The following is a 107,631-nucleotide window of genomic DNA, read 5'->3' as shown; positions in this document are numbered from 1 at the left end:
TTTCAAGCATTTCAATGAATGAGATACAGGATTTGAAAAAAATGATTTTAATATGATTTTTCTGTTTTAATTTTTTTTAAATAAATATATAGAAGTGCTGGTTTTTGAAAATCAAACATCTTATATACAAACCATTAAAAGGTTATATATATATATATATATAGTTATATATAATTGTCCTGTTTTTTTATCGGTTCTCATAGCAAAGGTCTGAAGCACACACGACTAACTCTGGGAATAGTTCCCCTGATGTTAACAGGACTTCTCAGGTGTATAAAGTTAGCCATATGTGTACGTGTTTGCAGGATCAGGGCCTATAATAAATAAGAGTTAGTCATTAATACAACCTAACTGACAATATTTATGCATACAGAATATCAGAGAATGAAAAATTCGTAATAGGAAAAGCCAATGGCCAAATTTTCAAGCCTGGGTTCCTAAAGGCAGGCACCTAAATCTATATTTAATGCAACTAGATGGGCCTGATTTTCAGAGGTGCTTGGAACCTTAAGCTCCATCTGAAGTCAATGGAAGTTCTGCAACTCTGAGGTCCAGGTATTGATGCCTACCTTTCAGCACACCATTTGAAATTTTGAACTGCAGTCTCCTTGAGAGAAAACACAAAAATGCGTGTGTGCTAAGCGCTCACACAGTGTTTGAAACTGCTCTATGCAATAAGTGGTAGACAGATGGGGAACACAAATTAACAGTAAGATGGTTGTGGAAAGTGTAAATAGCAGCGGTTGCGACAAAGGGTAAGAAGGAACAAGATGATCATATCCAAGTAATTTCAGTTTAATTTATGCTCTATCGCCTATTGGGGTTCTATGGGTGAGATTGCCAAAGGAGCCCAAGGCTGATGAGTCACTTAGATGCTTTAAAAATTTTTACCTAAAAGCTCATTTTCACTGGAAAAGGAGCCCTTTTTTAATTAAAAATGCGCAAAAATGGCACATTTTTCACCAAAATGGACCTGTTTTAGAGTTGGTTTTTTTTTAAGTAAAAACACCCCTATTTCTAGTAGTTCAGCTTATCCTTGTGAATATTTCACACACTTGAAAGGAAGCCTAGAGTTTCCATCCCAAAAAATTCATACATGGGTCAGTGACTAGAAACTACTCATTTCTGATTGCTTTATTATTCAAATCATGCACAGAGTCAGGGAGAAGGGGATTATACATCACATATTAGAGGTAACCTCAGCTTTCAAATCCTTAGATTGACATTAGAAATCATTTTGATCCTGCCTGGAGTTTGCTCTTAAATGAGGCACAGCTCTGGAACATGTGAAGGTCTCTGTGACGCATAGTGGGACTCTCCTAATGATCTTAGTTATTTTTATCCAAGTCTGACATCACATGTACTAATTTAACTAAGGAAACCCACTCCCAGATCCTCTAGTGAGGGAATGAAATTGTAGGGGTGAGCAGAGACCACAGAATAGAAGGAAAGAGAAAAAAAGAAGAGAAGAAATATACAAAAGCAACACAAGGTGACAAAACAGAAATATACAGTACCCATGAAAGACAGGAAAGAGAAACAAAGACAGGAACTAACCCAAGAAGAAACTGAAGAAAGAAAAAGCAGCTGAAGGAGAAAAAGGAACAATATAAACTAAAGGACATTGACTACATTTTCCTTTCTTTTTTCTTTCTCTTCTGTTTTTGGGAGCAACATGGGACAACATTTCACCAATGAGGAAGGGGAACAAACAGACATTGATGTTGCCGAGTTGCAGGAATGGTATAAGAAGTTTGTAGTGGAATGTCCCAGCGGGACTCTCTTCATGCATGAATTCAAACGCTTCTTTGGAGTCCAGGATAACCAGGAAGCAGCAGAGTATATTGAGACTATGTTCAAAGCTTTTGATAAGAATGGGGTAAGTGTCAAAAACCCGCAGTAGTGGTCTGGTTAAGTAGATCAATCACCAGTCTTCTTTTCCTTCGGAAATTTGGGAATTGTCTTGGCTCATTGCGTCCTGTTGTTTGTTTTTTATTAAGTTTGAGACAAAGTTAGTGACAGATCTATCAGGGTTGAGCCCTGGTAGTCCAAGAAGGAGCTCTAGTTCCTCCCATAATGCAAGGATTAACAAAATGAAAACATCCTCTATAGTTCTGGTAGCTGAATCTAAACCATAGGTAGGAATTAAGGCCAAAATTTTCTCACTCCGATACCTAACTATGGATTTAGATGCTTAACTTTAGGCTCTCCCCTGTTAGGCAATTTTTCCCAAAGAGCCTCAGACAGTAGAGCTGGCTAGGGAGATGAATGCCAAAAAGTTATCTTCCTCTCATGGTATAGAGGGAATTGTAGTGAATAAAGGTCTAGTGAGGTTCTGTATTCTGTGAAATGGAATGAGAGTCTTGTACTGACAGTGCCATGAATGCACAGACTGCAATCCTGGTTTTAGTGAAACATCTGCTGAGTGAAGCTGTTATGTGCAGGAAGTCATTTCACTTTGGGCCTACTCTAAAGTCCACCAAAGTTAATAGAAAGATTCCAATTGACTTAATTAGTCTTTGGATCAGGTCCTAAAAGCCCCGTGGTATATAGTTAATATAGAACTAAAGCGAAGCTGGTGGGCCAAAATAACAGGACAAAGTGCTCTTTTTTTCAGTCACTCTGGAGCACCCCCGGGAGCTCACTGTTCAAGTATTGATCCAGTGCTGAGATGACTATTAGTGAGCCAGATTCCCCCATTCTTACTCATCCTGATTAGTACTTCACTCTGCAAGCAGCCCCCCTGATTTCCCTGGCTCATTTTACTCCCACGGTAACTCATGATGATGATTGATGATTAATTAAGCACCAGAAATGTGCAAGCCACAAAAGAAGACAATCTCTATCCTGAAGAGTTACCATTTATCTCATTTCGGTTAACATTAATTATTTGTACTATCATGACAATATTTGGTCCTTATTAGTTTCCAGTGCTCTGAAATGTCATCTCCACGGCTCTCATAGGAGCATTCTCTGATATAATGTAAATAATTTTCATAGCTGCTGTTTCCATGGGCAGTGCAAGATAAGCCCCTAAGTAGTGACGACCGACACATCTTTTTAACATCAGCTATGTTATAAACAAGAAAAGCATTTTGGATTGGGAAAAGTGCTCTGTAAGAACTAGGTAGCATTATCATGTGCGCAAATAATGATACACAGGTGGAAGTTAAACAATATATTGATTGAAGCCATTCGAGAAGTAAGAAGTGGCTTAAATAATTATAACATTCTGGGTCTGATTCTCTGTTGTGTTTTCATTTACACCTTTGCAAAATGGGTGTGAAATGCTACCATTCCAGTTCAGGAACACTTTATGCCCACTGTGTACTAACTTTGTGTTGGTGAAAATGATGACAGAGGTCAAGGCAATGGAGAAATAGGCTCCTAATTCCAATCTGTTTTGCTAAATATTAGATAGATAGTTAGATAGATAGATAGGTAGATAGATTTTGAAAGGAGTGTAAGGAGTTAAGCAGCCACCTCCCACTGACATTAGAGGGAAGGTGAGTTCCCGCAACTCTCCTAAGTTTCTTTGAAGACCCCAGCCATATTAGTTGTATGGTGGTGACCATTATTGCAAGTCATTGTAGGACAAATTGGTGACGGACATCAGCCTTCCATTAGATATAGAGGGTCCCTATCCTGCTTCCATTGAAATCAGTAGGGTCACATCCAGAGAAAGGATAGCAGGGGAGGCCATGAAAGAGACTGACATTTGGCTCTGAAATTAGGTTGCTGAGAAGAAACTTCTACAAAACCTTAAGCCCAAGTACTGCAACTGCAGCCATGCTGGTGGGCACCTGTGTAACCCCATTGACTTTCAGGGCCTTGCTATTTACATGAGCTAAAAGGGGTGTTTTTCAATGCAGTTTAATCTCATTAAGATTGTTTCTTAAAGGTGTTAAACTGTGTCTAAATGGGCATTGGAACGGACTAAGTGTCTGTGCGGTTGCCTCTGCATTACTCTAATTTGAAATGATACAAATTCAGCCAAGATTGCATTTCCAAACAAACACAGGCCCCTGTCTTGCAAATGACAGCACGTGAGTGCCCCATTTATGTGACTGGAGCTCCAACCAGGGGCAACCGGGGACCTGCACACTAACAGTTGCAGTATCAGGTCATAGAAGTCAGTTTTGCAGTGGCTGCACATACTGTACATACTTCCCATTAGCACGAGCAGGAGAGAAGCGCAGGCATGAATGGAATGAAAAAGGGGATATTTTTAACAACAATGTAATGATCATAATACTCACAAAATGTTATGAGGGTGAATGTAAGGAAATCTTTCTGACATCATAGCCTGCAAAGTATAGATCTTTTGGTCTTCCCATAAAGCACAGACTCACCAAAACTGTTACGGAATAGCCATAATAAACCGGATGAACATGCTGAGCATTGGCAAGTGATTCCCACTGCCTCAAGAAGTGCACATTTTGGTAGGCTGTCTGAGTATTCTCCTGTGCATCTTCCAATGTCCTGATCACTGGCCATGAGCTGATGCGCCTGTAAATCTGGTATTACATAGCTGGGCCTCTCTGAGGGCAACCTGCCCTGAGGGGAGACAGTCCTCGGACTTAGCTGTAGGGAATCTGGGCCAGATTCTCAGCTGGTGTAAACTGGCTTAAGTCTACTGAAGTCAATGTAGCTGCAGCAATTTGCACCCGTTAAAGATCTAAACCCAGGTCTGTCGCTTTAGGTATTCGTGAAAAGTCACTACGTTCTCCCTTTGAACCTCAGATCTCCATGCAGCAGCACATCGAGTTATAGACACCAGCTCACAAGTACCTTTGTAGACTGGATCATGGTTTATCTTTATATTGTTAAAAATCTTCTGTTGTTTGGAAATTCAGATTACTCTGGGCTGATATCAGTTTCAATCCAGCAGGGTCACAGAAGGTGAAATTCATTCCTGTGCAAAGGACTATATGGTACTAAGTCCCAGTTAAAGCTCTCAAAGCAGAGCTTAAGTGGGGCTTATGCAGGACTTATGCAAAGCATAGACTTTGGCTGGCCCTCTGCACAGGGGTGAATTTCAGCCACTGTGAGCAATTCTAGAGCACACTAAAATAAATGCACATTTTAAACAGCGTTTTTTGTTCCTTATTAAAATAAATAGACCACAGCTTAAAAAATTCTGAATATACAAGACTTGACCTGATTTTTTCCTTGTCTTTTCCCTTCTCACCTAGTTAAACATAGCAGTTGGGGAAGGCTCTGTTTTTTTTGTCTAAGACAGTGAACATCTGAAACCTTCCGATCAGATTCAACAACGGATCCCACTTTGCACAAGCAATCAATCAATTGGCTTGAAAGTGCACAGGATTCCTTAAAAAATGTAAGGAAGCAAATAAATAAATAACCACATAATCAAGAGAATCACCTCAGCATATTTTTCATCCTTGTTTACACAATTGTATTGATCGGGTATGACTAAGTGTCCCTGTGGTTGCCTCTCTTGTGTCTACAGGATAACACCATTGATTTTCTGGAGTATGTGGCTGCTTTGAATCTTGTCCTACGAGGAAAATTGGAACACAAGCTGAGATGGACATTCAAAGTGTATGACAAGGATGGGAACGGCTGCATAGACAAACCTGAGCTCTTAGAAATAGTTGATGTAAGTAGGACTTCACCGTTACTAACATCTAGAGGAGCCAACTGAGACCAGGGGCCCATTATGCTAGGCACTATATATACATACAGTATAGTAAAGGCAGTCTCTTCCTCAAAGAGCTAACAACCTGAGTAGACAAGACAGACAAAGGATGTAAGTAAGAGTTATTATCCCCATGTTACAGATGGGGAAGGAAAGCACAGAGAAATTAAGTGATTTGCTCAAAGAAAGGGAGCCTGTGGCAAAGCCGGGAGGGAACCATCTTCTCTGCCCCAGTTCAATGCCTTAAGCCCAAGATCTAAATCTATCTACTCACTTGGGGTAAAATCACCCTAACAGGGAGGCTCTTTATGCCCCATACTATTCATGAGCCAAGGGATTAATGTCATTAAGCAAGACACCCTTCCCTGCTCAACATAATGACCTGTACTGTTCTCAAAGGAGTTAGCAATTGCAGAAATAATTCGGGATAATGATGAAGCCCTAAGTGAGAATGGCCAGCCTTAGTGACAGGGACTACCACATCCTTTGTGCAATGGCCTGGTGGGAACCACTGGGGCAGGCCAGGGAATAAGTTCCATGATCTGCAGATATATGGATCAGCTGCCAACAGACCGTGCATAAGAGGCCAAGGAAGGCAGGAGGCAGGCCCAGTTGCCAGGGAGGACCTGTCCCTGTAATCACCAGTGAATTCCTCATACAACAACACATACGCTGGCTGGTGTGGAAGGGTGAATTTCACCCCCATATTATTTATGAGTCTGGATCAAGGTTTCCTGCTTGAATAGTGAGCAGTAAGGGGAGAGACACAAGTTAGTGGTAATACTGGGCAGAATCATCCTTGCTGATCCGCACTGTGACTTTCTGTTATTTATTCTGCAATTGCTGTTCATACGTACACAGCTGTTGAGGGAGAGCTTGTGGCCTAGAGATTTAGGGCGAAGGGATTGAGCGCCAGGACTCATGGGTTCTAGTTCTTGTGTGACCTTGGACAAAACTCTCGATCTCTCTGTGCTGCAGTTACCTGATCTGGGTATCCTTATATGTACCTACTTCACAGGGATATTTGTGAGACCTAATTAGTGATTATAAACCCCTTTGAGATTCTCTGAAAAGACAGTGTGTCAAAGAAAGGGAAACTTTCTGCAAAAAAAAAAAATCCCTTTGTTTTGTTGAAAAGTCAAAATTTGGAAAAATTTGACCAGCTCCAATTTACTGATGTCATTGTCACATGTGAAATGAGTATGGAATAAATAATGATCAGGGTGAGGGAGAAGGGTGAATTTTATTCTCTGGTTCTAATTGGAGAGGATGAATTGCTGGGATTAGGCTCATAACTAGAGTCAGGTGAATGCTGCAAAAACAGCATTAATAATATCCATTAGAATCCCCATCAGTGTTCGGTTTGATAAGGTCCCTTTGATGAACATTTGCTTGAATGAGCTTTGTACACATAAGTGGTTGGAAAAAAGGCTGTTTTTTCGTACGTGAGCCAGGTTGCTTGTGCATGAAACAAGGATATTCACTATGCCTTATTCAGTCTTCTCCTGTTTAAAAGTTTTCAGTTACCCAATCAGGGATCAGAAACATACGATGTGACATAAGTGATCAGTCAGACATCATGAATAAAAAAATAGCAAATTGTCACAGGCCCCAGTTCATGGATACCCTGTAGGCTGAAAATGTATCAGTTGAAATCTTAGAAAAATCTTTATGAATAATTAATATGTTCAGAGAAATCAGAAAGGACTAGGTCTTCTTGGCACAGGTTCTCTTTGACAAGGCAGGATCAGCTTTCCTTTGAAAGAATTAAGGTTGTATATCTGTCTCTCTCTCTCTCTCTCTCTTCATTGTGGTACCTGAGCACTTAACTTCTTCCCAATTCTTAGAGCCCTGCAAATCTGTGGAAATCTGCTTTATATTCACAGATATCCACATCCGCAAATGCGGATATCCGTAGGCCATGTTTGCGGATTGTGGACCGGATGCCAATACAAATTTTGTATCTGCGCAATTCTCTCCTAACCAACAAAGGAAACACTTAGTAGTCACAGAGGGGATTATAATTAGCCAGTATCTTCTTCATTAAAACCAATTGACCCCTCTTTTTGGATAGGTCATGGGCAGCAGATGTGGTAAGGATCCTTTGACCAGCACCATTAGGGAGGACAGCCCTAATGAAGTTTAGCCATGGTTTTAAGGTCAACAGGGAATCAGGCATGACTGTGTCATGCCTTCACCAATCTCCAGGCTGGCAAGGTGCCAGCCAAACACTTCAGCCTCATGAACACAATTGGTGCTGAAGAGGCATTTGTCCCAAGGGAAGCTGGGATGGAGGGGTGAATAGAAAAGACCTGTCTGATTCTAGTGACAGAAAACAGAATAGACCACTCTGTGCTTTCAACTACACCACTCCAAATCTTGAGTAATACCACTGACTCCAATTTGGACCAGATATTTTAACATACTAGTGTATCTGCTCTTAGCCTGAAATTGTATTAGGAACCTGTCTGGTACATCTATTTGGGATCTGCTTGGATGAAAGGTGCTACATAAATGCACGGTCATTATTATTACTGGGTTTTTGCATTTTAGACATGTTTACAGACTAAAATGCTTCTAGGGGTTTGCATGCAAGGATCTGTTCCTGCTCCCATTGAATTCAGTGGCAAAAACTTCCATGAGAGCAGAAGTGGACCCAGAAGAGGAAACAATCCCGAGGATTTAGATTAATTAATTAACTAATCAATAATAACATTTATTCTTACTTTCACTTAATTATTATTATTATTTCCATTCCCCCTCTTTTTCTTTCTATTAGCAGAGAATTTTTTTCTGCAGCTGGAGAGCGACAGCAAGGCCAGAAGTAGCACAGTGACTGCCAAAGTTGGCCCCTATATCAGCAGCTATCTACACCCCCAAATATATTAGTAATAATACTAATAATGAGATGTGAACGAGCAGTCTAAGCACAGATCTGGGAGGCATGGATAGATGCACTAGGGTTCTTTCCCCAGATATGCCACTGACATGCTATGAATTTTCCCATCTGTAAAATGGGGACAATAATACTTGCTTACCTAGCTTGCAGGGGAGCATTGAGGTTTGATTAATGTTTGTGAAAGACACAGACAGACAGCAGGTTCAAAGTGCTAAATGTCATCATTAATAACTCTCTTTCTTTGCCGTTTGCTGCTTGCCAGCCCTGTTTACTCACAAGCTTCGTTTCTTCCAGTCTATTTACAGGCTGAAGAAAGTGTGTCGGTCGGAAATGGAAGAGAGGACTCCACTGCTCTCCCCCGAGGAAGTCGTGGACAGGATATTTCAGTTAGTGGATGAGAATGGGGACGGTAAGAAATTTACAGCTCAGGTTGGATTCATGCCTTGTGAACAAACACCTCTGCTGGCTAGACCAATTTAATCAGCTTTATTGTTGATCACCTAGAAGGAAGATCATCTTATTCATATTAGACATGGTGGACCAAGCTCTGATCTCAGTTACATTGGGTTAAATCTTGAAGTAAATCCTTTAAGGTCAATATCGAGGGGAGGGAGAACATTTCCTGTTATCATAACATAAGAAAACAGGAGTTCAACATGGGAAAGATCTTCTAATCTAGCTAAGTAACTATACCACACCCATCTACATCTCTGAGATTATCCTATCTCCTAGAACAGACCTTGAAAGGTCATTGAGTCCAGCCCCCTGCCTTCACTAGGAGGACCAAGTACTGATTTTGCCCCAGATCCCTAAATGGCCCCCTCAAGGATTGAACTCACAACCTTGGGTTTAGCAGGCCAATGCTCAAATCACTGAGCAATCCCTCTCCCAGATCATGTGATACCCTGCAAAGGCAGAATACAAGGCTCAATCCTGAAACCCTGGAGTAGTCCTTGATAGTGCCATTGAAGTCAATGGGACCACTCACATCAGTAACGGTTTGCAGGATCAGATTCAGAGTTCACCTGAGAAAGGATGTATCAGATATCAAACTATAGCAACATTTGATCTTAGTCAAAAGCCCACTCAATGAAGGATAGGACTGAATATTTTTCTGTCTCTTAGGCCTTGTCTACATAGGGAAATTGACCAGAATAGCTATTTTCGAATATTAGCTATTCTGGAATAACCCCATGTGGACACTGTTCCAAAATAAAAGTGACTTTATTGGAGAGTAATTACTCTGCTTTGGAATAATTCCTCCAGATAAAATCACCTTTATTTGGTAATAGAGAGGCCACACAGAGGAGTTATTCCAGAATAGCAAAATTATACCAGAATAGTGATAGTTGAACAGTTATTCTGAACAGTCGATTTCTCCCATGTAGACAAGGCCTTAGGAAAGGGATCTGATGACAAACTTTGCGTAACTGTGTTGTGGGATGGATTGAAACCTGAAATACCTATACATTTGGTGATTTTACAGCACCCTGGAAGACAGGTCACACATTGATGAGCAGAGGACTGGTACTGAATTGTTGCCCTCATTGTTACATTTGCATTTAATGTAGAGAATATCATTTTTACTTCCTTTTCTCCTCTTCTTTCTGACTTTGAGTATGTCTACACTACAGGGACTACACCAACATAGCTATGGCACCATAGGTATGCCGGCATAACCTCATAGGGTGCATCTACACTGCACCCTTCTTTTGGCAGCATGTAGGGTACATATATACATAGTCCCCCTAGCATAGGTAAAGATAGCAGTGTAGTTGGTGAGGCATAGCTTAGGTAAGTAAAGACATGCCTGTAGGTTGTGGGTATGTATTCAAGTCCATACCCTACTCTCTATTTGCCCAAGCAATGCCTCTCCAGCTACAATGCTACTTTTAGCAGTATAGTGTCCTGCTGCCTCCTCACGGCTGCAGCCTTTCCTCGCCACAGGGAAAGACTCCAGTAGAGGGTCAGCCTTTCCCCCGCTGCCTACCCTTTGCCAGAGCCTTTAACTGATATGTGTAGCTACACACCCCAGTGTGGAGACGATGTGCTTTTCACTGTGGCATGTAGTTGCATGTCCCTTAAATGCCACTACCAGTGGTGTTTAGTGTAGACGTAGCCAGAGTGTAGACACAGCCTATGCTGACTTAAGGCATTTTCTGTCAGTGAAGGAACACCACCTCCCTGCGTGAGGTGTAGCTAGACTAGCAGAAGCATTCTTCCATCTTCCTAGCTGTGTCTACACTGGGGGTTCGGTCAACACAGCTATGTCAACCTAAATGTTAAGTGTAAACCAGGTCTTTCTGTCACACTCTATCAATCTCTATCTTCCCCATTTCTTCTACAGGGCAATTGTCCCTTGATGAGTTCATTGATGGTGCACGGAAAGACAAGTGGGTGATGAAGATGTTACAAATGGACGTAAACCCTGGAGGGTGGATCGTGGAACAGAGAAGGAAAAGTGCTTTGTTTTAATTGACTTCACTGTGATCATGATATGAATGAAAATGTGTGATGCTGGGTGCACCGGTGGCTATTTCATTTTGAGGGTGAAATCACCAGATGGCAATCGCCTGTCACTCTTAATACAATCTCAGCATCCAAATGAAAACTTCAGATGGCTTGAGAAACCATCTTTCCATATGTCACACCTGTTTGCTGAATATAGCATGGAGACCATTGCTGGCAAGCCACTGTAGGGAATAGGCCTCTTTGTGTACAACCCTGCTTGTCAGGTTCCTGGTTGCACCCAAAGGAACTAAGGTCTGATAGTATCCTGCCACGGCTGGGTATTCTGAGCAGTGTTTGTTATTGAGACTGCCCCAGAGGATTGGGAAAGCAGTGTTCCTGATGCAGTGGAATTGCTTTCATTGTAGATCAGTGTGTCTGTCAATATCATCAATGCCTGCAGAGAGATGAAAATATTGGAAAACAACTCCAAAAATAAGTGCTTTGATAACAGACTTTGAGCACTCAAGAAGTCTGTTATGATGCCTAATGCGTGTGTGAATGAAGGGTGGATGTATTTCATAGACTACAATAAGCTCTTTGGGACAGGGACTGTCTTTTTGTTCTGTGTCTGTACAGCACCAACCACCAGGAGATCCTAGTCTGTGGCTGGGGTGTCAAGGCTCTCCAGTAATACAAACTACTACTCATTGTAATAAGTGCATTGCTGCTAAACTAAAATCATTAGACAACAATGTATCAGCATCACAAATGCAAACTACATTCCAGCCCGTGAGACAATGTTATGTTCTGAATTTCTGTGCTGGTAGCCAAAACTGTATGTATACAGAGCACAGGAAAATATACCGCAGAGAACAATAGTATACTGGCTGGGCAGATGGAGTCCAGGCCTTTTCCATCTCTCGTTTCTATCTGCCAAATCCTACTCCCTGCATCGAGCCAGAGGGTCTTGGTTGTGGTAGGTTCTGTGTGAAAATAAAATCTCCAGATCATGGAGTAGCAGTGGAAAGTGCAGTACTCCTTTACTGCAGGCTTTAGATGCTGGGTTGACATAATTAGAGGTCCACTTCTTTTTGAGCCTCTGTTTTCTTATCGAGTCATTGCAGTCAGGCAGATTTCTCCACATTGTGGATCTATTCTGAACTCATTCACCTTGCAGACCTTTCGCTGCCATTGAGCAGGGCCGGCTCCAGGCACCAGCTGAGCAAGCTGGTGCTTGGGGCGGCAGATTGTTCGAGGCGGCATTCTGCCCAATCCTAGGGCGGCACGGCCGCTTTTTGTTTGTTTGTTCCGCTCCGGCCGCCCTGTAGGGGGCAGCAGCTCGGAGAACCAGAGCGCCCTGCAGGGCAGTCCTCTTCCTTCCCTCCCCGCCGACCGGAGCGGAGCCCTCGGCCCAGGCGGCAGTGCAGCGGGAGGGGCCGCGTGGCAGCGCCCCTGCTGTAGCCCTGGCCGCCCCCTTCTCTCTCTCTCTCTCCCGCCTGCTTCCTCGCTCCCCCGCCCACCAAGCCGGTCCCCCTGCACCCGTGCTCCGGCCGTGCCGCAGGTTTTTTTTTTTTTTTTTGCTTTGCCATTCTGGCCACCCCGTTTGTTTTTTTTTTTTTTGCTTGGGGCGGCCAAAAAAGCCAGAGCCGGCCCTGCATTGAAAGGTGGTTTGGGTCTGGAATGAGTGGCTATGGGAGGGCAGAATTTTGCTCATTCATTTTCACGTGAACAAGAGCACCAGCATTTGTTTGTAATGAGTGCTGGTAGAATGGAACCAAAACGATCGATGACTATCCTAAGGGATAAGCATGGTGTGCGTTTACTCCAGAGTTACTAAGCCAGTTGTACACCACAAATAGTGAATAGCTGATAGAGAAAATAATTTTTAGGCCTCCTCTAGCCTGAGATTTGTTATACTTACAAATAACAACCATCTCTGAAGAGTGCAGGTTGGATAATGGACAAGAAAAAAGGGACAAATGTATCAAATAGTTTATTTGCAATCAAAAAATTAAACCAGAAAAAAATATGACTGAATATACTAGACCTGTATTTTTTCCCTTTGAAGCAGTAGGTCTAATCATATCTATGGGAGATTTGCAATCACTTTTCATTTTTCTGTGGCCTTTTACTGTAATGTCCTTGCTTCTCATTAGTTCACTGTTTTGTTCTTTTATGGCTTAATTGGTTTTTTAAATGTAGGGAAATAGGGGGAAAACAGACTAAGATTCATATTGTGCTGAAGCTCATGTTTAAAACATGAATCCATACATGTTCAACTTTATAAGAGTGTGTTCCAGTTATTTCCATAACACAGAAAAGAGGTGGTGTTTCTCATTTCTAAGTAAAAGCTATACTTAGGGTTATACAGTGGCTGCTCTGAAAACATCATTCTAGTTTCAGAGTTATTACCAATTCCAGAGATATTCCCTACACTTAAAATGAAGAATACCACTGCAGCCTGTGGATTAGTTGTAAACATTCTCTAAATCCCGGACCACATTCTCAGATAGCATAAGATAGTGTAGCTCTATTGACTTCAGTTCTGCGATGCTGAGTTATGCCAGCCGGGGATCGTCCCCATAAAGCAGGGTTAGGCCTGGTCCCCACTAACGCCCCACTTCGGACTAAGGTACGCAAATTCAGCTACGTTAATAACGTAGCTGAATTCGAAGTACCTTAGTCCGAACTTACCGCGGGTCCAGACGCGGCAGGGAGGCTCCCCCGTCGATGCCGCGTACTCCTCTCGCCGAGCTGGAGTACCGGCGTCGACGGTGAGCACTTCCGGGATCGATCCGGGATCGATTTATCGTGTCTAAACTAGACGCGATAAATCGATCCCAGAACATCGATTGCCTGCCGCCGGACCCCCCGGTAAGTGTAGACGTACCCTTTGAGATGATCAGCCAAATTCAGAAGAGACACGGAGAATGACCTAAATTATATGTCCTTAGACTCCTTCCACTTATATAGCTCTATTCATACCCAGTCTGATAGATGTTCCATGGAGCCCGATTCTCCATTGCCTTGCACCTTGTGTAGTCATTTACTCAAGACCAGATTTTGAACTCTCACAGGTTTCATGCACATATAACTGCTTGACTTAATTGGTGTTAGTCCTGCTTTACCCTGGTGTAAGGGCCTGATCCAAGGCTCATTGAAATCAATCCAGAATTTACACCTTCATAGTAGGAAATTCCAGGTTCTAAACCAGCCTAACACAACTTGACAAATTTCATTTTCTTTTCAGGTTTACATGTGGCTGATATTTTAGTTTCTCATTCCATAGTAGAAGCTTCCGTCTACCAGTCAGCCAATCAGATTGTGGAGAAAGAAAGATGGTTGAAATCCTCCATCCTCATTCAAATAACTTGTATGCTGGTGGGCTATTACAGTGAGAGCTTGTATAGAATCATTGTTAGAGTTTTGTAACATTTGAATTGAATAAATAATATTTATTTATTAAAATTGTGTGTTTTCTTTCTATGTCCTACCTTTTCTCATTTCCCTTCAGATTGACGTGGTGGCCTATGAGGTATAAGGCCTATGAGGTATAATTTCAATGGGGTGAAATTAGCAAGATGAGTCTCAGGAGCAAACTTCTGTCTAAGAGAAATCTTTGAGGGTATGGAATAATGAACTTGGGAAGGGGTGGGGCTTACATTCAGGGCCGGCTCTACCTTTTTTGCTGCCCCAAGCGGCGAAGCAAAGAAAAAAGAAAAAAAGCTGCCGCCGAACTGCCGCCGAAGAAGAAAAAAAGAAAAAGTTGCCGCTGAAGTGCCGCCGAAAAAGTGAGGGGGAAAAAAAGTCAGCGTGCCACCGAAGAAGTGGGGGGGGAAGTCGGAGTGCCGCCCCTTTAGATTTGCCGCCCCAGGCACCTGCTTCCTTAGCTGGTGCCTAGAGCTAGCCCTGCTTACATTGCTTGGGTCTTCTATTACTAAACAGGATTAGGCAGAAAAAATATTCAGTAGGGGTTGACCCTGCAATTACATGGAGATGGGCTAGTGACTTAACAGGTCTCTTCCACTGTAGCTAATAGGATGGCCATGATATAAGTATTTCTCTTCCAGATTGGATTTGATATAGCAGCCCTCACAAAATCATGCACCATGAGAGATGCAGATGTGATGGCCACCGTCTTGGGCATTGAACCAGCAAACTTAGCTGGAGCTCTATAGCTGTACCTCTGTGGAGCAGGTACAGAGAAGGACCACATAACACATGCTCACCAGTGGGCTACACAAGGACCTGTGACACAGAATTATTGAAGATGACAGTGGCAGTTTCTCCAACAGCAGCAACATATATAAAGAGCCAGATTTCTTGCTGAGATCAGGCCAGACAGCAGGGGATTAACTCCCAGGTGAAACCAGGAGGCAAACCCAGTTCAGCCAGAAGGCAGTCCTCAGATGACTCTCCCTGCTGCCCATAGCACTTGGTCTTATTTAGTTGGTCATTGTTTGTCAAAGATAAAGGCTACGTATTTTTAGGTAGCTGACCACTGTCCTTTGTGAAGGGACTAACCCAAAAGCACCAAACTCATATGGCAGAAGCAAAGGCCCACCGTTAAATCATTGACTTAATCAGATGAATGAGCTCAGGATTGTGGCTGTATTAGTTATGAAGGTATACACCACAGTCAGATTCAAATAAGTATATTTTACTGACTGAATAAGTGGAGCATGTGCATTCACTAGGAGCAGTAGGCTCCCACTCAAATGAAGGCACAAGGTAGCAGATCCAAAATCAAGGTCAAATATAGAATATGAGGGTTAGAAGGGACCTCAGGAGGTCATCTACTCCACCCCCCTGTTCAAAGCAGGACCAATCCCCAGACAGATTTTTGCCCCAGATCCCTAAATGGCTCCCTTAAGGATTGAACTCACAACCCTAAGTTTAGGAAGCCAATGCTCAAACCACTGAGCTATCCTTCCCCCATCATGCTCAAGAAAGCAGGTGCCACTCCACAGAGCTCAGTGGAATTACACTGATTCATTCTAGGGTTGTATTTGGCCACTAGTGTTTACAAATCTTACTGGTGTTTTTTTTTTTAAATTAATGTCCTTTAAACTAACTTTGCTACCACAATAGTGAAATGATTTTTAATGGGGTGATGGAACCAGCTGTGTGGCAGGCACTGTTGCATGCGTGACCAAATGTTGGTTTCTGCAATTTACAGCCAGTGGGTTGATAGGTGGGCTATTTTAATTAGATGGCTCCTCTTATCAAATTACAAAACACGGCGTGCTGTGTATTATTCCTTCAGTAACTTCTGGTGCAAGGCCTTTGCTAAGAATGACAGCTGAGGACAAGGGGAAGAAGTGCTGGTTAGACTTTTAAAAAGTCCCTAAATGTAAATTCTGGATAAAAAGAAATAATGGAGCCAATTTTCCACTCTGTTACACTGGTATAAATCTGGCATAATGTAGTGAGAAATCAGCCCCAATCTCTCTCTCCCTCTCTCTCTGTGTCATCAATGGCATTGTCATTTTCTGTCAAAAATATTATACTGGAACTGTAGTCCCCCTGCTAAGTCTATAAGCACTAAATGCTTTGATCTCCTCTCAAACTCAGTTTGACCCCTGGGTTGGCTCTTGCTGTCAAATACTGTGTTCATCCATTTTCCAGACTTACTGCCTAGCTGAAATTGGATTTGCCTGATCCGATTTCTCATTGGCCTAAATTGGGAAATTGGAGGATGGGTATTGAGGCTTGCTAAAGACAAATACCATCTGATTCTCTGAGCTGATCAGCGTTTGCTCCCATTCTTGATGTTCACCAAAGTTAGCCAGACCTGAAGGTGAAATAATGAGGTTAGAAAGCTGAAGTCTTTGCTGCTGCGGAGATAGGCTGTGTGGGAGATGCGACAGAGAATAGTAGCCGGGAAGAGTTATCTTGCTCTGAACAGGGCCGGCTCCAGGGTTTTTGCCGCCCCGAGCGGCGCAAAAAAAAAAAAAAAAAAAAAGCCGCGATCGCGATCTGCGGCGGCAATTCGGCGGGAGGTCCTTCGCTCCGAGCGGGAGTGAGGGACCGTCTGCCGAATTGCCGCCGAATAGTTGGACCTGCCACCCCTCTCCGGAGTGGCCGCCCCAAGCCCCTGCTTGGCAAGCTGGTGCCTGGAGCCGGCCCTGGCTCTGAAGTACTCTGCACAGATAGATTTTCCAGGAACATTACTGAGCATTGTTCAGGAATTGTCTCTGCTTTGAAAGAGAGATGGGCCCCAACACAACCCCTGATTCCGGATCAGATCCAGATCTTAAGGGGGCTTGGTTCTGCACAGTGCAGAGGTTCAGGTCCTCAACGAATGTAAACTGTCAATGAAAATCAATGAAGCTATGACAGTTTACCCCACCTTGAGGATTTGCCTCCAGTTGCAGATTGCTGTGCGTATTAGCAAGATGAGGGAACCCAGTTCTGCATTAATGAATGCACTGCTGGATGGGCACAATATGATCCCTGCCTGGAAGCAAGCATGAGACTTGAGCAGAAAGCAAGCTGTTATTAGGGCTAGGACTGCATGTAAATCCATGTCTATTCTGACACGCCCATTCTCTGTCCACAGGCCCACAGTCTTGAGAGGTAGGAAGTGAGCACAGTAGGGGCCAGAGATTCAGTCCTGCTCTGAGGGGAGGACTATGTCAAGGTCTTAACCTCACTTACACCCACGTGTATCCTCCACTCACAAATATCTTGTTGCAACACTGGTGGGTAGCCTCCTGTGCACCATGGAAAATCCCTGTGCTTCCAACTCTGTAATTTTTTTTTGTAAGTGCCAGGATATTTGATCTTTTTCTTAAAACGCTGTAATAATGTGAGAACCTCAGCTTTCATTTAAAAAAATGTAAGTTTCTAGCCCTCATAACTGTGGAGAAAATCTGGAAAATATGAAGCAGGTTCACCTGAAAGGCTCAGAATCCAGCAGGGAAATAAAAAGCCCTCAAAATATATATATATATATTTAAATTAATAATATTTAAGCCAATTTCATGACATTTTAGGCCCTGACTCATGATGTTGGAACGTGTGGAGTTGGCAATACTGCAATCAAGCGCCTACACATAGCGAAGTGGTAATAGAGAGAGAGAACTATTCAATCTGTTTTATGTCAGTTTCTATCTTCTGTATCACCATAAAGTAACCGGGTGTAAAAGAAGGCATGTTTGCAGCTTGAGTGCATTGAACCTTTATTTATTTATTCTGGATTCCTTTTGCAATTGTTCTTCACTCTTCTGCAGCACTAAACAATGGAAGCAGCGGTACAAATGAAGCAAGGACTCCTTGCTTAATCTCCTTCCTGCTCTCCTGGGTGGGGTCTCTCACTACTTTCAGCATGGCTATAATTGACTCAAGGCCCCTTGCTAGAATTATGAAAGTGATGTAAATTAGACAGGGTGGTGGTGGAAGGAAACAGATTCTGATCTCCAGTGTTACCCAGATTCACTTTCAATGAGAGAGAGATTATTTTCTTGATTTCAAAGGATGCAAAATGTATTTGTTGTCATTTTTTAAAGGGCTGAGAGAAAATGGGAGAAGAGGGTGAGGATTCAGCCAAGAAAGAATTATTCCCAGTTTCCTGGATGAAGAGCCAAAACAACTAATGAATCTATTCCTATATGACAGATGTGCTCCATAAATATAAAATAACATTATTACTTCAAGGATTAAAAGTTGCTTTGTTTGCAATCAGGGCGCTTTTGCAATGTGGTTCTATCTCCTAGATAGCTCAAGTGGTGATACATAATCCATATGACCTCACAGCATGTGCGGGGGTGGGGGATAGTTTTGGAAAGGTTTCAGCAGCAGGCAATTCAAGTGATCCTGACAGCCGTCAGATGGTGGCATGATTGCTCTACTGTAGGAATCCACTACTGCGGGAAACACATTATTATCTGAAATACGATAGCATATAGGGGTCCTAGCTGAGATCTATGCCCAGAATGTTCAAACACATTGTAAGAGACAGCCATTGCTGGGAAGAGCTTGATACTTGAAACAGTGAGGACAGACAAAGGTGGGAGAAAGGGGATATTATCCCCAATTTATAGATGGGGAACTGAGGCCCCTAACTCCCATTGAAATAAGCACCTAGGCACATTTGAAAAGCCCACTAGGCATGTATCTGCATCTTTAGGTGCCTAAATACCTTTAAAATCTAGCCCTAAGGAACTTGCCCTGGGTCATAGTGAACAGGTAGAGAACTGAACTGAGATCCAGTAAGCCCCAGTCCACTGGCTCATGTGTTTTGCCCACCACTCTGACCAGTTTGTATTTTATTAATTTGTTCTTATTAAACTAATTGTTGGAAGAAAGCTTCTCTAGTGCTCATAAGCAACTGGGGTTACAGCATCAGCTGGTCTACCAGAAATGCTAATAAAACATAAATTAATAGTAAGTAAACAAAGACAGCGGGCACCTGAACAATCCTGAGGTGGTTGCTGCCCTTTTGCTGTTTATTAAATTATTCATGAGCTGGGGCAAAGAGATTCTCAGGGCTGTTTTTCTTTCTTTTTAATTTGCTGTCAGAGATTTTGGAAAGCAGCATCTGCGGCAAGGAGGGAAGGGTTTGATAGTGTGGAAGCAGAGAAAGAACTGACAGGAAGGGGATGCAATGCATGACAGTTCGTTAGCAAGAGTTAGGCTAACTGTAACCCTAATAACGCAAGATTTGTAGAAGCAAGGAATGTGTGAGGCAAGTGGGAAAGAACTGTGTGAGAAGTTGCTGCGACCTTCTGTAGATAATATGGAATGTAGACTAAGAGTCTACATTAGTGAGCAAAACAAGATATCAGAATGACCTATGTATAAACAAAATGCAACTGTTGCTCATTATTGTCTGTAACAAAAGGTATAAATGCTTGCTGTAATTGTTTACCTGTTGAGAGACCTGCTTAGCTCTCTCCCTCTGCGCAATTGTGAGAGTTAATAAAGCATCTGACTTGCTGTACCTAAACAAATAGTGAGAACTCTGTTTTTCTCCGACAATTGGCACACATCTACCCTCAGATTCACCGAGCCAGGTTTTTTTTTTTTTTTTTTTTTTTGCATTAGCCTTTAGGACAGCTTAGCCTTTAGAAGTTTCTGATTAAACAGAACTTGGGCCTGTCAAGGTTTTTATAGGAAACACTGCAGCTTCCTTCACAATTGAGAGTATGGAGGAAATAAAGGTCAATTTTCAAATGCATATGGGGGTGAATTTCATCCTTGGGTGGAGGCCCGGCACAAGGTCCATGCAGCACTTAAGTCCAGCATAAATTCTATTTTGAGGGTTTAAGTGATCCATAAATCTTTTACGGGTCCCCTGCCCCACAGCAAATTTTACCCACAGAGCTCATATGGGAATCTATATGCCAGAGAAATAGATCATTCAGCATCTTACAATAAAGCAAAATTCTGCTCTCAATTACGCCTGTATAAAGGCTGTGTCACTGCGTGAACTGTCTTTTTACCAGAGTTCTGAGTTCAGCCTCACCTGTGACTACTTCACCTCAGTCCAATGACCATGTGATGGGAGCACGTGATTAGGAACCAGGCCTGCTGGAGCATATAAATGCAACCGAAGACTAATCAGAGGAAAGATGTAAAGGAGTAGTAAGGTTGTGTGAACTGTTTCATGCAGAGAAAACAGGTGGGAGATGCTCTTTAGTTCCCAGGCAGAAGGCTTGCAAAGCACAGCAACCAGCTAGAAAGCCTCAGCAGAGACAGGGCGAGGAATCCTGTACCAAAGGCTGCTAGCCAGTAGGAGAGTGGGTGGAAAACTTGAGCTGTCTTGAGCTTTGTATAAGTCGGACTCCAGAAACAGAGGGTTACTGGGAAAATGCCTGCAGGGTGAAATTTTATTAACTGTAGCGGAAGGGAAACTGAGGAATGGGAGCACCTGAAGCCAGACTGGGTGAGCCCTTCTGAAGCCAGAACAACATCAGTACAGTCAGCTAGCCCTGAAGTTACATGGGAGTCAGTGAATGTAGGAGCAGAATCTGGCCCATCTTGAGTCTGAAAACCCCAGGCCTCTCTTCTCTGGTACCATTTTAAGCTGTAGCGTTGCTCTCGTTCCCTGAATGGAATTGCTTTTGATGTGTACCAGGGAATTAACATATCCTGCTAGGAATAGAAACGTTAAAAACTAAAATAAAAATCCACAAGTGAAATAATTTTATAAAATACCATCTTTACTTTGTTCTTTAATTACACTATAGAATCAGAAGTATAAAACTTAACAGGTAAAATGCAGCCAAATGCATGCAAAAACCAGAAAAAGCAGAAAACTGCTTATACCTCAGAAACAGCCAGTGCTAAATAACAAGACATTGAATGTGGGGGAAAATAATTGCTTCCAGTGTGCAGTGCTGCCTAGTCACTTGTGCGTTAGTTGCTGCTGTGGGATGAAGAAACTCTCGGCCCCGTGAGCACATAACAGAGAGATGAGCAGATGATGAATGGCCAGCCCTATTCAGCTGCTCCAGAGAAGGGGTTGGTTAACCATTAATTACCAACCTTTCCTATGTGTATGGTGGATACTGGGGGCAGCTAAGATGTTACATCTGTCCTGGCAATAGAGGCAGAGAGAGGTCATTGCATTAGATAATTAGCACACCATTGCGCTCCCCAGGTCTCTTTCTGCAAAAGTGGGAAATGGTTTCTAAGAAGGGCAGGGACTCAACCTTACAGGGAAAGATGTTTGGTTCTACTTGTTGCCTGAATGCCCTAGTGTTTGGAAGGAGTTCGCAGTTTGAACATTGTATTTGGCCCATCTCTAGCCATGGATTCCTTTGAACTAGACATTCCACGACCATTGTAGGTTCCCTTGTTTTGACCCTTTGACCTTCACACCTGTCTTTGTTATATTTTCTGATGCCCACTGTAATTATTTGAGTTCCCGGGCTCAGTGCATCCTCCCCACAGGCTAGGGGAGGGTCCTTAACTTGCACCTGCCCACCTCCCCAGAACCCAATAGGCCCATTGTATGAAAAATGTGCTATTGCTAAAAGGTATAATGGAAAATGAAATAGTGTACCCACCAGCCCACAGATTAGTGACCAATATTCCTCCAGCACAAACTTATCCATGGAGGTGGCTAATCTCTGGGTTGGAAAAGGAAATTATAAAAGCAAATCCTACTTAAAGTGTTAAACTAGGTCACTTTCCATTTCCCATTGGACCTTTTGTTTGGTGCCTGAACCTGTGTGAGTAACTAGTAGACTGGGCTCTATATAAAAGTGGGATGATTTGTTCCATTCTGATTCCCCAACAAACAAGTCACGGCAGTTTGACAGTAGCAAGAGTAAACATGCTTGTGCTATAAAAAAGCAGGAAGGCAAGAAGAAGCCTTGAAATAAAGTTTTAACCCAGCCCCACTACCAAGCCTTCCACAGTTGGAGCTTGCAAAGAGACAGAACTGGTGTGGTCTGGTTTTCAGAGGTGTTGAACACCCGCAGTTCCCACTGATTTCAAAGCACTCTAACCCCCATTTGCTTATTCCCAGAGCTCAGGCACCTGCACTGTGAAGTGGAAGGGTCTTCTGGCTACTGATGTGCAAAGAGGCACACCAATGGGTCTCACCTCACTCACAAATTTCTAAATTCAGCCTTGCCACAAGAAACAGTAATGAAAAAAAAGGCTTGGCCAGGCCACGTGTGCAAAGATCCACACAGCATCTGGAGACTAGAGGACAGATTTTCAGTCTTCACAAATCATTTTCTTTTTGTGCCAACAATGTTTTTTTCCCCTTTTCTACAGGGGAAATATTATGCTATACCCTTGTTGGGGCTTAGCTGCATATTCTCTAGAGATGTTATATTCCTCTGGATTTTTCCCCCTCCAAACTTGTTATAAGAAGCATTAATGAGGTCGAAATGTATGAAAACTCTTTCCCCCGCCTAGAAAAGTGATTCTGACAGCTATCCAAATCCTACATTAGCTGGACCAATTAGTACTGTAAATCCAGAATAACTGAAACCAAAAATTTGGCTCATTGGGATCAATAGCTAACTAGAAAAGTATTCCAAAGACCAAAGAGTGGACACTCTACATTGTTCTTTCTGTACAGATGAGACATGCAAGAATATTTCTGCAGACACATGACAAGACATTACCTTTCAAGTCACTGCCATTGCTGCCCTTTCAAATTCCTTCATGGAGAAACAGGGCCATGCAGATGTGTGTTTGAATAGTTCAGACATTAGTAAAAAGGCACATTTATGTTTTTAACATTTTAAAGGAAAGAAGAAAAGTCAACATCTTTTTTTCTAGCTCATGTTGGTTTTTTTAACCTTCCATTGCCTTTAGTTTAAAGATAGCCTCAAACCAAAGGATGAGTGACATAACCATTGACTTCGTCTGCTTACTTGCAAGCATCAGAGCTACTACCAAAGGGCAGCTGTCTCAAAATACATATGGAAGGAGAAGATCCAGATCATTTCTCCAGCTGTTCTGGAATTCCCGCTTTCAGGAAGTTATAGTGGGTCAAAGAAAAGAGATTAGCCTGGACACTCTTAGAGTCAATTCTTCCTCCACAGAACATTGTCACGCTGGGCAGATTTCACTATGGTTGAAAAGTGAGCACAAGGCCCATGCACCACTTACAGTCTATTCTGTGGGCTCCCGATGGATTCGAGCTGTGCCCAAGTGCCCTGAATTTCACCCTATAATTTGAGTTGTGAAGTGATTCGTTGATCCCATTTCACTCCATACAATTTGTTTACCCTCCGGTTTACCACAAGCTCCGTCTCATTCCTTTCAAAGACATAATAAGGAGAAAAATGATTCTATCAAAAATATCTGATTTATTTTTCCTGTCGTGTATTTTACTTGGGAGACTTCTCTGTGAGCATGTGTGTGTGTTTGATTTTTCTGCTCAGAGAGAAAAATCATCACTACTATATTTTAAAATGTCTCTAAGTATGACCTAGTTCCTTTTCCCCCTATACACACACATACACGTGCCTAACCAGAGAGGGGTTTGCAATTTAAGTGTTCTGTTCAGCTAGGGTGCAACTGACCACAGCGCAGGGGGTCCACAGATGCCCACATTGCCATTTACACGTGTTAAGGATTTAAGGGGTGCCTGGAGCCTTTTTATGTGGGTCCAAATTGCACCCTTATTGCCTATTTGCTTTGAACTCCCACAGTAACCCTGGAGTCTATGCTGATTTGACTGACAGAAAAGCTGTTCATTATGAACTGGACTCTGCAAAGTCCTTGGAAGGTTACCTGTGTTTTTCACATACCGATTTCCATATAGGTCACATAGCTGTGGTTACCACTCTGCTCTCAGAGTGGGAAATTGGTCCCGGGCAGAGTGCCTGTGCACTCCTACTTCACCTCCCCAGTGTTTACATCAGGCTTCCCCCAGAGTTTAAGCTCCCATTGAGAGCCAGGTGCTGCTCCTTTTGAAATCAGAGGGTTTTGTACTTGGCTTTAATGGAGTCAGGTTTTGACCCTAAGCCTTAAGTGGCGTGACGACCTTGTGGGGCCCCTTGCACGGAGATGAATTTCCACAGTGGTCACTCAGCAATGCGCCTTCTGAAAGTATTATGTGATCCTGCTCTCGCCTTCCTGGAACACATTCTTCACTTCTCTCCCTACATGGGAGCAGCAATATTCAGAGGCACCCAGCTGGCAATAGGCCCAGGTGGCACCATTCGGGAAGTCCCTGGCATCATTTGATTCTAGAGCAATGAGTCAGCTCGGCAGCTCACTCTCTTTAAAGTCTGATCCCTCCCTTTTACAGAGGCAGCAGTGGTTGCATCTGCTCCCTAGGCAGCGCTCACCCAACGCCCAGAGGCTCTTGTCACTGCTGGTCTGTGTTGGCCTCACAATTCACTGCGTACACAATTGGTTTGACATGTTTAGAGGAGCTCCTGATTCCCCTGCTAGGGTGATATTCTAACATAGGATGCTCTTATCACAGTGGCAGTAGCACAGCTCGCCAATTTCCCCACCCCCCACCCCAATTTTTTAATAATGTTAGACAATAAAAAATAAAAGCGTTTTGAAAATTTTCTATTCAGCCGCCCCTTCCGTCTGCTCCGAGCCCTGCGGGTTCTTCCCATCATTCTGGATCATCCGGACAATGTGCGTCAGGTCCAAGCTCCGGGTGAGGATTTCAAGGAGCACCTCGTCCTTCTGTACTCCCTCCATGAACTCCTCCAAGGAGAGCTCGCCTGTTTGCAGGAACACATGCAAAGAGGGTTCTGTTAAATCCTGCCCCCATTTACGCTGACTTCAATGGGCCTTGAATCAGGCCCAGAGGAATTATGTAGATACAACATAAGAAAGGGCCTAACCAAGGCTCTCGGTCCCCTGCCAAATAAAATTAAACTACTTGCATAACCTCAAATGCCTCTCCACAGCTCCAATCGCTCTCAAAGTCCACCTCCTCCCCAGCCCCTGCCAACAGAAGCAGCTTGCAGTCTTCCCTAAAGGACAGTAGACCACAGGGCCATTTCTGATCAGCAGAGGGGAAGCCTGTCTGAGAGCTGCAGGCCTCTCACAGATCAACGGCCAGCCCCCTCTCCTTTAGAAAGAGGGGTGTCCAGCTTGAGTTCCTCTGATCGCACCTGTATCAGTATGTCATGAGGAGAGGGGCAAAGTCCTACACCATTAAGGCCTTATCGATCAAAACTAGCATTTGAAATACAATCTGGAACCAACAGGATTTGTTTACTGAAGGAGAGAGAGAGAAAAAAAGGAGCCTATCTCCCTGCCAGGACCGTTCTCTAAAAGTTTCCAGTATCATTTTAAATCTCCCCAGTCAAAGGGTTTCTACCAGTCCTGTTGGGAGACTCTTCCCCAGCGGAGTGCATAACTCACTCCAGAAGTTTATCTTGACATTTCAGCTAAATTTTCCTCTTTCTTAATCTCATCCTCTGCTTAATCCCCCTAGTGGATTCTGGGCCCTTGGGAATATGGACATCTAAATTCAAACACTAAGACAAGAGCTTGAAATGTTGATGTTACACCCCCATGCTTATTTTGGAACTGTTTAAATAGGGCTTCTGATTTTAGGTTTTGAATTTTAGGTTTTACTGTTGTTTGAAACAGTGCTACATTAAAGCGCACAGAGGAACAAACACACTAAACACTAAACCAGGGGGTTCTATAACAAGGATACAAATCTTAAAATAACACGTAAGTCATTTTTATACATATTATAAAAAATTAAGTAGATCGTTTTTAGACAAGAAATTTGGGAAGTACCTGAAAAAATCTTCTCAGAGCCCTGAAACCGCCCCGATTTTTGGACATCTACACAGAACTCAAAAATTGCTAATAGTAAACCCTGAACAATAAAATTAATAACCCCCACAAAACAGAAGCCCTGTACATAAAGCCAGATTCATGAGGCAGAATTTGGGGTCTGTTTAAGCTCTAGGGATTGGTAGAAGCAGAGAACATTTTGACACAGTCCCACATGACATTCTGATAAGTCAGCTGGGGAAATGGGAGGTTGGTGGAACTACCATTAAGTGGATATGAAATTGGTTAAACAACCGCAAACGACGAGTAACTATTAATGGAATGATGTTAGATTGGAAGGAGATCTCAAGGTGAGTTCCACGGGGATCTGTTCTGGGTCTGATGTTGTTTAATATTTTTATTAATGACCTGGATGTAGGAATAGAGAGCATCCTTCTCAAATCTGCAGATGACACAAGGCTGGGGGGGAGCTGCAAACACTTTGGATGATAGAGCTAAAATTCAAAGGGATCTTAATAAATTGGAGAACTGGACTATAGACAACAAAATGAAATTCAGCAAAGACAAATGTAAGGTGCTACACTTAGGGGCAAAAAACCAAATGCACAAATACAAAATGGGGGATAACTGGATTGGCACCAGCACAGCTGGGAAGGATCTGGGAGCTGTGGTGGATCACAACCTCAACATGAGTCAACAGTGCAATGGTGTTGCAAAATAAGAAAATTCAATTTTAGGTTGCATTAACCAGGGCTGGCTCCAGGGTTTTGGCCGCCCCAAGCAGCCAAAAAAAAAAAAAAAAAAAGAGCCGCGATCGCGATTGCAATCTGCAGTGGCAATTCGGCGGGAGGTCCTTTGCTCCCAGAGGGAGTGAGGGACCGTCCGCCGAATTGCCGCCGAATACCTGGACGTGCCGCCCCTCTCCTGAGAGGCCGCCCCAAGCACCTGCTTGCCAGGCTGGTGCCTGGAGCCGGCCCTGGCATTAACAGAGGCCTCGCATGCAAGTCACAAGAGATGATAACACTGCTCTATTAGCCGATGGTTAGACCTCATGTGAAGTATTGTGTCCAGTTTTGGTCACCAATGTATAGAAAGGATGTAGAGAAACTGGAAAGGAACCAGAGGTGAGTGACAAAGATGATCAAAGAGATGGAATACAAGCCATATGAGCAAAGGCGGAAGGAAATGGTATATGTTTACTTTGGAAAAGAGGAGATTAAGGGGGGGGACATGATAGCAGTCTTCAAATACTTGAAAGGCTGCCATAAAAAAGATGACGAAAAGTTGTTCTCTGTTGCCACAGAGGGCAGGACAAGAGACAATGGGTTCAAGCTACAGCAGAGCAGATTTAGATTAAATCTCAGGGAAAACTTCCTAACTGTAAGAACAGTAGGACAATAGAACAGATGCCTAGGGAGGTCATGGAAGCTCCGTCACTGAAAGTTTCCAAAAGGAGGCTGGAGCCATCTGTCTTAGATGGTTTAGACACAACAAATCCTGCATCTTGGGAGGGGGTTAGACTAGATGACCCTTGCAGTCCCTTCTAACCTTATGAGTCTATGAGTAAGAATGGGAAATGTGTAAGCACTTAGAGTTCAGCCAAGGGGTGAACAGGAGAGGACGAAATGGACAGGTTAGATGGTACCTGTTTCTTCTTAGTTTGCTGAGACCTTGAACAAAATTTAAAAGGATTGGGGGCTAGATTTCCCCTTGCACCCTACAGCTTTCTGGCCAGATCTTCAGATCCTCAGCTGATGTAAATGGCCATAGCTTTACTGATGTCAATGGAGCAACAGTCATATACACCAGCTGAAGATCTGGCCTTCCATATGCTTTCAGATCCATTTTTGACAGCTCTGTTTCTGGGCACTCCAGGAGTTTGCAGTAACTTGGCAGGAAGAATTAGGGTTAGCGGGTTCAAGTTAGAGCACTGCTCTCTCTGGCATATAAAGTTCCTTACCATCTCCGTTGATATCAATTTTATCAAACACCATGTCTGTGAATTCCTCAGCAGTCATTTTTTCGTTACATCGGTTAATGGCTCGAATAGCCTGGAGGCAAAGAAGGACACAGAGAACATTTAATGAGCATGTTGTGTAGATTTATGAATCTGTGGGCAGTGAGTAGCAAAAGGGTGTAGCATAAATTACCAAATTTTCATGCAATGGGTTGGGTTCTCAAAGGGATAACAAGTACATTTAAAAAAAAAAGATTCAAAACAATTTAAAATACATTAAATGTATTAAAAGCTTAAGTAGTTACGGAGGCACATTGGGATCATTCATAAACCTTTGACCTCTGGAAATCTTGATTCAAATCCTTAGGTTCAGTTAAAGTGCTAGTCTCAACCTAGTCTTAAATGGATGTATTTAAACAGCCCAGTCTGAAGCAGAAGGGAGTGCTGCAAGTGAGAACTGGGAGATGTGTGGAGGCCGAGGGTTGAGGACTTGGACTGCAAGGGAATTCCAGTCCATCAGTACAGCAGTGGGGGAGAGCAACTGGCACAATGCCACTGCTGTAATTCCCAATTTGCGCCTAACTGAGCCTGGAGGTCCTTCAGCCCAGTATTGTGAGTGGACTAAAGATTTGTCCAATGCTTGCAAATTTGCCAGTTGACTGAGCACAATTATCTCTCTGGCTTGGAATGTTCTTCCTTTGGGAATGCGTTCTTGTGGCCTTTCCCTCTCTGTACATTTGTCTAGCGGCTGATATCCAAGGTGCTATGGCAACACAGTTACTGGCGGAAGAAAAGAGAGGCAGAGCAGCAATTGCTCACCTTAATGATATTCAATAATTCTCCTCTGTCGATGCAGCCATTCCCATCCACATCATAGAGCTTGAAATACCATCTCAGCTTCTGTTCCACTTTTCCTTTCAAGACCAGGCTCAGAGCTGCCACGTATTCCATAAAATCAATGTAGCCATCCTAAAAAGCACAAGAACAGGGCTACATCAGAGGTGAGCATGAGTCAGATAGTTGGCTTTAAAGGTTGTGGCTGGTATCTTTTGGAACAGCTGACTGCATTTCTGTAATAAAACTGGGATAATATTACTTACTTTCCTCTAACTACTGGGCCAGATCCTAAACTGGTGTAAATTGGCTGTAGTTCCTGTGAAGTCAATAAATGATGCTAATTTATACCTACTGAGGATCTGGTCCAATAAGTGTAAAAGCACTTTGAAATTGCTGGTACTTATCTGGCCCCCATCACTGTACTATCTGAGCACCTCACAATCTTTCATATATTTATCCTCATAACCCCTCTGTGAGGTCTGGTGGTGTGATTATCCCCATTCTACAGATGGGGAACTGAGCACTGACAGACTAATGACTTACCCAAGTCTGGGGTGGCGTAGAGAATTGAACTCAGGTCTCTAATGGCTGATGAGAAGATCATAACCATTAGACTATCCTTCCCATTTAACCAAATCATTTGGTGAAAAAAACCTAACTACGTTCAGATGAATTATTACATTATTAATAAATACTACTAATAAATATTATTATACAACAAACTGTAGTGATGTCTCTCCAATAGCAGTGATGGGAATTGGGAAACCCAGTTGTGTGTCGTTTGGGAAAACATTTCTTTCCTTAATTTAAACATTTATTTTTCAACTTTAATTAAGTTCATGTATTTTTAACTATTGCAAATGGAAGCCCAGGCTGTTCAAACAATCAAGAGTCATGCTGGTAATTCATTCTTGCCTGGTACCCAGGGAGACACAACAAAACAAAAGCCAAACTCAAGTTTTGCTGGAGCAAATGGAACCTGAACCTCAAAAGTGCAGGGTACTATTTTTGATAGAGAAGCCCTAATTTGGGAGGGGTTTAAAAAAAAGTAAGGCAGCATGAGCTCTCCATTCCTTACTTCAAAGATTTCTTCTGCATTTCAGCAAAACAAGGGCTCTCAGGGGGACATTCACCCCTGTGCCAGGGCCACCACAGGGAATCGGCAACACAGAGTCCCTAGACTCTGTTTGTTTGTCAGAGGGTGGAGATGGATGGCAGGAGAGAGATCACTTGATCATTACCTGGTAGGTTCACTCCCTCTGGGGCACCTGGCATTGGCCACTGTCGGTAGACAGGATACTGGGCTAGATGGACCTTGGTCTGACCCAGTATGGCTGTTCTTATGTAACACTTAAGTTCCACTCAAAGACCTATTTTGCAGGCTTAATTGGTGCATATGCCTTGTGCCTGTCCCCCCTGCACAGGGGTGAATTGCATCTGCTCTGGATAAGGTTTTCTGTGTCGTGCTGCATTTTCCAAATTTGAATAAATATGCAAACCAAACAGACATAAGGACCTAGAGTTCAACTGCTCTATGTGAAACTAGCAGAGATGAAGGCTTTCGCCCTCTCTCCAGGGCATTTTGAATGCAAGCAGCAGTTAGTTTTAGTTGCCCCAAACACCTCCAATCCCCAAAGTGGTCATTTTAAAATTTGCAGATGCACAATGAGTTAATAATCAACAAGATCTCAGAGTATCTGCTGGGCTTAGAGGTTAATTAAACCTAGAGAGCTATTCTGTGCTATGGGAATCTCTTTATGCAATACAATTATATCTCAGGAAGCAAAGAGGAACAGGCTTATCCAGATGAAATCTGATGGGTTACCCAACGCCATCCCATCCATGTGCATATGTAATTCTTTTCACTGCTAATGGGATTTGCATGCAGACGTCAAGGGGAGAAGAGAATTCACAAAGAGCATGTAGAATGGGGTCTTGCACTGTAATCTTTTCCCTCTGGAAACCTGGGTTCACACTTGGTCAGGCCACAATGGAAAAGGGGTTTTAGCCTCATTTTTCTGTTTAGTTACATTTGCCCCACACGCTACAGTTGGGTGCATTCAGCAGGAGAGGCTTAGTTCAGGGGAAGTTACAGGTAGGACTGAGGTGTATTTGCCGCAGTGTTATGCAGGAGGGAGCTTGCTAGTCACCGTCCTGGCTCTAGGTATTGATCTCTGACATTCACAACTTCTTAAATTTCTGCAATGCATACTCCCAAACATATTTCAAGTGAAAAATGGCGCATTGTACAAAGCGATGGTAATTCCTCGGGAAGTATGGGCCATGTACTGTCATGGAATCAGCCCACTGCTTGAGGGGCCCAGTTAAAGAACAGATCATCTGCTTTATTCCACAGTCACAAAAATCAGATTAGGTATAAATAGCTGCTAAGCCAATTACCACCGTGGATTTCCTGTGCATTGATTCATTAGTCAGGTGTACATTCAAACATGAGATCCCTTAGAACACCAATGTAAATACTGGCATAATGACTTTTGCTAATATTTTCAAGTCCTTTAAGCAATTTAAGAACCTAAATCACATTGATTCTCAATGGGAATTAAGATCCTAAATCGAGACTTTTTTTTGAGTGCGCAAATTTCGGCCTTAATTTTTAATTTAGCAGGGACTGGGGGGGTTGTTTCAAAACCACGAGTGCTACTGAATGTTTAAGGAAGTCAAGTGTCTCATTCTCAGTTTGTCTTTTTCTAAGCAAACCACATTCCTGCTGGGCAGGACATTTTTTTTGACTGGCACCAGCTTTAATTTCATTGTGCCAGCAGCTTGGTCGGTACTTTGCAGAGAGATATGAAAACAAGGGCCAAATTCTGTTCTCGTTTACGCCAGTGTAAATCTGGAGTAATTCCATTCACGCCAATAGATTTCTACTGATTTAACTGGCAGCAGAATTCTCCTAAGGTCAATGCCTTTGCTATTTTACAGATACATACTAGTGGGCTTAGTGCTAACGATGCTGAATCATCCCCACTCAAGTCAGACAATAACTCGTTAGTGGGACTGCTCAGGGCAGCAAGCACTACACCTGGTATGAAGTTTTTGCTGGACTGGGGCTTAACATTTTGTTAATGTGGCCAGATTCCCAAAGTTTCTTGCAGCAGCTGTGATCATTTGGGTTTGGGTAAAAATAATATTGCAGAGAAGAATGGCATGAGGAGCTGCCGGGGTCAAAGGGCTCCAGAGGACTGTGGGCAGGTACTGAATGGCAGTCATGCTCCTGTAAGGTGCAAGGAGGCTCCAAAGATGCTTCTTCCCACCTTGGAGTTCAACACACTTTTCAACAGACAGCTCTGCAGGGGTCCCATTCTATGCAGGCTGGAGAGTAATCTCCTGTATTTCACCTACTGAGAGCTTTCTGTGTGGGTGAAATTCATTCCTGACCAGACGGCCTGCACAAGGCTTAGGTGACACTTAAATCTCAAGTATCAGAGGGGTAGCTGTGTTAGTATGAATCTGTAAAAAGCAACAGAGGGTTCTGTGGCATCTTTAAGACTAACAGAAGTATTGGGAGCATAAGCTTTCGTGGGTAAGAACCTCACTCCTTTTACTTGCATCTGAAGAAGTGAGGTTCTTACCCACTAAAGCTTATGCTCCCAATACTTCTGTTAGTCTTAAAGGTGCCACAGGACCCTCTGTTACTTAAATCTCAGTTAACCCCGAGGTCAAGGATTTCAGCAGAGGGCAGAACTCACGTCTTCTGCACTGGGTTGAATTTTAGACACAAACTATTTGGATGAAATGAAACCTCAGACAAAGGGTGATGGATGTTATGAATGGCAGTTTGTAAGACAGACAAGGTCGGTGAGGTAATATCTTTTATTGGACCAACTTCTGCTGATGAGAGAGACAAGCTTTTGAACTTACACAGAGGTCATCTTCAGGTCTGATAGATAAACAGAAAGCCAACGATTGATAGGGCCATGCCATTACGCAGTCAATTAGACCCAAATAAACCCTCTTAAATAAATAAAGCTACCTTACGCACAGCTTTCTTATCCTGAAAAGGGAGAAGAACCACCAGGGCCTCCACCACTGCCAATCCGTTCTATATGGAAGGTGAATAGATACTGTGGTGATGGGCATCAGTAAACACCTTTAAGACAGGCAAATCCAGAATCACTCTATTGATGTCACTTCCGGATTTACATTGGTGTAACAGAGACTAGTTAGTTATGCCTAGATAGCAATTCTTTTCCTTTCCTTTCCTGCTGAAAGCTCCTTACAAGTTGATGGGCCTGATTCACTCCTGCTTTACTCATAGAATTATGTGGGTGTAACTTCTCTGAAGCCAATGAACTTGTGTCAGCATAACACTGGCCATGCAGTAATGACTCAGGGCCTGAATATCAAGGGATCTTTCAGCCATCACTGGGATGCAGATATGGCAGCCAAGGAAGTGATTCTGGATAATAACAAATGTTCTCCAAATACGGCCTGACTTGAATGGGCTTTGGATCAGGCCCATAAAGTTCACCGTTAAAAAATCATCTTAAAGATCAGGTCTTTCTCCCTTTGAAGTCAGTGGACATTTAGGAACTGATTTCAATGGGAGCAAGATTGGTTCCTACTACAAAGCACAGCATCCATTGGTAGCAATTGCTCTACCTGAAGCCTCAATGAGTCATTTGGTGCTTTTGTTCTTAACAGCACCTTGTGACAATCATGAACGGATTTGGCAGGAGCAAGTAATTAGACATTTTAAAAAGCTGTAAAAAGAGAAGCCCAGCACAAGAAAAACACAGCTATATAATAAAACAAATCCAACGATAATAAACATAGAAATCAACCATAAATACACTTCATCTTTGCCCTAAGCCATGGAACATGCCATACTGAGTGGATGTGGACCTTCCTGTTGCTCACTCAAATGAATGTGGCACATTTGACTCAATTTCTTTTTACTGCCGTGACACTAGACAGTGTGGGATTAATTTACAGGGATTAGAAACCATCAGATAAAATAATTCTTTTAAAGTTGTATTAAAGAGAAATACCAACAACTCAAATAACTTAAAACTAAAAACAATAGAATATTTGTTTTGGAAAGATTCCCTTTTCTTTTACCTGCATTCATATAACAGACTCATTCGGGACATTCATGTCAAATACTTTCACATAAATATATTTATATGAACTTGATTCTCCACCATCTTGCAAATTGTGCAGACATGTAGACCTGTGCAATATGAGTGCAAAGTAGGTGTAAAATGCTACCAAAACTGGTTTTGGAGAGTGGAGAATTTGGATTTGATAGTGTTTTACACACACTTGGCCCTTTACATGGGTGTAAAGGACTACATAACATGTAAGGCAATGGAAAGACAGGCCATATTTATATATTATTTTATATATATATGACTAGGGTTCCATAGGTACTCTGATAATACAAATATATATATATACATACACACAAACAAACACATACACACAGATACATACATATTAAATAGAGATGGTAATATTTACCTTATTAAAGTCAAATGTCTCAAACATTTGCTCAATGTATTTGTTTGATGCTGGACTCAGATTTTTCAAACCAAAAAACTGCTTGAACTCATGCAGGGTGAGCTGACCCGAGGGACACTCCGTCATGAACTTCTTGTACCATTGGTGGCACTCGGTGGCACTCAGTTCTTCCACGGATTTCCCATCCATGTTCCCCATTTCCACACAAAGAGATGGTCACGTTTTTCAGGAACAATGGAAATTTTATAGACTTCTTCTTCTCGGTTGTTGGGGGTTTGGTTGGCTTTTTTTCTTTTTTTTTTCAATTTTACTTTTTGCCTTTAAGTTTCAAAATCAGCTGATGTCACAGGAGTTACACTAATTAGAGAACCCAAACACCCAAGCACAAGATTTTTCTAGTTCACTGTCACGGGTCACAGAGCTGCAAAAAGGCACCCCTCCAGAGAGAGTTTCACACTTCCTAAAGTGAATTTAAACTTGCAAAACCCTCTTCAAACAAGGACCTGACATTTAAGTATGCAGCAAATCCTAATCCAGCCAATGAGGAACAGCCGGTGATGGGATCCCAACTGGGGCATCCAGAGTTCAGGGTTAAAATAGAAGGGAGGTAAAATGGGAGACTCTTGCAGATTACAGGTAAGATTATGATGGCAGGATTTGCTCCAGGCATAATCTCCTAAACCACTTCATTTCTGATTTTGTGTCTGACCATGTGAATGATGACTCTGATACTAACATCAGAACAAAAGAGAAGAGAGTAAAGTACTCCGAAGGCCCTTCGTTAGTCTGTCCTTTCACTTCTCCCCTAGAACTCATTATAGCCAGAGGGCTTCCAAAAGTGACCAGCAACCGGAGAATGAAAAGTCAGGCTGGGGAGAAGAACACTTCAGCTCCTGTCACATGTGTTTTGTTGGGTTGATTTTGATGACCTAGGACAACACCAAGGGAAGAGAATCATCCTAAGCACTAACCAGCAGCCCTGCTAGCAGAGATTGGGTCCAGGGGACAAATCTCCGGTTAATAAATTGTCATAGCTCCACTGATTTCAATGGTACTTTAGACCAGCTAAGGATCTGCCGCCAATTGTTATGTGCCTCAGTGATATGTGAAAAGGTCTTAGTGTGAATGAGAATTGGGCCCAATGTTGTTTTCATATCTCAGGTGCAGCAAACAGAGAAGAATTAACAAAAAATTGATCCTATTATAATAGGCCAAATCCTCAGCTAAAGTATAAAATTAATAGAGCTACCTGGATTTACACCAGGTGAGGATCTAGTCCATAGTATTCATAAATATTTTTCTCTTCTACACATCTTAAGGTAAGGAGCCCAATTTTTGCACATGGCCTGATGCTGCTTTCCCTGCATTTATGCAGTTATGAATAATAAAATAAAGGCTTCAAATTAAAGGTGTGCAGGCTGGTTACACTTCACCAACTCTTTGTCAACTACATTTCCTAGAAGCTTGACAATGGCTGGGCAGCAGAAACACCTGGCGGGGCAAACATCAGTGAAAAACCTGGCAGAATCATATAAGGATGAACACACGTTTTTTTCCGGCAGAAATACTGTGAGGTTTGATATTCCAGTGACAATCAGTTTAATGAGGTGCAGTGCACTCCAACAAGCCAGCACTGAGAAATTCAACAGGGAAAATGGAAACACGCAGAAGCAAAACCTTTCCCAGACATCTACAAAGCGAACTGTGCCAACAATGAACTGAACGTGGAGAGCTCCTCTCATCTGAGTGGGCCTCAAAGGGCTTTGCAAACATTCATTCATCAAACCTCACGGTTCCTCCTTCTGAGGCAGAGCAGTATTATTTCCTCAGTTTTTACAAAAGGAGAAACTGAGCTACAGAAAGGTGATTCAATGGCAGAATCAGCCACAGAACCCAGGCGTCTGATTCTCCATCCTCTGCTTTAACCATTACGCTGCACAGGTTCCTGGAGCTGGGAATAGGACCGAGCAGCCCTGACCCCGCAGTCCTATGCTCTAACCACCTAATACATTGCACACCTGCCCTGTTTTCCCTCCTTGGAAGCAGAAGTTCTCTCCTGACCCCGTCCCCCCCCCCACCTTCTTATCTGGGCTATTTATGGCACCAATTGTTCCTGGCCCTTATGTGGGTTAACATGAGGAAGGAGAGCACAAGAAACTTTCCTCCCGTGTGCAACCAATGTAAGGGCCTGGCACAATCGCACCCTCTGCACAACAAGCCTAGAGGTGCACAATACCCCAAGGGGGCAAGGAGGGGCAGGGCCAGGGGTTTCCCTTCTGCCCCAGCCCGCGGCGAGGACCAGCCTGCCGGGAGAGTCAACAGCACCCCCTGAAGGGTGATAGGTGACCTTCCTCTGCATGCCAATTGTGGCATTCTAGTTGCCTGCACCTCCCCTTATTCATGCTGAGGGGCCCTGGGGGGGGGGAGGCGGGCAATGTACCTTGGGAAGGAGCCGCTCTGTCAGGGGCGGTGCAGAGCACTTCCTGCTCAGCGAGTGACAGAACCGTGTGACTTCTGCAACAGGGATTAATATCCAGGGCAAGGAAACACCTCATGCTACCAGAGGAATCGAGGGCAACCCTCACAGATGTGCAGGATGTAAGGAGATTCCCCCAGATTTGCTGCTGATATAAGCACCAATTAGAGTCCAATTCAGCTATGGGTTACACCTGTGAACATCCACTTTCCAAATCCAGAGTCAATGGAATTACTCTGGGTTTGTGCCAGTGCAAAGGGGGAGCAGATTTGGCCCTTACGGTCGTGGTGTCAGGGGGCTGCCCTCTAATCAGCAGAAGTGGTCTTGACCCCTGGCTAGACCCCTGAGGGAAGGAAGGGAGGGGAGAATTTACCTTTCCCCACTGCTGTGTCCCAGCGTGGACTCTGCCTGTAAGCTGTCTGCTCTGCATTACTCATCACGCTAGCAATCCCCAGGTCCCAATGATCAGTGGAAGGCAGAGGCTGGGACTGGGAGATACACAGACAACCTAAAAATAAACCACTAATAAAAAAGAGTGTGGGCTTGTACCTCAAGAGACACCAATGTGCTAACAGTATATGAAAATACCAATGCTTTGTAAGAGCTTCCAGTGGAGATACCCAGGACCCAAGGGAAACAGCCCTCACACTCACAGTCGGCGCTAAAGGGGGAATACATGAAGCAAATGGAGGCCTCCACTCCCCTGTGAATCTTGACAGCATCTGAAATATGAGGTGCCACTGTTCTTTAGCTAAGCGTCAGTTAAGTGTACTCGGTTCTTCGATTCAGAGTCAGCAAATGCAGTGGCACCTGCTGCTAGCAGGATCAGACAGAAGAGATGGGCCTGAAATGAATCCGGTTTAAACACACCCAAACTTGGCTCTGGCGGCTCGGGCTAATCTCTAGCGCACGGAGTAGAATGAAAGCCCTGAATTATTTCAGGATATTGCAAGGTGCCAGGTGAAATTCCCAGCTGTGCCACAGGCTCCCTGTATGAGGTTAGGCAAAGCACTTGGGCCCAGATCCTCAGAGTTATTTAGATACCTAGTTTTCAATTATCTCAATGGAAGTTAGGTGCCTAAACACCTTTGAGTTTCTGGGCACTGGGCTCGCTGGGCCTCAGTTTCCCAGCAGTAAATAGGGGGATGATGATAGTCTTCTACCTCATGGGGGTGGTCATGACACTTAGTTAATTATTACTTGTAAAATGCTTTAAACTTCTTAGCTGAAAGGTGCTTCTAAGGGGGTGGCCGGGTTCTCCCCCAACCCACTCTGGTAGCAAGAGTTAGAACCCTACATAAAGTTGCTGAATAAGTTCTGCTGGCTTTTATTGCAGGAGGGGCTTGTTAATTCTACCAAGATAGGAAGCGTGTGATGATCATCTGACCAGAAGGCACAAGGGTCTGGGGCACAGAGATTTCTGCAGGGAAACCCTAGGACCAGCCAGACTTGGGCTGAGCTTTATAACATACTGTTGGTGTTTCAACTGCCAGTCAAGCCAAACTCCATGAAAGGAGATACGTTTGGACAATACGACTACACTGTTCAGAACAGAGTGGGAAAGTCCATCAGCTCACAATGCTACAGAAGGACAAAATATGATGATGATAGTTGTACCTGTCTGCCAATGCATTCGATTCGCCAGGCTATTAAAAAAATTCCTGTATACCGTGTGCCAGCCGACATCTTTTACAATGTCTAAGTCAGGGCTAGTAGAGACCTCCCCAGTGCATGTTACATTTCAGTGACAATTACCAAACACAAAACAAGCTTGCTTCCTCACTGAGCACAATGTCATACCATGCCTGTAAGGCCTAGCAATGAAGGGGTTCTTATGCTTTCCAGAGTCTGACCAGGACTTTGGGAAAACAAAGAAGAGACCAGCTCCTACGGAATACAGCCCAGGTTCTACACTGAGCCCAGTGCATGCTGGAGCAAGACATCTGGAGTTTAGTCTGTTGTGTGGATACCCATGCAGTACATAGATGATCAGTAGAATTCATATTTTATGCACCTCACTGTTGAGTCTCAGTGCCTCAAGAAGGGTTCCCAGCAACCCGGACACAAGAAGTCTGTCTGGGTTTTCCTATATCAATACAATTACACACACCCTAGGCAACATATTTCTCGGAGATCAGTGCATTCATCAGGGGGATGGATTTACCAAACCTAACAGCATCTTCCCCAACCCCCATATCCATTGCATTGCTATCACAGGCACCAGTTCTCATTGTAACATGCTTCATTTAATGTGCCAGCTAGTGGCTAGTTTTGGTAACTTAACCACAATGGTAGGTTTACACTATTGCACTGCATTCTGGAAGGAGTTGGGTAGACGTTACGACAGCCGTTTGCTATGCTGCTGTGAAAGTTTAGCTCCTGCAGTATGTCCTAGGTCGTCTTCTAGAACCATCCAAATAAACTTTACCTTACCCCTTCAACCCACACACTGCACTAGCGTATCCTGCACAAATGAGAGGCTTGGGCCAGGCATACTGTCAGTTTCGTTGCTTTGGGTTTATTGTAACTAACTGTGATTTCGTCCCCACAATGGGTCTCCACTTGACAATGTTTGCACTCTCTACATCCATCACCTTCCTGGTGTGATCCGTGTCCCGGCAATACCGGTACCCACAGGTTGGCTTCTGCGCAGTGTAAAATGGCGCGTACGAATTAGAGTAATTCGATTTATAGAAGACAAACTTGAGTGAATCAGGCTTATGACTCCCAGGGTGTACGACGAAAGGAACAAACATAGAGGCTAAAGCTTGGTCCTTACGATAGCCTATTGGAGACGACTGATCCTTGGATGTGCGTAGGGGGCAAGGAAAATCCTGTAACACTTTGCCTATTTCTCTTCCCTTTGATCTCTTGCAGGCCTTGATGGGAGCTCCTGGTTTCAGAGCCCCATTGACCTGTGAAAAGAAAAGTCAAACAAAGAGACATTGCAATCCTTTTGTTCCTGCACAGAATTGTAGGAGTTTCACGTTCTCTCTATCATCTACCCAAACATAATAGTGCTGCGCTAGTGCGTGAGAACTGGAAAGTGAAACAGACCAGGCCCAGTAGTGAAAGTGGCCAGTCTAGTTACACTGAACAGCAAACAGTCAACAACTGGTATAAATGCTAAAAATCTGGCCATTTAAAATGCTTTAATGAGCATCTGAGGTGTTGCTCGTAGCGGATTATTTAAAGAAAATGTATTATTTTGAACTTGACAGCATCTCTTTACAAATACTGCTAATAAAGAAAAAATATACCAAGGAAATTCACATACCAAACATAAAACTAGATCCCAAGGACTTGATTCTCTGTAACCTTGCTCCTTTTGCAGTCATTTACACCACTGCAAACTGGGTATAAAGAGCTATCAAACTGTTTTCTTGTGCTCCCCTTCTGTCTGTCTGTGTCTAGCCGTTGTCTCGTATCTTAGATTGCAAGCTGTTTGGGGCAGGGACTGTCTTTTTGCTCTGGGTTTGTACATAGTTAAATGTTCATTGGAGTAGGGACTAGGATAAAGGTGAATGCCCCAGAGTCACTCGCACTTTCTTTGTCCAAATAACTACTCATGTATTTTATACAAAGTGGAACAACTTTAACAGAACAGATGTAGAGATCCCCACTCCAGGTACATAGCCCACTGGTTACGGCATCACGTAGGATGTGGGAGATGGGTATTCCAAGTTCCTGGTCCAGAACAGTGATTCAAAACTGCGTTTCCCAGGTCCCAGCTGACCTACCCAGTGGGCTACAGGTTACAACAGAGGCACCGCCCCTCAGTTTAATGAATGTTGCTCTTTGCTTTTGTTAAAAATGACCAACATGAAATGCTTCATCTGAAGCCAAGGTTTTCCCGACTCTTTCAATTTGCCAGAAATTCCCCTACCCTGCGCGCGCGCACACACACACATACAATCACGTTCACTTTGAGCAGAACCAAACCATTATTTTGATTTTTTTGGAACTGTCAGTGAAGTGACACCATCTGTTAAATTATTTGCACAGCTCTCTCAGCAACTCCCTGATCACACTGCTGTGCCTGCTTCCTGATGCCTTGCCAGGCCATGCATTTCTGTGCTACTTGTATGATGTGTTCTTTGCAGGCCCTAGCCACGACCTTGGCACATTCATCAGTGGGTCTATTTTTATTTTGCACGCAAATATGCAAAAGATGGAGAGGAAAATATGAATCAATAAATCTTATCTGTAATCAATAGAGAGCTACATGTTCCTTGTGACTTGAGCCAACAATGACACCATACAGTTCACCATTTTATTCCAGCTGAGCATATCCCCTGTGGAAACACCACCTTCCAAATTTGCATTGACATGATCTTTTTGCAGAATGAGGTGATACCAGCCTGATCACAGAGAGCACTTCTGTTCATGTATTTTGAGCTATCCTTAGGGCGCTAAAGGGTCAGGGCGTAATTCTTTAGCACAAAAGATTCTCAATTCTACATCCAGTGACAGGTGGGATAGATAGCTCAGTGGTTTGTACATTAGCCTGCTAAACCCAGGGTTGTCAGTTCAATCCTTGAAGGGGCCATTTAGGGAGCTAGGGCAAAAATCTGTCTGGGGATTGGTCCTACTTTGAGCAGGGGGTTGGACTAGATGACCTCCTGAGGTTCCTTCCAACACTGATATTCTATGAAGCCATGGGATTCTTACAGTACATAGTGTGAACAGATTTGCATCTAAGTGCACCTCAGCCAGGTAAAACAGAACAGGCAACAATGTTTCTCTGCTGACAGAATTTAGTCTTTTGTCTCCCCCCCAAAGGTTTTCATTCTCTCGTCACAGATCTTTTTTACCCAGCTTTATGACAAACACACCCCAGATGGATACTATTGAACAGGAGTCAGTGCACCGGTGGCAGGAGAGCTCGGGAGATTGGAAATGGGAGAGGACAGCCCTTCATCCCTAGGTCAGCTACCTGAATTCAGTCCTGACCAGATATTGCTACCATCAGACTCATTTTTCAGAGGCTAATCAACAACTAGGTGGTGGTCCTAGACCAGTTCCTAATGGATCGGGTACTCACTGACATGAGAACTGCAACCAACTGGAAGCCCTGCTAGTATTCAGGGACCACACAGGCCATAAATGCCTCTCTTAACCCTAAAGGGGATCCCTCTATGCTGATGCATACCAACGTGGTGACACAGGGAAAGCTTGCCCATGCTAAAAGAATAGGAGTACTTGTGGCACCTTAGAGACTAACAAATTTCTTCGGATGCATCCAAAGAAGTGGGCTGTAGTCCACGAAAGCTTATGCTCTAATAAATTTGTTAGTCTCTAAGGTGCCACAAATACTCCTATTCTTTTTGCGGATACAGACTAACACGGCTGCTACTCTGAAACTTGCCCATGCTGTATCTGTTCTGTGGGTCAACAGAGCACTGCAGCGCTGTCAGTGCAGCACCTTGTGCTAGTGTTAAATTCTCTGAAAGAATGAAAACAGAAATAGGATTTAAATGCACGTAAGGCTGAAAAACGCAGGTCACTTGAGGAAGGTGCAAACATCTCTCAGAAGTAAAATGTGAAGGCTTTCTTAGCAGGGACATTATGTTTTTACCTTCGTTACTTAACCAGCACTTAGAGATGCTTGGGATATACTGCTTTTCACTGAGGATGCCCGTGATCCTTGGAAAGGTCAAATGGGAACCAAAGTGGTCCCTGTTCAATTATTAGTTGTGCATCCTAAACTAAATCTTTGGTGCCTAGCTTTATTTTTAACCACGTAAAGAGGTTTCCATGACGCCCTGGCTTATTCAGCTGATCTATTTTCGGCCTGTATATCTGGCTCTGACCACTGGGTCATAAACCTATTAATCACGTAACAGGAAGATCAGTAAAATGATTATGTAAATTACATTGCCTACTGTCTTTTGAGGCCTCTGGCAGCTGGCTGTCACCCACTCCCCAGCCAGCCAGAGGCCTTAATGCTCTCACTGCAGGACCCTTTTCTTCAGGGATCCTCCATCTGCCTCTGAGAGATGCTCAGATTTAGCTCAGTGCCTCCTTGAGCCTCCCCAATGGCTAGTGCTTCGATCTGCACTGTGGCAGCAGGATTCCGCTTGGTGGTGGCTGTGGGGGGAAGAGAGAAAATCTTCCCGTCTAAGATATTCTCAGGATGCCACTAAAATTCAGAAGTTTATCTGCTTTCTAAGACCCTAATCCAGAACCCATTGACGTCAAGGTTAAGAATCCTATTGGCTCCACTGGGCTTTGGATCAGACCTCGCTGCAGCTTGCAAGCGAGAGGTCAGCACGTTCCAGCCTTATGGAACAACAGGCTTTATACATGATTTACTGGCACCTCTTCCCCACTCTGAACTGTCTTGACTTTGGGACGACGGCATTTACTTCTGGGAATGACACTCTCCAAGCGGGCAGTGTCCCCGGTGCCAGGTGTGTGATAGGAGTTAGAGATGATAGCAGACCTCCGTTGGAATGTGCAGAATTGCTCCCTATAGACCAGCTAAAGAGGATGGCTTGCGTTTCTAAGCCCCGATTCTGAAGTCAATAATGGTACGTCTATACTTCATCTGGAACTGAGCCTCCCAACGCCGGTAGACAGACTGACGCTAGTGGGACTCAAACCAGTGGACTAAAAATAGCAGTGTTGACGTTATAGCTCGGGATAACTTGGGCTCTTACACCCATCTGCCCCCGTCAGTTGTCTAGCTTGACTCTCCACCGGAGTCACAGCATCCCTACTGCTATTTTTAACATGCTAGCTCGACCTAAACTAGTTCAAGTCTGCCTACCTGGGCTGGGAGGCTCCCTCTCAGCTGCAGTATAGACATACTCTAAACTTTCTGGAAGTGCAAATCCCAGAGAAGTCATCTCAGCCTTTTTGTAGATGTATAGATCTTACGGCCAAAAGGGACCACAATCCACATCTCGTCTGACCTTCTATGCTTCCTGCATCAAGCCCATAACTTCTGGTCGAGCTAGAGTGTATCTTTTGGAAAGAAATCCAAACTTGATTTAAAGACTCTAGATGATGGCGAATCCACCACAACTTTAGGGAATTGTTCTAGTACTTAATTACCATCACTATTAAAAATTTGTACCTTGGGTACCAACACATTGGGTACATGTTGGATACTGAGCACTTCTGAAAATTTGGCCCCAGTTGGAGAATTGGAACCTTATTTGCTTGCTCATCTCCACTATAGTTTTCACCTCTTGCTCAAGTACATTAAGTGCATCAGAGGGAGGCCTGAGATGAGTAAATACCAAAGATGTTGCTGGCAATTACCACATCCTTTAAACAAACAGCATCAGATAATAAGTACTTCAACATCTATTATAGTCCTTATCTAAAAGACATGACTGTGGAGAAAATGAAATGCAAGGGAAATTGGAGCAGTTAGTGGTGACTATAAAGGAGACTTTTTGCTTCCCAGTATTGTCCACCCGACGTATTCAAAAATCATGTGTTAGGCTCCAAAAATTATGAGAGTGATTTAAAAATCAGACATTTTTTAAAAATGACGTTTCAGTACTTTTTATGTGCTTTCTGGTTTCTGAACCTTTAAGATGCGGCTGGATCATATTTTCAAGCTTCTCTCTGTATCCCTGAAAGCTAGAAACTTTTTTATTTTTTAATGAAAGCTGAGATTCTCATGACATTACATGACTCCAGGAGCTGGGATGTCAAGAAAAACACCAGATATTATGAGACTGGAGATAAAATGGTGAGTCCCACACACATTACAGCTTTTAACAAAGCAGCAAAAAAGTGAGTGTTCCCAAACGCTGTGTATTTTCTATGTTATCCAGCTGGTTTCCAGTGACTCTTTCTATAGCTGGTCACAGCAGGTGACATACATACACATCAGTAACCATGCACAATACTACCGCCCATGCATGTGCACTTTTGAGACGAGGTTAAGGGATGACAGGAATTGCATTACCCTGGTCCATCTAGTCCAGTCCGTCTGCCTCCGACAGTGGCTAGCACCAGGTGCTTCAGGGGATGGTCATAAATCAATAAATATCGTTATGACATGAGATGGCCTTGAAGGGACCAGAGCCGCCTTACATTAACTGTGCCAGCTGTTTAGCACATTAGCAGTGTCTCTGCCAGCCCTGATGTGTCACGGTTTGCTGTAATCCATGTAAAAAAAAGGCCCCTCTCACAATTCATAGGGAAAGATAACACCCGCAGAGAGTACCAGCATCACCCAGTCACTGCTGCCAGCATGGTAGGGGGTGCTGCAGCAGGTTGAATATTTGGAGTTAGGGCTGAGGAAGGGGAGAAGGAGTAGAGATGGATGTGCAGGGACCAAACGCAGGGTGTGGATGGAGGATTTTGATCCATGTAATGTATGTATATGTTGACATTTCATTATGTGCGTCTGTTTAGATGACAAGCTCTTCAAGACCGGGACCTTTCCTCAAATTGATCGGTAAAACACCTAGGATAAAATTTTCAAAATCACCAAAGTGACTTGGGCACCTGGGTCCTGTTTTCAAAAGGGATTTAGACACTTAGGAGCCTCAATCACATCAACTGACTAAATACCTTTTGGAAATGCAATTTAGGTTTCTAAATCAGTTTGGTTTTGCAACGCTGAGTGCAGCAATGCCCAAATACCTTTCCAAATCTAGGCCTGAGTACCCAAGGCCCAATCTAACCATAGATTTTGTGCCAGAACAGCCATTTCAGCTAGGAGTGGGCATTTAACCGTAAATAGTTACACCAGTCCAACTCCTGGTGTAGGGTGATTATACTAGTATCATATATTCCCCATCCCATACAAGGATAAACTATACATCTGATGAAGTGGGTTCTAGCCCACAAAAGCTTATGCCCAAATAAATTTGTTAGTCTCTAAGGTGCCACAAGGATTCCTTGTTTTTTTTATACCAATGGAAACATTTATATCTATAACTGCATCCACGCTACACAGTACTTACTACCCGTATAGTTAAGACAGGGCAACTTCAGTGTGTAGACAAGGCCAGAGTCACTTTGGAAAATGGAACTTAGGCTCCTAAGTCACTTAGCTGCTTTTGAAACGTTGACTCCCCGCTCTACGGGCGCTGTGCTAGATGGATAAAGTGGAGTGATGGGGCTAGAAGTCCATTTCCAGGCTGCTAGCGCCTTGCGCTCTGCTGGGGATTGCCATGGGGAAGTCTCTGCTTTGACAGGACTGTGGCACCTCTCCCAGGATGGTTAAAGTTTCCCCCAGGTACTTTCTTGAGTGATGTTGTTGAATGCTCTGTTCTCCCCAGGAAAGTAAACAGCTGGGGGAAGCCCTCCCTGCCCTGACCATCCCCGCCTCCCTGGGGGCGTGGATTTCCCAGCCCCCTACGCTGGGCGCTTTGCCCAGCGGGTGGGGAACGGGGCTGGCCAGGATCCTGCCAGCGACGACGGGAGACCGCCGCTGGCCGCGCCGCTGCTCAGCCCATTAGCCGGCGGGCTCCTACCTGCGAGGGAATCCCCCCTGCGGGGATCCCCGGCTGCGTCATCCCGCCGCCAGGCAGCTCCGCACGTGGACTGCCGCCGCTCTAAGCCGCTGGGGAGCGGCCGGCGGAGCCTGGTGCTGCCGCGGCCGCTGGGGGCATGGTGACCGGTGTCCTCTGCTCGGGAGCCCGCGGCGCTGCGGGGCCGGGCCGGGCCATTGTGACTCGACCGAGGCGTCAGCTGGGGGCAGCTCTGCCCACGGGCTCCTGGCCTCCCTGCGCCCAAAAGGGAGAGCAGGGCTGGGGAGTCAGCGCACGCCGCTTCCCAGGGACAGAGCCCGGCCTAGGAGGTGAATCCCTCCCTCCCCTTTCCCGAGCCGGCTCGCTTCCTCCCGGGGCTCCAAAGGGAATAGACTTTGATGGGGACAGGGGCCATTATCAGGGGCTGTTGTGAACATGATGGTCCTAATCCCCTGAGTTACTTTGTCTGGGCAGAGCCTGGCATCTGCGCAGGGTCCCCGGGACTCCAGCCGGGCTCTAGCCACCCCAGCTCTTGCCAATGTATCCACAGTTATTGATATTTCAAGTTTTTCCTAAAGCCCCAGCTCCTGGAGTTCCGTGAATCTCTGCTTTCATTCCTGCCCTCACAGTTGCAAAGAAAAAGCCTGAAAAATTGACCAGTGTGCACCTTAAAGGCCCAGAAAGTGGAAGGGACATAAAAAGTACCCATTTTTTTTTAATATATATATATATTAAGCCAACCAAATTATGGGTGAGGGGCTGACTTTCCTGGGTGGATGTAGGGGTCTGCCTGTTTGGCCCAGCTTGAAGGAAGGGACCCTGTCTACATTCCAAGTATTGTTTAGGAGAAAACAAGAGAACCAAACACCTAATGAAAGAACCTGGCTCCCCTTCCAAACTACAGTGCTAGAAGAAGCTACAAAGAGTCCGGTGGCACCTTATAGACTAACAGATGTATTGGAGCATAAGCTTTCGTGGTATTCAACACTTCGTCAGACACATGGGCTAGAAGAGTTCACTTTCTTCCAATGCACAATGACCAGGCAGGAACAGCACAGCATTACAATGCTTTACAATCCTATAAGGATTGTTTGTAAGAATAGAGAACCATTGGCAGTAATATCACTGCACTGCTCAGCACAAAACTCTTTACTTGTGTAGCTGTGTGGAGCTGCCATGCTGATTACAGACTTTTTTTTTTCAGGAAAATGCATTTTTTACTGAGTGAATAATTCTGGGTGAATGATTCCCCCCCAACCCCAGATCGATCTTTTCTTGAAGCATCCCTGAGCTGAGGAAAGGGGTCTTTCAGATGTTATCAGTGATGAACCAGATTTGAATTAAAGTAATAACAGGTTTCAGAGTAGCAGCCGTGTTAGTCTGTATCCGCAAAAAGAACAGGAGTACTTGTGGCACCTTAGAGACTAACGAATTTATTTGAGCATAAGCTTTCGTGGGCTACAGCCCACTTCATCAGATGCATAGAATGGAACACACAGAAAGAAAATATTTATACATACAGAAAACATGAAAAGTGGGAGTAGCCATACCAACTGTAAGAGGCCAATCAATTGAGATGAGCTATCATCAGCAAGAGAGAGAAAAAAACCTTTGAAGTGATAATCGAGATGACCCATAGAAGGTGTGAGGATATTTGAACATATTTTAACATGAGGAAATAGATTCAATTAGTGTAATGACCCAACCATTCCCAGTCTCTGTTCAAACCTAAGTTAATTGTATCTAATTTGCATATTAATTCAAGTTCAGCAGTCTCTCTTTGGAGTCTGTTTTTGAAGTTTTTTTGTTGCAAAATTGCCACCTTCAGGTCTATTACTGAGTGGTTAGAGAGATTGAAGTGTTCTCCCACTGGTTTTTGAATGTTATGATTCCTGTCAGATTTGTGTCCATTTATTCTTTTGCGTAGAGACTGTCCGGTTTGGCCAATGTATATGGCAGAGGGGCATTGCTGGCACATGATGGCATATATCACGTTGGTAGATGTGCAGGTGAACGAGCCCCTGATGGCATGGCTGATGTGATTAGGTCCTATGATGGTGTCACTTGAATAGATATGTGCCAACTCATCGATGCCAACTCTGTCCACATATCTATTCAAGTGACACCAGCTATTTACTTTCATAAGAATAGAGAATTCAACAAAATCACTCAAGAATATACATATCAGAAACATATTATTATTAAATGACTAATTCATCCTGTGATAAAAAATAATACTTTGCAAAATTATAACAGACCCTATTTTGTGCCTGACTAGTTAATAATCACTAACACTGCATGAAAGTGAAAATCTTCTTTGTGTAAAAAATTCGCTGTGAAAACAAGTCATTTTTCCAAATTTTGATATACTTTTGGCCAGTGCCAGACTGTGTTAATTTCCAGTGTTTTCATGGAAGTTCTCATTCATTATTCAAAATTCAGGCACATTAAGAAATTGTTATTTAATACGGATATGAATACTTAGCATACCATTCTGATGTCTTGACATCATCAAAGCACTATATTATCTATCTCCATTAACAAGTCTATATAATTGTATGTATATATTAAGTAATCTGTACATTAATGTTTATTAACTTATATTGTTCACTTGAATCTTAAAAAAGTCACTTAAACCAATGTTCCAAGGATTTGACCTTAGCTTATAATCCCTTGTAAATTTCAAATTTCTTTGTTTTGCTTAAGTATCAGAGGGGTAGTCTGGATCTGTAAAAGCAGCAAAGAGTCCTGTGGCAGGGGTGAATTACATATTTTATTTACACGAGCTCCTCACCAGGTAGCAAAGTTTCTTGTCACTTCATTGCATGAATATCTCACTTCATGCAATAAGAGGTATTTCATAGAAGTCTTGTGTTCCTGAGTTACGGAACCTGCCACAGGTATTGTGCTTTAAGATATGACACAAACATACACCTGCCTTTTCTACAATAACTCATTGAGGAAATAGACCAAACTTTTCTAAGGAATCTGGCATGTCCCTGTCATGGCAGATGTTTGGCAAATTGGGAGTGCTAGTGACATCACTGGCTACTAGAATGCCAAATGAAAACTCATATATCTACTGTGTTGTTTCTGGCAGCCTAAATCATTTGTTTCCTAGTAGCATTGATTTCTGACTAACAATCAGGAACTTGGTGGCGTGCTGCGTGTGTGGAATGTGTGTGCTGTTTCTGTTGGAATTCTAAATATCTCAGTTGACAGCTGTGGTGCTCACAAATAGACCTGCTTTAAAAGGATAATGTCATTATGTAAGGATAGATGCGGTTCGTAATATACGATGGGATGGATAGGTGGAGGCCATACAGGCGTTCCTTCAGATAGGCACCTAAATGCAAATGTCCATCCACTCAGAAGGAAGTGCTAAGCATCTGTAGCTCCCATGTTAAAATCAGACTGTTTTTATGTAGGTGCCTAATTTTAAACATTTGAATGTGTTTGTGTAAAGCACTGCCCTCCACTGGAGGAAATGTGCCAGGCCATTGTCTGCTGGCCCCCTTATTGCCTGGGTTAGTGGAACTGTTCCTTCAAATTACAAGGCTGGCATCACAACCCGCATTTCGGCTGCTGATTTTTTTTTTAAAGCACAAAAGAAGCTATTCCTATAGCAGATAATGGACATTGTTAGGCACATAACAGGCATCAGGTGTGCTCCTAGAGACAGTGAACAACTTTTAACTGCTGGACAAAGAAAAATAATTACTAGCAGAAAGTCGACAGCTTGACAGCCACAGAATGCAGTTATCAGTCAGCAGTGATACCGCTCCCAAGCCCCTGTGAAGCTCAGAGAAAACTTGATGGACAGGTTCTAAACTGAAAGAGGTTTCCAGAGAGCCAGAGTTTTCCTTCCTCAGCTTTGTGCTTTTCTTCGTTATCAGTGTCTAACTCTCTCTGCTACTCTTGGCTTAGTATTTACTTAGTTCATAAGTCACATGTGTTTACTTTCATGCAATAAAAACAGAGAAGGAAAGAGGGGGAACACACACGCAATACTGTGTTTGGTCAAATATTTTCACTTCTGTTTTTAGAAACAGTGCATTTTCAACAAACTTATTTGGACAGCAAGACAGGATTTTGTTGTGAGGAAAATGACTTGGCATGAAGAAATTACAATGGTTTCCAAAGTAACAATAATATCTTTCTTGTACCTGGCCCTTTGTTTTTGGAGAAGCGCAGAATACTTGAAGTGACATGCCAAGCTATATACAATCCCAATATTTTGCATTGCTCACTGTCTAAGGCACAACCCACCCACCAGCACAGTATATGGGTGGGATTTCCACAAGGCCACACTGTTGGCCTACCTGCTCCCATTGAAAAACCGTTGGAGTTAGGACAAAAGTTGAGCGCTTTAGAAAATCTCACCCTATAAATCCCAACTCTCTGTCTCCTCCTATCAGAGGCCTTCAAGCACATTGCAAACGTTCCCCAGTCCTCTTCCCCAGACCTCGCCCAGTCTAGCCTAGGGATGAGTCTGGGGTAAAAAACAAATATTTGTAGTCTGGAGCAAACTATGTGGGGGGGGGGGGGTGCACAACAGCCTTTATAAGACAGTTAAGTATCTCTCCTTAGTTAGCAATAAGTTCAGGGGAAGTAAAAAAGACTGGTAAAGACATACCCTTATGCTGAGAGGAATTTGTCTCTCTGTATCGCCTCCTTCCCCAACTGTTACTGGCTGTGGGCGGGGCGGGGCGGGGCGGTGGGAAGTGTAGGTGCTGCTGTGCCACCTTCCCCCTCCTGATCTCCCAGGGCCTTTGAAACTGCTGCAGTCTGTTCAAGCACCCACCGCTATCCCCCTTGGTCCCACCTCCTGCAGGGATGTATGAGTTAGCTTGGGTAGGCCTTCTACCTGCAACTGGGAAGGGGAAAGAGAGACTCAGGTTAGGGCCCTTACCTGTAAAACAACAACATATACGTACATCTATATGAATGAGACCAAGTCTGGTCATTTAGCCAGCCTAGATGAAAGCATGGCACCATTGAAGCCCATTGAAATTTTGCCCTTGATTTCCTCTCTCTATCCAGCTCCTACGTGGCCCTCGTCACTGAGGTATATAAGCACCTTTTCTGAATGGGGTGCCAGTGAATTGAATCTTACTTTAATACTAACCAATAACAACACTGGGCAGTGATGTTGATTGCGGCCATAGCTCCTTCATGGAACAGCTCTTCTCAAAAGCTTTGTGGATTTCTCTCACTCTATATTAGTCTCTTGGCTTCTCTGTTGATTAGCTCCTCTCTTCCCTCCCCCCCCCCCCCCCCCCGTTCCTTGAGTTAATTTGTCTATATACGTGTATCTGGTTAAACTGGTTTGATCAAACATTGCAAATACCAGGTGGCACTTGCCAAATGTCTTGCATATTTCACAAAGATACAGTGTTCTGTTTGCTTATAATGTACATATCTTTGCATTTACCCTACACCTGATGGAAATTAAGCTGACATTACTAGGTACTGGAGTGGGGGGGTGTTCATTTGGTTTGACTTCCAGTCATGGAAGGTACCTGGAGTTTTTCTTTAAGCATCTGGAGTGCAGGAAGGGAGGGCCCTGGCAAAGAGCCAACATTGTTTTCTCCACAAACCCTCCCTTATGAAAAATGTCTCTTTACAGCATCTATCTTATTACCTGTCATACCTGCAAGCAATACTGTTCCCTTACTTTGACCTTGACTTAGGCCCAGATGGAACATCAGAATAACTTTGTGCACAAGTAGTCCCAGAGAACTCAAGGCATGGATAAAGTTAATCATAGGTGTCAAGGTTGGCCAGATCGGTTCCTCAGTTTGTCACAAATGGAAACATCTTTGAAAAGAGCTGTTAAAAAGACTGTGCGTCACCCTTGCTCACCCTGAGTAGTAGCTTACTCTGAGAGGAGACCCATTGGACTTCAGGAGGATTCATCTTGGAGGAAGAGATTACTCAATATGAGTAAGAGAAGCAACAGAATCTGAGCCCTAATTTATAGCTACTATGAATCCCTTCCTTTGGTTCTTTCATGCCCCACACTGAGCACAACTATAACCCATAACGCAGGAATGGTAACTATAGGAGGTTAGGTTTTATTTCCTGACTCAAAGGTCTGCTGTGAGGGGCTGAGGTCCCACTGCCAAAGGTTTCTGTTTTTCTTTCCCATTAATCAATTTTTCCAGAAAAGTACAAAAACAAAGGTCCATGATGAGAAAGACATTTACATTAATACAGCAATTAATATTACCCCCATTTTGCCATGGACATAAGATTCGTTTTTTCTCCATTTCAGTGGTGTTTGGCAGTTCTGAATACACTGTCGGGTTGGATTTCCATTTTCAGAGTATTACATTGGTACTTGTTCATTGGGAGATTAAATTCAAAACTCTGGAAAGGCTTTTGCATCTATTGCTCTAATATTTTTGTAATTTATGGCAAGGTAAAAATGTGGGACAGGTGAGCTGACGGGTGGCAACATCTCCAAAATTTACTATAGTAATGAAATCTACATACATTTTGACCCTAGTAGCTGACTTGGAAGTACAACTGAAGATAATACTTTCATTCATCACCTCACAGCGTTGTTTTCAGAGTTAGTTAATGTTTGAATGAGTTTTTGAAGGCATAAAATGCTATGGAATTACCAAGATTTATAATTAACTGAAGTTATTATTCATTAACTCGCAATATTGTTTTGCGCCACATATAAAATATCTTGCAATGTTAGAGATTAATTCAAGGAATGATACCTATTTTTGTACTTAAGAGAAAAATTAATTATATAGCGTTATTTACCCTTTCCCAAAAAAACAAAAAGAATGGGGTCACATGAGGAAATCAATAGGCAGCAGGCTTAATATAAACAAGAGGAAGTACGTTTTCACACACACTGCACAATTAACCTGTGGAACTCATTGCCATGGGATGTTGTGGTGGCCAAAAGTATAACTGGGTCAAAGAAAACACTAGATAAGTTCATAGAGGATAGGTCCATCAATAGCTATTAGCCAAAACGGTCAGGGATGCGACCCCATGCTTGGGGTGACCCTAAACCTCTGACTGCCAGGAGCTGGGAGGGGAAGACAAGGGTCAATCACTCCAATTGCCCTGTTCTGTACGCTCCTGTACACTGAAGCTCTGGTACTGGCCACTGTCAGACACAGGGTACTGAGCTAAATGGACCATTGCTCTGACCTAGCATGGCAGTTCTTATGTTCTTATAGTTGGGGTTAAATTCCATAAACTTTAACTAGCTCTTAGACTGTGATTTAGGCCCCAGTCCTATAAACTAATCTGCACAGACAGACTCTTCTGCCTAGACACAGTCCCACTGAAGGAAGGTCTTTGCACAGGCACAGGGGCCCTGCCCACCCGTATGGATCAGCTTGCAGGATCAGGCTCTTAGCTATTAGCACACCAGCTACAATCTAGCTGCCAATTTGCATTCTGGAAAATACAGGATGGAGCAAAATGATTAAACTGATTGGTTGTCCTAAGACAATTGTTATTTATTGCAGTAGCAGCTAAGGACCTCAAACAGGATTAGGGTCCCATTACAAGAGGCTCTCTACAAACAAGGGAGCAAATACATTCTTGGATCAAACTCCAGGATTTTTAGACTATATGTAACAGATGAATAAACAGATAAGTGGGGAGCAAAGGAGGGCCAAGGAGAAGGAAGTAACAATCGAAAGAGAAAAATCACAGACTCTAAGTACGTGCTTCTGCTACCCTGACTCAATGCGTATACTAGTTAGAAGTACATTTACTGATGACCAAGATATTTAATCCACAGTAGCACCACACAGAAATGACTGGCTATGCATTAGTATTTATTTTTCAGTGCCCCAGCCTTGTGTCTCCGTATTAGAAGAGACAGATAAAAGATGTGGTGAGCTGTGAAATAAAGTCACTAGTTGACTAACACTTTTTGCTGTTAGTTTGTCTCTGAAAAACAGGAGGGAGAATGAAAAGTGTCAATGTTTTTATCATGACCAGAGAAGAGCAGATGAGCAGCTTTATGGATCGTCTGGTGGGTATCACAGTGTTTTGGAGAGATCCACGAAACATCCCTGCGCAGCAGGGACTAGAGATTGGCTGAGTTTAACAATGGCTCATTGTAGCAGGAAGGAAGGAATGTGACCAAGCCTGGAGCTGCTGCTGGGTGTGGCCAGGTAAGAGCAGCCAGCCTTCTACCTGCTCAGGTGTTTACCCTTAAAGCAGCCGAAAAGGTAGCTCTGCAGACCAACACCTGTTTTAGCTTCAGCTGCGTGGTGACAGGGCACACTGGAAATATGTCTTGCTAAAGGAAACATTGGAGACCTGAGCAGAGCACGGCAGGGGATTTGAGCAAAGATGAAGAAGAATCAGTCTGTGCAGGGGACGTTCAGCAAACTCTTTGGGAAGAAACATGCCAACAACACCAACAACACTTCCCTCTATGCCACAAATCCACCCTGGATCTTCACGCAAGAGGTCACTTCTGAGGGCAGAGGTGGTCCCGGTTAGTATCTTTCTTTATTTGGGCTTTCAGGAGAAAGGCAGTAAAGAACTTGAATCACCCTCTCAAAGTGCTACCTGGCCTGATTAGCCTCCTGCTTTGAATCCAAGCAGTGACTGGTTAGTTTAGATATGGGGGGAGCAGCAATAGCCTTGTTGGGGAGCTCTGGTGTGGACAGTATGAATTCTGCTAGACAGAGCCCCATTAATCATTCATGCAGTTTGGGAAACTATGGGAGGTATTTGTTAGAACTGAGCAGATTAAAAGGAAACATGTTTGAACCTGTGATCCTCTGAATGAGCAGCAAGTGATAAACTCTGTAAAGTCAAGGAAAATAAAAAGGCTTCTAAACAAGTTTAATAGCTAACAAAAACTGGGAAATCTGGCTTAATATGTGAGTTGATAAGGGATTCTCAGATCTCTGAAGAATGTGGTCTGTGACTTGCTTTGTTCTAGTCTTTGCTAACACATTTGACCTGCATTTCTTTTCTGGGTTTTAAATGAGCTTTTGGACATGTGTTTTGTAGGTAATTTGTTTTTGAGGAACTGTGGGGTGTCAGGTCTGTTTATTCTGTGGATTTTATTTGTATCTCGTTGTAGATTTAACACCCTGGAGGCTTAGGTGGGATAGTGCCAGATACATATTATTAGAGCTGAACCAAATTACAGATAACAGAATGTGGATTGGATTGGATTTTTAGATTCCAATAAACGTTTGTAAATTCAGGAGTGGAAGTATTGTTTATTTAACTTTTATCAGTGTGTCAGCTACACAGCTAAAGATATACAGAGGGATTACAGCCAGACCTTAGGCTGGGGAAATTCAGATGAGGACAGTAGGCACTATTAAAAGTGTCATGAGACTTTATTCAAAAATGGTTCCCTTCTAATCATTGCTATAAATCCAAAGAGGGACTCAAGTATTTTTCCTGTGGTGGGTTTTTGTTTTAAAGTGGCAGTCCATTTGGTTAATTACAAAATCAGGCCTCAGCCCTGCGACTGTTTCCTTCCAAGTCAATGGGGTTCCTCGGAGGCACAAGGGACATTGTCGCAGAGGCTGAGAGCCATGACTTCTGGAAGCCTGTTCAAACAAAGAAGGGTTGCAGAATCAGGCCTTTAGTAGCGCTTGCATTGTAATACTTTATTTAGGATGTTTAGATACTAAATAGAGTTTTTCAAGCCAGCATGGTCAGACTTATCAGTGCATTTATCCCAGGCCTGCTATTGCCTCACTGCTAAGCAGTCTAGGTGCAGATTTAGTTGCATTTTGATTTCTGACAACAGTATGTTCTGCCCGATCAAAGCCCTGCCCTGTATCTTGCCTCTCTCTTGGAACGTTTACTGCAGAGTTTTCATATGCTACAAGGTGCTTCACTGCTTATGCTAATCCCCACCCTAGTTTTGCATCAGATATATTGCAAAGTAAACACAGGTTAAGCAACAAGAAAAGGGAGTAGGTTTTGCGTGTGACTGACTCAGAGATTCCTGAATTTAGTGCCTAATGCCATGTCCTCCCTCAGATAGGGCTACACTAGCTTTACAGCCACAGCTACCATATGTGATGCAACCACTGAAATTACAATATGTTACAAATTGTGAGTAGCCTCTGTCAAGTCACGTAACTGATTCTCGGATACAGTACAGTCTTTTTAGGAGAGCGTTAGTTCAAACACAGGATACTCTTAAAACAAGGCAGTGTCACATTTGCAAATGTCTCCAGAAAACACTATATATCCAAAGGTGCCCAAAGTACAATCCAAGGGCTAACTGTTTCCCAGGGAGTCTTAAAATATAGCTCATGCATTTACTTGGAGAGGAAGGTCAGAGGAGAATGCTGCTCAACTATGACAGGAGGGATAGCTCAGTGGTTTGAGCAGTGGCCTGCTAAAGCCAGGCTTGTGAGTTCAATCCTTGAGGGGACCACTTAGGGATCTGGGGCAAAATCAGTACTTGGCCCTGCTAGTGAAGGCAGGGGGCTGGACTCAATGTCCTTTCAGGGTCCCTACCAGTTCTATGAGATGGGTATATCTCCATACATTTGACTACAGCTGTTATTGCTGGTGGTCTTTTAACAGGCAAATCCTATTTATCTGTCAAGGAAAATACAAGTACAAGCATTTCCCCTCCCCTCCTTTTTCATCAAAAGCATTCAGGTTCCTTTCTTAAAGATGCTTCAAAGCCTGCAAATTCTTAATAACCTTGGGGCAAAGTTTTGTGGTCTGTAATCCAGCCTCTTATTGGCTGCAGTTGGTGTCTTGCTCAATTTAAAGATCACATGATTTTTGGAGCCCCTTGACCATTCAGTCTCTCTACTAAATTACCGTATATACTCGTTCATAAGCGAATATTTTTGGTAAAAAAGTGATGCATCAAAGAGCAGGGGTTGGCGAATAAACGGGTCTACACCAAAATTTGATGATTTTAAACTCTATGGAATCATTGAATTGAATATCTAATACAGGGATCGGCAACCTTTGGCACACAGCCCGCCAGAGTAAGGTGTGCCACTTCCCGCAGTTCCCATTGGCTGGGAATGGCAAACCGTGGTCACAGAGAGCTGAGGGGCTCCATGCCTGCAGACGCTCCAAGTAAACAAAACATCCCGACCCGCCAGCGGCTTACTCTGACGAGCCGGGAGCCAAAGTTTTCCAACCCCTGAAATATAGGGTCGGCTTATGAAAGGATCATACAGTTTTTTGCTATTTTTATCTATCCATTTTGGGGAGCGGGGGTCGGCTCATAAACGAACGGGCCAACTGAACGAGTGTATACGGTACTTGAACTGCTTGAATCAAAAGCTCTGTGAAGCTGCATTAGATTTGAGTGAGAGTCACAACTAGAACCTTTTATAAAACTCAGTAAAAGGCTCCAATGTCACGCTCTTGGGCCTGAACACGGGCCTGTATGGGAAGTTCTGCTGTTTAAGGACTTCAAATGTGCGTGCGTTCCCTCCAATGGTCCTTGTTGCAGCTTGGAATAACACTGGAAATAAACAGCCATTTAGCACAGTGCGCTCTAGCCTGTGTACTGTCGCTGGGTGATATGGTGTGGTGGGTGGTGACACTGCCACTCTTGAAGGCTGTTCTCTGGGAACAACTTTTTCCTCAACCCAGGAGGACTTCATCCAACTCTGAGCGTCAGCCTGAAAAGCGCATGCTGCTGGAGTCCATCAAACTGCTCTCAAGCCATCCCTGCTAACCTTGTGCCTGTGATGGACGCGGTTAGGGAAATGCAATCAGCCAAGCTGACTGAGTTTTTTCTTATTAATCGGGGTGGCGTTTGTGGCTGACTCACTGCACTCAGGCTTGCCCATGCAGGTGTTGAAACGAAGACTGATGTGGTGTTCTTGCCAGGTGTTCAGTCTCCTTTTTGTCCTTGGCCACCTGGTTGCCACGAGACATTCTCAGAAAGAGAGGAGAAGTGTATGTGTATGGATCCAAAATCCAAGCTCAGCAGAGATGCATTAATAACAGGGTTGGTCAGGAAATGATTTCCCCTCCTCTCCTCCCCCCCCCCCCGCCTCCATTTACTAAATAAAATTGACAAATGTCATCTAAATTTTTGATGAAAATTAACATTTTTTTCATGTGTTTCTCGTTTGTAAACCCAGAACTAGTAGATAGGTTCTTGCAAAACTGACCCTCTCCTTGCTTCTGTTCCTCTCGAAAGATAGGTATGTTTTGCTTTCTCCCTTCTGCTTATATATACTTCTGAGGATTGCATTAATGATCCCAATTGCATGCAAATCACACTCCACAACAGAGACCTGAGAACACAAACAATCTGTTTTGCTGGATCACATTTCCTCCAGCTAACCATCTGGGGCATGTCTCCGACTGTTAGCGTCAGGGACCTTTCAGCATGAGATTATCTGTTGCTTCACGTCGATTGATTTAGTCATTCAGGAGGAAAACTAGGCCGGGAAGACATGACAGAGATGCAGAGAATGGGTGTCATTCCCACCTGTTGGCAGGGCTACAATGGCAACCAGCAATCCGAACAATCTCTGACACAAACTGGTTGGCAAGACAAATAAATAGGTGTCTCCTTTATAAAAAGAGATTCTTACTTGAATGAAAACCATAATGAGGTTTTCAAGCAAAAGATGCAACTTATCCCCTTCACTTGTTTGCATGGATTACACAATCCTAGTTTTCTAGCCATATAATCCACAGAAATTAAAGGAAACCATCAGATGGTTCTCCCATGCCTCAGATTTGAACCTTGGATTCCTCTGCACTGAGGTGTGAGCATCATGCTCCCAAATTAAAAACGCTATTTACATTATACTTTAATGAACTCCCTCCCATGGAAACCAGTAACAAAATCCCATTGATTTCAATGGGTGTGGACTCTTTCATGTGGGAATTTATTCCATTTTTATCTCTAAGTGTATCTATTTTACATGCCTCCCTCCCTCCCCCCCCCCCTTTTTTTTTTTTTTTAAACTCTCCTGCTTTGCTTTAATTCTTTTGGTAGCAAGTTATTCAGTAGCTATCCTTCTGGCAAAGGTGGGGTTTACACCTTTGGTGCCTCTGCCTTTTAATTCATGCTATTAATCAGCCACAGAGAACATCATTCAAGTAAATTATGGGCTTTATTTACTGTCGGAAAGAACAATCGGACGAGAGGTGTAGTCCAATGGTAAAAGCAGAGGACTGGGAATTCATCAGTTCTATTCCATCACCTTCAGAGGTCAGGGCCAAGTCATGTCAACTATCTGCCATGCACATATGTAAAACGGGGATAATGATATTTAATTCAGAGGGTGTCTTTAGGCTTCATTATTTGTAAGGTACTTTGAAGACTCAACGTGTTAGTGTTATTGATCCTCCTTTGTGTTGCTATAATATGTAGTGGAAGGAAGCACTGGAACAACTGAGTTCTGAATTTGATGACAAGAGGAACAAGGATTTCGCAGGGACTAAAGAAGCATTTTGTTGAATAGCTATTTATGTCTGGGCGTGTGTTCTACCTGTTTTCATTATTTGACTAAGCCCCCTACAGTAAACAACTGAAATATGGCTTGGGCATGTTCCCACTTTATCCCCCTCGTGCAAAGTGATTCATTTAGAAGAAGAGAGATACATGGAGGTGGATTGATAGTTTGACTGCCAAGTACTGCTTTGCTACAGCCATAAATCCCCTGGAGACAGCCCTAGTGTAAACTGGGAGTAAGTGGAAGCAGAATTTGGCTCTACATCTCTGAATGCCCAACAAGAGTCTCAGTAAATTCAATCTAGAGCTACTTGCATTGATTAGACACTTTTGGGCGGAGGTTTAACTTCACTCCTCGCCCTACCTAATCAATGACATTTGTGTCTGTATAACACACGGCGGACTCATGTCTTCAGGTACGTCTAGACTTAAAAAAACCACGGTAGCAGCAAGAAGTCTCCGAATCTATCTCAGCTGACTCGGGCTCACAGAGCTCATGCTATAGCACTAAAAACTTGAGTGTTGATGTTCCAGCTCGGGCTTGGAAGCCCGGCGACGGGGGATGGGTGTTGGAACCTAACCTCCAGCTGGAGTGTGAACATCTACACTGCAATTTTTAACACCGTAGCATGATCCCTGTGAGCCCTAGTGTGCAGGCACGGGCTCTGAGACTCACTTCCCTGGGTTTAGTGGGTGGTTTTTGGTTTTTTTTTAGTGTAGACATACCCTTAGTCACCCTTTTGGGGTTGGACCATGTAAAGAGTTTGTCAGCTATTGCTGACACCAACCTTATGGTTCAGCCAGGTTAGAAGGTCCAGGTTCAATCCCCACTGTTGACCCAACCAAAGGCATTATTACCTCTGAACATTTCCAAAGTCCCCTCCCGGCCTGGGCAGTAAAGGAAAGTGCCGGAAGGAAAGCTTCATGGCTGCTTGCAAAGCTACTGCACGTGCCCCTTCCTTCTGCAGGCTCTACTATTAAAGCTCGGTGGGAGAGAGACGCTGCAGATTGCTTGTCCTTTCCTGCTTTGTTCGGTGTTCCCTGCAGGCTGCCAAGCCCAGGGAGCTGGGATACTACTACTGAGCAACACTAAGGGCCCATTGTCCCTCTCTGCTGCACGACTAAACGATGGGGATCTGTTGTAGAGCTACAGCAGCCTATAATACCAGCAGCAAAGCCCACATGTTGGAGGCCACCGCCCTGCCTGTAGGGATAGGCAACTGTCCGGATGGGGACAGGTGCCAAGGGTAGTAGGTCAGGATTCAGCAGGGATTCTGTGGCAGAGGTAGAAAGAGAGGCCATCAATTGATCTCGGTCACCCCCAAATCCATCTGGTTGCTAAGCAGCAAGAGAGAAGACAGACACTGTCTATCAGCCATGCCCTGCAGTCTGTATGCTACTGCCAGCCACTGATCCAGCTATGAAACCAGCTAAGCTACTTTACATAAGGAGGGGGCCTGAGGGACTGTCAGAGACAGTCTCACTGCACAATCATCTATTTTCTTCCAGTTGTTTCTGAATCTTCTCCCTCCTTTCCAAAGGGTGAATCAGATGCCAGCTTTATAAGTCTGGTCCACCTGAGACAGACCTTTATTAATACTGAACAGCAGTAAAAATAACCCACTAAAGCAGACCCACATGCTGTAATAAATCTGTGTTCTTTAGGCTCAGATGCTCTCTTCTCGCCTGTTTTTATTAAGACTTTTTTCTTTTATTTCCTATAACAAGAACTCATTTAATCTGCAGATATAACACCCTGTGACATAGAGCACTGTGCACATACGGGACACTGTAGATGGTGTCTTACTACTGAACACATAGGAAGCTCCACTGAGTTCAATGGGCCTATTCCATACAAACAGCTACTCGTGTGTTCCCAGGATCAGGGCCCTGGTCACTGTAAATGAATTGCAACTGGAGCTGGTTAGAAAAGCGCAAACAAAGTTTTGCAAACAATTTTGTTCTGGCTCTTCCTCCACATTTAATTTGTTGACATTTTCCATTTAGCTCTAATTATGGTGATTCTTTAGGCACCTTTCCCCATGGTACCAGAAAGTTGATCCACACAGTAAACATAGCCCCTAAGCAAGTGGGGAACTAGTTCTACATTCACCGGCTGACCAACAGACTGAAACCCCTGCTATTAAGGAACAGTCAGACAGAAGCTGATGTGCATCATGTCCTAAAGTACCTATAAAGAGGTTCCGATGGACCAGAGTGAGTAAGTATCAGAACCAAGGACCCTCCTTCTCTTGAGGATTCCCCAAACACCTGAAAGCATATATAAGCCTGTTCTCATGGCATCTTCAACCCAAGAGATCCGGCTAAGCATCAGACTTTGAGTTTTCTTATCCAAACAGATGGAGTTCTCCTAGTAATGGGAGGGAGATGACCTAGGATTCACCACACCACTTTGGGCATGTCTACACTACGAAATTAGGTCGATTTTATAGAAGTCGATCATGCATGTCTCCACTAAGTGCATTAGGTCGGTGGAGTGCGTCCTCAATACAGTGGCTAGCATCGACTCACGGAGTGGTGCACTGTGCGTAGCTATCCCACAGTCCCTGCTGCCCATTGGAATTCTGGTTTAAGCTCCCAAAGCCTGATGGGGCAAAAACATTGTCGCAGGTGGTTTTGGGTACATGTTGTCAGTCTCACCTCCCTCCCTCCTTGAAAGCAACAGCAAACAATCATTTTGCGCCTTTTTTCCTGGGTTATCCCTGCAGACGCCATAGCATGGATACATTTCTGAGAACAAAAGGGAGACTCTTTTACAGTGAATCAAGAAATTCACAGCAGACAGCACGTGTTTTAGGTACAAGATCGCATTTTGCCTTTTATATTGAGCGCCTGCCAGTATGGTGACACATCACCAACTAGGCAAATACAGGCAAATACAACTTAGATGGGGCTACTATAAGGGGGTGCATAACTGGCTGGATAACAGTACTCAGAGAGTAGTTATTAATGGTTCCCAATCCTGGTGGAAAGGTATAACAAGTGGGGTTCCGCAGGGGTCTGTTTTGGGACCAGCTCTGTTCAATATCTTCATCAACGACTTAGATATTGGCAGAGAAAGTATGCTTATTAATTTTGCAGGTGATACCAAACTGGGAGGGATTGCAACTGCTTTGGAGGATAGGGTCATAATTAAAAATGATCTGGACAAATTGGAGAAATGGTCTGAGGTAAACAGGATGAAGTTTAATAAAGACAAATGCAAAGTGCTCCACTTAGGAAGGAACAATCAGTTTCACAAATACAGAATGGGAAGAGACTGTCTAGGAAGGAGTACGGCAGAAAGGGATCGAGGGGTTATAGTGGACCACAAGCTAAATATGAGTCAACAGTGTGATGCTGTTGCAAAAAATGCAAATGTGATTCTGGGATGCATTAACAGGTGTGTTGTGAACAAGACACAAGAAGTCATTCTTCCGCTCTACTCTACGCTGGTTAGGCCTCAACTGGAATATTGTGCCCAGTTCTGGGCACCGCATTTCAAGAAAGATGTGGAGAAATTGGAGAGGGTCCAGAGAAGAGCAACAAGAATGATTAAGGGTCTAGAGAATATGACCTATGAAGGAAGGCTGAAAGAATTGGGTTTGTTTAGCTTGGAAAAGAGATGACTGAGAGGGGACATGATAGCAGTTTTCAGGTATCTAAAAGGGTGTCATAAGGAGGAGGGAGAAAACTTGTTCATCTTAGCCTCTAAGGATAGAACAAGAAGCAATGGGCTTAAACTTCAGCAAGGGAGGTTTAGGTTGGACATTAGGAAAAAGTTCCTAACTGTCAGGGTGATTAAACCCTGGAATAAACTGCCTAGGGAGGTTGTGGAATCTCCATCTCTGGAGATATTTAAGAGTAGGTTAGATAAATATCTATCAGGGATGGTCTAGACAGTATTTGGTCCTGCCATGAGGGCAGGGGACTGGACTCGATGACCTCTCGAGGTCCCTTCCAGCCCTAGAATCTATGAATCACGCATGGCTGGGCAACAGAACTCGGTTTCCAGGCAGCCATGGTAAGCCAAAGGGTACGTGGGGTTGGCTTCTTCTGCATTCATAATATGTGGGAAGGTTTCAAACTGCAGCGCCCTCCTTTCCCATAGCAACCAATGCCGGTTGGGTTTGCCATTTAAAAGGGGGGGTGGGGTTTTGGAGTGGGTGTGCAGCATACCCCTTCCCCCTCCCCCACCCGCACCCCCACCCCCTCGCCTGCGTGGCTATTCTCCGGGATGATCCCTTTTAGCCAAGCGCAAACAGCCCAGCATGCCCGGGGTCTAATGTGTCCGGGATCACCAAACAGAGGGGATTACTGTTCCCTTACAAAACTTCCCCTATTTCAACCAGGTGACCATGAATAACATCACTCTCCTGCGGCTGACACAGAAACATAAAGACCGAATGTTGCATGAATGCGACCAAAACCCAGGACCATTCACTGCCATGCTTTGTGCTGATTCCAGACCTCTTGCTACTGGCTTGGCGTGGTAAAGTGTCCTACCATGGAGGACAAAATAAGGCAGCCCTCCCCAGAAACCTTCTGTAAAGGCTTTCAGAGTACTTCCAGGAGAGCTTCATGGAGATGTCCCTGGAGGATTCCCGGTCCATCCCCAGACACGTTAACAGACTTTTCCAGTAGCTGTACTGGCCGCGAATGCAGCCCATTTGTTCAGGGCAAATCAAACACTAAACACAATTGCTTTTAACCCTTGTAGTGTTGTTACAAATGTGCACTTACCAGGGGTGCCTTCTCCACCTTCAGGGTCTGAGAACAATATACCCTGGGAGGGTATTGGGTCCAGGGTGAGGAAAAGGTCCTGGCTGCCCGGGAGTACAGATTCTCCGCTTGTCTGCTGCGTATTCTCCTCCTCCTCCTCCTCTTCCTCATCCACAAAATCCTCATCCATGTTGCGTGAGGCTGCCAACTTCCAGGTGTCCACAGAGATTGTTGGGGTACTGATAGGGTCCCCCGCCGAGAATGACATGCAGCTGATGATAGAAGCGGCATGTCTCGGGTTCTGACCCAGAGCCACCATTTGCCTCCTTTGTCTTTTGGTAGGCTTGCCTGAGCTCCTATTTTCATGCGGCACTGCAGTGTGTCCCTGGTATAGCCTCTGTCCACCATGCCCTGTGCGATTTTTGGCATATATATATATATATATATATATATATATATATATATATATATAAGCATTTCTTCTGCTGGATCAGAGTTCTTCCTGCACAGATTCTTCTCTCCATACAGAAATCAGATCAAGTGTCTCCCATTCGCTCCATGCTGGAGCTCGTTTGCGATTCTGGGACTGCATGGTCACCTGTTCTGCTGAGCTCGCCACGCTGACCAAACAGGAAATGAAATTCAACAGTTCCCAGTGCTTTTCCTGTGTACTTGGCTAGTGCATTGGAGTTGAAAGTGCTGATCAGAGCGGTCACACTGGAGCACTCTGGGATAGCTCCCGGAGGCCAATACCATCAAATTGCACAGTACTGCATCTACAATACCCCAAATTCAACCCAGGAAGGTCGATTTTAGCTCTACTCCCCTCATCGGGGAGAAGTACAGAAGTTGATTTTAAGAGCCCTTTAGGTTGGCAGAACGGGGTTGGTTGTGTAGACGCATTCATGATAAAATCGACCTAACGCGGCTAAATTTGACCTAATCTCGTAGTGTAGACCAGGCCTTCTTATATGACGGTGTTTGGTTTTAACAGCAGTTAGCTTTATTCTTGTCTCACAGGTTCTATTCTCCTTATTTTTAGGTGATGTTGTTGAATTGTATTATGAGGATAATCGCGTTACTACAGTGACTGATTCTGGAACAGCGACGCTTAAGCCTCGGCCAAGAGTCCGACCATTACTGACCTTCATGCCCCTCGTGAGTATTTTCCACATCCCTGATTACGTTCCTGAATCAGGGCCGCCCAGAGGATTCAGGGGGCCTGGGGCAAAGTGGGGGAGAGGACATAAAAAAAAGGCACCACCCGCTGCGGCGCTTGTACTCATCAGGCGGCGCTCCAAGTCTGTGGCGGCGGCAGGTCCTTTACTTGCTCCGTGTCTTCGGCAGCACTGAAGGACCCGCTGCCGAAGTGCCGCCGAAGACCCGGACCATCGCTGGGCGAGTAGCCAGGGAAGGGATTCTCAGCCAGGGCTCGCAGGGCCCCTATGGGGCCCAGGGCCTATTGCCCCACTTGCCCCCCCCTGCTCTGTGCGGCCCTGAAATGCAGGGGTCTAACTGCACCAGTGGTACAAGGTCAAAGGAGCTTGCTCTGCCACTCTAGCAAATGGTGTTTAGAACCAGCTAGATTGGTGTGGTGCCCGGTGTATCTCTTATCGTCTATATGCAGAAAGAAAATCAGATCGGAAGCAAAACCACTTTTTAATGATGATAGGTACAGGCAGGGACTGAAATCTGATCTGAGCCCATAGTTTATGATGGACATAGGCAAAATAGCCAGGTAGGAAGCTGTGAGGTGAGGTAAGTTACATTGGTCATGAACTTGGTAAACTACATTAGCATTTCTGATGCAAATACAAGGCTGAATGTGTTGGTAACAAATCAGAATCAGGTTGTGAGTACAAGTATTAGAGGGGTAGCCGTGTTAGTCTGGATCTGTAAAAAGCAACAGAGTCCTGTGGCACCTTATAGACTAACAGACATATTGGAGCATAAGCTTTCGTGGGTGAATACCCACTGTGACGGGTTGAATCACAGAAACCCCCTTGGGAGCTGCCACCTGATGTGCCAAGACTACCCCTGCTCCTGTTTTCCCTGCCAGCTCAGGACTCCAGCACCCTGTCTTGCTGAGCCAGACACTCCAGTCTGCTGCAACACAGACCCAGGGTCTGAATCACTTGTCCCAAAGCTGCAAGTTTACCTGAAAACAGCTTACAGAAGTGTGTTTGTCTCTAGCACTCAGATGCCCAACTCCCAATGGGGTCTAAACCCAGATAAATCCGTTTTACCCTGCATAAAGCTTATGCAGGGCAAACTCATAAATTGTTCGCCCTCTATAACACTGATAGAGAGATATGCACAGTTGTTTGCTCCCCCAGGTATTAATACATACTCTGAGTAAATTACTAAATAAAAAGTGATTTTATTAAATACAGAAAGTGGTTCCAAGTAGTAACAGACAGAACAAAGTAAGTCACCAAGTAAAATAAAATAAAATGCGCAAATCTATGTCTAATCAAACTAAATACTGAAGCATCTCTGAGGGTGAGATTATCTGTAAGTTTTTTTCTCAGACTGGATACCTTCCAAGCCTGGGCACAATTCTTTTCCCTGGTACAGCTCTTGTTGCAGCTCAGGTGATAACTAGGGGATTCTTCATGATGGCTCCTCTCTCTCCTTTGTTCTCTTCCACCCCTTTATATATCTTTTGCATAAGGCGGGAACCCTTTGTCCCTGTGGGTTTTCACCCCCCCTCACTGGAAAAGCACCAGGTTAAAGATGGATTCCAGTTCAAGTGACATGATCACATGTCACTGCAAGACTTCATTACTCACTTGCCAGCACACACATATACAGGAAGACTCGCAGGTAAACACAGCCATCTGCAGACAATGGGAGTCATCAAGATTCCAAACCATCCTTAATGGCCCACACTTTACATAATTACAATAGGCCCTCAGAGTTATATTTTATATTTCTAGTTTTAGATACAAGAGTGGTACATTTATACAAATCGAATGATCACACTCAGTAGATTATAAGCTTTGTAATGATACCTTACAAGAGACCTTTTGCATGAAGAATATCCCAGTTACATTATATTCACTTTTTACCATATTTTTCTAAAACCATATAGACTGCACAACTTCACACCCGCTTTGTGCATGCATCTGACGAAGTGGGTATTCACTCATGAAAGCTTATGCTTCAATACCTCTGTTAGTCTATAAGATGCCACAGGACTCTTTGTCGTTGTGAGTACAGTATTCTGATTTCACTGCTACTGGTAATGCCCTCTCGTTAGCTCACTTATGAGATCCTCATTAGTAAAGTGAGGTCATGAAGCGGAAGTGGGGAAAGGGAAATCGGCAAAGCTCTAAGCGGGGATGCTATAAATGAGCAAAACCCCCTTGAGCTGAATGGAACAATGGCGCAGTTGGTGTCCTGATGTGGTATAGCAGGACTTTACACCCAATGATATTTATGGGTCAATGTGTGGCTCAGTGCCTGCCAGCTCCAAAAGCAAATCCTCCTCCCAGTGTGTGATAGGAGAACCCTACAGAATTCAGAGGGGTTAAACTATTGTAGAAATTACTTTAAAAACCTAGAGAATCAGACCCTTTTTGCAGGCTATTTTGAACGATCCTCTAGGCTGCTGTGAGCGGGACATAACCCTTGAATAAAGAATTATCACTGTTCTGTTCTATTCTAGATAGGTTTTTATCTGAGTGCCTTCCAGTAGTGCATTAAGCAACGTGACTACACATCTGTCACATGTTGTTGTTTCTCTCATCTTTTCTCCAGGAGGAGGAGTGTGTGCAGTGGAGTGTCATGTTTTGGTAGACGTGTGGTGAATTTTGTTGTTGTTAAATAAATATACCCATTGTTATGTGTTTATATTAGAGAAGGCAGGTCAAAGGAATACATGTGGCACTTGGAGAAGGTTTGTGATGGTCCTGAGTTCATTCCAGAGCCTCAGACTATGCCCAGGACAGGATGCAGACAAAACTCCTGTCTTGATTTAAAAAATTGAGTCCTGTATTAGAATCGGCCCAAATTCAGCAAATGCCACTGGGGGGTTCTTCATCAGCTCCGTCCCTCCTCTCCTGTATAACGCAGGTTGCATTAAGATGGTCGTCATGATTTTGGCCATCCTCGCTCTTAAGGTGAGCATGTAACTAACAGAGCTGAGAGGGAGGAAAGACTGGTATGTCTACGTCAGGTTGAATTAACCCCATGGAAATAGCTTCTTTATTTGTTTCATTCCCTGTGTACCAAACCACATACATGCTCAGCTCTGCCACAGCTGCTTAACATCAAAGTCAGGGAGTGCACCAAAAACAAAGGGCAGCTGCTGCTCTATGCCTGTGACTTGGAGCTCTTCCATGATGGGTGAGGCTGAGAGCTTTTCCCTGGGATCTCTTGGGCTTTTGCTCTAAGTGCATCAGTTTCGCTTGTTTGCACTGTCAGACAGTTCTCCCATACCTTTACGTAACCTCTAGACAGATCCTTCTATAGAAACTCCTTGGGACAGGGACTCTCTCAGACAGGATTATCAGCACTTAAATAGCAACTGGATGCTAACATTGAAGTTAGGAGGTACAGTTAGCAGGGCTAGATATGGGGATCCCCTAAAAATCTCCAGAAGAGTCTCTCTATCTCCAGAATCAGAAGGAGAGAGTACTCCTTGCAAATTCAGTAAAATCTCCCCATTTGCTATGAGAATTGGGTATATTTTTCCCCACACGATGATCCTTCCCAAGGGTCGAGTCCCATAAGGAGTGTGGAATAGGGCACAAATGCCTAGGTGTATTACGGAGACAGGGTAGCTGAACTGCATGTAATATACCAGACATGGGATACTGTCCTTACCAGATACTGGTCTGGTCATGCAAATCCTGCATTCTTAGCCCTGAAGAGCTGACATAGCTAAGAGAGAATGAGCCAGATTCTGTTGCTTCTTGTGCCTCATCAGCATAGCTACATTTACAACATTTCAGTCAGTTATTACACCTGTGCACTGCAGCGACTGGGTTGCATAAATATTAATGGAGTTTTACAGGTGGTGTTATGGGTATTAGGAGACAATAGAATTGCAGAGGTGTCATTAAAGGAACAATTAGGAGGCTGTGGGATTACACAGGTATTGTTGAAGGAATAATAAGGAAGCAATGGAGCTGCACAGGTGTCACTGAAGGCATGACTTACCTGCCGAACGTTTCTTAAAGCTTTTTGCAATAGACAGAGAGAACCCTGCTTGATTGGGAGAGCTCAGACTGAGTTTTCAGGGCTGGCTTTTAGCTGAAAAACTTTTTAGAACTTGTATCTTGTATGGAATCAAAGAGAAGGAACAAGCATGGGAACCCCGTGCGGTCAATTTTCCAGGGGAGATCCATGCTTGTGGTACAGCCGGCCTTCTGCCTCTGCTTGAAATGGGCTACTAGGGGAAGAGAAGCAGGGCAGGGGGAATGAATAGGTCTCTGCAGCACAAATGTCTTTTGGAATAAACATGCAGCGCCATCCCCTTACTCAGCCTCAACACTGCAACTTTCTCACCTCCCCATGGTGTGCTATTTGGCTACAGGAGGGGAGCTGTCAGACTCCAAGCTTACATAGTCCCACATCTTCCAACAAGTGTCATGGTATTGCTGTGTCGTCCCCCCCCCCCCCCCCCCGATGCTTCCTAGCTTCTCTGCACTCTCAGAATTCCCTTTTTAAAAATAAATGGAGAAACCAAAGGAATGAGTCACTGAGAAGGCTAAAAAGAAGGGCAGCCCAGCTGTGCCTTTGCAGGCAGTGAGAACCTGCCCTGTAAGCTCCTCAAGTAGCATCTCTCCCTCCCTGCTTTGCTGCCCTGTCACTCGGTCTGTCTGGCATCCGAGAGAAATGAGAGCTTTCCTGCCTACTGAATGTCGGCTGCACTTCCCTGCATCCCACATATACACAGCAGAACAGTGTAGAGGTACTTCTGGCCCAAGTGTTTCTATAGCAGGGAGGCCTGGTGGAACGTATGCTTACACAGTGTCACACGACCCCTGCCGGGATGGTGCGGGGGAGAGGGGAGAAGGGGAATGGGGATTCTTAACACTGGCAAATGAAGTTCTCCTCCAAAAAATGGGGGGTTTAGTGACTGAAATTTTTGCAGAAAAACTTCATTTTTGTCTTCATTTTTTGGCATTGCAGGGGAAATGTCTCACACTCTTCAATTTTTTTTTCCAATTGGGGCGCTGGGGGGAGAGTAGGGGGTTTTCCCACTAAGGTAGAAGTAAATTGTTTGTTTTGAAATTTTTAATAGAAAAAAATTGAATTAAATGAAAAATGTAATTTAAACATGTTTTTTTCTTTGCATAATAACCTTGCCTTTTTTCACCCAGCCCTAGCTGTGATGTGAAATGAATGGAGCAGAGACCCACTCTCCTGCTCCTGTAGCCTTGCTGTAACACACAACACATAAGCAATTTATTAATCTACAACCCCTTCTTTTCACACAGCAACTGACATTCTGCATTGCCAGGGCTTTGCTAGGCTGACGTAGATGGGATCGTGAGTCAATATTGAAAGTGGCTTAGGGTTTATGTACACCCTGCCTTGGAATTGTGCCCAGACCTCTTCAACATTCCTCTCTGTATGACAATTTTTCCCTTGCAAGACTAACTTCCTTCCCACATGAACCCTTATAGCATTCAGCAGTGGCCTTGCTACCAAGGGCGATGTTTTCCAGTAGGCACTTTAATGAGAGGGTATTTGCAACTCATGTACTCTTGGGAGCAGTGGCCCTTTCTTCAGTGATCAACAGTCTGCACCTCGCACAACTTCCTCCATTCTCATTGCCGGTGCAAGGTGCTGCCTTGACAGCCCTGGAGATCAAAGCACACTAGCTAAAACCACCAAGCAGGGGCAGCAGCGGAAGGGGCAGGAAAAGCTTTCCTGGTCTGCCTCACCCCTGACTTGGAGGAGCCACCAAGAGGGATTAGGAGGGAGCTCAGTCAGCCCTCGGCCTCTCTGAGATTAGCCCCCGTTTGTGGCAGTGGTTGGGTCATCTTTTGCTACATACTCTTGCCTCTGGGAACCACAATGAGACACACCAAAGTCATTCCAAATGAAGGACGTGTAGGTCCTCGTGATAGGAGATCGTGGAACCGGGCAAAGGACAGTCAGGCAGGGCTCTCTCATCAGCATTTGAAGGGTGAGAGAAGCTTCCTTGGAGAGGGACGGCCTAATTCTGCCCCACATTCATGAAGGAGCGCCTTTGCATGCCAGTGAATGCTCATCCCAAGCAGGGCGCTCAGTACACAGAAAACCTCCTCAAACCTGAAATGCTGGTTCTAAGCGAACCACTCAGGAGAGTAGAAGCACCTCACCATGAGTCAGAGGGAGGCTGAGTAAAGCTAGTCACATGCCTAGCAAATACATGCAGTTGCTATGGCCAGCATTGTCAAGAGAGGCCACTGACTTGGGCTTCCTCCATTTTTGGAAGACAAACATGTGACATTGTGGGGGCTAATTCTGAGAGGTGCGGAGCAACCACAACTCCAAAAGAATTCCCTGGGAGCAGCAGGTCCTCAGACAGAACCCTTAAACATCTCATTTTGACAGCTCAAAAAATTGGACACCCACAGTTATTGGACACTTGAAAATATAGGCCTTCCTCTTGTTCATTTCTGTAGGGGTGTGTCCCTGTAATCCAGTGTGTGACACATGCACTTCTCCGAATGCAGGGGCAAATGAATGCTTAGAAATCACTCTATTTCCTTGTTAACAAGCTACTATGTGTATTGCGCTCCTGAGATTCAAGAATTGCTGGTTTTCTATTTGTCGCCTCTCTTATGCTTTCATGGCTGTACCAGAGAAGGCCACGCGAGCTTGTATGAAATGCCTTTAGACGTCTCTTTGTTTGGCTTTTGCTGGCAAAGTTGCAGACCTCAAGGAAATCCTATTGAAGTCATGGCCTGACATCTTCCGCTGGAGAGGTGCCGCTGGGCAAGGGCAAAGGGGGAGAAATCCTGAAATGCTTCCTTATCCCCTCTGTTCTCCTTTGCCCTTCGACAAAAGCTAAGGTTTCTTGCCCAAAATGTTCCCTCCCATTATCTTGGGTATCTCCAGGAACCACAGAATGTCCTGCATGGGAACAGCCAGAAGTCCATCTAGCCTGGCAGTCGGCTTCTGACAGAGGTTGATACCTGATGCCTTAAAAGTAGCCAACCTGTTCACCACTGTTAATGTGCCTGGTCAATTGAATATTGACATACATTTTGGGGCTGAGGCGGATGGTCTCCTGACTGTGTCATGATCAGTTTAGGGCAGGCACTGAAGGCTGTGACTGGGACTCCGTAAAGCACACAGTGAGGGAACATCTGCATTTTCCATTTTGTCAAGAATTGACAGGAAACTCTGGGTGAGCGTGGGGGTGGGTTTATATTCTTCTCTCTGGGAGATCCTCTCGGGTTTCTCTGCCACTTCTGATCACTGCTTCTTCTGGAGCCCAGCCATGCTGCTCCCAACACAGTCTAAAAGGGAGTGTTTTAACAAGTCAGCCGTTCCTTCCTATCCTACCTGCTGCTGCTGAGTGTGATCTCTCTGGGACATAAAATTCAACCCCTGAGTGAGACCGCTTAATAGCACTCTGGTGAGTTGGGCAATATTATAGTCCTCAATGGACCCCCTTTCCTGGCAGCATTAATGTAAATAGCAGTCAGCCTGGAATTCATGAATCCAGGCCAAGGCAGCTTTTGCAAAAACCCCATCCTTGATACATATCAGCAACACTCCGAGTGGGTGGGGTTGAGAATCCTAAGCATTCAGGTGTCTGAAGGTGTGTGTGAAATTGCAGGACAATGGTCACGTTTCAACCTACAGCCAGCAATGTCCTGGATCTGTGTACAATCCAGGAAGGAAGCTATTTTTAGTAACATATATTGGCTGTATAATTATCAGGTGGTGCGGAAAACACAACCCAAACAATTGCAGTGTTTCTTTTTGACTCTAATAGGGTATGTGGTTCTTAGAACAATTTTTTTTTGGTGGCTCAGGGTGTGGCCACTAACCTTGCTGGTAGCCGCTCTGGCAATTTTTCCAAGCCCAAACCCCGCCGCACTGGGCTGAAAGCCCAGAGCCAAAGCCCAGGGGCTGAAACCTGAAGCCTGCTGAGCACACACACGCTGGGCCCGATGTGTCTGCAAAGGTGCTGCCCGGAGCCCCCAAGAGGCAGCGTGGTGCAAGGCGCTGATTTCCCCCCAGCCCCCCAACTGGTGGTGCCAGCATGGCAGCCAGGAGCAACAGCTGGACGCTACTGGGAGGGGTCGCTGCTTTGCCACCGTGCCCCCAGCCCCATCTCAGCCCAAGAGGTTGTTGTGGTTGCAGAAAAATCCCCTGATGGCTGCATGCAGCCACACTGGCTGCAGTGAGAAATGCAAACCCTCATGCTGCAGGGCACAAGCCAACCTCTAACTATTGGGGGTCAGGAGGAAGCGTTCCCCATGGGCAGATTATTCCATAACTGCCTACCACGGGGTCCCTCTGAAGCAGCTGGTGCTGGCCGCTGTCAGAGACAACAGACTGGACTAGATGTGCCACTGCTCTGGAAATTCCTGTGTCCCTAAATTATCCCACACTGCTTTCTTTTTACACCCAGTGCCTTTACAGCCAGTTAATCTAGACTCTCAACGTGTTTATGATGGTGGAGTAGATTATGTGTTAAACTGAAACTTTGGCCAGTGGGACCTTGGAACCCTACTGCAATCTCTTGCAAAAGTAACAATATTGCCCAACGAAAGGCAAAGGGCACTGGCTACAGCATTATCCAGGGGTTTGTATAGGAGACGCAGCTACGCTGTGCAATGGTGGAGACTGCTCTTAGGGCAAAATTCTCTTTGCACAAAGGACTGTAAAGAGCTGCCTAGAAGAAGCCGTTGGCAGTGCACAACACCACATTTTATGGGTCCTACAAAACCCAGGAACTGTGCTATCTGTTCTTGAGCTCTAGCTGCTGGCTCTTTATCTGTTAACAATGTATGTTTGTTATCGATAAAGAGCACTCCTGTTACAGGAACCATCTGACTGGTATAAATTTCTCTGTACAGGATGGCCCAATTCAGCCTTGTCCAGCACTTTGTGCAGTCACAGCAAAGTGGGTGTCTAACACCACTGTTCTGATTTGGTAGCACTTTGCACAAGGTGTAGGTGACTGCACACGGTGCCAGGCGAAGAAGGAATTGAGCCTGGAATGTCTATAATGAAGTCTCGAGAAGGTGCAGTCGAGGCTCAAAACTGCTGAGTAAAGCGTTGGTCCAGGAATTACAGAGTTCCAGTCCTGACAGGGCTTGGTCTGTAATTTTAACGCATTAGGGTATGTTTAGCGAGCAGCAAAAACTTTAAACGCTTTTGCTGAATGATCGTCGCATTGAGTCACTGGTGGGGCAGGTTGGGCTGTTTGTGTTTGGGAGGCACAGGAGGCCCTTGTTCAGCATTTCAGCGTAGTTGAAAGTGCCACGAATGAGGCCGCTTCTCGGAAAAATGGCATGAACTGGAGCTGAATAAAATCTTTGCACCCAAATGACCTGAAATGGCCCTGGCTTCAGATAGCTCCACAAGACTGAAGCTCAGCAGGGTCACAAAGATTTGGGCATATGGGCCAGTTCCTGTTTTGTTTGTGCATCAAAATGCTTCCGAATTTGCAGTGCGGATGCAAAAAGAGTTGACTCAGCAATTTCAGCTGGGTTTCACGGTGAGTCCTCGGTGCTAACTAGGGAGAGGAATGCAAACTCATGAGGGTTGCGAGGTGGAGGGCAGTGTCAGTGGCACTTAACTTGTTAGGCTGTGCTGAATGCCACAGCCCCTCCACAGAATTCATGCCATTTCTTCAGTGAGTTAGTGTCCTCTGCGCGTGAACTTTGGTGAGCAACTGCCAATGCTTGGTGGAGACTATCTTCACCCCTGCCCTGCCCTGTCCAGTAGAGATGGAATAAGGCAATCTGGAGTGCCAAGTCCATTCCCAACAGGTGTGCTTCCCAAGGCCACCATGCCAGCAGCGGGTGCACCAATGGTGGTAGCTCCTCTCTGGCAATAGCTGGTGTTCCTTCCCCGGTGGGAGGTTGTCTGCACGTGCAGGCAGGCATGTCTGCACTGGTTACAGTCAAGTCATGTTTTCAAGCTTTTCTTCACAACCAGGAGGCCTAGGAACATATATAAATGAAAGTTGAGATTCAGATGACCTAACATGGGTAAAACTCATGCCCAGCACTTTATACACATGGTATTTGAGGTGTTTTTATTATTTATTTGTATTGTTGTAGCGCCTTGGAGCCCCAGTCATGAATCAGGACCCGTTTGTTCTAGATGTTGTGTATATATACAGTTGTGAGTTTTCTTACCATCCACTTATTAAACCCTTTCAGAACACCCAGGAGACACATGGAGTGGCTGTGCCAACCCCTTCTGTGCCGGAGGGCTTTGAAGAAAAATCATCTCTAGGTAAGGTGTCCTCTCTGCTGAGGTATTCAAAGCCCTTAAAATGGCTTTAATGCACAGATCTGCTTATGTTGCCGTCACCGTTCCTTAATCATGCAACTAGTTTGGCTGAAGACAATATACCAAGGCATCAGGATCTGGCCTCCTGTGTTTCCACACAAACTGAATAAGCTTTCAGTTGCTGGCTGACTTGAGGAGGATTCCAAGTGTCCTTAGGGAAAAGGACTGAAACACAGTTACGAGATGCTGTCATCAGATGAAGCCAACACCTGCAAAGCACGTTGGGTTAGTTTTTTCTGTGATGCAACCATGGCAACTATCAAGAGTTTTTTAAACATATATAAAGTTATTCCATTGTTGACATGGAAATTTGGTTGCTTAATTTGTTCCCTTATTCAGTAGGAAGCATAGGAGGTAACTAAATTTTGTCTTGACTCTAGATAGTGACTGTGATAATAAGAAGTCAGGAGACTGAATATGCTTTTCTGCCAAGTATTACATAATGTCTTGGGAGTCCTGAAACAATCTCATTCTAGTTGTTTCCTTTGTGGACCCAGTTTATCTGGTTTCATATATTTTATATGCAACTCAGTGCATCAGAAAAGACAGAGACACACCGAGGGAGAGTACAATACAAAATAAGTTAGTAGCAATCGCTAACTTAAAACTCGTGAACCCCAATCAAAATGCCATAAGTTATGGAAGTATCTGATAGAAGTCTACAATGTCTTTTCTTTTTTTTTATTAATTCCTCCCTAATTTTCATGACCAAACGAGCACAAAATACATTGCAGGATCTCCCAGTGCAGAAAGAAGCCAAGAGACCTTCTCTTGTCTATTAACCTCAACTTGTTTTTAAGAAAAGGCTCAATCCATTTTTTTCTTAGTGGTGAGATATAACTCTTATGTTAGAATAATTATGAACTAGGCTTTTCAGATGACTCATTCCACCTGGGCTGAAAGGTTTACAGGTATTATCCAGGCCACCTAAGGAGGTGCTAGGTGCCTTCAACTGCCAGTGAAGTCAACAGGAGTTGAGGGTGCTGCGCACCCTCAAGATTAAAGACCTAGAGATTAGTATATTCCATCTACTCCATAGAGAGCCTGGTACAAGCTATACCTGCTTCATTAGGGTCTGCCCCTGGGATTTTAGTTGCAAAATCAGGCCCTTATTCTGAGCATCTCCTAAAGATGTATTGAACCCAAGCGCGCTATTAAGGAGTGAGTTGCAACGGCTGTGTTGCTGCTAAAATCATTTTTAATCACGTTGTTTTAAATGAAATGCTTCCAGCTGGTTGTGTGACACTTGGCTCTTCTTAGAAGGACAGTTTTGCTGGAGATGTTCTCTGTATGGACCTTGCCAATGTGCAATGTGTTTAATACCAATGTTCTTTCCCATAGGCCTTAGGCCCCAAATCAATGGAAACTACAGACTGTACAATTCAGTTGGAGACCTGCGGCCAAAGGCTTTCGAGAGGGACTATCTGGACAATGATATTCCTCCACCGCCTCCAATGGCCCCACCTCCACCTCCACCCTCCATGGCACCCCCACCCCCACCAATGGAAATACCACTACCTCCACCATGCACGGCACCTCCACCTCCACCGCCGCTGCCGCCACCACTACCTCCAACGGCAGCATCTCCGCGATCCATGGCTCCGCCTCTGCTTTCGTCTTCAACCGTATCTTCTCCCAGCCCGCTGTCCCCTCCGGATTTCATTCCTCCAGCACCTCCACTCGCTTTTGTGGTGCCCCCAGCGCCGCCTCTGCCCCCTCCAGCGCCTCCCACACTTCATACTCCCATCTTGAACGGCGTCTCCAAGTGGAAATCAGAAACGGTTCTGAACATGAGGCAGACGGACGCCAGGGAAAATGCCAGCGTCTCCTCTCTTGCTGTCACCACTCCACCAGCCTCTCAACAGAAGGAAGAGTCGCTGACCAAGTTCACCCCAGAACCTCACCTAACTTTCCCCAGATCATTAAAAGTACCTCCCGCTGCCCCGGTGAGAAGTTCATCCATTTCCATGGAAGAAAAAGATTCTGGTGAGGAAGATGGGCCTATTTCCAGACAGCCTCACACCCGCCCTCCCCTTCCGCCGAGCTTTACCATAAGACCTGCAGCAAAGATGCACTTAGCTGGAGAAGCTGAGCAGAAATCTACCTTGGATAGGCAGATAGTAACAAAGCCTGTCAGACAAATCACAGAACCCGCGAGCCCAAGACCAGGGTCAGACTCTGGCAAAGGGACTAATTTTAATAGCTATCGATCCTCATTGTCAGAGGCAGCAAAGGTCCCGCTGGAGAAAGCTGAAAAGGACTTAGGTCCAAAATCTGAGCTTCCTACTGCAGAGGAGGAACTGGACGTGCCCTCCCCAGACTACACATCATCTGATGATGACTGGAAGGAACCCAGTAATCTAAATAGGCTGAAGCAAGAACTGTCAGTTCTGCTGTCCTCTTCTTCAAAAAGGGAGGAGAGACAGCTGGATAAACCCATAACTGCCAGACCTACCAATAGTATTACTGACCATGCTAGCAATGATAGGTTTAGCTCTGTTGGGTCAAAACAAGCTAAACCTACTTTGAAGGATCCACAGTTACCAGCAGGGGGGGAAAGTGAGAGGAAAGAGAAGATACCTACTAATTCACTCACTGCAAAAGAGAACTCCTCCTCGGTTTTCTCTGCTCCAGTCAATAAACCCACCAACACACAAGCAAACAGTGTTATGAAATTCAGGAACGAGCTGGAAGCACTACTCTCCCCAACAAAGGAAAGTAAACCACCAATAGGACTTACAAATCACAGACACAGTCCAGGTACAAACAGAGTTACCCTGAATTCTGGTAGCAGCCAGACAAATTCTGGTGACTCCAGGCTGCCAAAACCTGTTGCCAATCAGCTCCCACCCACAGCAGCTTCAGTGGAAGTTGAGAAGACACAGGAGGATCGTAAGACTCCCAGTGCCCTCACCAGTAATAAGACTTTGGAGAACTTAAACCCTGTTCCAGGATACCCGCCATCTGAAAATGTTCGGAAGTCTCCAGACCCACCTCAGAAACCAAAGGACCAACTCTTTGTTCTAGCCTCCTCTTCACCCTCTTCTATAGAGGCTACCTCTCTCACACAAACCTCTGGGCCATACACAGACTTTTCTCTTGTCCAATACAAGACCCATCGGGCCAAGACCAGCTCCACAGACAGTCTATCCTCTCTGACCCCCTCCCAAACTGTGGAGGAGGGACCAGTCAGTACAAACAAACATGATGCAGAAAGAGGCACAATCCTGTGCTCTGCTGAGAAGCCACGGGTGCCTTCACAGCCATCCTCTTCCTCCATGAATGCAGACCAGGAGGATGACGATGCCCTGATCCACCCAGTCACAGGAGAAAAGGTGGAGAAAGGCTCTCCAATGGCTCTCCTCCTGGCTGCAAAACAGCGGGCCCAAAGAGGCAGGCAATCTGCCTCCCGCCAGAACAGTTATTTGTCCAAAAAGCCCCCCGTTAAGCTATCCGAGAAACTCAGCAGCGGCAGCAGCAGCCAGTCAGAAACTGGCTCGACCAACTTCTACTACAGTGAGTCCAAGCCCTACTCTTTTGTGGTGGTACCAAAGTCCCCGCCGAAGGAGTCACCTGCCCTTTTGGAGGGAAAGCAGCATGACAGGATGGTCACACCTGAAGGCAAGGCACTGGGCTTCTCGGAACCAGGACAGAGAGCCTACAAACCACTGTCATTCTCCAGCACTTCTGAGCAAAGCCAGAGCATGCAGAAAACTAGCGCTGGGGAGTCCCAGCGCCTTTCCAAGCCAGACAGATTTGGTGCCTCCAGTTTAGTTCAAGGCCTCTTGGAGTCCAGACACTTGAGACCACAAGACCTGCCCCCCAAACCTGACCTTCCCCTGTACGCTGTCTCTTCACCTCCTAGCTCCTTGCCCAAGGAGGAGGAAGAAAATGGAGAGAAGCTTGACTTCGAGATCATCCCACCACCACCAGAGTTCAGCAATGACGCCAACAGGGTCGAGGAAGCTTCTTCAAACGTGGCAGAGAGCCGCAGAGACCGCAGTTTCCCAGATTACAGCCAACCCTGGGAAAGGCAGCAGAATATCCGACGTCCAAGCTACGGCTATGGCAACAGTTACGTCCTGCCCTCCAAAATGGCCCCAAACAGCGGTACGAGGAATAGCGGCTTCAGTCAACATTACGCAGGTGGCAGTTACTCCACTGGCCCTCCTGTCTACAGCGCAGACAGCCGCCCGCTGATCAAGAAGCGCCTGTACGTGTCTGAACCCGATCGGTCCTACACGAGAACATCCACATCCTCCAGGAACGTTAGCACACCCGTGACCTATGGCCACAACATGGTGGGGTATGGCTCCCAGGCTGCAGAGGGGATGCGCCGGGTCAGCTCCACCCACAGGAGTGCCCCCAGCAGCACGCAGGGCAGGCGGATGTCACTGGAGCCCCCTGGGAAAACCATGTCTTGTAGCAACACCATGAACAACGCCAAGTATAAAGGGCAGAATGGGGACTATTCTGCCGCCAATGCAGCAGCAACCAGCAGGTACGTTCCACTTATTGCGAGGACAGGTGGGCTGATGCTGGAACCCCTTGGAATGGGGGGCTTGAGGGGTGTCCGATTTGAATCCCCAGGTCTGAACCCATATCTGTGGTTCTCATTCTGGGTCACATCCAAGAGAGGAAGAGGCTTCTCCCCCGGTACTGGCTCGGGTGCAACTGACGTCTTTTGAGAACATCTTTGGTGCTCTCTCTAACTCAAACCCAAGACCTGATTCTTCCTTCCACCTCAGTCCTAGGCCTGACTTTCAGTTGGTTTTCCCTCTGACTCAGGCACTGTCTGGCTCCATGCACAGCCATCTCTAATTATAACTTGTTCTGGAGGGTGTGGAGGGTTTGCTTAAGGGGAAAATATCCCCAAATTAAAGCAGTCTCTTTGAAGGGCAGGCCAGGCAGGGAACAGGACCATGTCTTGCTCCACGTTTGCACTATGCCTACTAGTAACAGGGTCTCAATCCAGATTGGGGCATCTGGGCGGCGCCGCAATACAGATACAAGCCAGAAAGAGCACTATGAACAAGCCTTATCCTCGCTTCTTCCCGGAATCCAGAGACCCTTCTGCTGGCAAAGCAGGGAGAGGTGTGTCCCCTCCATGTGACATATTCTTCCCAAGGAGCATGCTCCTGAATCGGTTTTAATTAGAGCGTGTTTTGAAGCAGATTTAAAATATGAGCAGAGGGATTCCTTTGCCTGGGGCGCTGTAGGTATGTCTTGTTGATAAAAGAATGGTGCACATTTAAAGGCACAGTGTGCCCACTGGTACAGGCCGTGCAGATGGCGGAGTAGTTTGGCTCGGGCAGTTCCAGCCATATCTGTCCCTGCATGCGTGTCTTCAGAGTTGGGCTGTTGGATACTATGGCAACAGGCACTGGAGAGAACTACAGCTTGCTCTCTCTGGGTGCAGGATAAAATATAACTCCAGGAACACAGTTATGCTTGCCCCTACCCCTCTTGGATGCCTTGCTGCTTTGTTTTATAAATGGCTTCCATGGCTTTTGATGACTTCCTCCTTTGTTTCCTCCTTCAGGCCTACCCAGGGAAACCCACAGTACAGTTCTCCTGTGAACACCTTCACTGTCAGGCCTGGGACACGGCAGCCGATTTCCTACACGTACCAAGGTAGCCATCGATAAGTTGGTTCAGGAGGCTGCTTTGCGGTCTCCAGTTACATAAACCCCACAAGCCTGTTCCAACGTGGTGTGACGCAGGATGGACCTTGACGTGTCATTAATGATGAAGTCTATCCAGGAGTGGTTCTGTAGGAGCATAAGGGTCTGCTATGGCTCCCAGAGTATCCTGTAAATGCACTGCATGCAAATTATTGGGGGCGAGGGTGAGACTAAAACCCTTCTCAAAAAACAGATATGGAGAGTCGTTACTGGAGAGGCCCAGTTGCTGCACTGTTGTCTTGGGGGAATGCCTTCTCTCTCCCCCACAGGACCATTAGGTAAATGCTCTAGCCTATTAGGACTTTTAAAATGTAAAAGAAAGAACATGCCGTTTAAAAGCACGTGATACAAAATTACTCGTTAGTGATTTTCTTTGGTTAAATTCAGTTTTAAACCTACTTTAAATGCAATTTATTTGGAAGGGGGGAAAAACTCCACTAGGAACCTGCATGACAAGGGGAAGGTGTCTGAATCCAAATATGCTAAAAACAGGATGTAGAAATAGGGAGTTCTAACAGAACAGTGAGAGACGTGATCAGAGCAGAGGATGGAGGATCTGGAACTCCTTGAAGCTAATCCTAGCTCTGTCACAGACTCACTCATTAGCCTTGGGCAAGCCAATTAGCTGCATGTTTTGATTTTTGAGGGCCTGTCTTGACCCCTGAGGTCCATGGGAGCTGTAGGTGCTTCAGCATCTCTGGAAAAAATCACCTTTGTGCTCTCTCACTGAGCAGCCAGAAATGGAGGTGTGCACGTTTAAAAGCCACTGCTGAAAATTTGGGCCTTAATGTCTTGTCTTCATTTAGCTCTTTTATAAATGGTGCTAATGCTAATGACCACCTGCTTCAGAGGAGTGCTGAGAAGATTAACTGGTTCAGGTTTGTAAAGTGCTTTGGAGATGGAAGACACTAAGTGATGATTGTCCTTAAATTCTGTCCCTACTAATGGACATCACTGTGACTTACAAACTGTGTAGAGTTTTACAGTTCTCTTGTCCCTCAGAAGAGTGCCCCTTTAAATGCCCCATTCCAAACAGTTAAGCAACTTGTTTCCTATACATTCATGTCTCATAAAGGATGTGGTTTTAGTTTTAGCCTACTTTGGGGTCAGCTAATTTTTAATATAGTCCTTAAGTAGCTGACACACTGTCTTTTGTAGTGTGCCATTAGTAAAATATTAGTGGTTTATAGCATTGTCTGTTTTTATCTATTTCTGTAAATATATTATGGATGCACTCTTACCATCTCATCAGGCAAGCATGCTGCACTGTGTCTGCTGTCTTCCAGTTCAAATATCTGTCTGAATTACAGTCAAACAAAGGTTATCCAAATGAGATGGGAGCCATGAAAGTAACTGTAGGTAAACAGGGGACTTGAGTCTCTCTCTCCCTATATAATATATATAAATATAACACACACACAGGGATATCTCATTTTACATAACCAAAGTTTGGTGAGCTAATTTAGTTGGTAAAAGATACATAAACAAAACAAAAATCTAGTATGCATCAAAATAAACTCAATTAAAATGACTGTAAAATAAATGTAAAAACATGTAGAACATTTTCTAGTTATGGACATCAAACAAAAAGCACTTTGAGACACTAGTCATTTTTTTTATTTAAAGCACTTTTTATTTTCACTAATATGCAATACCTTTTTAGTTCACTGAAGCTTTTCCCATGTCGTGTGTGTGTGTGTGTGTATATGTAAAAGGTTTTTATTTTTGCTGTTGGACTCTTACCATTAAGTGAAAAACTTTGGCTTACACTATGCAATTTTTTAAAACAATTTTTTTGGGGTATGAATGTCATGTTGTAAATTGATAGTAAGTGTACCATTATTTGTAATTCATTATTACTAATGACTTAACTTCTGGCCTTATTCCACAGTTGTCCCATATAGTGCATATAAATTTAAGTATTCTGGACTTCTACTTTGCTACAAATACAATGAGAATGCAAATATGATGAGTGGAATGGCTGAAATTCAATTCCCCTAATACACATATGACACACAATTCCAAATAAGCTTACTCCAGGTGGTATGCAATAACTAACACATGAAATGCCAGCATGGTGTTTAAAAATAAAATGAATGGGTACTGATGGAAGCAATAATTTTCTCTATATTGTAAGTTGTTGCCAAAAGTACTAGCGCTCCAATCCTGCAAATACGTAAGAACACATGCAACTTTTATATTGTACCTAGTTCTTGTGGAAGTTTATGGGATTACATCTGTGAGTAAAGCAATGCACTTTTTTTCACCATTTTCAGTTTCACACAGGCATGATTTTGCTGCTTAATGTAACTTTTTGCAAACTAAGATTCTGGCATTGACCTCTAATAACCTGAAATTGTGAATGCCAACTTTCCTGTCAAAACTGTTCAAAAACAAGCTTGGGAAATTGAAGCTTTGCTCATAAATGATCCATTTTCACTAAGGAATTGGGCCTAGGTTGTTTTGGGTTTTGGTTTTTCCAAGCAAAACCCTGTAAAATTAGCCTGCTATTACGAAAACACAAAATCTGAAATATTGTTTTTTTGACACATTTGAATTTTGTTGCTTGTATTTCACGCAGTCCCACTGGATACACCAATTTGCATTGCTATTTTATGTAGTCTGGGAAGGTTTTACTTCCATCAAAAATGTGGTATATGATAAATTAAATAGTTACATTGTTCATATTGATAAAACAGATTAGTTTATTTTGTGGACTAAAAAACAACTTCCATTTTAATTTAATATGGGCACCTACCCTTATAAATAGATGAAACAATTTCTTGGAGAACAATAAGATGGTGTCTGTGGTGGTTAATTCAAGCCAGTGTTAATTCAAGTGGGTTTTTGTGTTAACTATTATAAATGTGGGTAGGGAGGGTAGTGTGATTTATATTCTACTTCCTGAATGCCTGCTCCCTCTGAATTCAATGGCAAAACTCTGTAGACTACAAGGAGAGCTTCAGTTTGGTGCTTGGACTGGTTCCCAGTGGAGAGGTGCCACATTGCAAAAAATCACCATCCAAGTTATTGGCAGAATAAGCAGGGGGCAAAACCCAGATGGGCAATGAAGAGAGACTTTTAGGGAAGGACTCAGGTGCCTCCAGGTCAGGATGGAAGCACTTTAACAGGACAGCATGTGTAGTTTGTACTGTGCTGTAGATCAACACAGGACTTTATTTTAATTCCAGGCCTCTTAATTTGGCAATTTTCACCAGCTTTCTACATTCAATAATGGTGGTCAGTCTGTTTGCTTTTTTAATATAAAATCACCCAGATGAATTCATGGTTATATATGTTCTACTTGGTCACTGTATATAAATCACTGATATAGATCGCTTCCAAAATGAATAAGTGGTTTATAGTCCATATTAACCTGATGTTTAAAACCTTCTAGTATTTTTAAACAATTTGCTTTAACTTTAATGAAAACTTGGTCACTCATTTATCAGAACTGTAGTTATTCCCAGCAAATGAGTATTTTACACATAAGCTACACTGGAGGTAGTATAACTGATTTTTTGCTTGTAAAATGTATAACAAGCTTTTATTTATAGACTGTATTAAAATGTCACACACTGTGCAATCTCTCTCTCATTAAATGTGTTTCACTTTTTTGTTTTTGCTTGAAAGGGCTGGGTTATGTTTGGTTGTCGAATTAAATAAAACCTTGTTTGACTTATTCGGTTATCCAAATGTTGTTTTAGAGACAATATGCTCCCGATACATCTGGTGCAAAAGCATAATCTCCCTCAACTTTAAGATTTAAGGAGAAAAAAGGAGGGTGGTAGGGATTGCCTGTCTCCTGCCATTGGTAAAGGACAAAAGAGCCTTTCATTTCTAGGTAACTGAAATTCAGCCTCTCTGTATAATTACCACCATCTGTCTATGGATCAGTCCAGCTGACTGTCCATAACAAAACACCACTGCAGTTGGTACTGTCCTCTGTAGCAGGGGCACTAGAGAGTCCAAGGCCTGAATGGGTATAAACAGTGAACTGCCTTTGCCCTTCTATAGGCCCCCTCTCTAGTTCTGGCTAGGACATCGGGGCAGGGAAGCTTATTTATACTCTATACCACCCTTGTTCTATAGAATCATAGGACTCTAGTCTTTAGAGCTGTCAGTCCAGCTTCTTTCACTAGCACTGAAACTCACATATGCATTTGCAAGTCCTAACACGAGTGTCTTTTAAAATGGAAAATGCTTGCATTACTCACACTACAATGAGAAGAGAAAAGACTGAGGCTTGTTTTAAACATAGCCTCCCTCTTTCTTTCCACTCCTCCACATTAAATACACATTTGCATTTCTTTCATTCAGCTCTGGTTACAGACCTGGACTCTTTACTCGGGAAGTGCAGAATATTATATATATAAAAAAAATCCTAAATGAATACTCAACTTGGGAGGCACACCAAAAACTAAGCTCAGTGTGCGAATGAGTCTAATAGTGGAGACATCAATGAATCTAACTTTCCACAGCCCTTTTTACACATGGCTTCTACATAAAGTGGGGTTTATGGTCCGTGCCCCTCCCCACCCCACTTTTTTTAAACTGCTTCTAAGGCCCTGCCTATGTTAAGGAAGCTCACACACACACAGATGGCTGTAGCTGTAAACACACTGGTGCAAATCCCTAAAGCAGATCCCATACACTGATGTAAAATGGAGTTTACACACTTGCAGTTTACATCAGTCGGTTAACATCAGTGTGAATTTCCTGAGATCCCTTCAGCAGACTTACTTCAGATTATTGAAGTCTGTTGCTGTACAGAAAAATAATAGTTTTAAGCTTGTTCCCTTAAGTACAGTGTAGATAGCATATAGCTACCTCAGGCTGTTATTACTTAGTTCTTTGAGGTTCTCTTTGTTCTGTATTTGTACAGAATCTAGCACCATAGGGTCCTGGTCCATGAGTAGGGCTCCTAGATTGTATTACTATAAGGCCAGGTCTACACTAACCCCCTAATTCGAACTAAGGTACGGAACTTCAACTACGTGAATAACGTAGCTGAAGTTCGAAGTACCTTAGTTCGAACTTACCTTGGTCCACACTCGGCAGGCAGGCTCCCCCGTCGACTCCGCGGTACTCCTCTCGCCGAGCTGGAGTACCACAGTCGACGGCGAGCACTTCCGGGTTCGACTTATCGCGTCCAGACTAGACGCGATAAGTCGAACCCAGAAGTTCGATTGCCAGCCGCCGAACTAGCGGGTAAATGTAGCCAAGGCCTTAGAAATAATGTCTGATTTAGAAGCTCAGACGCACAAGCTTTGTAAAACTGGTTGAAAGATGGATACTAATAGCCAATGACATCTTTGTGCAAAATGGGTTAATGGAATGTGAGCAGGGAAGAACTTGTTTGCTGCTCCCTTCATTTAGAAAGATATTTACTGAAGAAACACTCATTCAACATTTGGCAGAGAACTAACTGCAGAGGCAGAAGTACACATGAGTCAGAATAGAAACCAAAAGTCAAACCACCACCCTCAAAACAAAACGGCTCATCCATAACTGAACCAGGTATGCTTGTCTCCAAAGCTATCAAGAACGGACCTACATGCCAGATTTCACTCCAGGGCCCAAAATACCAGCATCTCTGGAGATAAAGATTCCCGTTTAAATTATTAAAGTTAACAGCTGTATCAGTTAAAAACAAAACACAGTGGAAGCTCTCTGGCCGAGACCACTGTAGGCAGAGGGTGGGTGAACTTGCTTAACACAAGTCTCCTCTGACACACACTAAGCTTTTTCTTTACACAATCTATGCAGCCCACTGCAGGTAAGTTAGTTCTTACACGAGCCTGGCATTCCAGGTCAGCTTTTTCAAGAGAGCTCATCTGCTATTAGAGCACCAAAATAAGTGACTGGATCTTCCCAGAGCTCAGCACGCTGGCTCCAGAACGCTGCCAACACCATTCTTTCTAGGTGCCTAAATGGGAGCCGAATGCTCCATATAAAAAACTAGCCCTGTAGAAAAGGAACAGATGTAAATGGATAATTAAATTATTCATTCTTCCATTTTTTCTGCAGGATCCACTGGTTCTCCAAAGGCAAACAGTGGCTTATAACAACTGAAACAGGGCTTACAGACTTAATTTAAGTTAGCTGGGGCCAGATTCTGCAGCTGCTATGCATACTGAACTCCCATTATCTTCAATGGGAACTAGGCACTAAACAGTTATTAGGGAGGCATTAGTCAAAACTCCAGATAAGGCAGAGTCAAGTTTTGCACTTAAAGCAGGGATTCAACCTCTTTTGTATGAGGAATAAACTCAATCCTTTCTAGAATTATACATTTACCCATTATGGACTAATGAATGTTCTGAGCACTAACATTTAAAAATGGGTCCTCTGCAGCTGATGTAAATTCAAGTAGCTGTAACTACAAAAAGCAAGATCAGAGTACAAAGGTGAGCATTAAATCACCTTGCACAGCTCCTGTCTTGACCTATATCCAGATCTGATAGCTGTGCTTTGGCAATACTTGCAAAATACTAGCATCAAGGGATATACAAGTGAATTGCCACACACACACACACCCTGCCAGTCCCCTAAATTACAGGGGCACAATGAGCAAGTTAGATAAAAAGCCATTTTAGAGATGACAAAAATATCACTGTATGTTCCATCTGTTCCTAAATAATTTAGTTAAGCACCTATATAGCACTTAGCATTACCCAAAGCACTGTATAAACATAAACATACCTCTGTACATTTTAACACTATGCAACTGAGTTATCAACTTATTGTTTCATATTCTATAGCACTAAGATTTCTGTTAACCAATTAAGTTACCAGTTCAGTTATCAATGAGCAGACACTCTATTGCATGCAACACATGCATCCCTAAGGCCACAGAATGTAATCTCCTTATGGTGGAAAGTATGTATTCCTCCACCAGCACAATGAGGCTTAGATTTTAATTGAGCCATTTAGATACTTCCACAGTATAAATAATAAAAAATATGGGCTGAAAGATGAGATATTTCTATCCTCAAAGAAAGTGAGGGTTTATATTCAACTGTCAGAAATTGTAATATGAAAGCAGAGCAATACTGGGTATAGAAGACTATGTACAACTTTGTTAAACTAGCTAGATAATGGCTTTTTCCAACTGCAATGTCTCATTTCCCATTATGCTGAAATATCCTGATGGAGAAGACCCTACCGGTTTAATGCATAATGATCCTGGCAGATACTCATTTACCTAAAAGAAACGGCTCAACTTTCAAAGAAACAAGATTCTTTCATGCTGCTCTCAACTATGAAATCAAAAGCTCCTCATTAGGTAACCCAATCAGAAATAGATAGCTGCTGCCCCCATGTGGTAGGAGGCAGGGAAGCTTAGCATTCAGAATAAACTATTAAAAAGTTTGAAGGGGAAGAGCAAAGCATTTGTGCGCTATGGCACATTAACAGAAGCACTGAATACTGATCGGACAACATACAATTTTATAAAACCAGTACAGTCTTGGGGTCTTCGGACACACACCCAGCCCCACTGAGCCTGAGCTCAGCATCACCCACCTTTTCATTGTGAGTAGTTTCACTTATGCCATGGGAGTTACAGACTCCATTAGTTTCAGCATTTGGTTTTAAAATATCCATGGGTTTTGACATTTTGGAGATTAGTGTTCATGGGCAGAGAAACGTGATACTGAACAGCTGCACCAATCCCACTGCAAAATTTGAGAGCGGTCTTAAGTGGAAACTCATTAAAAAATACCATAGGATTATAGCAGCTTGTCATGGATTCTGGGCTGAGGGGAACTGGAGACAACAAATATATCTTCGCAGTAAAGAGAGTCTGCCCCACTTAAGGTTAAATTAACTCCTGTTCAGGGGGCCAGTAATGCGTAAGGCCGTATGTTGGCCACTTTGCACAGGGATGAATTTTATCCTTCCTGAGGATAACTGACCTCAGTGGTAGCTTCCATGGTTTTACATGCTTTCCTGAGTAGGAGTACTTTGCTGGATCAGGCCTCTATCAAGAAAAAGGTTCTGCAATTCACATCCAGGACCAAAAGACAAATATATTGCAGGTCCCTCTATGCAAGTTATAGGCTTCAGGTTTACTCTTTGGAGCGAATGCAAGATAAATAATGCAAGTCTTTGAAGAAAGTGTCCCAGGGAATCTGTACCCATTTAGAAATTAAAACTATGATTTATTAAAAGCTGCCTTCCATTTTTCAAAGACATCCACCCATTTCACATGTAAACAGCACAAGACTTGTTTCCATTCTCACTACAGTATCACAGAGGTCCATGATAATAAGTACAAGGTTTTTTCTCTTCTTTTATTTTAAAATAGCTCTTAAGAAAGGTGTCTGCTTTTATAACTTTCACTTTTGAATACACTGCACTGAACAGGATCAGCATGTGTTCTCTGTGAAACATTTCACTATGTTGGAATTCACGAGAGCCAAGTTAGTTTTAAATGAATAAATGAAAAAAAAAAAAAAATACACAGGGAAACTTATCTACCTGCCTGCAAATTAACTGTGGGCACTGCACAATTTGGGTCTGCTATGATATAATCTGTATAGGAGATCAGATGATGTTAACATTATCCTTCATTTTGCTTTCTTGGCTCATACAGAACAGCATGTTACAGACTAAGAAGAAGGGAAGTGGCTTCCAATCAGGTACTTTCTGTCTATTTGCCTCATAATAGATAGCCTGTTTAAATTGTGGAGAGGAATAGGTAGGGGCAGGAACCATACTGTGAACAAAATATCCAAACAGCAGCTGGCAACACACGCAGCAGTGGAGTTTTTCAAAACCATACTGTAGTTTAAGGGAAACAGCCAGGTTTTAAAAACGTTTTGCAATAAGTTACAAAAATACTAAAGGACAAGCAAAGCCAATACTAGGAATTTGGGGCGTATGCCCAGCTCTCCAGCACAAAAAGCCACTTAACATAAGTAGTACAACAGAAGTCACCCTTTTATGAAAAGCTACCGGCAGCAGCTGGTTACAGTGACTTTCAAAAGAGAAACAAGTAATTTGAGCTTTCAGAATCTTCACTCTGACTCCAAGCTGTAACAAGGGAGCTCTTCCCCTCAGCTTTCTTCATCTCTTCAACCCTTTAAGAGAAGTATCTGCAAAGCAAGGAAGCTGAAGTTTTGACCCTGGGAAAGCCCCAGTGGTAACTTGCTGTGGCTTCAGGGCTCCACTGAGGCCTGGCCTACACTGGGAGTGGGAATAGGGGAAAATCGATCTAAGTTACACAACTTCAGCTATGTGAATAACGTAGCTCAAGTCGATGTATTTAGATCTACTTACCGCGGTGTCTTCACTGCGCTAAGTCAACGGCTGACGCTCCCCTGTCGACTCCGCCTACGCTTCTCGCCCTGGTGGAGTACCGGAGTCTAGGGGAGAGCGCTCGGTGGTTGATTTATCGCGTCTTCACTAGACGCGATAAATCGACCCCTGCTGGATTGATCGCTCCGGAGGGTGTAGACATGCCCTTAGTGTCAAATATAATGCAGCCAACTAAACTACAAACATCTTTGATACAGACACATATCCTGGAGAGCCCAGATCATAGTTCTCCCTAGATAATACTTCACCACGAAAGCACTCAAAGGCTGCACTGGACACTGTGGGAGCTGCGCTTGGCATTCCTGCTGAACAGCACAGATCTCCATCTTCTCTCTTATTGACTATCTGAACGTTCAGATGTCCATTCACAGGACAGAAGTATAGACTAGCAGATTCTGTGCCTGCGTATGGGATTCACACACTCAGAGGGAAGATAGAGCATCCCTAACTGCACCGGAGGTTGCATGAATGACAGTAATGGTGGAGCCTTTCTGTGCTATAAATATTGAACCAAGGTTTCCTGTTCATCTGTCAGTGTTAATTTACATTGCTCTTAATCTCATTGTTCCATAATCCCAACTCAGGCAAGGCCCCCCCAAGACTGCCAAACTTTTTAACTGGCAGGAGAATTCTATTCTGCTACTTCTGTAAGTGGTTTGATATGCCAAGAAGAATAAAAGCCAAACCCTTTATGGTTTTATTTATTTATTTTTACCTAATTGCCCACTTCCCTGCAATTCCTTGTGCCTGAAATCAGAATTCTCTGGTGCAACATGTTAAAGCTTTATCACAGGTGAATCTGGACTCTACATCATGGGGCTGTTTTTGTAATTAGCTCGTGCCTAATGCAAAGTTGCTACAGGACCTGCCTTCTTGGTTGCAAGCCATAAGTTCTGAGACAGACAATGGGCCATATACATCCCTGGTGTATAACATGTGGAGTTATACCGGGGATAAATCTGGACCAGTGAGTTTATAAAACTAGTCATGTACACTGTTGCTCCCAGAAGCTTCAGTAGTCTGTGTTGGAACTGTGTGGTGTAAAACTTGATGGTCCCATCCAACTGTAGAGAGCAAGGCCTTGTTCAAGGGAGACCACGATAGGCCTCTCACAAAGTCTCGATGAGAGCGACTTCTGAAACTGGGAAAAGCAGAAGACATAAAACGGGATTAGACAGATAAAATATTTGAATGGCCCCACCGCGTTACTTTACATTATGAACTACTACTTAGCTGCATTGTCATTCCTGGAAAATCCCAACACACACAGCCAGGCAGTGTTCAGTAACTAAATCCTGCTGATAAATATGCTATAAGCTTCTTTATCATCTACCCCCTTCTTGATCCCCAAACAGGCGTTCAAGTTCAAAAAAGGCTCTAGCATTGCTTTGTTATTTCCCCCAGCCAAGTCCATTCCTATAAATATGTGAGAGTGCATTTGATCCATTTCTGCAGTACTACAAAAACAAAACAAAAAAACTGACCTCTTTTGCATATAAAATGCACTTAATGATCATTTAATGACTAAAATTTCAAAATGCACCAAGTATTAATTGGATTTAGTACTTACACCTCTGAAAGGCTAGAGTCAAGAACAGCTACCGAGCAGTCTTCACTAATTGAAGCCAGAAGGGGCGAACTGGAGGGTAAAAGAAAAACTGATGTTAAAACTACTATATATACCTGAAAGTTCGAAAGTAAACAACATATGAAACATATGCTTCTTAATGAAGTGAACAAAGACTACCAGGCAATATTATAACCCATATCTGCGCAAGTTTCTTTGACCAACATTTTAATATTCTATGAATATCTTATAGATGTCAATCAGTATTAACAGGCAACATTCTGTTACTGCATAAAGGAAAAGAAATGAAGGTACAAGATGATTCAAAGTGGCCTAAGTGTTACTGACACGCACTTCCACATCACTCTGGAGTCAAATATACACTGCTAGCCCCATTCTTAGTGCAGAGCAGCATGAACATCTTTCCCCACGTGGTTCTTGGTTCAGAGGGTTTTTTCTTTTCTTTTTTTTTTTTTTAAAAGAACAGGACAGAATTGTTAGGGTGCAATATATACACAGAGATTTGGAAAGACAGTAGACAGAGCAGCAAGGTGAATGGACTTTACACATACATGGGACACCAATTCCTGTGCACTTCAAATCAACTTTACACATTGCCTATTACAAAAGGCTGTGGCCAAGAGTACTTCCAATTGCTTTAGTTCTGAGAGCCAACAGGGTCTATCTATCAGCATCTAAACTGCCTCATTCCACCATAACAGCAGTACCTGTGTGTAGAAAATGCAAACCCAGTGATGGTTTGGGAGTGCACAGCTGAACTTAGAGCGGAGTCTGGGTTCTTCGTGTCTACAAGAGCAACTGTCCCATTTTCATCACCTTTAAAAGAACAAAGGAGAACGGGATTATTAGGGAAAATCAAACAGAGAACAAAGAGCATTCAGTCACAATGTGTAATCTGGATAATGACAGTTAATAGTAAGATAGCTCCTTACCCAAAACAAATGTGTCACTTTGCTCTGGATGCCACATAACTGAGGTAGGGAGGTAAGCAGAGGCACTGCAAACTGTCAAGAAAGAAACGATGGTGAGTGTGACGAGAACTGTGAGCTCAGATATTCCCATGTTATTTTAGCACCCTCAGTTGCCAATTGGCTAAGATTTTTTTTTTTTAAACTTGTTGTACTTATGTGATGCTATTTTATGACTGGTTTCTTTGTGCTTTCATCCTAGCACTATCATTGGCGGAGATAAATTCTATGTGGTAGAACAATACAAACTTAATGAATGAAACATTGCAAGTTTATCTCCCCCCGTCTCCCCCAGAAAATTCCCATGTATTGTATATCCACAGACTTACCAATTCGAGTAGCTGGTTTGGGGCATCTGGTATCCCACAGTAAAATTCTGTCATCCTATACATTCAAAGTTAATGGAGGGGAAAAAGAAAAAAAAAAAAAAAAAAGAGAAGAGGTTTTATGAACTCTGTGCCTCCACATATCACATCAATGAATTAAGCTTTGGACTGGGAATCAGGAGTAGTAATCTCTGTTCTCCCATTCACTCTCTCCATGGGCTTGGAGAAATCACTCTGTGCTTTTAGTTCCCCTTCTCTACAATGGGGACAGTCACACTTACCTACCACACCAGAGTGTTTGTATAGCATTTCAAAGGGTAAGTACTGCTGTGTAACTGCTAAGTATTATCAGTTAGGCCTAGTCTTCACTTACCGGCTGGTCCGGCGGCACGCCATCGATGTTCTGGGATCGGTTTATCGCGTCTGGTTAAGACGCGATAAATCGATCCCGGATCGATCCCGGAAGTGCTCACAATCGGCGCCGGTACTCCAGCTCGCCGAGAGGAGTACGCGGCGTCGACGGGGGGAGACTTCCGGCCGCGTCTGGACCGCGGTAAGTCCGGACTAAGGTACTTCGAATTCAGCTACGTTATTAACGTAGCTGAATTTGCGTACCTTAGTCCGAAGTCCGGACTAAGTGGGGACCAGCCCTTAGAGGCAATATTGTGTATTTGAATCACAATACTCCGATAACATACATAAATATTTTGATTCAGATGATTTCATATAAGAGGGTTTTCTTTCAAATTGGGACAACTGCTAAAAGCAGAGTTTATTATGTATATTTTCATAAATATATTTTGCAATTGTATAGTGCCTTCCCATCCTTTAATTATAAGACCATCTTTTCCCTCCCACACCCCAGGTTTAAGGTCGCTCTAAACTGAGATTATTTGTATCATGGTAGCTACACGAGTGTACACTCCCAGTATAGATGTAGTGCACCAATGCAGCCTACCCTGATTTCAGACCAGTGCAACCTCTGCATTACTCTGGTGCTGTGATCTGCAATAAGAGTTTAAACTGGGGTAGATATACCCTCAGTACAGACTGAACCTTAACAACTACAGAGCTAGCCAACAGCATATTTCAATGTAGTCAATACAAATTATCATTGTAAGTTATGGACCAATGAATGTGCCAAACTGGAATGCTTCAAAATGACAAAAAACACAATGTGCTACTTATTGAAAACGTAAATACGTGTTTTAACTGCAGAGTTCACAGGCCAAATCAGATTTGTACCATAGAGATTTGGAGACAGAGTTAATTTTACCTCAGCACAGGACAGGAACACGGTATCCTTACCAGGACAAGAGGCCACACATGTCACTGGGCTGGAATGAGCTATCAAAAGAAAAAAAGGATAAAGCTACTGAAAGATTGGGAATGTGGATCAAGGCTGGATGCAACACCTAGCCAAAGAGGGGCACTGGGTGGCTCACTTGCACTGCCTCTACCTGGGCTGTGGCTAGGAGGGATGTTACACCACCATCTTCCATCAGCTCTAAATTCACAAAAACTTGCATTAGAAAGTAATAAATATAAAATTCTAGGGGAGAAATATTTTCAGCCCAGCACAATTACCATACAATGGATCCACCGAGAGGGGAGAGGAGAACTGTCACTTGTCAGTATGAAGTTTGGAGGAAGAAATGAGAGCGAGGGAAATGACTCACATCCCTGGAAAGATGTGGGCTAGAAAAATTCTAGGAAGCCTACAAACCTCCTACGGATAATCCCACAAAACAGACAACTTTATAAATTGTGTTAAATCATAAACACTGTCCACTTGAAATATATTGTACTGTCATTTTTCCTTGAAAGTTGAGCATCATGCATTATAATCAGGATAAATACAATTGGGGTTAGTGGCAAGAAATCCAAAGTAAATAATCTTGGGTCAAAGATTATAGTGTGGTCACCAGCCAGGATGCTGCATATATCAGCTCTGCAGAGCAGTGTGTGTTTTATTAGATTGGGAACAGCTGGATTTGAAGTCCAGAGTTCCAAAGCAGCTCCTAGAAGTGAATAGGAGAAGCAAAATCCATAAGTCAATTTGGTACTCACCTCTGTAAGAGTGCAGCACTGTTTGCTGTGGGATGTCCCAAACCTTCACGCTACAAGTAAGAACACAACCAGTTAGGAAGAGCGAGGGATGATTCACTCAAAACAAGAGAGAGAAGCAGAAATGCAAAGGAAACTAACCAGAAGTCTTTGCTGCCACTAACCGCCTGAGTGGTGTTAGTGAAAACGCTCACTGTTGTCACAATGTCGTCATGCTCATATTTACAAAACTTGTTCACTATTAGAGTTTCGTTCTCATCCAACTCCCAGAGCTCCACAGCACCTAAAGGAAAATGGGGAAAGCCAACCATTTTACCGAGAGGGTTCAACCAAGAAACAATACAAAAGCCTGGGGGAGAAGATGCTCTCTTCCCAAGAGGACTCATTACCCAGAAGGGCCCTGTGGCAAACTAGATGGGATCTAAATGGAAACATCCCCATAGACAAATCAATTAACAGAGACAAAGTGCAAGAAAGTTTTCAAAAATGCCACCATGATCGTATTAAGAATATTAGGTAGCATTTACACGGTGGTCTTTATTTTCACAGCACATTACAACACATGCAATCAAAAACCTTAACAATGCTTCAATATTATGGAGATGAGCGTCACAGAAAACCCTAAATTACAGAATCTGGAACATCCCTCTGAGATAAATTATTATTACTACTCATGGCACTTAGGAGACCCAGGCATGGCCCAGGACCCCATAGTGCTAGGTGCTGTACAAACAGAACAAACAAGACAGTCCCTATTGTTATTCTTATTTTACAGATGGGAATACTGGCACAGAGCGGTGACATGGCTTATCCATGGATTTACAGTTGGGCCAGGAACATGTTTCAGGCGTCTTAATTCCAAATCTGTGCTCAGGCATTGTTTACAAAGGTTCAGAATTGTCACGGTCTCAGCTGAGAGCCCAGGGTGAGGGGCTGGAATCCAGCAATACATCTGATTTTGCATTGTAGGTCTGTAACATTAGTCTGTTTTTTACATGTTCCCCTGCCATTTCAAACAGGAGCAAATTGTTGTTGACCAATCTGCATGCCCACAATGTTTGCTTAAAAAAAAAAAAAAAATTATGAGAAGTTTTTAATCCCACAAACACTCCCACGTCTGTTAAATACGGACCACTGAGCTGGTCCCCTTCATGTTGTCCACTTCCTTCCATATGGCATCCCAGACAACTCCCTTGAGCTGCAGGAGGCCAACTACTGATCATGCTCACACATTACAGACAAACTTCAGAGCTACAAAAATTCAATCCATTTTAATTTACCAGAATCTGAGGCCACTAGTATTCCTTTATCCGCTACCCATTTCAGATCCGCTACGCCTGCTTCCGTCTGAACCCCAGCAGAGCAAAAGCCTTCGTTAGGGGCCCGTTCTGGATCCTTAAATACCCAAATGGAACCCACCCAGCAACGTCCACTCAAGCTAGAAGCACCCAGGAGAAGAGCTCCATCTGGAAAAGAGATAAAAAGAAGAGAGAGAGTTAAATCCCACAATTCCTGATATACTGAGCCTATACGTAAAGCACAATACAGAACTCAGTTTATCTAGATTAACATAACTAAAGCATCATCTTGGCCAATAAAAGTTTTGGTTTGACTTAGCTAACACATGCTAAATAAGGGCTTATCTACACTTAAAATGCTACAGTGCTGCAGGTGCTCCGTGTCACCGAAGACACTACCTACACCAACAGGAGAGCTTCTCCCATTAGCGTAGGTACTCCAGCTTCCAGAGAAGGGGTAGCTAGGTCAATGGGAGAAGTCTCCCATTGAACTAGTACTGTCTACACTAGGGGATAGGTCACTTTAACCGTGTCACTCAGGAGCGTAGATTTTTCTATTCCATTTCTAAATTCTGTTGGGGTATGAATGGTGTCCTTGAAACCTGCACTGAATGAACAGATGTTGGGGGGATGGGGTAGCAGTGCCCAGTGGTTGCACTGTAGGCAGGTGTGAGAAAACTGTAGAGCCCTGCAAGGTCCCAAGAGAGGCACAGGGATAGACAACCCAGGGACTCTCTTTCTCTGGGTGTGAGACTGTTCAGAAGCTCACTCTCAGGAGGGTAACACTTGGCTGCAGTGTATCCCAGGAGGTGGCATGGGGAGCATCACTGGGCAGTAGCTGTGATGCACTGTCCCCCACCAGGGACGGATGATGTTCGGGATCCCCCAGAACGCAGTGCTTGGGATCACCCGGGGAAGTTCACGTGTGCCTGGGACAGGATGTGCACGGGCCACAGGGTGGTCAGGGCTGGGGAGCAGAGTGGGGTTCAGGCCCAGGACAGAAGAGGTGCCCTGGGGGCACAGCGTGGGACAATGCTCGAGGGGCGCAGGGCAGGGTGCATGGGAAGGACATGCCCTGGGGGGGCAGGGGTCGCTGGGGTACCTGGGCGGTAGTGGGCCCCGTCCAGGTGGCGCTCCATGCAGGCGGGCGCGTTGGGCGGGATGTTCCACTCGGGGTCGCCCGAGGCCCCCCCGTCGGGCTGCTCCGGCTCTTGCATGGCGGCAGCGCGCGACTCCCACCCCCGCGGCACGAGCAGACGGACAGCGGCAGCCTCCACGTGCTGCTCCCGGGACACCCCGACTGGGCCACGCCCCCTGCCGGCGCCCCGGCGCTCCTCTCGCGAGATTTCCCAGAACCCCCGCCCTTCGCCCCATTACAGGAGATTACGATTCTTCTCGCGACCCGTTTACCGCTCCCGCCCCCACAGCTCGCGAGATGTTGGGCGTTCCTAAGCTCCTCTCGCGAGGCTACTTTTGCTGTGGCCATCTTGCTGCCGCCGCCGCCGCCGGGGTCACCGGGACAGAGAGGGCAGCGCCGCAGCTCTGCCGACAATGCTGTCCCGCCTGGGCCTGCGCGCCGGTGAGTGGGGCCCGTCCCCGGGGGGGTGCGGGGGGAGCCCTGGGGAGGCCCAGCGGGGGCGGGCCCGGACCCGGGGCCTGCACTGATCGCTCTGTGTCCTCCCGCAGCTCCGGCGGCGCTGAAGAGCCTGGCTCCCTCCCTCTCCGTGGGGTAAGTGCGGCCCGGGCGAGGCGCCGGGGCTCTGGCCCTGCCTCGGGCGGGGGAGGGAGGTCAGGGCTCCTGGGTTCTCTTTCTCCTCGGGGAGGGGGGGGTGGAGAGGTCAGGACTCCTGGGTTCTCTTTCTCCTCGGGGAGGGGGGGGTGGAGAGGTCAGGACTCCTGGGTTCTCTTTCTCCTCGGGGAGGGGGGACTAGGAATTAAGACTCTCGGGGCCCGTTCCTGGGGCTGGGGGTTAGAGTTGCTGGCTGCTTAGAAATGACCTACCTCGGCATGGAGCTAAAGTCGCTTCTGTGAATCCTGCTTTAGGTTAGGTGAAGCATTTGCTGAAGCACTGAGGTTGTGCTGGTTTAACTCCTATGCCAGTTTAATTCAACACAATAGTGTATACACTCATTGATCTGTTTACTAGAGTGGTGATGATGATGTCTAGTTTTTATATCGCACTTTTTGTGAGTAGATCTCCAGGCACTTTATAGAGGGGGTAACTTCCAAACTGGTTATGTTGGTTTAGTTAGCTTCTGTCTATTATAGGTACCAGCAAATACAATATCAAAAAGCTTATTTCAGCTCAAACCTATCAACAAAGTAAGACCAGTTTAAATTGGTATAAAATAACATTTAGCTTGAATGGTGCAACTTTGTGTGTTACTCAGGCCTTAATATTTTGAACTACCTTCTGGCAGCTATGTGAGTGATATTATCCTCCCTGCTATGGCAACACTCAGGTAGCTTCTAATCAAACTTTTTAATATGATCAGGATTCTGGAGGTTGGGATGCTTGAGTTTGTTGGACCATGAGCACGTCACCTAATTTTTCAGTCTATTTACCTGTTAAATTGTGGTAATAGAATTTGCTTCCTTTATGCATGTGTAAGACTAATTTTTTGTTAAGCATCTTGAAATCCTTCAGTAGAAAATTAAAGGAATGAAAAGTGTTCTTGAAGAAGTATAGATTTACTACAATTTCTCATTTAAGAAGCCTCTGCTGTGAATCTTGAGACAAGATCGTGAAGGTTTTTTTTTCCCTCCATATACCTGCAACCTCCATGTGTGCCCATTTGCTTATGTGAAACTGGGTAAAATCTACCCAATCTAGGCAAATAAATAGATGTTTACCAAGGGTAAGTTTGTATGTGCGTTAACCAAAGTCTATTTTGAATGTTTGGTATACAGTTTTGACTTCTGTGTAACTGAAAAGATTTTGGGGCCCGCATATAAGAACAAGTGTCCTAACTTAATTTGAGACTTTTTTTTTTTTTGCAAAGGAATACACTTCACAGAAAATCTCTTTTTTACTCATAGTGTATTGCATGCATCTAGACCATTTCACACTGGTCAGCAGTGCTTGGTTCCTTTACCACCTCTCCCTGAGAAAGGAGGGCAAGTTCGTCATGGGTTGATCCCAGAGGAATTTTTCCAATTCCTGTATCCTAAAACAGGAGTCACAGGTTAGTATGTTGTACCTTTGTGGGTTTCATTTTGATTATTGGTGCTGCACACCTGCTATGGCCATCAAGTAAGGCAAAGTGTCTGAAAAGTTTAGGTTTTACTGGTGTGAGTAACTTGACATTGATGTGGATGATGAATTTGCTTTGGTGGGAAAGAACGCACACTGTTTAGGATATTTCACTAATTATGGGCTTGGTCCTGTATGGAAATAAGTTTCCCTCTGAAATACTGAGAACCTTCAACTCTTTTGAAGTTTGGGAAGCAAATGGGGGAGTTGATCAGAGGGCACCTTACAGACTTTAGCTTTCGGTAAAGGATAAGTCCTAAGTGTGTGTGATGGGCCTGATTAGCAGAAACATTTTTGCAGCTCCTGGCTCCCAGTAACCTCTAAACATGGAGGTTAATGCCCTATGCTGAGAGGGCAGCAGAGGCTACAGATAACATATTAGGTATTCCATGGTTACTTTTTGGTGATGGAAGTCTTCATATAGCAGTATATCTCAGAGGAAACTCCATCTTACACCATTCCCAATCTGGTTCTTCTACCTGAGTCATCCTTTTTTTGGAGAGGAGTGACAAGTCCCTCAATATTCCTATGCAACTTAAAAAAATTAAAATGCCTAGCTCTGCTTTCAGCCAACTGAACTTGGAATGGGTCTGTTTCCAAGTAATGTATTTAAAACAGTATCCTTTTATCTATTTTAGGGCCCTATGTGCTGGGGACTGGGCTACTGTGCTACTTGCTCTCCAAGGAAATCTATATAATCAACCATGAAACAGTTGCAGGTGCCTGCATGGTGGGAGTCATCATCTATATAGTTAAAAAATATGGGGGTGATGTAGCAGCTTTTGCTGATAAGCTCAATGAGGTAAGAGGGGGGAAAAGAAGAACATAATCTAACTTGACACTAACTCTCAATGCAACAATTCCAGGTGTTCAGTTGCGTGTGGTTTAAAAAAAAAAATTCACCAGTTCTTCTTCTAATGTTGAAGAAAAGTAATGGCTTTTTTTAATGATTGTTCTCTTTGTACAGTGCTGAAAGCCTACATGGCACTTTACACTAGGTGATCTCTGCCAAATAAATCTTACAGGGTAGGCAACTTAATCTAAATTCATGGGCAGGTTCGATGTAGAATTGGGTACAGTAGTGACTGTCTCGCAACTGAGTGTTCTTGCATTTTGGCTGATAGCCTACTAATCCTGAAGAAATAAATGAAACTTATCAGAACAGTACTTCCAGACCCTATTGGCTAAGGGAGCCAGAACTTGACTCTGTCATGCATGTTAAGAAGCCACCTGTTTGCAAAATGCTTATTTTATGGTATTTTGTCAGGGGTGTCAATCTAAAATTAAAGGGCTGAGGGCAAAGTATGCATTTATAATTGGTGTCATGAATCAATATCCATATATGTAAAATTTTAGTAAAATTTTTCAAAAGCATCTTAAGTCCCATTTTCAGCAGTGGGTGAATGCTTGGATGCTTGGGGAGCATAAGCCTCTGACTTTCAACCTTTGCTGCTTTTTAGTTGGTGTGGGTTTTTTTAGAAATAACTAAACCATGTAGGTGCATTGTGAGCCAGTGCATTGCAGTCTTTATTGCATCTACTTCAGAATGAAATGGAGTTTAGTCTGGAAGTTAGAGACCTCGTTGACTCATTCTTCATATTTTGGGGGCCTGCCACTTTATTTCTGTACTCTTACATGTGTTCCTTGGTTCTTTTCTGCAAAGGCCTTTTCTATGCTAGAAAAGTGTTGCTGGTATAACTATAGTTTCTTTCTAGTCTTGGCCTAAGTAACACATACTGTACACCTGAGTTATACTGGCATAGGAATGCTTTTGTTGATGTAGCTTATTTCAGTTGGGTAACCTGGTATAAGCTCTACTAGTAAAAACCTCTTTGCCAGAATAAGCTACGTCTGCTCTAGGATTGTTTGCAGGTATAACTGTACTGGTAAACCTTTTCCAGTATACACAAGGCCTTATCAGAAAAATGCTTGCCTTGTGGCTTATATTGGGTCCCTGAGTGAAATAAGTTATACTGACAGAAACTCATCTGTGCTGGTAAAACTGCATTTATGGATGTTTTAAGTGTAGACCAGGCTTAAGCTTTAAACATGGCAACTTCAATGGCATTTACTGTTCTTGGCTGCCCCTCTTCACCTTCAGACCTGATAAGTTACAGTTTAAGGAGATGATGCCGTTTTGAACAATCAGATCAGCAGTTGATCTTTCTCTTCCTTATGTTTTAGTCTGGATTTTAAAGTTCCTTCTTATTTCAGGAGAAAGTTGCCAAAGCTTTAGCTGTGAAAAATGATTCAATCAACCACTTGGAGTCAATGATTGAACAGGAAAAGAAGGAGCAATGGAGGGTTGAAGGCCGCAATTATCTCTTTGATGCCAAGCGGGTACGTTATTACAAATAACTTTACAAATACCTTTTTACATAGTTACGTAGCCCTCATAACCACAGACCCTGACTGTCTCTATGTACTTAACAAGCAGCAAACGTTGACTATGTGTACATTAGGTGTGGCAGGTCACATAGGCAACTAAAGTTGTATGACATTTCCCATTATAAGACCCTATTTTCAGTTGCATGTAACTTTACCAGAATTATTCAGGCTTTAATTTTTCCATCTTGGGTATCTGCCCCAGGCTTTTTTAATTTTTTTAATCTTTCTTGAAAATGGTTCGTTTCTGGAAAACGAAGCTAGGGAAAAATACATGGTTAAAACGTTCTGGCGACCTTTCATTTGAGAAGTTCTAGAACCTGCAAGTTATGGAGCAGAGACTTGAAATTTGGCAGTGGGAGGCCTCTGTGTTGATCAACCTACTGCTGTAGCTGCCACTCCCGAAGCTCCAGTGGCAGAGGTCTGTATTGTGGATCTAAAGGCTCCAACCCCGCTGATAACCCATGTGGGTGTTGATGTGACATTTTTTTCCATTTTTTTTAAAGCTAGAAAATTACATGGTCTATTTTAAAAGAACATTATGGTGAGAGCTCCTGTGTAGAGCTGGATTATGCTAGATTTTTGCCATTTATTTATTTTCAGTATAAAGACATTCTCAGTTGAAAAGCCTAAAAATGCTGCCCATTTTTTAAAATACCATATCCACTTAACTAATGCTACCTATATTTAAATAGGGTGACTCTCGCTTTTGACAGACTCTATAGTCTTAGCATATAATATAGAATTGGGATTCTAGGGTTCAGTTCCTGTCTCAGAGACCTTGGGAAGTCATTTAACTTCTCTGTGCCTCCATCTGTGAATGAACACATAGCCAATTTTTGTAAAATACTCTAGGTTCCTTTGAAAAGCAACATGTGAGTTAGTAGTCGAGGGACATCTACCTAGAACACATCACTGGACATTGGCAATACCAGGGAGGGATAAGCTGGAGTGCCAATAAGAAGTGCGGTCGGGAAAGTAACTTAAATACTTTCCGGATGGATTGTATTTTCTAATGGACAACCTACCCTAAATTCTCAACTACTGAGGGATAATTTTCACTCGTTGATGTATTTGCTTTCCACAACCAACTCTGTATAACTTTTCAGGATTGATGTATCTGAATACTAGGATGCTAATATCTAAACTGTATTAAATGTATTCATCTAAATTTGGATTATTGCTGATGTATCTTATGACTTTTAAAACACACTTTGTATCTGTGGGTAATCTAAAAACTATACCCAGATGTACAGACACTTTTCTTAACCTTAGCTTATATAATTTTTTAACATTAGCTTTAATAAAAATCTTAAATCTGAAATATAAGATGGTCAGAAAAGTCAGAATGGAAAACTGAAATGCATCTTTTCTCTAACTAGAATAACGTTGCTATGCTGCTAGAGACTAACTACCGAGAAAGGCTGCTCACCGTATACAATGAAGTGAAAAAGCGGCTAGACTATCAAATTGCTGTACAGCAACTGACACGTCGTAAGGAACAAGATCACATGATCAACTGGATAGAGAAAAACGTCGTCCAGAGCCTCACTGCTCAACAGGTACTTTAAGCTTCTGAGCTTCTAGCAGTTCACTGTGCCTCCCATGTCCTAATACAGAATACCGTTTTCCTCAGCTGCCTGACATCTTTGGCCAAACATGACTAGTACTTCTTTGTCTAACTCTTCTCTGGCTGGCTTCCAGAGCACCCAAGGCACATTCCTACTTTTTTGAGCAAAACCAATGGGGGGGGGGGGTGTTTTTTGATTTTTCCAGAAATGCTGAGCACTTGCAGCATTTCCTGGTTTTGTTTGGGTTGCGGTTGCTGATTGCTTTTGAAAATCAGGTCCAGTAACTCCAGTTGAGAGAATACTTTCCTGCACAATAGTAGGCTTGTGGGTGGGAGGTGTGCCCAGGAGGCTGGGGTACTTCCTTGCAGCATCCCTTGATGTAAAGCATGGATGTTTAAATGTGGATTTTTAAGATGACTTGGTACCTCACAGGGCTAAAGACGCTTCAGTGGACTGTCTCCATACTTTTACTCACGAAAGCTTATGCCCAAATAAATCTGTTAGTCTTTAAGGTGCCACCAGACTCCTTGTTGTCTCCACACTGGGAGGTGAAGAAAATGGGTAGACCTAGATATGGAGTTGAAGTGCACTAGATTGGGGAGTTCATTTACGTAACTCTGTCATCTCTCCTCGGTCAGTTCTACCTGCACTTTGGAGGATCCACTCACTCTTCCCAAAGCTTATTGTTCCTCTAGATAGGTTGGCCTGACACTTGCCAACATCCTGCAGTCTCCTGTGAATTGTGCAGGCTGACTTAGGATCAGATTTTAATCATCTAGATTGTCATTTGCTAATGCTTGAACATAGGCCAATATTTGGATTTCCATCTCCATGACTTTCTTAGATGGTTTTGCAAATTATTAATCGTGCATGAGTTGGAACTAGATCCTTTCTGTACCTGGCTTCAATTTTTACCCAGCAAAATGTGAATATGGCTGGTGTGCACACATTGTTCATGCAAATGATTTTCTTCCCTGAGTTGTTTCAAGGCCTGTGAAAGTCTATCCATTTCCTTTTGCAGGAGAAGGAGAGTATTGCCAAGTGCATCTCCGATTTGAAGATGTTATCGAAGAGCACACGGGTGGCAATATAATTGCACAACATTGAATTCCAGTCAGCTCTGCGTTGCTTCTGTGATCTGCTGTTGGAAACTGTACAACTGTAACTCTAAATTAAAATAAGTTCTGTACTCTCTGTCTGACTAGTAGCACTGAACTAGCAGCAGTCCCAGACTATGGTTATAGCAGTTAATTCTGACATGTGAACAGGGACCTATGTACTTGTTCCAGTCTTTTATGCAGAAATTAGGGTTCTGCAGATGAATAAAAACAATTCTTCCTTTGTTAAAGCCAAACAGTTCATGTTTCTTTGTGACTTGCTTTGCCACTGACTCACTGTGTGTCTAGGCAAGTGACTGCTTTTGCCTGTGCCTCAGTTTTCTTCTCTGTAAAATAAGTATATGGGGAACGGGGAGAGTGAGGCATGATTCATACTTGTAAAGCACTTTGATATCCCTGAGTAATATGAAAAAACAGTGTTTACACTAGATATACATTTGGGTTATGGCCTAACAATTACACGGACAGCCATGGCTTATTTGTTCCTAGGTGGGGAGAGGGAAGGAGAGAGGCAGTATGAAGAGTGTGGGGAGAGCATAGGAAGGTAGTTCTCCTCCCCCCCCCCCCCCCCGTTCTATATTTCTCACCCTCTGTGCTTACTTTTGGGAAAACACATTAGGTTCTCAGTACTCATGGTTGTAAGGCAGAGATCAATTTCAGTATATGATGAGAAGTCTGTCATCTGGTTCACCTCGCAAGCAGAAGTTCTCACGATAAAGCCCTGCTGGCAGACCATAGATCATACCTGTATTTCACAATGCTAAATTGAAATTTTGTTATGAAGCATCTTAATCAAAAAGGGGCTGCTCTTCCCTTTTTAAAAAAAAAAAAAAAAGAAATCACAAAGACTCAACCTCTGTCTGTCTAACTTTCCTGTGGATCTTGTTAAAGACTAATGCTCTCAATTGTGCATTTCTAGCATGGTACCCCTGTTTTCTGGATGAATATATGGCTCCCTCCCACAATCTATCCCACAAGCAGGGATGTGCTCATGCTCCCTCTGGTATGGTACAGTTGCTTTTAGAAATTACCAGTGGTTCTGAGAGGGCTAAAACAATCTTCCAACTCTGCATGCTGTCTGCCACTTGTCTCCTCCAAAGCACATACCCTTTGACTTTCTGTTAGCAAACTGAAAAATCAGAATTGTCAGTGTCCCTTTCCTCTGTACTCATGCCATATAAATTTCTGTGGATTCTACATTTAACAACTCTACTGTTCCAATTTGCAGTGTCTCGACAATGAAAAGTGAGCTAAGATGGGGCCAGCTACTAGTCCACAGCGGAGGAAGTGGGGGGCAGAAAGTACCACTGAAGGCAGATATGAACCTGACTTGCTATATATGTGTTTGGGGACAGATTATTGCAAAGAAATAAAGCAGAGAAGAAAATGGTTGCTAATCTGCTAACCAGTTACTTAAAACTCAAGGAAGTGCAATTTCCTTCTCTCTGTGGTTTCAGACTGAATTAGTGTGGTGGGTTTTTTTGTTTTTGTTTTTCCCCCTTCCTTCAGATGTTCTGTAACGGAGCTGATATTTGTTACTCCGTGTCCTCAACTTCAGTGTATTGTTACCCATCTACCTGCTTTCATTGCAGAACTGACTATGGTTGCTGGATGTAGAGTTGTTTAAGGTAAAAGTAACTTTGCAAACAGGAGTTAAATAGCTTATATTTCCAAACAAATGGAGACCACTACCCTCCAGTTTTCCATCCTACTGTCTATCCATTGCACCAATTGTACTAGAAAAGCAGGCACAGAATTCATAACTGAACAATGGTGGAATAAGCCCAAAATTTAGGCTTTGGTTAATAAACATTTCTATTAACCCTACCCATTCAAAAACATCAATTTCAATGTGAAAATAGTTTTACTGGGATATAAACAGTTCCTGAGCAGAGTGAGAATCCAAGTACAACAGTAATGTGCCTTGTGGAAAGTAAACCACCAGTACAAATGTTGAGTAAGGATAGGTAAATCACTTGGCTTACATTTGAACCCATTCAGTCATCTTGACTCAAA

General features: G+C 43.9%; 6 protein-coding genes across 6 annotated transcripts; 3 read left to right on the top strand and 3 right to left on the bottom strand.

Moving 5' to 3' along the window:
* The first annotated feature begins 1,258 nt into the window (after window positions 1–1,258).
* GUCA1B (guanylate cyclase activator 1B) lies at window positions 1,259–12,523 on the top strand. The gene is made up of 4 exons (XM_005303568.4): window positions 1,259–1,879; window positions 5,474–5,623; window positions 8,856–8,970; window positions 10,909–12,523. The coding sequence occupies exons 1-4, from the start codon at window positions 1,676–1,678 to the stop codon at window positions 11,034–11,036; spliced, it is 597 nt and encodes a 198-aa protein (XP_005303625.1). The 5' UTR covers window positions 1,259–1,675; the 3' UTR covers window positions 11,037–12,523.
* An 8,634-nt stretch (window positions 12,524–21,157) lies between these two features.
* On the bottom strand, window positions 21,158–36,538 carry GUCA1A (guanylate cyclase activator 1A). Its single transcript, XM_024108356.3, has 4 exons — window positions 34,486–36,538; window positions 28,984–29,133; window positions 28,168–28,258; window positions 21,158–25,171 (listed from the first exon to the last, which is right to left on the bottom strand). The coding sequence occupies exons 1-4, from the start codon at window positions 34,681–34,683 to the stop codon at window positions 25,011–25,013; spliced, it is 600 nt and encodes a 199-aa protein (XP_023964124.1). The 5' UTR covers window positions 34,684–36,538; the 3' UTR covers window positions 21,158–25,010.
* Window positions 36,539–38,721: 2,183 nt separating this feature from the next.
* CIMIP3 (ciliary microtubule inner protein 3) lies at window positions 38,722–46,803 on the bottom strand. Its single transcript, XM_042852690.2, has 2 exons — window positions 46,408–46,803; window positions 38,722–39,876 (listed from the first exon to the last, which is right to left on the bottom strand). The coding sequence occupies exons 1-2, from the start codon at window positions 46,447–46,449 to the stop codon at window positions 39,460–39,462; spliced, it is 459 nt and encodes a 152-aa protein (XP_042708624.2). The 5' UTR covers window positions 46,450–46,803; the 3' UTR covers window positions 38,722–39,459.
* A 7,780-nt stretch (window positions 46,804–54,583) lies between these two features.
* C4H6orf132 (chromosome 4 C6orf132 homolog) lies at window positions 54,584–85,399 on the top strand. Its single transcript, XM_024108348.3, has 5 exons — window positions 54,584–54,892; window positions 65,592–65,707; window positions 75,901–75,976; window positions 77,375–80,534; window positions 81,576–85,399. Exons 1-5 carry the CDS (start codon window positions 54,745–54,747, stop codon window positions 81,679–81,681), a joined length of 3,606 nt encoding a protein of 1,201 aa, XP_023964116.2. The 5' UTR covers window positions 54,584–54,744; the 3' UTR covers window positions 81,682–85,399.
* A 4,462-nt stretch (window positions 85,400–89,861) lies between these two features.
* Window positions 89,862–98,635, bottom strand: WDR77 (WD repeat domain 77). Its single transcript, XM_005303567.4, has 10 exons — window positions 98,391–98,635; window positions 97,271–97,456; window positions 96,132–96,273; window positions 95,994–96,043; window positions 95,200–95,270; window positions 93,927–93,981; window positions 93,562–93,633; window positions 93,337–93,445; window positions 92,612–92,680; window positions 89,862–92,182 (listed from the first exon to the last, which is right to left on the bottom strand). Exons 1-10 carry the CDS (start codon window positions 98,503–98,505, stop codon window positions 92,023–92,025), a joined length of 1,029 nt encoding a protein of 342 aa, XP_005303624.2. The 5' UTR covers window positions 98,506–98,635; the 3' UTR covers window positions 89,862–92,022.
* A 72-nt stretch (window positions 98,636–98,707) lies between these two features.
* On the top strand, window positions 98,708–105,851 carry ATP5PB (ATP synthase peripheral stalk-membrane subunit b). The gene is made up of 7 exons (XM_008171737.4): window positions 98,708–98,867; window positions 98,975–99,017; window positions 100,328–100,473; window positions 101,180–101,343; window positions 102,756–102,881; window positions 104,309–104,488; window positions 105,519–105,851. The coding sequence occupies exons 1-7, from the start codon at window positions 98,840–98,842 to the stop codon at window positions 105,588–105,590; spliced, it is 759 nt and encodes a 252-aa protein (XP_008169959.2). The 5' UTR covers window positions 98,708–98,839; the 3' UTR covers window positions 105,591–105,851.
* Window positions 105,852–107,631: the final 1,780 nt, after the last annotated feature.

The sequence above is a fragment of the Chrysemys picta genome, chromosome 4 (assembly GCF_011386835.1).
Source record: "Chrysemys picta bellii isolate R12L10 chromosome 4, ASM1138683v2, whole genome shotgun sequence".
Lineage (NCBI taxonomy): Eukaryota > Metazoa > Chordata > Testudines > Emydidae > Chrysemys > Chrysemys picta.
This window is presented reverse-complemented; position numbering and strand designations above follow the sequence as displayed.

Excerpts from the sequence above, each read along its gene's own strand:
- GUCA1B (XM_005303568.4), top strand. The coding sequence starts at position 1,676 with ATGGGACAACATTTCACCAATGAGGAAGGGGAACAAACAGACATTGAT. Across the intron at positions 5,624-8,855 it reads AGCTCTTAGAAATAGTTGAT|TCTATTTACAGGCTGAAGAA; the intron begins GTAAGTAGGACT and ends CGTTTCTTCCAG. Across the intron at positions 8,971-10,908 it reads AGTGGATGAGAATGGGGACG|GGCAATTGTCCCTTGATGAG; the intron begins GTAAGAAATTTA and ends TTTCTTCTACAG.
- GUCA1A (XM_024108356.3), bottom strand. The coding sequence starts at position 34,683 with ATGGGGAACATGGATGGGAAATCCGTGGAAGAACTGAGTGCCACCGAG. Across the intron at positions 28,259-28,983 it reads AATTATTGAATATCATTAAG|GCTATTCGAGCCATTAACCG; the intron begins GTGAGCAATTGC and ends CTTTGCCTCCAG. Across the intron at positions 25,172-28,167 it reads AATTGATATCAACGGAGATG|GCGAGCTCTCCTTGGAGGAG; the intron begins GTAAGGAACTTT and ends TCCTGCAAACAG.
- CIMIP3 (XM_042852690.2), bottom strand. The coding sequence starts at position 46,449 with ATGACGCAGCCGGGGATCCCCGCAGGGGGGATTCCCTCGCAG. Across the intron at positions 39,877-46,407 it reads CAGGGGGGATTCCCTCGCAG|GTCAATGGGGCTCTGAAACC; the intron begins GTAGGAGCCCGC and ends TTCTTTTCACAG.
- C4H6orf132 (XM_024108348.3), top strand. The coding sequence starts at position 54,745 with ATGAAGAAGAATCAGTCTGTGCAGGGGACGTTCAGCAAACTCTTTGGG. Across the intron at positions 54,893-65,591 it reads TGAGGGCAGAGGTGGTCCCG|GTGATGTTGTTGAATTGTAT; the intron begins GTTAGTATCTTT and ends CCTTATTTTTAG. Across the intron at positions 75,977-77,374 it reads TGAAGAAAAATCATCTCTAG|GCCTTAGGCCCCAAATCAAT; the intron begins GTAAGGTGTCCT and ends TCTTTCCCATAG.
- WDR77 (XM_005303567.4), bottom strand. The coding sequence starts at position 98,505 with ATGCAAGAGCCGGAGCAGCCCGACGGGGGGGCCTCGGGCGACCCCGAG. Across the intron at positions 93,634-93,926 it reads CAAACCAGCTACTCGAATTG|TTTGCAGTGCCTCTGCTTAC; the intron begins GTAAGTCTGTGG and ends CTTTCTTGACAG. Across the intron at positions 93,446-93,561 it reads AAGTGACACATTTGTTTTGG|GTGATGAAAATGGGACAGTT; the intron begins GTAAGGAGCTAT and ends GTTCTTTTAAAG.
- ATP5PB (XM_008171737.4), top strand. The coding sequence starts at position 98,840 with ATGCTGTCCCGCCTGGGCCTGCGCGCCG. Across the intron at positions 100,474-101,179 it reads TCCTAAAACAGGAGTCACAG|GGCCCTATGTGCTGGGGACT; the intron begins GTTAGTATGTTG and ends TATCTATTTTAG. Across the intron at positions 101,344-102,755 it reads TTGCTGATAAGCTCAATGAG|GAGAAAGTTGCCAAAGCTTT; the intron begins GTAAGAGGGGGG and ends TTCTTATTTCAG.